Source organism: Amaranthus tricolor, chromosome 15 (assembly GCF_026212465.1).
Source record: "Amaranthus tricolor cultivar Red isolate AtriRed21 chromosome 15, ASM2621246v1, whole genome shotgun sequence".
Lineage (NCBI taxonomy): Eukaryota > Viridiplantae > Streptophyta > Magnoliopsida > Caryophyllales > Amaranthaceae > Amaranthus > Amaranthus tricolor.
The window spans coordinates 13,562,250-13,702,722 of record NC_080061.1 but is presented as its reverse complement, the minus strand read 5'-3'; the positions used below and the strand labels follow the sequence as shown (position 1 = coordinate 13,702,722).

Sequence of the window (140,473 nt, the reverse complement as noted above, 5' to 3'; positions counted from 1 at the left end):
AAAAACAAGTTCCTTTCCCTTGGGAAGTATCTTTAGCATTTGTTCCGGGATACTCTGGATTTGATCCTAAACTTTTGGAGGTGGTATATGTACATAAGAAGATTTCGGACAACGAATGTTCCTCGAGCTGAGATAGTGCCGAAGATCTTCCCCATCCATTTTACATTCGTAATGGAGGACCTTTAAATTATTTTATCGATATCCCAACCATGCATCTACTAGATAGTGATCGACGAAGTATGGCGAGGAGATGGGGTTTATTGGATGGTTATGATGTCATTAAACCTGGGTTGTATGATACGGTCAGGTATCCTCCTCCTGGTTGTACAGCAGTTTACGATCCGGCTTTTGACTTGAATATGAGGTTTCCTTTACACCCTTTCATCCGATAAATTTTAAACATAACGGTGACAGAGCTATATCCAAATGCTTGGGGGTGTATGAATGCCTTCATTTTGATTAGTAAGGTTATGGGGTTGAGATCTAGTCTTATAGCCTTTCGCCATATTTTTAGGGCGAGTTTGTAACTCCCAAAATCACGGTGCTGGTTGGATTACTTTTTCACACAAAAGATCTTTTAAAATTGTGGGGTAATTACCAGACAGCCAAAAGGGTTTTCAGACAAAATTTGCATTCTTGTACCATAGTCAAGGATATAATTGCAAGACAATTTATGATATTGACCCAAAGTTGGAGAAATTCAATAACTCGGTTTCCATCTGTACCCATGAAGAGGCAAAAATCGTTGGATATGCTTAGATGACCATCGAACTGGTTCGAAAACCAGTCAATGTGCAAAGAAATTGGATTCCCCGAAAAGGGGAGTTCAAAAACAAATTCCTTATATCTGCTTATGACATTAGCTTGAAGGTTGATAAGAGTAAGTGTCTCGGTGTATCTTGCACTTTTGGTAAATGATTAGTTTCTTACCTTGCCTATTTTGTAGGGATTGCAAGAAATGAATTGCACAACCATTACAAGGAGTTGATGGCTAAGTTCACTGCAATGAGAGCTATGCCTGAGGCTTTAAGAACAACCAATCCACAACCCTCTCTCCCGAAGCCGCCAAAGGTGATTTTTGGTGCCGTTGCCTTTTACGATTGATGTTTGGTTAGATTTATGAGCTTACGCTTTAAATCTTGTAGGAATCCGCCACGGTGACGGAGGGTATTGAAGAGGCCCTGAGCCATGACGAGGCTCGGGTGCTGCTGGAAAAGAGGAAGGAAATTTCTTCCCCTGATGAATTGTCAAGCAGGGCTGAACCCGCTACAAAGAAGAGGAAGAAGGTCAAGGCCAAAACTGCTGAACCCACACTGGAAATCCCGATAGTTTTTGAAGATGAAAATGAAGATGAGGTATCTTCTGAGTGTATTGAAGCTATTTATGATGATGTTCCCATACAGTAAAGCGTGCATGGCATCAAGATCAAGTATGTTTCATCTGCCGGTTCTGCACCCGTTTTGGAGAAACCTTCCTCGTCGGACAGGAAGGGTAAAAGGATCCTCGAAGAAGAGGCCGAGGTTACACTAGGAACATTAGGACTCACAAGCCCGATGTTCCCTTTGTAAACCTGAGCCATCAAGACATCGTTGTGCGCTTCAACAAGGCAACTCGATGCTGATTAATTAAAGCCGATATAGAGTACCTCGACTGTCGACTCTATAGATCCGGCTCTAAGGATGGAGCAAGCTCAAAAGACGCTGGTTGAGGTACATCTTGATCTCTCGGTTTTCTTCATTTATTCAGATAGTAAGCTAATCTTGGTAATTTTAGGGCTGCTGAGGATGATCTTTGGGACAGCCAAGGTGCAGCAGAATGAGGTTCACCAAAAAACAATCCGAACTCTAACTTCCCGGATTGTTGAGCAAAATGATAAAATCACTAAAATGACACGAAAGTCGGAGGGACATTCACAGGTTGTCAAAAAAGCTTCAAGGCAAGTTGGACAAATGCAAGGAGCTCTCGGAACGCCTTGAACTTGCTGAGAGGTAGAGATTGCGATTATAAGAAGTGCTGCAGAATGCTGGAATGATTCTTAAAGACTCGGCATGAATCGCAGTCAACATCGCTCATGATGTTGCGATCTTGTAAGATGAACAGGACCAAGAAGTAGTTAAATCTAACCATCTCACTCAGCTTCTTGACGATGAAAAAGATAAGATGAGGAAGGTGTTGGAGGCAGTAAAAGTTCAAAAGTTGCATACGGGTAGGCGTAGCAGGATCGCCAAAGATTGGCTAGCCTCCGATGATGGCAGTGAATTTATGAGAAATGGTCAACAATGGAATTCTTCTGGAGGCTAAAGCACATATGTTGGCTGCTACGGAGCTTGGCTATGACGTGGAGAAACTTGCCTCCCTAGCTAAGGAGAAAAAAAGGGCCGATGCTTTTTCTGATCTGACGCACGTTTTTTCTTAGGAATCAGCAACGATGAACGACGCGTCTTGGGATGCCGATGAGCAAAAGCGGTGGTTCGAGAAGGTTGACGCTGAAAAAGAAAAGCAAGCCTTGGAATTGGATTTTGATTTAATATCTTTTGAGGCTCCAGATGTGTCTGTAGCTTCTGGGAGGAACACTTTCTCTGCTTTGGAGATGAAGTGTTTCGACTTGACTAATGCACTGACGGTCACAAAACAAACCTTCTCAGACCAAGCCATATGGAATTGGATGCTCGCAAAACTTTGATGATTGATCTTGATGAATTGCTTCGCTTCACACCGTCCCCTCAATGCAAATTTCCAACTCCAGAATCATGCGCCGATGAGGCAGCTCAACCTTAATTTCTAATGAACATTCGCGGGCCTTAGTGCCTTGTATTGAACAACTAAAATTTTTTGATGGTTGGCCTTTGCGCCATGTAATTAACAATTTATTTTAAGCGAGATGTTTTATACACCTTGCTAGTTTTGAAATGTCTACTATATAGGGATGTTAAGCCGTTTTGTTCCGTATATTTGCTTTTTTTCTTGTCATGCCCTTATTGGCTTGATTAGATTCGGTTAAACCAATACTCAAAGTGTGTCCGACTTTCAAATTAAGTGAAAGTCTCGGACCATAAAAATAACTTAGCTAGGCTCTAGAGAATTTTGATTCTCTTTGAGCCTTCAAGGGGGTTTGACTATCAAACTAGGTGAACGTTTCGGACCATAAAAGTAACTTAGCTCTAGAGAATTTTGATTCTCTTTGAGCCTTCCGAGGGGGTCCGACTTTCTAACTAGGTGAAAGTCTCTTTGAGCCTTCTGTTAGCTACATTTTATCTTTATTTTTATCCCTATAAGTGGCTTATTAAGCATGAGGAAACTACATGTTATCGCATTGGTTTATTGGATTTTACGCTTGTTTTGTTGCTTTGGTATTTTATTTCATTTCAGGATCTAATCATCAACACCGAGCACAAACTAGCCCCTTTGGTTGCATACATTGCTCATCTAAACACCGAGGGCTCAAAGAATTGAAACGTCATGAGCCAAGCCACAAGAACAAGCCAAAAAGAAGCCAAAGTAGACCCACTCAACCAGAATGGGCTCGAGCCAAGGTAGCTCGAACAGTCCAGGAACATTGCTCGAGTCAGAAGCTAAGTATTACATTTCTGAATTTCGCTCGACAGGTCGAACGAAGTGCGTTCAAACTTCTCGAGCTTCTGATCATCAGCAATATTCAATTCAAGAGTACAAGACATCCGCTCGACGGGTCGAGCAGAGCTAAATTTCTAATTCTGTCCAATTTTTGAAGTTTCTGATGTTAGACCTGATGGTGGCTCAACTGGTCGAGCGGGATCCGCTCGAGTCAAGCGAAATGGACGGCAGCAGCTTTTGCGATCTTGTTAAGTATCATTCGAGGTTTAATTACATTTGGTTCTTCTAATTGTTGCTGCCAAAACTGCCAGCCACCCCACCCTATCCATTAGGGATGGCAACCCACCCCTCCCTCCTACAACCTAGGGATGGTGGAGCAATCATGAAACCACCACCCCCACTTGTTTTTGAAGCCTATAAATAGAGAAGAGGCAGATGGAGCTATAATCTCAATTTTTACCTTTCATTTTTGAATAATTTCTATGTATTCTTCATAGTTTTTCTTTCATTTCAATTAAGAATTAGTATTAGCATAATTTTCCTTTCAATTCAATTAAGTATTTTCACTTTCAAAATACAATCTTAACTTCATCCTTTATTGTAATATTTTGCAACTTCAAATTCTTCAACCATTGATGTATTATTATTGAAGTTTTTGGAAGGTATTACTTTGAATCATCAAATCATCTTGTTCATCCTTAGATTGAACTTAAAAAAGTAACTTCTAACCTTGCTTAAATTGTTTTCAATTCATATCACTTAGTTATCTTTGATTGTTTGCCTTTAGTTTCATATATTCATTCTTGTAGTTCTTCAACTTAAGTTTAATTTATTCATCTATGATTCTTGGCTTGTTTGCAATCTACAATTTCAATATAAGTATGAGTGAGTAGTTTGTTTTGGCTTAGGCTAGGCATCATCACCATGTATGTAGTTTAAATTGCTTTCTTTACCTTTGGCTTGGTTGTGTTGTTTGTGATTTAAGATAGATTTTGCTATCATGCTGTAGTGTCGTTAAATTGAGGGCGAGAGTCGATTTTTAACGATAATCTACGGTTAAAAGTTAAAACATCTCCATGAGAATAGGTAGATGCTTTGATTAGAAATGTTGAATGTGTGCTTCATGTCTTAAATTGTGCTTAGCTCCATAAGAATAGGTAGTTGAGGATGTTTACGAAGCTTTTTTTCTCGAGAGAGAACATTAGTACTTATGATACGTTCTTCTCTATAACAAAATATCCATGACCTTAGGTTAATGTTTAGTAACACTACTTTGGTGAGAAGGCCTAGCCTATGCCTCTTAGCTTATTGAACATTTTATCCTTTCTTTTAGTTCATTGTATCCTTATTTACTTTTATGTTTTATTTTCATTAAGTACTTTTAATTGCTTGTCTTAATTATTTCTATCTCCAAACATCATATTATACGTTTTCGAACACACTAATCGATCGAGAAACTATTAACTTAACCCCTTCTCCTTGTGGATTCGATTCGTACTTGCCAATGTACTACGCTACGCCGTGCACTTGCGGTATTACTATTGAAAGACGTAAAGTCCTGATCATCTTCCAGGGGGGTCCGACATTCAATCTAGGTGAAAGTCTCGGACCATAAAAATAACTTAGACTATGGAGATTTTTGATTCTCTTTGAGCCTTCGAGGGGGGTCCGACTTTCAAACTAGGTGAAAGTCTCAGACCATAAGAATAACTTAGGCTCTAGAGAATTTTGATTCTCTTTGAGCCTTCAAGGGGGGGTCCGATCAAACTAGACGAAAGTCTAGGACCATAAAAATAACTTAGGCTCTGGAGAATTTTTATTTTCTTTGAGCCTTCGAGTGGTGTCCGACTTTCAAACTAGGTGAAAGTCTCGGACCATAAAAATAACTTAGGCTCTACAAAATTTTGATTCTCTTTCAGCTTTCAAGGGGGGTCCGACTTTCAAAATAGGTGAAAGTCTTAGACCATAAAAATAACTTAGGCTCTAGAGAATTTTGATTCTCTTTGAGCCTTCAAGGGAGGTCAGACTTTCAAACTAGGTGAAAGTTTCGGACCCTAATGTCTTTGAATAAGGCCTTGCAACTAAAAACATGGCTATACTTAAATTGTAACATGTTCTTCAATTGACTATAAACTGTAGAATTTGAAAAAATGCTAAAGGAAAATTACTAAAATAAATACATATTAAAGAACATAGGTTCATCCTACTGACTATTGGCCCCTTGCAAGGGGTTGTTCAGACAGAATTATGTAAGATGATCTCCATTCCAAGGTCATTTTAAGGTTCTCCCCTCAACGTCTTCCAACTCATAAGTTCCTAGTTTGATGATACGGGTAATTTTGAAAGGGCTATCCAAGTTGGCCCTAACTTGCCTTTTTCTGTGATTTTGCCAAATGCTTCTACTTTCCTGATTACATAGTCACAGAGCTGCAATTGCTTGGGTTTGACTAATCTGTTGAACTGACGTGAATTTTCTTTTTAATACCAGATAGAATGATTTTGTTGGTAGACTCAACTTGGCTGTTTGTTTGTGGTCTTGACACAAAATTAAACCTTATTTGAATTTTAAATGTGTCACAGTAGTTAATCGTATTTTTGCTTATAAATTATCGGTCATTGTCAGTTATGATGATTTTAAGAATGCCATATCTTGTGATGATATTGCGCCAATAAATTGACATACCTGCTTATCCGTGATGGTACTCAATGGTTCAACTTCGACATACTTGGAGAAATAATCCACTGCCATAATTATGAATTTTCTTTGGCCCTTAGAAGGGGGAAAGGGTTCAAGTAAATCTAGCACCCACTTACGAAAAGGGAGCAGAGCTTTAACTGTGGAAAGATAATTTGAAGGCTTTCTTGGGATTTCTGCGAAGAATTGGCATTTCTGACAAGATTGGACCAAGGATTCAGCATCTTCCTTCAGGGTTGGCCAATAGTATCCACTTCTTATGGCCTTATTACTTATAGTTCTGGACTTCTAGCACCTTAATGAATGCCACAACCTCCCTCATGGATCTCTCGGAGAATATAATTGCCATCTTCAGGAGTCACACACTTAAGTAAAGGACGAGTGAATGGCTTTTTGTATAGAATTCAAACCATTTGACTTTTTTAAGGAATAGAGGAGCTAGAGCTGGATTATCATGTAATGTGCCTTCTTGGAAGAACTTAAAAAAATTTCCATCCAGGTGTTTTATCTATTTATCATGGCGATTAATTGATTGATACTAGGGGCACATGATGTTTCGAGATTTAGACTCATCAGCAAAGCTGGGTAATTTGGCTAACGAGTCAGCCTAGGTGTTTTTGGACCTGGGATTGTAAGACAAATTGAACGTTTTTAGCTGTTTAACCATGGTTTGCACCCTTTGCAAGTACATCCTTACGCTGTCATCCTTGGCTTCGATCTCACCATTGACCTGGCTAACTATCAACTGCGAGTCTGAGAATGCTGAGAGTATTGGGGCCCCAGAGTTGTAACAAATGTTGATGCCCAAAAATAGTGCCTCATATTCAGCCTCATTATTTGAAGCCATGAACTCAAAGCGTACTGCATGTTCCATCTTTACTCTGGCTGATGAAATGATGATGATGTCTGCTCCGCTGGAGGATCTGGTGGATGAGCCATCCACATAAAGCTTCAACTCTTGGTTGGGATCATTTGGGGTGGTCCCTGTGGTTTCAACAATGAAGTCAGCCAGTGCTTGAGCTTTGATGCCGATGCAAGGTTCGATTTTAATGCCAAAGTCTGCCAACCGATTAGACCAATCATCGACCCTGGAGGATTCATTTTTCCCTTCTAAGATCCTTTTGAGGGGTTGACTAGTTTTGACTCGGATTTAGGGAGATTGAAAATATGGCTTCCGTTTTCTGCTTGCCATGACTACGGCGTAAATAACTTTCTTGATTTCATTAAAATTGGCTTCAGATCCCCGATATGCATGGCAGATGTAGTAAACAGAGAGTTGTTTGCCTTCTCTCTCAGCTACAAGTAAGGCACTTAAGGAGATAAGAATAATGTTTCCCCAGCAACTAGAGACACCAGTTTGGGAAGTTCAGCAAGATACTTCTTGAGCTGTTGAAAAGCTTCTTCAGCCTCAAAACTCCATTCGAAACTTTGCTTTTTGAGTGTCTTTAAAAACGGCGAACATTTATCAACAGATTTAAACATTAACCTTCCCAGCGCGGCTACACAGCCAGTTATTTTTTGTACTTCTTTGACAGACTTGAGAGATTGCATGTCTAGGATAGCTTGTAAGGGTTTGCTTCAATACCCCTTTCATCAACCATAAATCCTAAGCATTTTCCACCAGTTACCCCAAAAACGCATTTTTTCGAGTTGAAGCGCATGACATTGGTCTTGAGGGTGGGGAATGTTTCTCATAGATCTTTCATATGATGTTTTGATTCTTTGTTCTTAGCAATCATATCAACAACATAGGCCTCCGAGTTTCTTCTAATTTAAACGTTGATTACTTTGTTCACCATCCTTTGGTATGTTGCTCCAGCGTTTTTGACTCCAAAAGGAATGACTCTGTAACAATTAACTTTCAAGTTTGTGATGAAGGCTGTGTGTGATTGATCCTCTTTTGCTAGAGGGATTTGGTGATAACCAACGTTTGCGTTGATCAAACTGAGCAGTGCATGTTCGGCTGTAGAGTCGACTAGGCGATTTATTTTTGGCAGTGGGTAATCATCTTTGGGACATGCTTTATTCAAGTCTGTAAAATCAACACACATTCTCCATTTGCCATTGGGCTTCTTCACCAGAACAACATTTGAAAGCCAATCAGAGTATTGGCATTCCCGGATAAAATTGGCTTTTAACAATTTCTAAACTTCTGCTTTTACAGCTTCCACCCTTTTCTTTCCCTGATGTCTCCGCTTTTGTTTGATTGGCTTGTGTCCAGGTCGGATGTTAAGCTTATGGCACATGACTTCTTTTGGGACTCAGGCATTTCCAAGACATTGAAGGCAAAGATGTCTCAGAATTTGGATATAACGTTGAGCATCTCTTGTTTAGTTTCCTTATTTAGATTTGTACCCACTTTGATCAAATCTCCTTTGCTCCAAAGGTTTATCTCCTCGTGTTTTTCCGTGGGCTTGGGCCTTTGTAGTGGGATCTGGATGTTTAGAACGGAAACTTCTTCAAGCTTTCTTTTTTGTTCACATTCTTGAGCAAGATCATTGTTTTTTGCCCCAAAGATCTATCTCCTCGTGTTTTCCCGCAGGCTTCAGCCTTTGTGGCAGGTTTTGGCTGATTGTTTTGAACGCCTCTCAATATTCCTACTTTGACATCATCTCATTCATATTGTAAGCGCAATTAATGGTGGATAATATGACATCTTTGATCTTGCTGATTAGCGGGAGTCTCATGATGGCATTGTAAAAGAATCTGATGTCAACTACAGTGAAGCGGACTACAAGGTTCCGACCTTGATCTTTTTCGCCGATTCTCACTGGTAGGACAAATGTCCCAAGAGGATTGACTCTGCCTCCCCCAAACCCAATGAGAGGCCTGTCAATGGGTTAAAGGTGTTTTTCTTCGTATTTCATCTGACGGAGGCAATCCATGGTTATTAGATCAGTCATGCTTCCAGTATCTACTAAAACTCGGCGAACTTCATTTAGCCGATTTTGATAGTCACTACCACGGGATCAGTATGTGGTTGTTGAAGAGGTATGCTTAGTTTCTCATCAAAGTTCATGGCAGGACAACTGGGATTTTCTTTTGGCGAACCCTTAACCAAAGTATGAATGTTATCTCTTGCTGATCACAAGGTAGGGAATTAATCTTCAGAAAATCCACCCACTATCATGTTAATTACGCCATTGGTGGCGCTAGAATGCTCCTTTGTTTCAGACTTTTTCTCTGGCTTAGGTTTTCTATATTCCCAATGATCTTAGTTATACCTTCTTCTGGATGAACCACGGTAGAGGAATTGGTTCAGTTTCCCTTCGTAAATTGGTAAGGTATCCCCATGTTCCTTGTGAAATTCACACCATAAATCCATGTTTCTACGATTTTTGGGTGTAAGGATTGTTGAGGGAGCAGGTAGTTCGTCTCTGATGGCATAGAAGATGTCTCTTCTGTTGCGGTTAAACCTTGAGTCGTAACCATCGTCTCTAAGTTTCCGTGGAGGGTATTTCCTTTCTCCTTTTGAACGAACGGGACCTCTTCTTGCTGTTTGATTTTGATTTTGAGGTTTCTCCCTTTGAGTTTCATCCATTTTGTCACTCTTCCTTTTCTTGGAATTAGGATCTAGTTAATGGCAAACATCGGAGGTGGTGACAAATCTTCGAGTTTGTTTCATTGCTTCAGCATATTGTTTGACTTGATTTTCCAAGAGTTGGAATTTCAGCTTGTTAGTTTTCATGCCATTTATCAAAGCTGTTACAATAATGGATTCTTCCAAATCAGTTAGCGCCAAGAGTCTATCGTGGAATCGTTGAAGGTAAGCGAAAGGGATTATCCTTCTTGCTAAGTTATGCAACTACTCATCAAAAGTTTGTGAGAGGTTCTTGGCGAGAATGTCAAGGTCTTGCCTTGTCACAACCTGAATTTCATGGTGAGAAGTGGAAGTGTCAATGCTACGAGCCATTGACGCTTCCTTGGTGTTGGTGTTTTGGGGTGCCATTGGAAAGTTCAGGGTTGAGAATTAGATAGTTAGTAAGGTTTGTACTTATCGTCCCCACAAACGGCGCCAAACTATTTCTGCTAGGATACGGTCGAATTTTTTAAGGGGACTTTAAGTGAAAAGTACCTTCAATTTAAGAGAAGTGAAATGATCTGACTGCCGTAAGTGGAGTACCTACAACCACAAAGAAAGGCTAAACCGGGGGCTAATGTCCTAGAAAGTCTCTCCGATGCTTAAATCAGACCGAAAAAGGTAAAATGTAAAAAGTAAGTGTAAGTATGAGTGAGGGTAAAATTGCGTAACCCATTTTCATAGAAGAAGCTATTTATAAAGATTTTGATGCAGGAATCATAACTGCTGGTTGGTTACCTCAGTAATACTTCTTCATGGAGAACATGATCACGGAAGTGACATGGTGGACAACAGTTACTTAAATAATGGGTGTTTATACTGTGAAGTGTCTTCAACATGATGGAAGTGATCTGAGAAGTTGTTGTGTGGTATCAGATTGAGACAAACGTATGACTTTGACCTCTATTGCAATGTTGACTTGACGACCAATATTGACTTATAGATTTGACCTTTGATCCATTGACCAAGAGTATTTTGGGTATCTTATGTATACGGGATGTTTAATCCTCAACAATTTCTTTTATAGTATTGCATGATTCGCATACTTTCTATTAAAGATAATTTTAAATTAATCTTGTACGAGAAGCTTTGTAAGAGAGTAAACTTATTATATAGTCATAAATTAGTAGACATTCATTAAAATACCTAAGCAATAAATAGCCATTAAGGTTTTGCCAAATCGACATGTATTGTGAGGCTGCCATTTGAAATTTTACAACTCTTTTGTTATATTGTGAAATGATTAAGTGTTTTTGTTAAATTCTTAGGCTATTAACTTATATATAGTTATTATTTATGATAAATTTTAATTAGCTTAAAGTATAATAGTGTAATAGGTAGTTAAAGTATAAAAGTGTAGTAATGTGTCACATAAATGTATAATGATATAAACAATATTGTTAATGATACTATAAGAAACATTAATTAAAATTTTATAATAGTTTCATAAGGAGTCTCAATTAAATTTTAAAATATGATTGTTTATACATCTAATAGATTAATAATACAAATTATAGACTAATAGTTTAAGTTAGTTAGTTTTAATTTCATTATACATAAAAAATTCAACTACATCGAGCTTTATTCACTATAATAATTCAGTAATAACTATGCGGCTACAATATAGTTTACACTAGCTTTAATTTATTTCCTCTAATAGACTGAGTCATTTAGTTATTGAATTTAAAGTATAATTAATTCATATGTTATTATATTATCTTAATAGTTAGTTAAATATTGTGATAGATATGTTCATAAATTAACTTTTACAAATACTTAAGTTTACATATTTAGAGCTAACAATCAATAATCAGTGTATTATTAAACTATTTTTAATCAAATTTGATAAACATGATAGAATTTAACATTTAATTTACAATAAAACAAGTCAAGGTATCATACTATAATATACGTATCAAAAGTAACAACTTAAGTATACAAATTCCAATTTAAACCAAATATAATTTTGTCTATCATCTCAATCTGATACATAATCGACCGATAGTAGCCTGTAACTCATTTATACTAAAAAAATAAGACTTAAACCAACCTCTGCTCGAAAAAACCAAATCAATTATTGATTGATGACATCTAAGCCTAATTGACACTCGAACTGAACTTAAATCGACATCAATCCGATGCAAACTCGATAACTCAAATAAACGTTCATAAACCGACTCGTAACTAGGCAAGTCGACTAGATCATTCCCCATTGAGGCATCTAACTGAAATATTATTGATCTAGTGGTTGAAGGCTTCCACCAGTGTTACATAGATCTAATTATCACCATCTACAAGAAGACTATATTCTCTCAACCTTTTGTCTCTCTAAAAATAGTTAGGGATGGCAATAGGTCGGACTCATCTCGGATTATTCACCTTCCGATTTTGCTCTGGATAAAACTCAAATTATGTTTTTCATTCCACCTTCACTGGAGCCGAATTATGCATACTCCAACTTTGCTCTGACTCTGACTCTCGGACCTCCGACAGAGTTCGCATTATTATTGTTATCAAGCTTTATTCTTATCGATATTATACTGATGATTTAAAAATATAAAAAAATAATAAAGTAGTCTTTCAAATACAACTTAACAAAGAAAATATGTACCTTAAATTCTTAATCGCAATTAGAATCGTTAGAATTGTAGAACCGCTAGTAGAATCGGAATATTCTACCTTAATTTCTACTTGGCCTTAGCCCACCCAATCCACTATATTCCTGGACCTTAATTTTTACCTTTTTTTGCTTTTTAATGATTAAATTGAGACTCTTGACCATAATATACCATTTTATGAACAACACGCATGAGAGTTGAGATTTTTAGCTTTATTTGAAAGTTCCTGCTACCCTTGAGCTATTTTAATTATCATGATTACTAGTTGAGGCTTGATTTTATTCGGTGTTACTGACTTATTAATGATTGAGTTAGTGTTCATAATTGATAATTTTTAAATTATTAAATGTTAAAATTTGAGTTTTTCATTTGCTATTATGAAATAATTAGGTCTTTCAGTTTTGGCATTGTTTTAATTTACTAAGGATCATTGATATTGTATCTAATTGGTGTGTTTGTTTTACTAAATTATTTATTATATGATATAATTAGTGTATATCCTTTTATGTTTGTCAATTCATAAAAATAAGAGAAAAAAACTCGCAACTCTCGCTTATAGAATAAAACAAGCTATCGCGATTAAAGCTTAATTGTTCAAAGAAGGAAATCATTCACTCAAACTCGCAACTCTCGCTCATAGAATTGAGCGAATAAAACTTGCAAATTGGCCAAACATGCAATCAATATAAATCCCATCAATTGAATCGCCTAGACAAACCAAATTTAAATCCTAAAATCAAACAAAAATCATGACCTTTTGCATAGTTTCACCAAGCCCTAGAAATAAAACTACTCACTAAGCATATTAAAACTAACAAGAGATTCAACAATGAAATCCATGGAGAAAATCAAATTCAAATTCAATGTAGAAACAAACATTCAAAGATAACAACGATAAACAAGAATAAGAAATTAGAATTGAAACTAATACCTTCAATATAATTAAGATTACAATATCGAAATGTTGATTAACAATCCCTCAAGGCAAGTAATATCAGAAATCCCTTCAATACCAAGCCCTCAAAACAGAGAAAAAAAACTGTCTCAAAAATTCCCCTCAAAAGCTATTTATATCCCCCTTAAAAGAGATCGGAGGATATGAGAAGTTACAAAAAAAAAATAACTGCTTGACCCGGCCGGGTATGTGGAAACCCGCCCGGGTACGCAGCAAAGCATTTTAATCTTCAATGGAAGCCTGGCCGGGTATGTGGAAACCCGCCCGGGTATGAGAGGCTCACCTGGCCGGGTATGTGGAAACCCGGCCGGGTATGAAAGGCTCACCCGGCCGGGTATGTGGAAACCTGGCCGGGTGTGTGTGGCAACTTTTTCCTCCAAATAGCGTCTTCAAATTCTTCTAAGTATCAAGTGCAAACCCGGTCGGGTATGTGGAAACCCACCCGGGTATGAGAGGCTCACCCGGCCGGGTATGAGGAAACCCACTCGGGTATGAGACCTGGTCAGCACAAAAATGACCTTTGAGTAGCTTATGACCTTCCAACTTGCAAATCTCGCTCCAAGAGTCGATTCCTAGTATAATTAAAGCTTTGTACCTACAAAATAGATAAGAAACAAACACTCCAACCAAGCATAAAAACCAATAGAAAATTGAGCAAAATACGCGAGAAATGCTATGAAAATACAATGGGGGCATGGTAGAAAATAATATATAAAATACACACATCAATGGTATATCTAAGTTTTTTCTATTACCAATGATATCCTCGTGTTATTGAGCGTTTTACAATCGTAACCTTTTCTAATTTTTTCCGTCCAAAATCGTTCAAAACCATTAACGTTTTTTCTTTTTCTTTTATTTTACAATTAAAACATTAAAAAAATAAAATAAAAAGAAAAAGTTAATGGTTTTGGACGATTTTGAACGGAAAAAAATTAGAAAAGGTTACGGTTATAAGACACTCAATAACACGAGAGTACCATCGATAATCGGAAAAACTTAGGAGTACCATTGATAAAGTGCAAAAATTTAGGGGTACCATTGATATTTTCCCAAACATAAAAATTATAAGAGAATAAATAGTTAAATTAATAGCAATTATTTGCACTCATTTGTGTTAAATTCATACTCCTTATGTGATGTTTTAGTGAGTTTTAGGTAGTATTGTAGGTGATATTTGACATATTCGCCTCATATGCTCAATAATGTATTTTATGTAATTTTTGAGGTAGAATCGATGTTTTATTAGGTCCCGGAGGTGATAAGAGGGTGAAGGCCTGGAGAAATGGCTCAAGACCCTAAAAGAAGTGAAGAGATCCAACCAAACAAGCTTCAAGGGGAAGAAATGAGTCGTACCTAAACCATTCCAAAAAGCCACGACTCGTCGCTCAGCATTGCAGTCCAGAACAAAAGCGACGAGTCATCGCTCCAGATGCCACGAGTCGTGGCGCACTTACTGATCTCAGCAATATAGTCTAGTGCCAAAGTCGCGACTCGTCGCTTTTGATGCCACGACTCGTCGCATACATTCTGATCTGAGCATTGAAGTCCAGAGACTGAGCGACGACTTGTCCCCAATATTGTCGCGACTCGTCGCCAACTCATTGAAGTCACATAATCCAGGCAGTAGCAAAGCGACGACTCGTCGCTCCTGATGTCACGAGTCTTCGCCATGCGTTCGAGCAGTTATTTTTGCAACCATTATTTATAGCAGCAGTTATTTTATTTAAGCGGAGGTTTTTATCAGTTTTTAGTAGTAGTTTTAATTAATTAATTGGAGAATTATTTTTGTTCTTTAAACTTTTGGTGCAAAACTTCGTTGTTACATTAATTCCTCTTGCAATTTACATTCTCGTTCTTCGTAATTAGTAAGTTTTCTTTGTTAATTGCTTTATTATTTATCTCTTACATTGAAATCATTCATCGTTTTATGTTTATTATTTCTATTAGGTCATCATTTATATGAATTACATATTTACCATCATGTTTAGTGAGTAATCTTCTTCCTTAGGGTTAGTGTATAATCCTTAATTCGAAGCATGGGATGACATTTTATCGATTGATTGAGTGAATTTTGGGTCTATAATTAAATCTACGCTTAATGAATCTCGGTTTAAATATCTTTATTAACCTTTTCAATAAAATGGAAGTTTGGGATTAGGATTAATTTAGGATTGAGATATATTTAAGTTAAATTCCTACTAGTTTAGCCAATAAAATGGAAGTTTGAGGATTAACACTCGTTTGGCCTTAAATCAATATTAATCAATAGAGCAAAAGCTTGAGATTAATTAGATCACATTTGATTATGTTAATAACTCAATCTCATACAATCATGAGAGTGATCGATTCCCATGTTAAAATTAGTTGACGCCCGACACCCTAGAGCTTGTCATATCATATTCATCTTCATATTAATCATTGTTTTAGCTTTAGTTTTTCCATCGTAGTACTAGTTTCTCGACCACATTACTTCTTGATTCGTGTCTTGTAGTCATAAAACAAACAATTTGATTAACTCGCCTCCTTGTGTTCGACCCACGACTACACGTTAACTGTGCGCTTGCGCTCATTAAAATTTGCACCTATCAATTATAGTTAAAATCATTCCTATTGTTTAGACAAACTTTTCAGGTTAAATAATTTAAAAAATTTAAAAATAAGCAACTTTTAAACTTAATTCCCAAAATAAGCACTTTTTTTCTAGAGTGCAGGTTCGGAATTGTTCGTTGTTACTAATAGCGAACAAAGAAGTTTGGTCAAAAAATTCACGGTTTTTGTTCGCGGTTAGTAACAGCGAACAAAGATTTTGACCATTTTAACCAAGCTTCTTTGTTTGTTGTTATTAACAGCAAACAATTACGAGGCTGATTTTTGTTCCAATTATAATTGCTATTTTTTGGGCCATGTCAAATTTAAAAGGCTGATTTTTAGGCTTTTAATTATTAAAAAGCTACAATCATCAACTTTCTATAATTGAATAAAATCATCCTTAAGCCTATGATTATCAACTTTCCCAAACTATTTAGGAAATAAAAAAAGAAGTTAATTTTAGGGTTTTAATTAAAACAACTGTAGCAATTAAAATTTAAAATTTTTATGCTTTTAATTATTAAAAAGCTACGATTATCAACTTTCAATAATTGAATAAAATCACCTTTAATCTCATGATTATCAACTTTCCCAAATTTTTAGGAAATAAAATAGGGAAGTTAATTTTTGAGTTTTAATTAAATTAGTATTAGGTCATTGAATAAAATCACCCTTAATCCCATGATTATCAGCTTTACCAAATCTTTAGGAAATAAAATAGAAAAGTTAATAATTAAAAGCTTAAAAATCAGTCTTGTAAAATTTGAAATGGCCAAAAAAATAGCAATTAAAATTGGAACAAGCAAGTCCGCCTAATTTGCCTCTTAATTGTTTACTGTTGATAACAGCGAACAAAGAAGTTTGGTCAAAAATGGTCAACTTCTTTATTCGCTGTTACTAACAGCGAACAAAAACCTTGACTTTTTTGACCAAATTTCTTTTGTTCGCTGTTGGTAATAGTGAATAACCCCAAATATATACTCTGGACGGAAAATACTTATTTTGAAAATTAAGTTTAGAAGTTACTTGTTGAATTTTTGATATTAATTTGCTATTCTTTTCAAATTTTCAAAAACATGGTGACGATGAGTTTATATTCCAATCGCTATAACGAGGCTTTTTTATATTAAGACTAATCATCATACTCAAGAGAAGAACAAGACATAGAATCTATAACACATCTACTATCAAATGTCCATCACAAATTTTGCATAAAAATAAAGCTAAAGGACACTCCAAATATCTTGCACAAGACTGAGTCCGGAAATTTTGCACAAAAATAACATTGCTCAAACCCATTTTAATATTTTATAATGTTTGTGATCCTTATATATCTTCCACTAATTTCATTTTAACATTTTTATATTCTTTTATAATCTTCACATGTTTCCCACTAACTTTATAAAAAAAAAATTATTAGTTGTGGACTTGTGGTCCATATATTTTTTTTTCACTTACTTTCTTTTTATATTTTTTTAATGTTTATGGTCTCCAACTTTTCGTGTATCAAATTCATTATTTAACAAAATAATATATGCACTATCTAAAAGATTCTAATTTTTCTTAATTCTCGTGAATAATCTTTGTAGAAACTTCATTAAGGAACGGATGGAGTATTTTGTAGATAATTATTCTTCATTTGTTTAGCTCTCATTATTGTTTTGATCTTATAAGTTTAGAGAGTTAAAATTTTAATAAAAACCTTTTGGTTTCGAATACTTTGTAAAGTATTCACATTTCTTATTTATGTATTGGGTGTTTACCTTTTATTAATAAGGGAACATATAGATCGTTCTTAGTTCTTCTGGGGAACAACTTAGTGTGTGAGAAATAAGTAGATTTTCTTAGTAATTTAGAATTCCAATTAATAAAAAAGGTTGAATCCTAAAGGTTGCAAAAATCCATAAACGGGGGAGTAGAATATTTGTAGTCAAACTTTGATAACAACTTATTACGTTTTGTCTACATTAAATTCCGCATTTTACTTTGTTTATTTACAAGTTACTTAAAATCCACCTAAGAATACTCTCTGGAAAACTATTTGAAGCAACATATATACAAAGTCTTGAAATCATATTTCAAAGAAAAATAAAAATCGGTCGCTCTTTATTCACCCCTCTAAAGAGATATAGTACTCCTTTAAACCTTCATTTATTTTTGCAAAATTCTTAAATTATTCTATTCTACGATTCGATTCTAAGAATTGTTTCTATTAAGTTAAATTCATACTTTGAACAACTTTGACTATAATTCACCTAATCACTCTTTTAATATTTGATTATGAAACCAAAAACATTGTGTTTAAAACTTTGAGTATTATTTTATTAAATGATATTAAAACATAAGTTTTGTGAACTTAACTTAATATGAAACACAAATCGAGTTAAGACTTTGTACTTAAATTTGACATTTAATCTATAACTCAAATGACAAGGTTGCAAATTTGATTTAAATAAACTTATTTTCATTTTATTTTTAATTTGAAGTTCAAATTTGTTCAAATTAAAAATATGGCATAAATTTGAATTCAGAGTCGAGTGTCAAGTCAAGCCGAGTTGAGTAGAGTCGGAGTCGAATCAAGTTGAGTAGGAGTCAGAGTCGGGTCACGGATTTTTATGAGGTACAACTCTGGTCCGTCTCTAAATTAGATTCATACTATATAATCGAATTCAATGTAAATATTTTCCTCGAATTTGGATAATTTTAAATTAGTCGAATCAGTTACATTTGATTTAACTTGCTTACCTACCTAGCAACAACATCAACTATGATGCCCCCTCCTTAATGAAGCCTCCAACTATTAAGTTCAATAAGAATTTTAAAACCGAATATTCGGTATCTAATTCGGATTATATCCAATATCCGAATGTTTAATATCTGATTTTTCGAATTAGAACCGGATCATGATTTTCACAATCCAAAAAATCGAATTTCCAGATCCGGATCTATCGGGTATCAGATTTTAAACAGCCCTATAGCCTTAATGATAGAGTATACAACAATGAAACCATTTGTTTAAGTTTTTTGTGAGTTGACTCATTAGCATGATATCAAAAGCCCCCCTTACTAGTTTATATCTAAAATATGTAACAACTCTATCACCCACACCCCACCAAAAGAAAGCAAGTAAGCAACATAAATTGTACAATAGACCAAGGCAATACACAATTCGTTCATTAGAAATTATAATCATTCTCTTTTTTACATAAATGCAATTTGACATCAATCCAGATAAGAAGCTTTATCTGCTGATCAAACACTTGCACAAAGGTGATAAAATTTGCATAAATTAGAAAAGATCATACCTCCTTAAGATATGATACTTCCACCAGACGGAAATCACGCAGCTTGCTCTCCAGAAATCCAAGAAATTAGCCCCAATGCAAAGACATTGGGAACAATCAGGGGGTAGGAGTACCTACATTGGAGTTTTTTGACTTATTCTCATCAGAAGAAGGCCTCCCATCTGACTCGGATGGCCTGATTTCCTCGATCATTCTAACAACTTCATCCATTCTCGGCCTCATATCAGGCACTCTAGCAACACAAGCCAGTGCTACCTGTAACATGTGCACCATTTCCTCTTCTGCATTTGGACTTTTTAGTAACTCGGCATCAAACACTTCAGATGTCCATTCTTCTCTCACCACCGATTGCACCCATCTAGGAAGATCAACCACATCAATGTGTCCATGAGCGGTCTTTAGAGGAGCTTTTCCAGTTAGGATCTCTAGGAGAAGTACTCCAAAGCTATAAACATCGGAACTTTGGCTGGCTTTTCTTGTTTCAATTACTTCTGGAGCATGGTACCCTATGCTTCTTGAAGTGATGCCTTGAAAGTTCATCATAAGAGGCAAGCCGAAATCAGAGATACAACCTTCGAGATCTTGTGATAGGAGAACATTAGAGGACTTGATGTTTCCGTGGATGAATTTTCCACCTCCTTCAGAGTGGATGTGGAGTATTCCTCGTGCAGCTCCAAGTGCAATTGTTACTCTAGCGTTCCAATCTAACAATGTCTTCCCATTATAGCCATTGCCTAAAAGTTTAGCAGAAAGATGCAATGAGAAAATTATGCAGGAATTTCAACCGAGTAAAAACTTTAAGTACTAAGGTGCGCGTAAATCTGTCAAAATAGAGTGTCTAGGATGCATACCATGTAAGACGGCACTTAAGCTTCCGCCAGGCATGAAATCGTAAACTAGAAGTTTTTCATCCTTTGAGAAATAGTAAGCCCGAAGAGGAACAAGATTTGGATGTTGACCGACATTGCTAACCATTTCCATTTGCTGCTCGAATTCCCTCTTTCCAATCCCTACTTCCTTCAGCCGTTTTACCACGACGACAATTCCCTCATCCAAAATCGCTTTATAAGCTGTACCGTAGCTCCCTTTCCCAAGAACCTCCGCAGATGCCCTAAGCAAGTCCTCAAGATCAAAGTTATATGCACAACCGCCAAAGAACACCAACTTGTTCTTTTCAGCTGTTTGTACACCGCTCCCAAAATCTTCCTTTGGCATTTGGTTTTTAGCCTTCTTGATATTAGACTCTTTTCCTTTAACAGCAGAACTATCTTCGACACCGTTTCTCTTAACACAACATAATAAGAACATCATCACAGCAAGAACCACAACGGCAGAGCCAGCAATTACAATAGCAACAATGGCACCTATGCTCAATTTCCTGCTACGGCCGCCTTTGCTTATAATAGGTATCATTGCAGGAGACATCATGGTATCCGCAGAAGGTGATGGGCTACTTGAGGAGCAACTGTCGAGAGGTGGCCCACATAAAGGATTCCCCAAAAATGATGAAGTAGGAAACTTCTGAAGTGAATTTGGGATTTTACCACTTAAATTATTGTAGCTCATGTTAAGAAGCTTAAGCTTACGAGATTCAAGATTAGGCATGGATCCGGACAGCATATTATCTTGGAGATTCAAAACTATAAGCCTTGTCAAATAGTTAATACTTGACGGAATACTTCCGTTCAAGGAGTTGGAGCTTAAATCCAACACCATAAGTGAAGCAGAAAGAGACTCGGGAATACTTCCTGAAAAGTTATTTGATTGGAGGAACAACGAACGAAGAGATGGTAAAGAAGCAATGTCAGAAGGAATTTTCCCATTGAGACTGTTAGACCTTAGACTGAGTACTTGAAGGGCATCTAACTTTCCAATGGTTCCCCCTGGAATTGGTCCAAAAAGACCGATTCCTGGAAGATGGAGAGCAATAACCCGGGTTCCTTCACTATTACAAGTGACACCAGCCCAAGATGTGCAAACAGAAGAACCAACATTCCAGTTGAGATTTCGGCTATGGGGTACATTAGCAACAAAGTCGAGAAGAGCTTGCCTATCTGACTTCAAGTCAGCAAATGTTAGGTGGAGTGTGGAAATTAGGAGAAGAAGGATCAATGTCAATTGTAAGGAGGACTGAAGCTTCATGGTCAACAATTATATATGCTGAAGTTTACTCAAAGATATTGCAGAAATGAAACCAAAAGATAGTGATTAGTTGAACTGTATCAGCTCTCAACAAAGAATACCATGGTGAACTACTGATATTCCATTAGAGATAGAATGACTGACACACTGTATCAATCAAAAGCAAATTCAATCATTAGATCACGAAACTAAAATCATAAGCTACAAAGTATAAATATTCTTTAGCATGCATTTAATTCTTACAACTAAACTACACAAGTACTCGTTTTGCGGATTAACAAAAGTGAATTATAGACGATTTTAGGCTATTTTAGACCAATTTAAGGGAATTGCAAATTCAAAAAATATATTAAAAAAAAGAAGCCGCATGCTCATAGATGTATCAACTAGCGAATTATGCTATATGGTTTTAGTCAATCAACATATTGAAAAATACACAAGATGCCACGGATTATTGCACCAACTTAAAACAAAAGATGTTAAAGAGTACAGAAATATAATCCATAAATTCTTCTTGATAGAAGTACAAGATAATGAAAGCATAGTAGCATTATATTGTATTTTATGACTCCACCATGAAAGGAGCACCATTTATCTTGTTTTGTTCTTTATAGCTTTATGAAGAGCGGAAGTTAGCTTGTGATTCCATCATGTAAAGATTGAATAAGAGAAGTATACTTACACCCAAGGTAGAACCGTAGAAGCAATCAAACATGAGGCATCATTTGCTAAACTTAGGTTATATTTACTTTTCTCTAAATTTTTAGGAATATCATTCCTTGTAAAAGATAAAGAGTTCATTCTTATCCAACTATTGTACAGCATTCCATTATTCAATACTGTCAAGTGGCCATTCAATAAAGGATTTCGAAAAACTTTCATTATTTTTTTTATTATTCAAATTCATACCAGACTCTCCCTAGTTTTAAACTTTAATCCCATACTGACTTAAAACTTGGTTTCAACTTGATTCTAATTTGAGTTGGCATGTTGTTATTGGACCAAAGAAAAAAAGTCATGAAACGTTGTCCCACCACAAGAGTCTTAGGATGAGTCTTCATTTTTCAAGACTCACTTTGAGACTCAATATTTTTTGACTTCACCGTTTTAGTTTTGGACAAAGACCAAGTTACAAAACTCCCTCCATGACTTACATTGTTCTTACTCTAAGTGCAGTTTGGGGTCGGGTGTATGCACTTCTTTGTGATAGCCAAAAGGTTGCTTATGATTGGGCTCTTTGTACCATAACAAAAAAAGGCAAAAGATTATGCATACTTTAGGGGAATTTATCTACATTTAAAAATCATAAAGTGCAATGACACATTTTGCTTTCAGAATAAATACTTGTTTATTTTAATAACTCCTAATTTTATCAATGCTGTAAAGTTTAAAAGCAACTCCATTAACAAAAGCAAAGAGATCATAAAGAATCTAAAAGCCCTCATAAATAAAAAAATAAATAAATAAATAAATAAAAAGCAAAAGCAGAAACCATACTTTGCCATGCAAAAAATATAAAGCATGAAATGCTTTCAATCAAAAAGCCATGTCTCTCTAGACAAACTAAAAACATGATCCTTCGTAATTGATGTTCAATCTATATATAAGACAGCTTATGTTACAGAAATGGTACTGTTGATGTAATTTATCTTAATTTTGAATAATCAAATCCGTATTAATCCATTAATCTAGACTCCTTCGGTCATTTTCCAAAAATAAAAATGATGCAAATTAAGTGAGACGGACCAAAATGACATAGAAACAGTATTTGCCTACTAAGATATGAGTATCTACCATATCAACTAACGACAAGTGCTACTGGACGTAATCGAATTGAATTAAGCATATTGTTAATAAATAGAATTGAACATATGTCAAAGTCATAATCTGTATCAATACTAAATGAAATTGAACGTATTAAATATTACTCCCTCCTATTCATTTTAGGTGTCCCATTTACTTTTGAGACACTATTTATTTATCACTCTTAAATTGCATTTTATTATTAATCAATAAGTTAAAACATAGTCATGTGGGATCTTATTTGATTCGTTTTGATGTAAAGATTATTAATATCAACTTTTTATAATTTTTAATTATACATAACTCGATATATTAAGGATTGAATAAGTGCATTGGATAGAGTGCATAAAATAAATAGCACACTTAAAATGAATAGGAGGGAGTATTTTCAAGTAGTAAAAAATTGGGACATGATCTATTAGACAAAACTTATTTAAAAAGGAGTTGAACTCACTTGTATAAACATGACTATCTCGGTTGAATTAAACTCATTTCATCTCTAGACAACCATTTGGTAAGTGAAAATGAGGGAAAAATAAAAGAAATAATTTCCTTTGTAAGTGAAGCTCATTTCTTCTTTTACCTTGTAGGTGCACTTTTTTATATTTTGGCATTATCTGAAATATGCTTTTTTTAAATATATCATCTGAACCATATATAATGGGGCAAGAAACAGGGGAATAAAACAAAGCAGAAATGGGGTAAAAGAATAAAAGGCAAAAAGCAAAGCTGCCCTAATCCTGAATTTCCACTTTATGGCTTACTGCTTTACTACCCATACACTTATTTTGTTGCATTATATGAGGCACCCAAAAATTTGATATACTTTTTAGTTTTTTTTAGTGTCACGTAATTTACTAAACTAATCGAGTGAATTGCAAATGTAAACGTAATTTAATAAAATAAATTATGGATAGTTTTTGGTTATTTTTTAGTCTAAGTAAATTATAATTAGTTTTGGACACTTTTCAACCTTTTTAGGAAATTCCGAACACAAATTATCCCGTTAATTGTGTAATAATTTTATGTTGAAATTGTATGTATTTCATTGTTGGATGACTACCTTCCTAAGTGTAAATATGACAAAATCATAAAGTCAAGGAGAATATTATAAAAAAAATTTAAAAAAAAAAACAAATTAAGATGAAAAAAAACAGGTGTTTTCACACTTCTAAGACACTGAGTAAAATGTAAATAGTAGTCTTTCATAGTTTATTGAACTACTGGAAATACTCGTATTAAGTATACTGAAGTCTGATATTTAGGATCTGAATCTGATTGTTTGCAGTGGTTTTGCGTAATGAAACTAGCCGTTAGCTCTTTTCTTTGTTGTTTCTATTTTTAGGTTTAATTATCATTGAAAAAGAACAATTAAACTTAAAATGGTTATGTAATTCAACTTGAAAATTTGTGCGACAATTCCTCTAATTATGGTTTCTATTTATTCTCATTCATTATGATTAAACTACTATCTGGAGTAGTGAAATTCCTAATGACACAACATATTTATACTTAATTACTACTTATATCCTTAATACAAACAATCAATCCCATTTAATGCACAAGAAGAATCCAGAGATTTTACTAGATTAGATCATTTCCACAAGGATAAATTAATCATGAAAACGAAATTATTTATAAATATGTTAGAGCATATGTCGTGCATATTTTGAATAATGTAATGCTCCTTAAAATTTAAATATACGAAAACTTTTTAATTTATAAAATCCAAAATAAAAAGAGTAAGCATGTACTACACAATATTCTCATATGATAATAAAAATAAAAGTATGCAATAGGCCATTAACCATAATCAGCAAAGCCAAAGCATCATAATTTAGCAAGCTGATGCATAATTATACAAAATCATTCATAAATCAGCCCATAAACAAGCAGGGAAAACCTAGTACATGAAGAAAAAACAGAGTTGGGACAAACCTTTTATATAGGAGTAAAAATATCCAGAATAAGCAAAAGGCAGTTCATAAACTGATAATATTTAATCTGTTTTTGCGAATTTGGGTGTCATTGAATTTGTGCATTAATGAGTAATGAGTAATGAGTAATGAGTAATGAGTAATTAGGGGTTTTGTGTCTCATTTTAGGACTGGAGTGGTCTGGTCATTAATATCAATATGAATATAGAGAAAAAAGAAGGAATGTTGTAAATTGTTGCTTTAATTGATTACTGGAGGGAGAGAAAAGAACATGGGGAGTTGGGAGATTGGGATTTGCGTAAAATTGGTAAAGTGGGGGAAAAAAGAGGAATAGTACAGTTCAAGAAGCGACTAGTCAAAAAGAGTGTGGCGTTTGTATGAGTACTTGACAGTAGACATTGGAAGGGTTTTTGCAGAGTGAGATTGGAGAATAATGAGGTCATCATGCTCTATGTCTATGGGATGGAAACGACTCTGGACAATGACCTAGTTTCTACTCTATAGCTAAATCAATTTTCATTTTAATCCGTCTTATCTAATTTGTATTATATTTATTTTTAAACAATTACCTACTATTCTCTTTTAATCTCATCTATACATTTTAACTTTCTTTTAATTTCATCTACACAGTGTTTTCTCTATCTTTATTTATTATCACTTTTTTAAAATTTTTATCTTTCTCTTTGATTCAATTCTATCAGTACTGATGAGTATTTAATGCCTAAACAAGCTTTATCATATGTTGTGAAGGGATGTGTCATTATAGAAGTAGCAAATAGAAGTAGAAAATAAATGGAGTTACTTATTTATTAAACAAAATTAATACTGAAAGTTCTTTAGAAATACATTGTTAATGATGATTCTATAGGCTATACTCCCTCCGTTCTTTTAAGTTCTTCCACCTTATTATAACGGGTAGTTTCATAAGTTCTTCCACTTTAGAATACTTTCTATTTTTAGAATGTTTTTATCCCACTTTTACCCCTTAAAACCCCCCATTTTCTTTTAATGTACCCAGAATCATCCGGATTCATTTATTAGCTTCTTGGGCGTTGGACTTTTCATTATTACACCTACTGCCTTCCTATTCTTCCTCCTCTTCTTGAACGGTTATTTCTCTCTCTTCATGAACACCATTTTCATGGTTTTTCCCTCTGTTTGTTCTTCATTTTTAGTGCATTTTAACTGCATTAAAATGTAGATCGGTTTATTCTCATCATTTTGAGGTTCATTTTGTTTGTTTTGGCAATGTTTCGAAATTTAAAGCCCCCTGTTCTGGAATCCGTCATTATCTTCTTGTTGAACCTTTAAGTCTTTGCAATGGAAAACAACGAATCTAAGAGTGACTCCATAATTCCTTCATATCTTTATGATGGTCTATGCGATTATGATGAGTTGTGTTCTTGTTCCCTCTGTGGTCGTTCCCATTCCTACTCCAATGAAAATTTGAAGTGGTCAAAAAAAGATCTTGAGGCATATCAAAAGGTACATCTGTGTATTATGAATCTCCACCAACTTCTCCTATTGTTGAAAAGGAACCATCTCAATTATATCCATTAACTCCAACTAATGTGAAAGAAGATGAAATCAATTTGGTTGTTCCTGACACTCCTGAAGATGTTATTGCGTCTAGGTCAAAATTGAACCCCAAAAAACGTGCTTAATGATTGTAAGGTTGTTCTGATTTTTCTTTTTTTTAAAAAAAATTAAATTTGAAAAATTAGAGCTGGTTTTATGTGTTGTTGTTTGATGTTGGATTATGATGATCTTGTATTTATGTTTGATGTTTGTTTTTTCGTTTGTTTTTTATGTGTTGTTGTTGATATTGTGTTCTTCTGGTTTATTTGGGGGGTTTTTCGTTCTACTGTTGGTATTATGTTGCTGGTTTTAGGGTTGATGTTTGTTGCTGATTTTATGTGTACAAGCCCCTGTGATGTCAAATTGTTGAACCTCTAAATTCTGAAAAATTTGCTTTGATTACTTGGTTGAGTAGCATTTGGTAAACCAAAACCCATCACTTGATTTTTTAGCATGTTCACTTACTTCATTTGTTGATAATCAATTATAATCTGAGAGGTTTCATAACCTCTATGAAGAATTAGGGGGCTTTTTTTCTGAAATTATGTAAAATAATGAAGTGACTTGCTAATCAAAAACATGCACATTAATCGTTAACATGGGTTGTGATCAACAAATTGTTGCTCCTAAGTTTTTAAAGCTACAATTTTAATGATGATTTGAACAAAATAAACTGAGGGGCTTTGATGTTTGTCATCCTTGAGTTTATTCAACTGCCTGATCATAAGCTTCTTGAATTATCTCTATTGTTTGTGCAGCATCCTCATTTTCTATTAATGCTTGTATTTGTTGCTGATCCCTGTTTGGGTTAAGAAAAGCTACAGCTTCTCTAACCAATTGTGTTGGGATTCTCACTTGAATCCTTAACCTGCCATTGTCTTCTTCAGCCTTCTTTCCAAAGTGTGGTTGTATGTAGTCATTAGACCCCTTAACTTTTAAAATCTCATTTAAATGGTGTTGTAATGAGATCCACACATTAGTTAAGGTCTTTGGATGTAACTCTCCGAATGCATCCTCAACTGCTGTGATTAATTCTGTAATGTTTTTGGGCATCTTTTTATGCATAAGTGATTGTATACTCCTAAAGAAACCCAAGTCTAGAATATTACAATCCGGACTATTTGGAGGTTGTTGAGTAAGAATGAAAGTTAAACCCCCATGCCTATTGTGTTGTTGCCATATTGGATCATCATTTGTGATATGAAACCTTGCATTATCTTGTTGAATAAAAATAATGGAAGGTCTTTCACTTGGCCATTTTCTTAGTATAGCCAGAATCAATTGTTGTATAAGCATACTCCTATAAACTTCTTGATTAACTGATTCGATTGGTTTAATTTCTATTGAACCCCTTGGTCGATTCTTTGAATCTCTTTGTGCTGCCACCATATTGATAAAAGGGAAACTCCAATTTTCCCATCAAACGTACATTGACCAAAACGATTCCATCTAGGCCTAGCAACGGCCCCTAAGAACATGGCCTTAGGTATGAACTTTGATGACTTCGCTGCCCTATATGAGACCTTTTCTTTGTATGCTAAATAAACCCTTTGCGTTTTCTTGGTTAAATAAAACCACTTCTCGTCAATGTGAATATAATCGTACATTACTTTGTAAATCGGGTGTCTTTGAATGGTGTCTTCTTGGATAAAGCTCAAAATCCACTTCACCCTCCTTATTTTGTTGGCATCGGTTAAAGCCGGGTGTAGTGGATTTGAATGAGCCTTTATCTCGCCTCTTTTTATCAACTTCCACACCGTTGACGGTGCAAAATCTAAACATGTTGCAACATCTCTAATGCAAGTGCGTTTGCCAATGGGTCTAGACTCAAGTAAGTTTGGTGGTACGACCACTCTTTTTCTTCCACAATTTTTGTACTTGGATTCCACAATGTATGGTTTGTTTGCTTCCTTGGTTTGTATTACTCGTTTCCATAAATCTCGGATGGTTCTATGTGTGTAGCCGTATTTTTGAGCTATGCGTTTGAATGTACCATGAGCAAGTGAGTCACTAACTTTTAGTGACAACATCTCTTGGAAAATAAGTTGCCTTAACTCATTCGTGAGTCTTGGCTTATGCTGATTTTGTTGCTGTGGTCCTATTTCTTCCATATTCTGTGGCTCTTTTTCTGATTCAGAACTATACTTTAGAACGTATGAATTCGATCCAAAGTAACAAGCCCCATGTTGCTCATCTTCACTTCCTGAAGCCATTGAAGGCTAATGATGCGATGATCTTTTTCACAAACTGTTTAGCTACAGATTTTTGTAAGCTGTTAAGAAAAGCTTACTGATTTTTGGAAGATAATGTTGCTGATTTTCGAATATATATGAAGAATTTTTAAGCTGTTAAGAAAAGCTACTGATTTTTGGAAGATAATGCTACTGATTTTTCCAGATTGTTTGGCTACTGATTTTTCACAAACAGCAGCCTTTATAGGCTAAACTGGAATTTATAAGGTCATTTTTTCAGATTATTTGATGTAATTTCTGATTAAAGTACATGTAATTGCTGATTCATGTTAGTTTAATTTGGCCAATATATGTAATTTGATGATCCATGATTGTAAATTTCTGATTTTTTTGGTTTTTGTATGGAGGGATTAAGTTCCCTCCTGTTTTTTGATTGTAGAGCTCCAAACTTTCCCAATTTGAAAAGTTGGTTAAATTACCTCTATTGTAAGGTTATATTTCATTTTTAATTAATTTAATAAAATTAGTTTTTTTTTTTTTTTTACTTTTATTTATAATTGTTTTCTCTCATACTTTCAATACAATCATTACTTCACACTACTATTTAATTAAAATAATACCTACTACAACCAAAGATTTTCTTTTTCTTAATATATGTGAAAAACCCAAAGTGAAAGAACTTAAAAGAACGGAGAGAGTATATGTTTATTTCTACTTTTTTGTATTTTGTTTTTTAATTATATTTCTACTTTATTTACTTGGTGCTTACTTGTAAATACTAGTAAATGAAAAAAATAATTAATTTTCAATCAAAGTATAAGCAAGCTTTAAATATTCTTATAACTTGAATATCGGTTTTCAAAATTCTCATATCCAGATAAGAACTAAAGCACAATTTTGCTATTTGAAAACAAATTTTTAGATCAGATCAAATTTTATAATCGGTTTTGCACACCCATTATTTTTTAGTGCTTCCCAATAATAAGCCACTAGGTGTTCATTCGGGTGATTAGGTCGGTTTCGGACGGGTGTCATTCGATTCGATTGTATTTCGGATCGGTTATATTTCGAATGCGTGTTGCAACGGGTCACAGTTAGTCGGGTCGGTTAGTCACGGTTCGGTTGAAGATCGGTCATTCGAGCTATCGGGTTAGCATCAGTTCGGTGTCTGTTGAAGTTCGTGTCGAGTTTCAACCGGTCTCGGGTTGTCATCGGTTAATAATTGGTTCGGTTTTATCGGGTACAGATCGGGTTCGGGTATTTTTCAAGTAGTATTCGTCTACGAATTACGAATTACTAATTACTATTGATCGAGTCAGTATTAGATTAAGTTGTTAGTCATTTTTTAATTGATGATAAGGTTCCTTTAACTAAAGCAAAATAGTGAAAATCCAAATCAATTAGTGATCATTATTACATTGTTACTTTTACTTGTTTAACCAGAAATTTAAATTATAAAGTTCTATCAATTTTCATCAAATTCGATTAAAAGTAGTTAAATAAACATTGACCATTGATTATTAACTCTAAATATTTGAAACCAGGTATTTATAAAATTTATTTTATTAAAATAACTAATAAGATGATTAAATATGAGTCGATCATACTTCTATGTGAAAAATTGGTTCAGGTTTACAGTAGTTCGATCTAAACTTCATTCGGATTAAGTCGGTTTTAGTCAGATCGAGTACGGTTTCGAGCATGATTCGGGTCGGATATGACTCGGGTTGGTTATTAGGTTCTAGTAATCTCGGTTAACAGTTATGTGTCGGTTAGAAAAATTGGTTACAGCTCGGGTTCAGTTTTTTCATTTTCGGTTGTCAACCGGTTCGAGTATACCTTCGGGTTGGATAATGTTGATTCGATAAACCTAAAAAATGAACACATTTTCGGGTCGGTTTACTTTTGATTTCGGATCGGATCACTTTTGAACAACTCTGATCTTTATCATTGGAGAAATTTGCATTTGATTCGACTTTTATTTACTCAAGTAATTACTTACAAAAGGATTCATGTCATACATAAAGCCTAATTACTAATCCAAAACAAAGGCAAATGTACACTTGATGTTGATTGAAGTTGCTGACTTGATTGTCAAATTATGTCTGATTCAAGACATGAATATCAAATATATGTAGATTTATCGGGTTTTAAAATTTTAAAGAGTATAGTAGCTATAAGTTAAAGGAGGTGTTTCGCAATTATTTTGCAATTGATTATTGACGTATTTAGTTGATTTATTTGATTAGCTGATAGCATTGACTTTTATGTTATATATATATATATATATATATATATATATATATATATATATATATATATATATATATATATATATATATATATATATATATATTGATGGAGATGTTTAATTATTTGAATATAATTGTTTATTGTTGGATGTTAATCGGAGAAAAAATGAACCAAAAGCTAATGAAAAAGTCAGTCATACTAATTTAAGATTGAAAGTTATTTATAGTTTACTAAATACTTGTTAGTTGTTTGACAAATAAAAAAAAAGGTCAAAAGAAAATAAGAAGGCATTTTATGTATTGTTTGATATAAAACATCTAAAAATGATAAACAACATTGATCTAATGTGATATTGATAATGATACATCCAATCCTTGTATCCTTTACTACTCACAAATCAGAAATCACAACCACAGATATGCAGTTTTTTGAGAGCAATAATGCAATAGATTATTCCTCCAAGCCTCGATTGTATGAACTGTGCAAATAGAAACAAGAGAATAGAATTAAGTTGGCGTGCATACCTCCTCTAGTCCTTTGTCCTTTGTCCCCTAAACAAAAGCATATAAATGTATTAGACGTAAGGTCGTACTCACTAAAATTCTTGATACTTACGTTAATACCGGAAAGATCAGTGCGTAATATAGGAAGTAATATTTTCCATCTACAACTTCGGCGAAAGTAAAGATTTTTTTAGTTTTTAAAATTATTATTTATAATTTATAAATTAAGAATGTACTAAAAATTCAGTACGTGTATATGTGTTAGTGGTGATACGAGATCTTTCAACAACCATTTAGTAAAGAAACCCGAAATAACAAAGGCGACTCATGTAGCAAATGCTTGCAGGACCACGAGTGGAAGCCGACAAACACAACTAGGTTGGTGGACAATGCAAATGTCCGGCGAAGCTATGCCTTTTTATTATAATCATAATGAAATGATAAATGAATTTTCAAAGTACGTGATTAGTGATGAAGTGCCATTTAACCATGGTCAAAGTCATGCTTATGATTATTTCATTAGAAAAGTTTTACAACCACAATATAAAGCGGTGCCTACGAACACTCTTAACACATATGACTACGCGTGGATATTTATATTGAAATTGTAGGAAGTTTTGCATACATGTATAATTTCTATGCAAGTGTAGATAACGCTGATCACAATATGTCTATGGGTGCTAGTGTCTCAGTACGTACCACTAGGTTTCATCACGTCATAGCTAAGATAATAAGCCAAGATGATAGTTTTATATGGCCTTCTTTAACCTCACTGTCATACTCTTCATTTGTAGAAATAAATAATCATCTAAAGCATCATTGTTAAATTGCGGCAAGTTGTTTTAATATCTAGAATTGGAAAAGAAAAATCAATAAAATTTCAAATATTATCGAGAATTGCAAATGATATCCTTGCAATTTCGGCTACTACTGCGTTGGAATCGCTTTTAATGAAGGTAAAAAAGTGCTTGATGATAATAGTTCTCGTCTTGCTTCACATATTATTCAAATATGTGTTTGAAATAAAGACTGAGATCAAAAAAATGTCTAAATACAAGAGCTCAAGAACGATGAAGATCAAGACAATGGTGATCCATGGATGAAGATGGATACATTTGTATCATAAGAAGGAGACGTAGCAAAGACATCGAATGATGTTGAAGATGATGAATAGGGGTAGGAAGGACAACGACTAACAATTACAATTAAAAGGTATGAACAAGAACTAAGTGGACTTTGATTATTTAGGGATACATAGGCAATTTAATGTTCTTCGGAGATACTAAGTTCGAGTCCATTTTCTATCCCTCTTTTTTTTTAATTAATCGGGTTTATTATTTCATTATTATGTATTTATTAACTATAATTTTTTTTTAGTAAATATTTAATGACAATTGACATTTAATGAATTTTGGTAATACTCAATACTCATTACTCAACAAAGGCATGTCACCTGTTATTTTAATATTTTCTATTATTTTTCATATTTAATTTTAAAGGAAAAACGAAGATGAGTTAAACCAATGGTCCAATCCGTCTAACCCACGAGTTGAACCGCATGGAACAGCCTCCTAAACCGCCAAAGAACTGTTTGGAATCGCATAGAACCAAACCAAACCCAACCTGGACCGTGGCCATCACTAGTTACCAACACAACGAATATGAGACAAATCTTACATCTAGCAATAACCTCAAATTTATTGCAGTTACATTAGACTTTGATCTGACTTGATGGGTAAGAAAAGAGTGAAATTCATCAAGTGTTGTATGCAAGCCAATGCTCATTATTCGTGGATTTGTGGGTCCGAGCCCACAGGTGTACCATGGGTATGTCCACATAAGTGGGTCTATGGAGTGACTATGTGACGAATTATCGCGGCCAAACAAGGATTATACTTTCACTATTAACACCTTTCCATATCTATTATTGTGCAGCTCACTAACGTCTCTGATTTTTATTTTGGCTAAATTTTTTTTAACTATTTTAACCTTGTAAATTGTAAATATTACTCACTCATTCTTACTTACCTTATACTCAATTACATTAAATTATTTAATCTTTAAAAATAACCATAGTTATTCCCTCCTTTTTTAAGACCTAACTTCCTAATTATAAGGATGCATAAGATGGTGAAATGGTGCTTGTCGAGGATTTTGAGGTTGCTGATTAAGCAGTTGCAGACCCTGCTAAACCCCTGACGACGTTGGTTAAATATTGTTGTATGATTGTTTAAAAAGCAATTTATTTTGATATATTTAAACATTTTTAATTAGATATGGTTTTAGAATTTTTAACAATTTCTGTTTCTGCTGCCACATTCTTCTCTACCCTGGCTGATGAAAGCTAAAGGGGGAATGGGAAGATTTAGACCTAGACTTGTAGTAGTTTTAAAAAATTCTATGGATTACATTGTATAATTTTGCATGATTGATTTTACTTGGAATATGCATAAACTAACAACGATTTTTGCAAGGATGATTATTGTCTTTCATCGAGAAGGAGATTGTTAGCACCCTCAACGATGAAAGATATAGTTTTAATTTGTAAAAACCCTTAATGACGTACTGACTAAGTTAATTGAACATTATTAAATTATGTTAAATATTAGTTTATTGATTTCATATATTTATCTAACTGGGTTGTTGATAAGTGCGATTATTTGCACTTATTCATATTATTTTTATGCTTCTTATGTGATGTTTAGTGGGTTTGAGGTAGTGTATTGATAGTGTTATTTGATATTTTTGTCTTATATGTTTAATATTATATTTTATATAATTTTGAGGTAAAAATCAGAGTTTTATTAGGTTCTCAGGGTGATAAGAGGGTGAAGGCTTGGAGAAATGGCCTAACACTAGTGAAAAAAACGTATTTGCTGCTTATCATTTGATGCGGTTTTTGCATACACGCAGCAATAAATAGGAAAAAGAATAAGAAAAAAAAAGAACAATTAATTGCTGCGGTTTGCGGCTTCGACCGCAGCAAATACTCTGTAGCACACTCAATTGCTGCGGTTGATTGTGTGCCCGCAGCAAATAGTCCATGAAGAATTACTAACTGTTGCGGTTCTGGGAGTGACCAGAGCAATTAAGTTTATTAAAATGGCGCCTTTTAAATTTTAACGTTTATATTTTCATTAACCCTTAAGCTTTTGTTCTCCTTCATTCCTTCATTCCATTCCAGACTTCGTTCAAACGCACAAACCTTCGTTCCATTCTTCTTCAATTCGTTCATTAACTTCAAACGCACAAACGAACAACATATTGTTTTCCTTCATTCTCCTTCGTTCCACTCCAGACTTCAAACGCACAAACCCTTCGTTCCATTAACTTCAAACGCATAGTACAACGATTTTCTTCAATTCGTACTGCTCTTGTTCATCATCATTTCTTCAAAACCGTTCTTGTTCATTATCAAATTAAATTTCAAACTTCGAATTTTCATAAACATCAAATTATAGGGTATTATTATATTTCTCTTTTTAATGTGGTTTGCAAGTTCAATATAATACATTTGAAAATTAGTGCTAATTTTTTTTTCTTTGTAGATTATTACATAACCCACGAAATCAAGGTAATTTCTATTTGTTTTGTAAATTTGCAAGTTTACATTTTTATTGTTTCACTTGTAATTTAGTAATTTAGTTAAAAATGTGGTTTGTTAATTAATTACTTGCATATTTAGTAATTATTTGTGAATGTGGTTTGTGTGGTTTGTTAATTATTTGCATATTTTACTAGAAATGTGGTTTGTTGTTATACTTGTCTTTAATTATTAGAATTAGAATACTTATATTTCTAATGTTAAATGATTTAATTTATTATTTATATTTTGAATGTTATATTTCTAAGGTTATACAATGTTAATTATTCAAAGTATATTTTTTTAGGGTTAAATATGTTTGTTAGAAATAAGTATATATGTTTAAAAGTTGAGTATTAATTTTGTTTTGAATCAATTAATTACACTAATTAGGATGACAAAAAATCGTTCTTGAATATATGGAAGCATTGAATCGTCGGAATTTATTGATGGCGTATTAGAATTTTGTAGTATTGCGGTTGAACATCAAGTTAGGACGGGGGGAGTTGGTTTTTATTGAGTGAAGAGATCAAGCCAACCAAGCCCCAAGGGAAAGAAATGAGTCGTAGTTAAGGTGCATCAAAAAGCCATGACCCGTCGCAGAGCAAATGGAGTCCAGAGGCAAAGCGACTAGTCGTCCCATGGAAGCCACGACTCGTCGCATACTTACTGATCCGTTCATATCAATCTAGTAGCAAAGCGACGAGTCTTCTCCAACTTGCCACGACTCGTCGCCAACTCATTGAAATCTCATATCCCAAGCAGAACAAAAGCAACGACTCGTCGCTCCTGATGTCACGAGTCGTCGCCTTTCCGTCAGGTGTTTTTTCGTGTGTTTTGACAGTTATTTTTTGGAGCCACTATTAATAGTGGTAGTTATTTTTATCATTAAGTCTGTTTAATTTTAATTCTTAGATTTTCCTTTTTGTTCTTCTTCATTGAGAGCTTTCATTGTTGAACTTCATTGTTACATTTACTTTCATTGCAATTTACTTTTATGTTCTTCTCAATTAGTAAGTGATCTTGCTTTATTGCTTTATTATTTATCTCTGTGCATTAAAATTACTCATTAATTGCATGTTCATCATCATGTCTAGTGAGTAATTTTTTTTCTCTAGGGTTAGGGTATAAGCTCTAATTCAAAGCATGGAATGATATTTTTATATATTAATTGTGTGAAATTTGGGTATATGATTAAACGTATGCTTAATGAACCTTAGTTTAAATATCTTTATTAACCTTTTTGTATTAATCATTATCTTAGCTTTAATTATTAGTTTTAATTGCATTGTAGTATTAGTTTCTCAACCCAAATACTCGTTAATCCGTGTCTCGTAGTCATAAATCGAACAAACTAGTTAACTCGCTTTCCTGAATTCGACCCGTATAGCTACATGTACACTATGCGCCTGCAGTTATTAAAATTTACACATTAGTCATATGCAGGCTATTAAAGATATTAAGTCTTGAAATAAATAGTCCTAAAGCTAAATTATAATTAAGAGATTAGTTTTGATTTTTAAACTATGTTTGATTTATTCAATCTTAATCTATATTATTCAAACTAACCTAATTTATGTAGAAGATATATTGTATTTGAACTTGAAATACAAATAATAAAATTGTGAAATGAGTCTACAAAGATTTGAAATTTGAGTTTAAAGACACTTCTATCAACAAAATTTCTAAAGGCTCAGATGTTTTGATTATAAAGATACTTTTTTACAATTATTAACAAGTTTTCCAATTCTAGCAAAATGTTGTTGACATATGTCTTTAATTTGTTAATGAACACCAATTATTAGAAAAAAGGTGTTGTTTTCTAATTCTTCTTCCTTATGTAGTGTATTTGTGAACACCATGGATAAAATGGTTGATCGATTCACATTGTACGTGCTTGTTGGGCTAAGTCACTCATGACTCCAGGGTTTATTGAAGCTAATAGATGTTGTATTATTAAATTTCTAATTTTGTCATCTAATCTCTTAGTGTTTGGTGCTACCATCTTAAATCATTGTGTTTGGATGAATTAATGTGATTTTTGGCTATTGAATCAATTAATGAGTTTGTTAGACTTTTAAAGAAAATTTAATGCTTCATTTTGTGGGGTAAATGGCCCATTTTTTTTAGAATCTAATTTTTTTTTAGGTTTGAATGAAATTTTAGATATTTCAATTATTGGTAGTCAAAATTAATTCATTTCATCTTTATTTTCTCAATTTTTTTAAAATCAATGAAAGACATGAAATACGCAGTGTCATTGCAAGCTAAGAAAATGATGTTCGTTTTCGGTGACTATTGACTCTTCTGAAGAATTTGTTATAGAAGAAGTTGTAGTTCTAGAAAGTTCTAAACTTTCTTCATCTTTCTTCCAAATTAACAGTTATATCTTGCTCATTTTCAACCTTATCTTCATCTATAATTGTTTCAGTTGAAAACTCATTATCCAAAATTTCATCTTTTACATGGGTTTCTTCTAGAAATTCACAGTTTATATGCTCTGTTTTTCCTTTGTTTCTAACTTTATTTCCTCCACTTTGATGGGTTGCTATAAAAGGAGGGGTTTTGGTGGTGGTGGTTCTGTTCGGTGGGGGACGATGATGATTGGGAAGGGGTAGAGAGAAGTTGGAAAAGAAAGGTTTAATCGAGGGTAATTGGATAATTAGCTTGAATTAATAAATTTAATTGAAAATCATAGGTCATTTAACTCGGCCAATGGTCATTTAGCAGGTCATCCGGTTAAGTGGCTGTATCAAAGTCATGTTTGGTAATTTGAAAGCTGTTGTTTTAAAACAAATAATAAAAAAAAACTTTGAGGTTGTTTATTCTAAAATGACTAAACTTCAAGGTTATAGTTGATAATTGATCCTTCTAAAAAGGAAAAAAGCTATGAAAGATTGAGCACCAATTGCCTAATATATAATATTACAAATAGTAATGCAAGAAATAAAATACAAGTTCATCTTTATAGTATCTCCGTTGTGTATAGCAATGGAATCCTTACTTGAATTAACCACAAATGGAAAACGTCGTAGAGAAAATTAGTCTGCAACGGTAAACGTTACTTAGAAATCTTGATATAGATTGAAGGCGATTACAAGTTTTCCTATTGTGACATTTCCCCCCACAAAGTTACTTGGGTTATGAGAATGGAAATTAACAATGAGATACAATTATTCTCTCGAACCAATTAGTATAAATTGATTGAACTAAATTATTATTTCTTTATGAAGAAACTAAAATCAGAAAACAACAAAAGAAGTTATAACTTTCTTTTATGTTTCAAGTGAATGAGAGAAAGGAAGAGAGAAAATCAGAAAACAATGTTGATGAACAAGTTAATTTGATCTCCATGCACTCACTCTTATTTATAGTATAATTTGGCATGATTGGCCAATCATCAACTACATGATTATCAATTAATAATGACGTAAACTAATTCATAACAACACCATACTCCATGATACAAAGTTTTAGTCCACGAACAGACGCTCTGTTCGGAGTTGCTCGAACGAGCACATGCTAAATCACTTTCTAGAAACTTTTCAGCGCGAAAATCTCAAAGTGCTCGAACAAACACAATAGGTGCTCAAATGAGCACATGCCCTGACCAGCAAACAGTAGCTTTTGAATCAAATTGCCAAAGCAAAAATGCTCGAACGACCACTATCATGCTCAAAGGAGCAGGACCTTGCTCGAACGAGCAGTACTCTAAATACTCAACAATTATGAGCTATGAGACATTAGTTTTAGAGTAGTTGCACATTTATTTTCAGGTGAGAGGAGTCAAACAAGAAACTTAAAATCTGTGTTTAATCAAATATGCAGGTGGGAAGGTACAGTTTCAATCCTAACCCATTTTGTCTCAGTTTTATACATCTGAGATTTATGACAGCTAAAAATGGCTACATGCCCAAAAAAGGCTTTGAAATCCTTGCTCAAGCCAATTCCGAAAAATATATTGATCAACTAAGCCAAATTTTGCAGTTTCTTTCTTTGTTCTCCTTTGTTTGTGTGGCCAGCTTCTTAAAAAACACAACGAACCATTTTTTCTAATGAAAAGAAAAAAATGTGAACATCGACTGTATGATCAACTTTTTAGCTGGAATCGCTCTCTTTCAAGTCTGGCTACCTCTTCACCGTGCTTCTTTTCTGCCTCTTTCAGTTCTCTTTCTTCATCTTCTTCTGCTTCTATGTCATCTCTTTCTTCCAACTCTTTAGTTGCAGCCATTGCTCTAACTACTGGATCTCTTAGCTCCCCAATTAGGCCTCCGCCAATCCTGTACTCATCTTCATCTCCGATCAAGAAGAGACGCTGATCAGGTCCCGATGCCATTGGAATGTCCACAGCAAGTAACCTCATGTCATACTGCAAATAAAATATACGTCTCAGATTTAAACCATGCACTGATCAGTTTTAGACTCCACCAACAATTACAACAAAAGTACTCATAGCTTATATCGATAGACTTATGCTTCCACAGCTGAATCGGTCCATCATGGTCCAAAGGGCAAAAAGAAATTAGAAGCATCCGTCAAAGATGTAGATAAGCACATAGCAAAACGTTCTGCCAGATACATGGAAATCAGATACATACAATTCGATCATTTTCTTGGTTAATGTTTACATTTGTTTTGCTCTCCAAAAGTTGCATGTTTCTTGGATACTAGCTTCAGTTTTATGGCTCCTACGATGTGGCTATGTGCAGGATGGTAGAGGTGGCACGTCAGTTCAGTTCAGTGCTATTAAGTTAGGGAAACCGGCGCACTTAATAATGATGTATATCTCTTGACACCACTCATCCTCAAGTTGTTCAACCCATATCACTTATATCTATCAACATTAAACTAATTATTCATCAGAAGCACAAAATTTAAACATTAGAGAAATGAATAGAAATATATAAATTACAGAATGTTCTAGTAATATGGACGTAACAGGTATAGAAGCATTGATTTCAACTCTAGAAGCTAATCAAACTCGAGACAGAGTCTGGTTTTTGAGGGTGGTACAGAAGTTGACCAATGAATCAAACTAATGGCCAATTAGTTGTTGGTATTTAATCGTACGAATGGTATTAAAAACATAATATGATAATACTCAATAATTAGCTTAGAAAAACTACTTGACTAAGGTGTATAATCATGCTGGTCACCTTGTCCAAGTCTAACCATTCTTTTTCTTAAAAAAATTCTTACCATCCATTACCAATTGAAATTTTTGTATAGATTGTAATGGAAAAATACGAAGAAAAACACGTGTTTGATGGTGATAGCTCCACTACCATGGGAATGACATAATACAGTAATAAGACAACAGGAAACTTGACAGCATATTGTCATAAACGAAGAAAACCATTATCAAGACTTCACAACATTCCAACTTTAGTCATGAAGGCAGGTTAACAGCTTGAAAAACTAGACAATTCAATTTTCAGGTCATATAAGGAAGAAAACACAAAAGCCAACCAGCTCATACTGTTAAATGGGATATAGGGCTAGGTAAAGTAGGGTTTGCACACATTACAATATTACAGGAGTATGTTTCGGCTAAATGAAAGCCTTGGGCTGTAATTTCAAAATGCAAATATATATGGAACTCGCACTTTTAGCGTTCATTATGCACCATTATCCCAGCTCCTTTGTATGTGTGAGTATTTTATGTAATTGAACATACAAACATATAGAATTAATAATCATTAATCTTTACACATTAAGGAAATAGCAGTCACAAAAACAAACCTTGCCATCTTTCTTCTTGACCTGAACGTTCACTAACCCTTTTTTTTCAGGGCCTCGTATCGGAAAAATAAGAAAACAACGCTTACTCCTCAGCCTGGGTTTGAACTTCGACATTGTAAGTCCACCACCGGACATCACATATGCTCGCAAGTCCGTTCCAGTGAGAGGGGCACCCATAACTTCAAGAATGCCGGCAGATGTATTAAGCTTCTTCATGGCCATCCTATAAACTTTGTCTGGGTTGATTGTATATCTTGAACGAAGATAAATACCCTAAGGATAATTGAAAAGGTAATATTAATTAGGATAAAAAAATAGATTATGATTCATAGTTCAGACATGACATGTGATGTATAACTAGACCTATAAATGACAGAGCAGGTAGGGTAAATGTAAATGACAGAGCAGCAAACAAGACCAGGTTAGAGACGACTGCTTATTTTCAAAACCAAGTTTATGTCACAAGAGGGTTTCACAAAATAGTCATTGAGCCAATTTAGAGTCATCAATAAAAATTTCAGAAAACTGCCATAATGAGAAACATGAGCTTTTTCAACAAATGCAATTTTTAAGGAATTGTTAAGAATGGAATATATCGAATGATGCTTGTATTCACAGTTCCTATGAGTGGGATACACTGGGTATAATGATGATGATGCTTGAATTCACAAAATCTTTTTACACTATGAATCAAGAGCTCTAATTTCCTATGAGCGGGATACACTGGGTATTGATGATGATGATGAATCAAGAGCTCTAACTTCGGTATACTACCCTTAATGTATTACAATATCAACACGAGTTTCTGCTCCACATTCTTCAAATTCTATGCAATGTTAACATTACACAGCTAATTCCGTCCCTTACAAACACCATCCTTAGCCCTTACTACACCACAGCAACCAAGCCTATCATTACATTAGGGGACTGGGCAACTAGATCAAATAGCTCACAAGATTACCCTTGAGCTGTTTCACCAAACCTACTCCCTCCCTTTTAACACCAAGAAGCTCGGGAAGAAATAAAAGACCTGTCGCCTGAGACCAATAATGCCAATATTTGGAAAGCCCTTTTGAACTTCCCTCGCCATCCTAGACAAAATCTCTCCAGCTAGGTTGTTGTATGGGAGAAAGCCCTAACCAGGTCCCTCTTGTTCCAGAGAACAATTCAGAAATTCATCCCAATATCTGATCTCCTTTCTGTGCCAAATCTGTAGTCTCCCTTCATGCCCTATATGATTGCTCAATGGCCCAAGTGGTTAGGTCTTTGCTACCTGTGAATATCAAAGAATGACATTGCTCACCATAGTGCAAAACAAGGCCGCATCACGTATCTTAATGGTCTTTGAGCTTACCGCCACAAAAATATCTTAATATGTTGGTCTTTAAGAACAATCATAAGAATATGAGGGTAGTAGAATCACATATGTTGAGAAGAATGTGCGGGAACAATTTGTAACCAATAGAATTTCAAAATAAAGATATTTAGTGAAAGATTGAAGTTCCAAGTTCAACAATAAGATTGAGGAGAGCATGCTACACTGAATTGGGCATGTGCACCATCCACCAAGGATGCATTAGTAAAGAAAGTGGAGAATTGGAAATAAATGGGTTCGACAAGTGGGGGAGGCTAAAATAACTCGGATGGAGCAATGGAGTGTATTAAACATGTGCCACTAAGAGAGGAAGAGGATCTTATGAACGGTAACAGGACATAGGTTCTTGGTTTATGCAACAGACCCTATGTGGTGTGATTAGGGGCTTAACATTGTTATAAGAATAAAAACTTACACACTTTCTAGTTTCTATGTACAAAAAAAAAGCCATAGAACCAATTCATAAAAAGGTAAATACGGCTCCACATGTTTCTTCTATCGAATGGCAACTCCCATCACGTAAAAGAAACTCCAACTAATTTTTCCATTACTTGGGGTAAAGCGTAAAAGATACAAAGTTCTCTTGTAAGGTTCACTGCATCACAAACCAATAAATCCGACATCAATAGTTTCAAAAGAAAAAGTAACTAGAACTCATTTCAAATTGTTGGCGGCTAGCCGCCATTATTGTGTAGAACAATTGAAGAAGATATTCATTTAGTTCATGGGAATTTTGTTGGATATTTAGAACATTCTAGAATCAGTTTGGGATAAACTAATGTAATGCATGGGGATAGGAGCGCATTCCATAAATCAAGATAGATGCATGCTTAGTTATTGAATCATGTGCCTTTTGTATTGCACAACACATAGAAATATATTTTTCTTCAAACTACATACTAGAATCTCGGAAACAAGTTGTGTTTAGCATATGTGGTCTGAAAGATGAGCACAAACTTAGCTTATGGGGTTCTGAATATTTCAATTTTAAGCTTGGAATGCTACAGAAGTCGGAAAATGGGTAGCAGCGAACAAGAAGATGATGAGTAGGTCAAGTGGGTAAATGAATGTTTTTGACACAACAAGATTAGTGGAGGAATTATGCTCCCTACAACAGTAGATAAGCTATTGGAGAAAGATAGTGAGATATAGATGGAGGTTCTTGTACATTTTACCAAACTTATTACCTTATTGATTGGGTTCGTGGTTCCCTAGGAGGTTGAAGCTATTCAAAACAGTTATTCCATCTTCAATGCCAAGTGCCAACCATAGGTTCATAGCTTGGTTAGCCATGCAAAGCAGAGTATGAACAAAACATGGTTGTACAAGTTTGGAATATGTCCTGAGCTTTTTAGTCCTGATACCTCTTGTTTAAACTGTGGGACTCTGAGATAAGGTGTGGATGCTTTGAAATAGTGGCTTGGAGTTCCTAGTTAGTTATACAATTTCCAAAACCTTAACACAAAGATCTCAAAAGGCTGAGCTACAGTGTTTTAGAAGAACTTGTGTACTACTATTGCAGCTGTTATTTACTGACTTTGGAAATCCAAAAATGACCTATTGAGATTGAAAAGTTTTGCCAACAGGTAAAAAGCAAGAATACCAAACAAAATGTAACCAGATTTTTCAGTATTCTTTGTAGGAAGATTATAACATTGTATAACTCCAATGTCATTAAGTAATTACCACCTATGTAGAGTATGAGGGGGATCAGATATACACAAACTTACCATGTGATAATTAAATGGATGTGTTTTTAATGACCCTTGACCTTAATAGTCCATTATAATTTGAAATCAAAAAAACTATAAAGCTTTGGCCCATCGAAACAAGGGACATAACATAATAGTTCATGAATTTAATTCTTACTTTTTCCATGGAGAAATCCTTTTTACAATATACTTATCAAAAAAGCCCGAAGATCTATAGGAAAAGTTTTTCTTGGTCAATCAAGCATTCAACATACAAACATAACTTATTTTTTAAAACAGAAAAATTATGAATTAGAATTTCTTGACAACATTTCAAAAAAAATGAAAGCTCTAATTATAGGTTACTATAGAAAATTTTGAAGTTGATACTCCCCATATAACAGGCCAAAATTATAGAAAGAAAATTATACCCGAAAGGAAAACCAAATTAGCAAATAAAGCAGAATATTGCAGAAGTATTATGTAATCTTGAAAATGATACGACGCTCTCCATATCATAGAAACATAAAAACCAACAAGAGATTACATTTTGAAATTACCACAAGAGGAAAAATAAATGGTAATACAAATATACGTTCTCTCTTAGACACTATTGAAGATAATTTACTGTTCGAAAAAGATCCAAACATTAAGGACATCCCGCCAGCCTCAATATGTAAAAGAGTAGCAACAAAAAAAAAGGAGGGAACCATTCCCTAATGAAGGATAAGAAAAGAGATGCCTGTTGCGCTATTAATTTATTCAATGATGAAAATACATCTGACAACATATCAGGTTATGTTCCCAAAAACAATAATACTTTGAAGTAGGAAAGTAAATAACAGAAGCTAAAGATGATCAAGATCAGCATATCTAAAATGCAAATCTGAATGTGCCTAACCTCAAACAGATAGATTAGAAATCAACAGAATAATTTCAGCAGCTTGTTATCACAAGTGAACTAGATCTATTTACACTTTGATGGTAGATACTAGAAAGTTAGATTTCAATAATGAATCTATTTTTAACCATGTGAGAATGATATGAGAAGCAATGGACATCAAATCTAGTAAAAGTGTACAAAGGTTTATAAAAGAGAAGATAACTTTGAATCCACAATGCGGCATTGCAGTTAATAATGCTACATTGCACTAAAGTGTTGCATAAAATTTCTTGAATTGTGATCAATTCACCAGAGAATAAAAAAACTTCAACTAACACCGCTTTAAATGAAACCAGCAGATACACTGTTTGACAGTTTTCTGTTGTAATAAGAAAAAATTCAATGGCTCTTTAAAATATTTGCATACCCTACCTATCAGACTCTTTCCATAATTAAACTCTATGCTACTATATTACTTTCATGATCACCTTGGTATACCATAGCAATAGCGTACATTCAACAAAACTCATTCGTCATGCTGTCTTAAAACATACCCTCAAATCTTCCATAGTCTATCACAGAAAACATCAAATTCAACAAAAAAAAAAAAAAGAAGTATTATAAACCACAGCAAGAATCTCAAAGGCTTTTATCCAATCAAAGGGCAATTCACTTAATTCAATATAATACAAAATAAACTTCAAACAAATCATACAGCTTGTCTAACTGCGAATAATATAGAATACATAATTCTCATGGAAGACTATCAAGGAGTTAAGTTAACCAGCATAATGCTAAACTATATCATCTCCAAAATCCCCAAATGCCAAATCCTTACACTTGTATAATTAATCAATGGAAATAAAAACTACCTCAAGCAACTAGGGTAACCAAAACAAAGCCAATTTATTCAATAGGAACTGTTTGTGAATACGGATTTAGCCTATACTTGCAAACCAATTCAATTCGATTGAGAAGTGAACACTGAAAACAGGACACCAAAAGTACTGCTCATGACCAAATTAAACACAGAGCACACCATAGTAATACAAAATAATAAACGATTTTGATTTTTACCAAGTTAACAACCCTTTACTATTTGTAGACGATACTTGCTACCAAGGTTTAATCGGAAACAACACCTTTGTTGTTACCAACAAGGTTAAGATTGCCTACATCCAGCCCCCTAAACTCGATGAACCCACTTAATGGTAATGATATAGCTAAAATGTTGTACAAGCCATGTAACAAAGGACAATATAGGCAGAAATAACTCTGTCAAAACCCAAACAACTAAAATAAAGTTGGAATTAAATGCAGAAAATGCGAAAAGCTTACAGCAAAAGCAACCATGGCACTGGAAAGGGCAAGAAAACCATACTTTGCCATGCCTTCTGACAATCCAACAAAAGTATTTGCAATGCCAAACATTATCCTCCATAGCATGATACAAACTAACACACCTCCTGCCCCAACCAAAAACAAGAAATTCCTCTTCCAAAATCCCTCGATTTGCAACCCAATTGCTTCCTTGTACCTCGAAAATGTCGAACTAATGACAGATAGAGGCTTATCAACCACTTTCTTAGCCACATTACTATTCAATTTACCAGCATTAAGCTTGCTTCCAAAGCTAGGCAATCCAGTAGAAAACTGTTTGGTTTTTAATGGGTTGAAAACCAACTTCTCAAAACCTAATCTTTTTGTAGAAATTCCGTTGAATTTAACATCACCCATTGAGTAATTCCTACAATAAACCCCAAAAAATGATTTGAAACAGCTAAACTTTGGGCATAAAACACCATTTGAGGAAATGGGTCTTGTAAATGAAGATGGAAAAGCAGGATTTAAGTGGAACTTGGTGGCTTTAACAGCTGAATTTGAAATTCCATTTGAGATACAGGTAGAAAACTTAAGAGCACTATGAATTGAGGGTTTTGGAGTTGAAGAAATGGGGCTAACATTAAAGTGTAATCTGAGAAGATTTTTGATGATCCTTTGATGGGGTTTCGCCATTTTCTTCTTGGAAACTCAAAACATATGTAAAAATGGTACCTGCTATAGCTGATGTTTAGTGTCAAAGCATGAAATCTGAATGAATGCAAACAGCAAAGGCCTTCAGCAGATCAAAGTCAATCGAAGTTTTTTCGTTTAGAAAAACGCATAAAACAACACAATAAAAATTCCCATTTCTTATTTGTCGCCACCAATTTCATTTTATCGCCACCCCTTGAATGAAATTACGGCTTTACCCCTGAAATTTAAAAAATTACGAAAATGCCACTAAGCTTATAACTTATATAAAAACACTTCAAATCCACTCAATAACACTTTCATCACTTCCATAAAATCAAATTCTTCACATAAAATTAAGCGGAGCTAAAACTTTGGAATCGAAATCGTCAACAAAAATTCGAGGTAAGTTTTTTTTAAATCAATCGAAGCAAAAAAAAAAAAAAAATTTTGGATTCGGCCCAGTCGCACAAAACGTGCGACTGTACAGTCGCACGTTTTGTGCGACTGGGCCAAAACCAAAATTTTTTTTTTTTTTTTTTTTTAAAAAAATTTTTGAAAGAGTTTGTTGTTAGTTAATGTTATTTAGTAAATGTTGTAATAATATGTATTATGATAATGTTGTTGTAAGAAGTAGTTATTGATTTACGTATTCGAAAAAGAAAAAAAAAAAATTAAAACCGGTCGCACGAACCGGTCGCACAAAATGTGCGACTGTACAGTCGCACATTTTGTGCCACCGGTTCGTGCGACCGGTTTTAATTTTTTTTTTTTTTTTTTATTGTAATGAATTTGTTCAGTGTAATTAATTTATTAAATTTGAGTTGTTTAAATATTTATGAATATAGTAATTGTTTAATTATTTGTAAATGTGAAATATTTTACGTGTTGCTTGTTTTTAATTTATTTGATTTTAAGTAATTTAAAATGTTGTCTTAATTTAAATTATGAAAATTCTAGTAAATGGCTGGAAATCAAGGTAAAGGAAAAGGGTTTTTTAGAGGTTTATTAAGCGGCAATAGATCTAGGCCTACTTTACTGAGAGGTGATCCCCATGAGAGGGGGGTTACGGGATCTGCAAGGCGAGCAAGGCAAGAACAAGCGGCCATACATAGTCAGGCCCAACGTTCAAGTACCCTAGAGCAAGTGCGTAGTCGCTTTGAGCGCCAAAGTAGCCTACATAGTCATACGGTCGGCTCAGGTGACGATGATACTGATTACGACGAGTCTCTTAGTCGGGAAGAGTCTCTTGGTCAGGATGAGTCTGCATGTCATCCTGTTGATTGGACGATCGTAAGAGGCCATGCTGTTAAGTTCAAGAGTAGAGGGCAGGGCTCGAGTGGCACTTCTAATCAGGCAGGAGTAAGCCAGGCTGAGGATGCGGCTCCACGGGGGAGGAGGCGATCGCAGTCCGCGGACACGGACTGGTTAATCACATCAGCCCAGCCCGGGGGCCCTGTTGATACTACTTTAATACCCAGCTACGGTGGGCACGTAGCAAAGGCTATATTTGAGGGATCGGAGCGCACCCCTCCGATTTTGGAATGTCGTGCTCGGAAGAAAACGTTGGATTCAATCATTAGACTTCAGGACATGTCTGATGAATTGTACAGAGTGTTACCTGGTACTCCCCTTGGTCGGCTGCCGTATATAATGCACCAGCACATCGACAGTGCTCTCATTACGGCATTTGTGGAAAGGTGGCAGCCTGACACCAACACCTTCCACATGCCGTGGGGGGAGATGACCATAATGTTGCACGACGTGCAACGTATCTTGGGAATTGGCATTGACGGTTCACTTCCCGTGCAACCGTCTGATAATGAATGGCAGCTTGGCCTGGCCGGCCTTTTTGGTATGCCATTGTCGGAGCTGCGTGCGAAGGGGCACTTCACAAGCGGCAGCATTAATGTTGGTGCACTGTTGCAGCTATGCCACCGTTCTCAGTCTATGGATACTCAACGTACCGCCTACTACATGGCTATAGTAGGTTCCACGTTGCTCGTGGATAAGACTAGAGTCGGGATGCGTCCTCACCCTGTTGTTACTGTTACCGCTGATGAGGCTGATATTGCTTGGGGTGCAGTGACGCTTGCTCACATGTATCGCCAACTGGGTATGGCGACAAGGACTGGGTGCAAGACTATTGCTGGTTGCCTGACACTGTTGCAGACATGGATTTACGAGTACTTCCCAGCTTTCCGCCCCCATCCGCGTCAAGCTGACATGCCGAACAAGACAAGGGCAGAGATGTGGTCCCCGCCGAAGCCAATCCGCGAGCTGAGCAGACTGATAGACTGTAGGAGCATACTGGATGCCATGACAGAGGCACAGGTTTTGTACATGACTTCAAACTTAATTGTTTAACTTGTCAAGGGCAGAGATGTTATGTTGATTATGTATTATATTCATTGTGAGCAGGTGGAGTGGACTCCGTACTTGACTTATGATAGGTCTTTATTGAACGAGCACCCACGTACCTCGTATATCGGTGGTATCACCTGTTTCGATATCGTGGAGGTCTATTTGCCTGAGAGGACAGTGAGGCAGCTCGGTTTTGCACAGGAGATTCCCCCGGCTCCGCTGAGACCTACCCAAGCTCTGCGACCAGCACAGGGCTCCTACTCAGTTACATTCGCTTCTTCCTGTATGTTTACGGAGATGTGGAGTAGGTTCCCTTACTGTGCCCGCGTAGTGGAGCAGGCACAGCGTCGCGCATCGGTTCCATCAGAGGCTGCCCCGGATTACGTGGACTGGTTTAGAGTGTCTTCCCACTGTTTTCTCATCCCAGGTGAAGGACCTGCTGCTGCGTTTGGTGCTGCTGATAACAGAGTCGAATATGTTAGTATTCCTAATTATGTATTTTATTTTTATGTTTCATAACATGTATTGACTTTGCAATTGTCTGGTTTTACAGTTTGCTGCTGAATTTCCAACTCGACTTGCACCATTGCTCAGGATGCCAGCTATTGCTCAAATGACGCCTCGGGAAAGAGATGCTGCTGATATGTATTTAGAGGATCTTAGAGAGTTGTTTTCCGAATGGCAAGAGTGTAGAGGGCGCAGCCCCTTATAGACATTTACCTGTTTTGTAATGCATGAACAATTGTTGTATTTAATCTTTATGTATGAACAACTTTTTAATCGTTTGAACAATTGAATTATATATAAACACTATGGAGAATCTAAATTCACCGCGTCTCCGGCGGTGTTATTATGCTGTTGTCGTTGTATGTTGCACATTCTACTCCAAAGTGATATCCTATTGCGATATTGTCTTTCTAAATCTGCACATGAATTGTTAGCTGCTCTCCAATTTTGTTGGACTGGCGGCAGTGGAGATGAATCATCGTTCATTAAAAGCTGAACATAATGATTCCCGTTTACCCAAAGAATATGTATAAGTTTATTTACGCCATGCATTCCCCCTGTTCTTCTTAAAAGAAGCACTAAACAATTGTACATTGCATGACCATCCGCAGAGCCATAATACGCAATTGCTATGTTTAAAAATGTTGCTGCAGAATACAGTGTTGTCGCTTCCAACCAGTGATCGTACGGAGCAGGTCCTTTATTGTGGGCACCAACTCTGAATATAGCTTCCTCCACCGAATCTGCTGATAAATATAAGCGTGCATATTGTTCTCTATGCGTTTCCATTTCCAAACTCATTGCACGTCGTAACAGAGGCCATGCTTCCTCACCCCCTAACTCTGTGGCGGCAATAGCTCTAAATCCACAATTACCGTCACCTATAACATCAATCCAATCAAACAGATATGGCGGAAGAATAAATGGAATGTGATCTGGCCACGGAAAAAGTGAAAAATCACGACCTGCTGCACCATCTGAATAAATAACAATATATCATTACGCCAATATTGATATAAAACATATAAGATTAAATGAAAAGAAATAAGAGTACCTGATAAGTTGAAACTGAAGTTAATTCCAACTGACGATTGATGCGACCGGCTGCTTGATCTACCACTGGATCTCCCGCGTGATGATGATCTTGATCCGCGACCCCTTGAGGACGATCTACTGTACTCAAACGCACTTTTGTTTCTCCTCAAGGTTCTGCTTGTCATTGGTCTTCCTTTCCTCGGTGGACTTGCTTCGGGCTCAGGTATGTCGTCACCATCGGGGTGCAGCTCATGTTCAAGTACCTGAGAGACGCGTCGTAGTACTGAGGGGTCGGATTTTAAAACTTCATCCACCAACGATTGAAAGTACTCTTTATCATCGGCGTTTGCGTGCCGTACTTCTTCGTTCGCGTCTTCTTCTGCATCTAAATACTTTAACGTTTTCCAAAACGGATGTATATCGTCCAAGTACAAAGCACCATTAGACCTGATAGACAAGTAACAGTAACACGCGCATGGTAATCCGTGGGTTTTTTGAATGACACAACCGCATTTTTCTAAAAGACAACTGCCCAGGGTTAGCATCCGGTTGTGCTCCATCATCAATAGTTCCAAGGCAAATATAGAAACATGACGATACAACGGTCGTAGAAAATTTAGTCGCGACGTTCTTGAAATGGAATTCTTAGATTCCTCAAGAGCTTGTCTTATTTTTGATTGTTGATTCGTAATTTGTGCGTGCGCCCTTTTAAACAGCGTATCGAATGAGCTATTACCGCTACCCAAGTAGTACTTGAAGGAAAAGTGTTGACTTTCAACTCTACTGGTAGTCTGGTTACCCAAGTGCAAACAATCATTCGTCCACGCACGCACAAATTTCTCTTTGTGAGGAATCCATGTTCCTGCCAAATATTGCACGACTCTCCGGTTCCTAGTCGACCAAGTGGACACAATCCCTTCCCATCTGTTTTCAAAATCGGCGATCGTCATACTGTTAACCAAGGGGTTCCATTTTTGTTTGCCTGAATAACTGGCCCTGTTGATTTTTCTTGCCGCCACACAATTTATCGACCATGTTCTCCACGTCATTGCCAATATGCCATACGCATAATAGATGTCGTACATCTGCATTAAACATAAATTTAAAATTAATTCAGAAATATATAATACATAGATCGACGATAATTAATAATTAAAACATGTTTACCTGGAAAGACAGCATGAATAGCTGCAGACAAACCCTCATCCCGATCCGTTACGATTACATCCGGCGTCTGCACTGTCCCGTAAATATCCCTCAACCTCTCCAACACCCAAGAATAAGACACAGCCGCCTCATCTCGCATCAAACATAATGCAACCAAGAAATTATGATTCGTTGGCGTCATTCCAATGATTTCGCAAAGGGGCCACTTTTGCTTATTCGTTTTGTACGTTGTGTCTATCAACACAACATGGGGCCACGAACGTAGCATCTGGATAGAAGTTGGATTCGCAATCAATAATCTAGTCAACTGATCCTCACTATCCAAGTCCCTCCAAACTACATAATTATGCTCCGTGGCCATATACAGACAGTGTTGAAGAGGAGTCCTACCATCCATCTCTTCTCTCCTCATTGACTGTCTCTCATTGTAAATTTGATTCATACTAGCATAAAAACGAGGAAAATTTCTTCTAATTGAAGACATTATAAATGCTGGTTGCATGCCAGTTGCACTTAGATCTCGTATGTGCTGCCTGATATCCACAGTCATCCTATTTACTCTTATTTGACCATCTATGTACATGAAGAACGGATGGTTATGTATTCCTTTTTCACCAGGAAACACTCTAACCGTCCAAGGTCTTTCCTTTGGGTTACGACTAGTTCCTAAAATCATAAATTTACACCCACAACCCCTACTTTTGGAACCTGGTCGGGGAGCATTGTCTAAGTTATGCAAATCAACACTTCTTTTATCGTAACGGTGACATCTTAAGTACAGACTCACTCTAGAACGCCCTTCTTTTTTTTTATATGAAGCACGTGTAAATTGAAATCCAATTGTTAGTGCTATCTCATTAGCCCAAGTATGTAAATCATCTACAGAATCAAATTCTCTATCGGTAACAAATCTATCAGAATAATCTATATTATCTCCTAAATTTTCAAAGTCCTGCAAATAATAATTATAATAACATTATCATAATATATCAAAATAATAATAACTTAAAAAATAATTATTTCTACAAAATAATTATAATAAAATACCATTATTATAGCACAACAATAGATTAAAATAAAATAATTTAATTAAACAAAATAAATTTTATAATTCGAAGTTAAAAAAAAAATAAATAGAAGTCGCACAAAACGTTTTGTGCGACTTCTATTTATTTATTTTTTTTTTATTCAAATACAAAAAAAAAAAAAATAAAAATTTATGAAGCAGTCGCACGAACCAGTCGCACAAAACGTGCGACTCCCAGTCGCACGTTTTGTGCGACTGGTTTGTGCGACTACGTTCCTATTTTTTTTTTTTTTTTTTTTTTTGCAAAAATCGAACCGATTAATTACTTACCGGATCGTTATCATGCACGTCTTGGTATGCCATTGATGTTCGATCTAGAGTTCTAGCTTGTTTAACTTTACGTATTGTTTTTAGAGAGTTTTTAGAGAGAAGGTATCGTGTTTGAATTCGAATATACTACCATAAAGCCTCTGAAAATTCAATATATATATAATTCCGATAATAATGTTATTAAGCGATAACAATGTTATTAAGTGCCATTTACATTTCTTAAACATTTTTTAACTTAAGTGGCATTTTTGTAATTTTTTTTAATCTAGGGGTAATATGGTAATTTTGTTAGAAGGGGGGTGGCGATAAAATGAAAAAGGTGGCGACAAATAATAATTCCCTAAAAATTAGATGCAAATATATATTTGTACCCTTAAAAAATTCTAACAAGAAATGTTTACCGAATTAAAAAAAAATAGTACTTTTTAATTGAAAAATATAAATATATTATTTTATTGAATGATAAATATAATTGAGGAAAAGGATACCATAAACTTAAAAAAAATATTAAAAGAAAGTTAATGAAAAAAAATATAATAAACACATTATTAACATATTTTAATAATGTTAGTGGGAAAATCTGTAGGGACTAACCATAAACAATATAGAAATGTTTAAAATGAAATTAGTCTAAGATATGTGAAAACCATAAGCAACATAAAAATACTAAAATGAGTATGAAAAATGTTAATTTAATCCAAAATTTATAATATAAATATAAAGATTTTTTATGAGAACAAAAAATTAAACAACCTAAAATTACAAATGAAAACAACTTAATGGATCGAGTACCAGTTATTATCAAGTGGGGGTAAAAAAATATAACAACCTGAAATTAAAAAAAATGAAAATTGTGTCTTGTTTGATATCGTTTCATTATGAGATGAGCCTGTAAAGTTAACTTATTTTCCTAATTGATCAATTCAAAAATTATAAATAATTACTTTAGCATACTGATTGTACATGGGTTAGTCCAATAGAGATGATCTCTGTCTCTCGGAAACCATCTCATTTAATAATTTGTGAAAAATAAATAAATTTGTGGCTAAGATTAGTGAGAGTTATGAAGTCTATTATTAAATCAGAAAAGAACGCAAAGTGGATAGAACAATCCAAAATAGAAATTAGAATCTCCTTCTGTCAATAGTTGTGAATTTATAAACTTTATTAAGAAGTCTGGGTGTACCTTTGGACTTATATTTTAAGAGAAATATATTTTTCTTGCAATGTCAAAATATTTTGTTTTAGATTACCATTTTCCAATTTCAAGCTTTGACATTGTTTCAAGATTTAGTTTTTAATTTGCTTTATCAATTCCTCACTTCTTTTGGCATATATGTATGAGCCTATGAGATCATTTTTAATCAATTATTTTTTGAGGTCAATAATTTTTCATTCCTAATCATGATATGTATAACATGTATTAAAACTTCTTTTGGACATGAATTTAAAGATTCAAGAGTTACCCAATTTAAATTTTCTTCGTTGTTAACCGAATACCTAAATATTCGGGTAGCAAAAAATTTGGGTATCCGATTAGTCGAGTATCTGTTTGATTGGCCCATGTCCCAACCTGAACTATCCGGGTACCCAATTGTCGGGTACACATATAATTCGAGCTGAGACACCGAATACCCGATTTTTGTGCATTAATATTTTCAAGATTCATATTTGTGGCATATTTATATTACAACTTTTCAATAATTAAACATAAAATTGAAATTTGGCAAAATAGTTTGTAAAGTAAGTAAATACTACATAAATAAGACATATATAAAGTTGAAAGCATTAAAAATGTCATCAATAATACAACCTATTCACGATCCGCTAAAAATAAACTAACCTGTTATTTTTAAATAATCGTCGGGCCGGTCGAATAATTATAAGAATTAATTGCGAAAAAATTTTTTTGCACTTTTTTTAAAAATATTTTTATATGATATTATTAAATACATAAGTGGATCGATTCAACTGTATAAAGTATAATTAAAAAAATTATTTTATTAACTTTTAAAAAATGGGTCAAGTGGGTCGGATACCCGACCCGCTCCGCCCCAACCTGTTGAACTCCTCGGCACGTGGACACCCAAAATATAGAATTTCTGTTTTAAATAAAACATCAAAAACGTTTCGATTATTTCATCATTCTTTGTATGCTACAATCGTAACACTTTTTTCTCAGACACAAACCAAAAACAATGAAAATCCTTCATATTCCTTGTTTGGAAGACAATTACTCCTATTTGTAAGCTCCAATTTCGCCTAATTTTACTCTATATTTAAGGCTTCGCTGATTTCATCCTCTCTACATCTTTTTCGTCTTCGAAAATTAGTTATTAAGATTTCTATTTTGTTTTTTAAAAATTAAAATAGGATAATTGATGAACAGACGAAGGAAGCAGCTGTTGTTGACCCTGTTGAGCCTGAGAAAGTTCTAGATGTTGCTAAACTAAATGGTGCTGATGTCAAACTTGTTTTCACTACTCATCATCACTGGTAATATTTATTTATTGCATTTTATTGCTTTAGGGTTGTTACAGTTTCATTTTTATGATTGTGTTGACAAATTATTTCGAATTGATGTATGGTCGGAATGATTTTTCTGTGGTGAACTGTATAATCCAAAAGAAGACTTGGCTGTTTTAGGGTTGATTTGAGTATTAAATACTGAAATTTGAGTCCTTGAAGCGTTGTTGCACCCTGCACCGATTTAGGTTTGGTGTTGGTGTGTGAGTGAAAGGTTGTATTGGTAGCAACCTGTTGCATACATGCATGTTAATGTTTGCCTCGGTTACACCTCTGTGGTGGGACACTTTCTTGGATGCTTGCTTACTGGGAGCTTTGTGCACCAGGCTTCCCTGAGTTGGAATTAGAGTACGTTTAAGATATAAGATATAAATTTGATCAAATTTGGGGAACTGTTAGGCTTATAGTAAGGTTTTGGGGTGTTTGCAGATTCCTGAAATGGGGGAGCCTTCGTCTGGCATGATGTGATAACCAATTACTATATCAGGGTTATAAAACCAATTGCTACTAAGATTTCATATATGTATCATTTTACTTCTATATTTTAGTTGTGTCTTGAAGGATGTAGGAGTAGTGATATGGATATTTTCCTTTTGTTGTGATTTGAACTTTAGTTTTTCAATCATTTCTTCTATGACTTCATTTTTGTTTGGATGCTTCTAAAGAGAAGAGTTTTAGTGATATTTGGTGGAATAGAGTTGATTTATTTTTGAAATAAATAAAGCTACTTTATGAGATGATGAGCTACTTTATTTTTGAACTTTAGTTTTAGTGTCATAGAGCTTATCAAAAGTATACTTAGAGTCATTCTTACTCTACACATTTCATGCACATGCCTTGGTATAATAGTGCAAAAACAAGGTCGCATCACCTTATTTTGATAAGGATTTGAACTTACCGCAACCAAAAAATAGGCCAAAAACAAAACTATCAGCATACCCCAAGCATGTGTGATATCATTTATTTGTGACTCCTATTTATAGAAGTCTGAGGAAGGGTAAATACTTTTCACTTTAAAATTAAAATTAAAATATCATCTATATCAAAGTGGCTCATGGAATTATGTGCACCTCTTATTGAAAATAACCTGTTTGTTATCACTAATAGGGGAAATGTTACGAAATATGGGAAGGTATATAATGTCCTTGGGGTAATAGAATGGTTAATAACTATAGTAAAGTAAATCATTCTAAATCTGGGTCATTTTGCTAGATTGAAGGTATTAGGTTTTAATGCCGAGTGTGCAAGAAACCAGCCCAAAACAGATATTCGCTTCACTTACGCTAGAAGGCCCAAGAAGAAGTTACCAGAAGAAGGCTGAAGCTACCAATTGATTGCTGAGCTGGGAGGTGATTTCAGTTTTGGGGGTAGAGGGTAATAAAGTAAATTTAGAAGAAAAGTTGTTATGAGTTTGTTATTCTGGCTGCCTTGTTAAGAGTATACTTAAGAAAGTTTGTTATGAACCTGACTATAAAATAGAGATGGGATAGAAGGGAGAGGCAAGCAGAAAATTAAACAACTAGTATCACTGGGAAAGCACCTTCCACTCGAAAGAAGGATTCTTTGTATTGCCAAACTGTTACGTGATATTAGTAATACATCTTCCTTGAGTCAATTCCCTATTTTCTTTTCCTGTAACCCTTTAATTCCTAGCAAATTGGTATCAGAGCAAAAACGTTCCAAAATGGAGAATTAGATGGCCAGATTAAATCACGGGCAACGGCTGGATTTGTTGGAACAAGAGGTGGCTGGATTATCGGCGCGTGTAGCCCAGGAGATAACTACGGCATTAGCAGCGTTCAAAACTGACCTCAATCACCTGCTGGCTGCTGGCCAGGAGAAAATCCGGTCAGACCTTTACTCTTCGCTGATAAACGGTTCTCCATCTACGGGGATAACCCATTTTCATCTCAATCTCAGTTGGGAAATGGAGAAGGAGGCTACCCAGGAGGCCATACGAATTGGAAGTTACGAAAACTTGACTTACCTCTGTTTGACGGTACAAATCCGGACTGCTGGATTCTCAGAGCTGAGCGGTTTTTCCATTTTTACCGGTTGGGGGAAAAGGATCAACTGGAGGCCGCCATTGTTGCACCGGAAGGAGATGCGTGACTGTGGTATCAATGGGAACGTCGACGCCATGCAGTGCCTTCGTGGGAGGCGCTGAAGAAGCTAATCCTCCGGCGTTTCAGATCCACCACCACCGGCATGTTGCACGAGCAGTGGCTCGCTCATGAGCAGACTGGAACAGTGGCGGAATACCAGCGACGCTTCATTGAACTTTTGGCCCCGATAGATGGTGTTCCAGAAGAAATAGCAAAAGGGCAATATATCCAGGGATTAAAGGAGGAGATCCGGATTGAGGTTCGGATCTTAGATCCGATTACATTGGACTAGGCTATGGAGCTGTCAATGAGAATTGAGGAGAAATGGAAATTAGGCCCAAGGCCCAAACAGACTTTAAATTTGCCCACGTGGCGTACCCCTTACCCTAACCCACGTGCATACCCAAATCCTGCTACCCAAAATCAAAACCACCTCCCTTCAAAAACAACACAGATCCCCAACTCCATCACCCACCACCCTTATACGAACCGAAATACCCTTAACACTTACAAAAATTCCGGGGAGAGGAGACGGCTTTCCGAGAAACAACTTCAGCAGAAGAGGCAGCAAGGGCTATGCTTCCGTTGTGATGAGAAGTGGTCGATTAACCACCGCTGTCAGCGCCATGGTTTGAGCGTCTTACTCACGGAAGAGGAGGAGGAGGCGACGGAGGATGGTGAGTTTGCTATGGCGGAGGTAAGTACGGACGAACCCTACACAACCCAACCAAACCCAAACTCGACCCCAGAAGTCTCCCTGAGCTCTGTAATGGGACTAACTAGCCCCAAAACAATGCGCCTGGACGGTATAATGAATAAGCACGACTTGGTAGTGATGATTGACCCAGGAGCAACCCATAATTTCATCTCCAAGGTTGCGGCCTAGCAGCTGGGTCTTAATCCAACATAAACCAGGAGTTTTGGGGTGACATTAGGAACCGGTGATACAGTACAAGGGGAAGGGGTATGTAAAGGTGTCGTGTTAGACCTCCAAGGTGTCACGATCGTCGAAGATTTTCTGATTCTTCCCTTGGGAAGCTCGAATGTAATCCTGGGCATTCAATGGCTGGAGAAATTGGGCACCATTTCAACCAACTGGAAAACACAGACATTGAAGTTTCAGTTGGATGGTACAACGATCACTTTAAAGGGTGATCCTTACCTGGGTCGAACGGGAATATCTCTTAAAGCCATGGTCAAAACTCTGCAGAAGGAGGGGCAAGGATACCTCCTGGAATTGAGTCAGTTGGAGGGAGAGAGGGAATCTGAGCCAACCATCCCTAAAGAATTCCTGTCATTGATACAAGAATTTAAGCACGTGTTTCACCTACCTGAGGGGTTACACAATGACGTATTTAACACGCCATAGTACTGCGTAGTGGAGCTAATCCAGTCAGCGTCAGACCTTATAAATACCCGCAAACTCAGAAGAATGAGATTGAGAAGCTAGTTGTGGATATGCTCAGAGCAGGGGTGATTCAACCTTCAACCAGTGCTTATTCTAGTCCGGTTTTATTGGTGAAAAAGAAAGATGGGTTATGGCGTTTTTGTGTAGATTACAGGGCATTAAACAAAGAAACAACCCCCGATAAATTTCCCATACCCGTCATTGATGAGTTACTTGATGAACTGGGTGGTTCAGCCATTTTCACCAAGCTAGACTTGAAATCTGGCTACCATGAGATTCGAGTGAAGCCCGAAGATGTTCATAAGAGAGCCTTCCGTACCCATGAGGGTCATTACGAGTTCTTGGTCATGCCCTTTGGGCTAACCAACGCTCCGGCTACATTTCAATCCCTTATGAATGACGTATTCAAGCCGTTCCTGCGTAAATTTGTACTCGTGTTCTTCAACGATATACTGGTATATAGTCCTTGTATTAAGGCACACAAGGAACATTTAGCCCACGTTCTGCAGGTTCTCTCAGACCACCGACTCTTTGCCAACTTCAAAAAATGTGAAGTGGGGAAGGAGAGGGTGGCCTATCTTGGTCATGTGATTTCTGCAGCCGGAGTGGAAGTTGACTCTTCCAAAATACAGGCTATGATGGATTGGCCTACCCCCACGAACTTGAAGCAACTCCGGGGATTCCTTGGCTTAACAGGATACTGTCGCAAATTTATCAAGGGGTATGCTCAAATTGCTCTTCCCTTGACTGGTTAACTGCGCAAAGAGAATTTCGGGTGGACTGATGTCGCCACCTCAGCCTTTAATACCTTAAAAACGGCCATGGTAAACGCTCCTATCTTAGCAGCACCTAATTTTTCTCTTCCCTTTGTAATTGAAACAGATGCCTCCGGGCATGGGTTAGGGGCTGTCTTACTACAAGCTGGGCACCCCATTGCATACTACAGCAAGATTCTGGGCATTCGAAATAGGGGTAAACCCATATACGAAAAAGAACTCATGGCCATAGTCTTTGCGGTGGAGAAATGGAGGCACTATTTGCTGGGTCGTCACTTCATTGTACGCACTGATCAGTGGAGCCTTAAGTTCCTCTTGGAACAGAGAAAGGTGGGACAAGCGTACCAAAGATGGGTTAGTAAGCTGCTGGGGTACACTTTTGCCATTCACTACAAGCCGGGCCCTACGAACGAAGTGGCCGATGCTCTCTCACGCCAGCACATCCCAAAGGTTACATGTAGCGCTCTAGTAGCTTCGTGTGGGTTACGATGGGATTATGTACAGGCTTTCATAGTGAAGGACGCCACGTTACAACGATTGGTAACTCAATTTCAAAAGGGAGAAGGAATACCAAAGTGGTTACCTCTGGAAAATGGGGTTTTAAAATATAAGGGGAGGATAGTGATACCAAAACATTGTGAGCTCACCTCTAAATTGCTCAAAGAATATCATGATTCCCTGGTGGGGGGGCACGCTGGTGATTTCAAGACTTACCAGCGCTTGGCCGAGGAATGGTTTTGGTTCGGGATGAGAAAGGACGTGGCCAAATATGTACAACACTGTCATGTCTGTCAACAAAACAAGCTCCACCTTATCTCCTTTGGGACTCCTCCAACCATTACCAATTCCTGAGAGGGTTTGGGAGGACATCTCTATGGACTTTATTGAGAAATTACCCAAGTCGTTAGGGTGGGATACTATACTCGTGGTAGTAGATAGACTGACCAAGTATGGACATTTCATTCCACTTAAGCATCCTTTTACTGCTCAAAGCGTGGCGCAAAAATTCATATCCGAGGTCGTGAGATTATGCGGAGTACCCAGTTCCATTGTCTCAGATCGGGACAAGGTTTTTCTGAGCACCTTTTGGTCGGAGCTGTTCAAACTACAAGGCACTCAACTCCTGCGCAGTACGGCTTACCACCCCCAAACAGACGGCCAAACTGAGGTTGTCAACAAGGGAGTAGAATCTTATTTGAGATGCTTTGTGAATGGTAAACCACACACATGGGCTCGCTGGTTACCTTGGGCCGAATATTGGTATAATACTTCGTTCCATACCGCCACTAATTACACTCCCTTCAAAGCCTTATGCGGCAGAGATCCCCCTCATTTGATTCGATTCTTTGCTGGCCACACAGCTGTGTCGTCAATAGAAACACAACTGCAAGAACGCGATGCCATTTTGGATGATTTGAAGTTTCATCTGGTACAAGCCCAAGTTTATATGTAGCAACATGAGAATAAGAAGCGACGTGAGGGCCATTTCCAGGTGGGAGATATGGTTTACTTAAAGCTACAACCGTATCGACAACAGTCCTTAGTGAAACGTGTTAATGAGAAGCTTTCCCCTCGATTCTATGGTCCGTATCCTGTGTTAGAGAGGATTGGACAGGTTGCCTACAAGTTGCAACTTCCCCTAGGGTCCAGAATTCACCCCGTTTTTCATATCTCTCAGCTCAAGAAGGCCTTAGGAGTAGGGCATCAACCTACCAATCTTCCTGCCCAACTGTCTGCTGATTTAGTGTTAGAGGTGGCACCTTGGGCTGTGCTTGGGGTGCGCAATTCTCATGCCAATATGGAAGTCCTGATTCACTGGAAGGGCTTGCAAGATTTTGAAGCTACTTGGGAATCTTTTGAGGAAGTCAATCTCAGATACCCTAACTTCCACCTTGAGGACAAGGTGAATCTTTGGGTGGGGGGTATTACAAGAAACCAGCCCAAAACAGATATTCGCTTCACTTACGCTAGAAGGCCCAAGAAGAAGTTACCAGAAGAAGGCTGAAGCTACCAATTGATTGTTGAGCTGGGAGGTGATTTCAGTTTTGGGGGTAGAGGGTAATAAAGTAAATCTAGAAGAAAAGTTGTTATGAGTTTGTTATTCTGGCTGCCTTGTTAAGAGTATACTTAAGAAAGTTTGTTATGAACCCGACTATAAAATAGAGATGGGATAGAAGGGAGAGGAGAGCAGAAAATTAAACAACTAGTATCACCGGGAGAGCACCTTCCTCTCGAAAGAAGGATTCTTTGCATTGCTGAACTGTTACGTGATATTAGTAATACATCTTCCTTGATTCAATTCCCTATTTTCTTTTCCTGTAACCCTTTAATTCCTAGCAGAGTGCCTCACAATATTATTCATGATGAGAAAATATCATTAAAATTAACAAGGGAAGTTTCAAAGAATACAACCCAATAAGCACGACAATCATCTAAAATGTAGTACTTTGCACTGAGGCAGCAAAGAATACAACCCCATTTGTTTTTTGTATCGCTCTCAGAAAATAGGCCTTCTCAGAAAATAGGCCTTCTATCAACAATTTGAAAGAGATAAATTTTGTTAATTTAAAAATGCTTAATGAAAAAACAATTGTCAAACTACATTTTAAAATTAGTTTTAACTTTTTAAAATTACTTCCTCGGATCTTTTATGTCCTTTTCATTTGGAATATGGGAAGGAACCAAGGAACTCATTATTGTTGAAGATATTTTTTACTTGTAATTATTGCAATGAATGAAATCATTAAGTGTATTGAAATATGAAATCAGAAATTATGATGTTAAAGAGGTATTTGAAGGTTTTTTTTATTAAATCAGTAAACTACATCAGAAAATTACAATTACAATGCCTAATTACAAATCATTGTTGGTATTTTCAACCAATTAAAATCAAATACAAGGGTTAAAGGCTGTTTTGGAAGATACAAAAATTATAGTCTTTAGATTATATTTACATAGCAAATTTCAGCCATTAGATTACATAAACACAATTAGCAAAATTTTACCCCTTACATTACATAAGTATAAATACCCAACAATAGAATATGAGAACAACAATAACCCAACTTCAAGGCCAGTATTAATGTAGAGCTACTGTACTCAACATCTTCAAAAACAACAGTAGTAATACCCATATTCATACCCAAAAATAGTAGTAGTACTCAATAGCAGGATTACTCGACAACAGCTAACCAAAAAAAAGCTTCAGATGTTGGCATTATTTCATGGAGCATTTATCAGACTATGAGTCTGAAATTGGAACTAATTTACATGGAGATGATGAGTTAGAAGCTTCAGTGGAAGAAGTAAACCAAAATTTGGTTGAAGGGGACTCAAATGGTCATTGTTGAGCATGAATTTGACCTAAATTTACCTCCACCATCATAAGCAAAGAATAACCAACCAAATGCGACAACAAATATTGCTTCATTTACTTAACATCTCTGTTAATGGTGTACTACCTCATGGTTCAATTGACAAAATAGTCGAAAAGTTCGGTTATAGCCGAAGAAGCATCAGTTTTTTGTGGAATAAGGCAGAAAACAGAAGCAAGCATGTCAAAAATATGATTTAGATCACAACTATCATAAATGTGGTAGAAAAAGGGTATGCAGACATTGCTAGCATTCAAATGGGGGATAGATTTGTATAAGTGACTTCGCGAGTAAATTAGACTTAGCACCATCCATGGTATGGAGAATGAAAATGATGGGAGATTTGATGCCTCATTCTAATTCTATGTACCCCAAAAATATAAAATGAAAACAAATTGGTAAAAATTCATTGGATTCTTAGTTTACTTGATATAATCACCACAACACCAAAATATAAATGTTTAATCGACTATGTGCACATTGATGAAAAATGGTTTTATTTATCAAGAAAATCACAAAGAGTTTATTTAGCAAAGAATGAACCAAAACCTAATAGATCTGACAAATCATGTGAGTTCATTCCAAAAGTAATGTTCAGGGGATGCATTGCAAGACCAAGATGGTGTGATCGGGGACAGTGTATCTTTGTTGGTAAGACTGAGATGTTCCCATTTACGGGAATAGTTCCCGCACAAAGGTCATCAAAAAATAGGAAAAAAAGTGAACGGAAGACAAAGCCAATATAATCTGTTCACAGACAAGCCACAAGAAACATGCTCATATATCAAATCATACCAGCAAGCAAAGCAAAGTGCCAAATGAGAGACCAAAGGTAATTTTCGTTCAACAAGATAATTGTAGAGCACATATTTCTCAAGATGATGAAGAATGTCAATAACATTACCATCAAGATGGATTCACATTTATTTTGACCCAACAACCACCTAAGCCCCGATTGCAACATACGCCTTGGTTTTTTTTGAATGACAATAACATTACCATCAAGATGGATTCACATTTTTTGACCCAACAACCACCTAATAGCCCCGATTGCAACATAATAGAACTTTTTTTTTAGGAGCATTCAATTTCTTATGCACAAGAAGATGCCAAAATCAATAGACAACTTAGTTCGAGCAGTTGAAGATGCATACAACGAGTTACATCCTAAGACATTAAGTAATGGTTGTTGGTTAGTTTGTTAGGCTTGTTTGGCCAACTCAAAGTGTTGACCATTTTGTTAGCTTTTAAGATAGCTAAATAGGAAAACTGTTTATAAAGATGTGTGGTGAATTTTAATATTGGTTGTTCAAGAGAATAAGTAGGTGAACAAGCCAATAGAAAAAGGTACTCATAATAGCTTTTTCATTTTGGTTTAAAACATAGAACAACAATATATGAATGAAACATGTTTTTTTTGGTTGTTTACTCCAACTAGCTAAAAAGTCAAAAGTCATTAAAAAAGGCGTACAAAAAGCTATTTGACCCTTAATATATTAAGCGATTAAATTGATTATTGGATATAATAAAGGTCATCCATCTTCTAGGTGCTTGTTGAAGGTTATTTTTAACAATAACTTATGATTCTCTTGATTAACCTTTTAGCGCCTTTTCTTGTTGGTCCTGGCTTCCAGTCTTTTGTCAAGGGATCGATTGCTTTTGACTCTTCAAAATCTATCAACAAAATATGATATTATAAAACACAAAAAGATTGTGTGGAAATAGTGCTAAATAAGGTTCATTTGTTTGTTTATGAAAACTATCTTATAAAACTTGCAAGAGCTGGCTCTCAATCTAGATTTCATTACACCCCAAACATGAGGAGCTTTTATGCAATTTATGTTTAATAATGATTTAAAACTCTTCTACAAAATTGATGTTCCTTTTATCTAGTTTCTTATGCAGAAATTTCTTTAGTTTTCTAGAAATTCCCATCTTAAAGCTAATTTTGACAGAAGCAATATTTTTAGTGGCATTTCCAATGTAAATAAAGTACATATTCTCATTGGGTTTCTGGTTGAGTCAATCTACACTTTAAGATATCTTGGGTATTTTTGAACTTCTAAGAAGCTAATATATAGTGAGTGTGACCCTTTAATGACGAAATGAGTTGAAGAATCAAATTCTAATTAGCTAGATGCCTAGATATTCATAGTATGTAGAAGACCTTTTGGGGGAACATGTTCATTTAGCCTATTACATATGGATAGGAGGATATTATAATTGAGGGAAAACTCTTCTAGCTTGGTCTAATATATGTCGTCCCCAAATTAGTTTAGAAATTCCCAAAGACTTATCTTCTAAAATCAAGGAGTAGTGGTGGCTTTTGGGCTCTTAACCCATAACAAGTATAAATTCTAGATTAGGTGGGCTTATAGACATAGTTATATAAAAATCATGATATTTCATTTGTAACATGACTAATCGTTTTTCCTTGATGTTAAAGAAAATTCTTTAAAAGGAGAAAGCTTAGTTATGGGTGAGCTCATTTTTTTAATCAGAAAGTGTGACACTAGGATGTTACGCTTCGTTCCTAAAATTCAATGGAGACCCTTGATCTATAATAAAGCTACCAACCTAAAAGCGTATTGTTCTTGTGATTGCTAGTGAACACCTTCTTAGTTTAGAATTATCTCTATGAGCAAGCTTAACACTAGGATGTAAGGATTTATGAAGTACAGTGGAGCTCCATGGTCTATAATGATGATTCCTGGGTCTATGATGCAACTCTAGTTCGTGGCAATTCGAAACAGGTTGGCTAATGGTTATTGCACATAGGCTTCAATTGCAGAATATTCCTTGCCACCCTTATGGAAGTCTAAAAACTTAGAATCTAGTGCTTATTTGTTATTTTGAATTCTCATAATTCTCATAGTCCCTATGCCTATTGCTCATTTAATACTGAATATTTGATGGAAAGAGTCTGAAGGCTAAAAGATGCGTTACATCATTTTCTGATGCCATTTGGACAATATGGATGCAAAAGACTTGGAAGGTGTTCAAAGGATCATGTTAAATTTTTACCTTCTTTTTGATAGCTCACAAAATTTCTAATTAATTTTTGCTTACTAGAAGTAATTGCTTGGTTCCTTCGGTGAGATTTGGTAAGATTTCCCTTGGGAGTTGGGATTGTAAATCGATAAATGATCATATATTGTAATTTAGGATGAGTTTATTAGGAAGATCTTTCCTTATTGACCTAGATTTAAGCCAATAATTTGAATGATCAGAAGCCTAGCGTTCCCTGTAGTTGGCTTGAGAAGTGGATCCCCTTTTTTATGCTTTCTTTTGTCGTACCTCTCAAGAGTATACTACTTATAGAATTACTCTTAATGAATATCCCACTTATATTTCTTTTGCTTGTTGCTACCATTCTTGTTATTGAATGGGTATTGTGATAGTCGTTGCTATCTTGTTATCATTTCTTTGGTATATTATATGATGATATGTTATGCTTTCCCAAATCTTTTTACAAATATGGCTTTATGGTTTTTGAATTCTTCAAATATTCTTCCTTTAGGTTTATTATCAAAAATGATGTCAATCTTCATCACTTGCCTCCATGTCATTAAGGATTATTATTAAGTACTCAAATGATTTTTTTGCGTTGTTTGGGAAGAATTATTCAAAATCCATATGGTAATTGTAATGTTAGTTCTTGCTCTCTTGTTCCACTTGGTTAAAGATTTAATTGCTTTGCTTTTGGACATTTTACAATTTTTGACACTTCGATATGGTAATTGTAATGTTCTATGCTTGTATGTCAAACTCTTCCTTTTATAGGGATCATGCTGGTGGAAATGAGAAAATTAAAACACTAGTTCCTGGAATCAAGGTTTTTGGTGGTTCAATTGACAATGTGAAAGGGTGTACAGATAAAATGGATAATGGTGATAAGATCTCACTTGGAGCTGAAACTAATGTATTGTGTCTTCATACACCATGGTAAGTAGGTGTGCTCACAATTTGTACGTTACACAGCATTTGTGTTTTAAAAGTGGAACTAGTGTTATATAATGTGATGTTGCAGTATTTTGATCTTAGATTAGGAAAAGTACATTTCGAAAGAGTGTGTGCTTAGAAAAATTTTAGAATTTTGCTTTACATCTATCTTAATTTGACTTTTAGTGTGTGACCTTCTCATGTCTAGATGCGCTTATGAATGAATGTATGCGTTTGTGTTTGTGTGTACATGGGTACTTAGGGGTGGTCCCACATGATCTTACACGTCCGCATGAGGGCACAACTTGAAATTTTTTTCTCTTGTGTGCTCTTGCTTGGAATCGAATATGTGAGTATTGTGACCTTAAGGATGGATGGTGCATGCTCAACTAATTGAGTTAGGACATGCTTTGTGATTAAGTTGCTATTTAATACTTATTACTTATTGGGAGTACTAAAGATTGCATACATGATAAATGAACTGGTGATTGGATTATACATGCCGATATACTTTTTAATTGTAAAATTTCTTCTTATGTCTAAGATTTTTAGAACAAATAATGGGATTAAATCAAAAGGAATGATGTTCAATTGTTCCTTATATGTCGAAGAGTTTTTAATCTATAGGAGTAGATAAATAAACATTTTAAAATACACTAAACACATGTATGTATTGTTGAAACGCCTACTTTTACAAGTCTTGCTAAAAACATTATATATCATCTTTGGATGTTAGATTCATTTAACGTGTACAACAAATCGATCATCTTTTAACTAATTAATTACGTATTAGTTTAAATATATCCTTAGTGATTATGCCGATTAATATCACTAAAAAAAATTTAGCTCAATCATAATAATAATTAAAGCGTAGCTTGTTTTAGCCCTATTGGTTCATTTCATCCTTTTGTTCTTGTTAGGTTGGTAAAGTTGAGTATGTTTTATCTACATGATTTTTCAGATCATGATCTTATAAAAGTTGAACTCTAGCTTAAGATTTACATTGCTAATATGCATGATGATTATCTTTTTGATAAAATAAACGAATTAGATCTTTCTCAAATCTTAATGAAAACAAAATAAATATGCTTTGTATGCATTAGTTTATTTTGCTTTTGAAGCTTGTTTGGTTCCACCTATTGTAACAACTACAATGGATGGATTTTTTTGCAATAAATACTGTGAAAACAAAATTGCGTAATAAAATGGGAGATCAACGAATGGATGAATGTTTGGTAAATTTATCGAGAATGGTTTATTTTGTAATATTTTTAGGGATCTTATTACTCGTCCGTTCCAAGATATGAAAATTTGTCGAAATAGATTATAGGATAATATTTTTGAGGGTTGAATTGAAATGTTATAATTTTTGATATATCTTTATAATAAATTTTTATATCTTTTTTATTGGATTGTTTTTGTATTTCTGTGTGGAGCCATGCTTGCATGTTTCTTCATTTTATCACTATATTTAGCATGCACCTTGTACAAAAAAGTTAAAAAATACAGACCCATTCATCCATGCATGTATGTGCTGTGTACTTTTGTATGTTGGCATGTATGTATGCACACACACACACACACGAAATCCACTCTTTCTATGATTCAGATTACTGTACATATGAGTTATCTATTTAAAATAGTTTCAAACACTGCTTATAATCAAAATGGGTGGCTTGAATTGCCTCATAACTATTGATTGTCAATGGATATGGTTGTTTGTGATCTGTAATTTTCTTTTTCTAAGACTTTTCTAGACGAGTTTTATAGTTAGCCTACCCTTTCTAGTTTCTCTAAGAATGTTGATGCCTTGTCTTCTGTCTCCAGGTTCTCATGATATTAAGGTATGAAGGAATTTCTATATGCATGTCGAAAGGAGTGCAATTGCAATGTTGTTTATGGATTTATTTTATGGAGTTTGGGCTATGCAAATATTTAAAGTTTGAGAAATAGCGCTTCAAATTGAACACTTCTGATAACACAAAATTGAAATTTATTTCACTTCTTCCCCTTGGTCGAATGGCCTCTGATGTAAATCTTATTATTTCTTTGGGGAGGGGTTCAAGGTCATTGAGAAAGTATGGATTGCCTGGTCTGAAGTACATGTTTGAATCTGGCAATTTACTCCGTTCGTTCCTTAAAGAAGTTCCCACAAGGAATGTTCACGAGAATTAAGGAAAATAGAAGTTTTTAGATGGTGGATATATTATTTTATTGAATAATGAATTTAATGGAGAAAAGTGGGGAGCATAAACATAAAAAAAAATTTAAAAGAAACTTAGTGGAAAAAATATAGGGATCACAACTAAGGGCGTTCATAACCGGGTAATCGGTATTTTGGGTACCGGAAAAGTCGAGTACACGGTTATCGGGTACCTATTTTAACGGCCGGTGTCCCGACCTGATTTATCCGGGTATCCGGATAAATCAGGTACTAGGTACCCAGTTTTATTTATGACATTTTTTATGAATTTGGTGCTGCAGTTTGTGGCATAATTTATCTGTTGTTTTTTGGATGGCAAAAATAAGCAATATAAGGATTTTTTAAAAAAAATACTTAGTACATTGAATAATTATTACATCAAATATTTAGCTATCAAGGTATCAATAACAAGTCTATCATCCATCATTCACTTGAAGTATCTCCATAAAATCCTTGTTATTGTCTCCAATTGTCTCCAAATTCGAGATCTAAAACAAGAAGAATGAAAAATAAGATGAAGAACAAATAAATTAGAAGAAAGGACAAATTAGTCTCAAAAATCCGAAATTAGTCTCGACAATAATAACAATCAGAACAAAAAACAAATCCATGAACAAAAACAAAAAATCAGAATGTAGTCTCGAAAAAAAACAAATACCGTAAAAATTTAGGTATTGTCATTGGTGCATTTGTTGTTACTAGAGTACTAATAGCATTGAAAAATTAAAGAAGGAGAGAAAAACATGTGAGGAACAAGATTTAAGAAATAAAGAAGGAGAAGAGAATGAGAAATGGAATTGGACAGGGAACAACGCATCCAACATTACAGCAATAGTATTAGCACTTTAGAAGTAAGGTTTGCCTTCGAAGAACATTTTTCTTTTTTAAAGTGAAGCGGTGATTATAGTTATCAGAATCCCGATTCTGATTTACGATTCCACGATCCAAAAATAGGCGAACGATTAGGATTGTAAGTAGGATCTTAATGTGGTAGAATCGTGCTATCCTACTTAGCTCAAGAATTTAAGTGGTAGGATCTTAACACGATTCTACGATCCTACGATCCAATCCTACAAGGGTAGTTTTATTGTAAAATATTTTCATATAATCCAAATTTAACTTATGTATAAAAATTTATATTTAAAATAATTATATCAATACTTTTACAAAATTCAAGTTTTTCTAAATTTGCAGTTTAAAGTGACTATTAAAAGTATTTTTTTCTTAAAATTGAATAGACGAAGTCAAATAAGTTTTTACTTACAACTTAAAACATAAAAAAAGATCAAATTTAATTGATGATCAGTAATCCAAAGCACATTAATGCATATTTGTAGGATCACACGATCCTACGATCGATTCTACCGATTTCGATCCTACCCTTTCAACGATCCTAGGTAGAATCCCGATCCTGATAACTTTTCCCTACAATTAACGGGTCAACGGGTACGGCCCATGAACCGATTCAGTTAAAGCAGATGGGGTACCCGACCCATAAGTTATAACTTTTTTAATTTTATGACCCGCCATTTAAGCTACGGGTCGGCATGTCGGGTTTTTTTGAACAGGCCTAACCTTTTTCAAGGAAAAATTACCAGAATGTACCTAATAATTTTTTTTTCCAAAAAGTACCTAAAAACTACGTTACAAAACTTTTTCTTTTCTAAAGAGTACCAACTAACGACTATTGTTAGTTGACCGTCATCTTTTGCTTTGACTCGCGCATGACCTGCATGTGCATCATTAAAAGCCTCATTTTCCACCAATTTTTCCTCCTTTTTTGCTTCTCTTCCTCACTTGCCTCTATCCCTTCCTTTTATACCAAATCCTTCTTACATCATCAAACCCACAACCATGCTTAAACCAATGAGCTATTTCAAAGTAGCATATTGCATCCTTTAATGTTTGCAAACTCAAACCCTTCCAATCATACACAGCGGTGTTACTTTTTGTCACAAAATCCCCTAAATAGACCTTTATGTTTATAGATTTCATGAGGCTATAAATTTGATAATATTCAGTTCTGTAATCTGTTATTGAAACACAACCTACCAGAAATTAAGTGAAAACAAAATAAGATTAAGTATAAAGTGAGCAATACATCAAATAACAATGCAATAATCAAGCTACAATCATGATTAGCTAATCAATCAGCTTAATCAAACCCTAGTTCTGCCTTTTGCTTATAAAGGACCAATTAAATTACAAATGAAATTCAATACAAAATTCAGAGATCATGCAACAAATTTCAGGAAGATTCGAACAAAAAAATAACCAAAAGAAAAAGTAACCTTTGTTTTGTAGTTATCCTGTATGATGCCCCCTTTTCAACATTCTTTTTTTACCCATTATTCCCGAAGAAATCCAAATGAATTATGAGAATTAAATCAAGAAGTTCAATTAAGTAGAAGAATGAATTGAGCTTGCTAAAGGCTTCAGATTGAACAGAGAGAAAGAAAGTTATTGAAGGAGTGAGAATCAATAGCCTTTAATCCATGCATTTGAATTAAATGATGATGATAATTACTTACCCAATATTCAATTGATGTGATGTCCAACTAAATGCCCTTTGCTGTAGTGAATTTAAGCTTTAATTTTTTGGTTTAAAATTATGAGCAATGTAAGAAGAGGAGAGAAGGGGGAAGGAGTGATAGTAGCTTGAATATTTGGTGGGAAATAAGCCAATTAATAAGCTCACGTGCAAGTCAATTGCGAGTGAAAGCAAAAAGATGAGGGTCGACTAAAGGAAATCGTTGGTTGGTACTCTTTGGAAAAGAAAAAATTTTGATAGGTATTTTTGAAAACTTTTATTATTAGATTTTTTTTCGAAAAAAATTTATTAGCTACATTCTGGTAATTTTTCCTTTTTTTAATAAAGTTAGTGGGAAACATGTAGAGACCATGAACAATATAAAAATGTTAAAATGAGTTATTGGAAGGTATGTGGGGACCATAAAAATTATTAAAATATTGAAATGAGAATGAACAAAGGTTCATTATGTCCAAAATTTGTGTTATAAATTAAAAGATTTTTTATGGGAACAATAAATGAAACAATCCAAGATGGCAAATGTAAACAACTATAAGGAATGGAGGGAGTATCATAAATGTCTTGTTTTGCCTCATGCCTTGACACAGTAAAATAGTTTTGTCACCTTTCCAAACAACCGAAATAAGTCTATACTGGTTTTTTTTCTTCATTTGATTTACTTTTGCATCTTTGTTTGGGACAAAAGCAATACCATTGTGATTAGGTCTCCACTACTTCTATGTTCCTGTGTTACATAATGATTAGTGCTTTTTCCAAGGTCTTTGGGTGAATTTGGCTGGAATTTTCATTTCTTTTAAAATTTTTATATATGTTTCTTATCATTTATTTTGCTCAGCCATACCAAAGGTCATATAAGTTACTATGTAACTGGAAAAGAAGACGAGAGCCCTGCTGTTTTCACTGGAGATACTATGGTAAGACTATTGGCTGTAAGGCATGAGGTCTCACACTTTTGTATTGAAATTCTTTGCCACACATTTTGCCTTTGCTGAATTGTAGTAGCTATTATCTTTGATCGATAGATGAAATCACTTGTGTATTGGAACTTGGAAGTCCTTCTGGCCTTCTCGACAGAAGGTAAATAATGGTCATATTGGTAATATGGCAGGAGGTTTCACTCTTTTGTATTGATATTCATTGTCATGTTGCTTTTGTTAAATTGTAGTAGTTATTTTTCTTGAGCGATAGCCGATAGTATTGAGAGTCCTTCACTCCTTCTGGCCTTCTCGAGAATAAGTAAATAGTTTTGACATTGGTAATATGGCAGGAGGTTTCACCCTTTTGTATTGGATTCTTTGCCATTTTTTGCATTTGTTTAATTGTAGTAGCTATTAGCCTTGACCAATGTTGAAATCACTTGTGTGCTGGAAGTCCTCCCGACCTTCTTGACAGAACAAGTAAACAGTTGTCACATTGGTAGTATGGCAGGAGGTTTCACTCTTTTGTATTGATATTCGTTGCTGTTTTTCACTTTTCTTAAATTGTATTAGGTTATTAGCTATCCTTGATCGCTAGTTGAAATCTCTTGTGTATTGAAGTCTTTTTGACCTTCTCGACAGAAAAAGTAAATAGTCGTCACATTTGCAGAGTATGGAATGGCCGATGGTATTAATTTAATGGGTCCATTCAAGCCAGTAGGCCTGAGCTCATTATTCTCCACGTGTAGTTTCCTTTATAAATTTGATGGTCTTAATATGACTTTGATTGTATTCACAGTTCATTGCTGGCTGCGGAAAATTTTTTGAAGGTACAGCGGAGCAGATGTATCAGTCACTTTGTGTGACTTTGAGTTCTTTGCCAAAGCCAACTAGAGTTTATTGTGGTCATGAGGTGAATGATTTTCAAAGATTATTTGTATTGTTTGAACTTTGAACTATTTGACTGTGTATTCTAGCTTGCTTTTTACCAACCGTTCCCATAGCTTTTTGTTTCCAATTTATTCCTTTTTGGTTGTGGATTTAAATTGATAGCTAAAAATACCAAAAAAATAATCATAGGAAATCAGCTACTATCTATAGTCTGAAATCCATTTCTTGTAAGTTGCCAGTTGCCACAGGTTACGCGGCTTGATTTATTGCGTACATTGTTGCTGCTTGATCCGTGTGACTGTTGTCCCTTCAGAGTCCAGTTAGACGTTAAAATCCTTGCATATCCAAATTGAACTGTAAGAGCCCAAGAGTTTTCAAGTTGCTATATAAACAGTTTGTTCCCTTTGGCCAAGACGAAGTCTTTTTGGAAACTTTATTGACCCGTTTGATTATCTGTAAATAAATAGTGGGAATTAAGTTAGATAGGAGTTACTTGATAGTGATTATGATTGTCCTACTGTATTTAATTTTTTCTCCTCATAATATTCATTCCCATCCATTAACCTTTGAAAATGTAGTATTTGGTGATATTGGAAAATTGTGAAGAAAATGTGAGTTTTATTGCCATGGGAATGAAATGACACATTTTATGAAATTAACACTAAAATTCATTTTCCTTACCATCATTTTATACCAATAATGAAACGCCCCTTAAAGGTCATACTTGCAAGAAGGTTGAGAAAAAAAAATTCTCATCTGTTCTTTCCTTTGTCATGCTCAATATGTAGGACTTTCAGACTTCTGGTTACATTACTCTTCTCAGAAACTGAGGATTTTAAGTTGGAAGACTTTTCTTGAATAGCATATGCTATCACAAACTCCAAGTCGCCAACCTTAACTATCGCCATAGAGTAAAAACAAGACCACATCGCATTGCATTGGCCACGTTGTAAAGGTTTTAAAAACAAACGAACCAATATTTTCCACATTTAAATGTGTAATAAAACCGCTTTTTGGGCTGTATCAAGGGATGTCTTAAGATTCGACGGATATTCAGGCGTTATGATATAGCGGCATCACCCTCTAAACTGCAGCTCCATTACCGCAATCGCGACCGTTACCGCATTTTTACTTTCTGACCTGCGCTGTAACAATTGCAATTTTGTAGTTTCGCCCATTTGTTTGTAGAGCCTTGGATGCCACATGCCCAAGCGATCAAATGGGACTTCTTAACTTCCTTATAACTTTTGTTTCTTCAGGGGTGTCTATCAGTGGTGTACTTTATATGGATTGCAATTGGTTCTCTTAAGCAAATTAGCTGTCTCTGGACAAGGCTTAGGTACGGAAAGACAGTTGAATGTGTAGAGTTACTCTTTGATAAACATATCTATGGCTTTCTGTGGAAGCTGTAGGATTTCAGATGCTAGGACTTCTCTGCATCTTTTAAAACCACAACTTTATCTATCCACCAAAACTGTGAATATGAGTGCAAGTCAACATTCAGAAGTTCAGCATTACTTGAATCATCACTTTGTCCTGGAGGGGAATAAGAGGAAAATATTTCTTAGTTAGGAGCATAATAAAGTAAAGTGAAGTACAATTCTTTTGTATTATGTTCTTCACATGAAAAATGAGACTTTATTTTTTACATGACAACATGACATAAAGCCTTCCCTCATATCAGCATCGCCTATGACGATCTCTCATCATCAAAATTGGATATATGACAAAACTGGAAATATTGAACTAACTACAGGAAATTTAACTATTACTGAATTCTTTATGCTGTACTCTGCTATAACCATGGGCCTTATAGTTTGCTTTTGGTCTCTAAAATGCAGTACACTGTGAAGAACCTCCAGTTTGCTCTAACAGTTGAACCCGAAAATGCAAAGATAGCGGAAAAATTGTTATGGGCTCAGAATCAGCGAAAATCGGGCTCACCCACTATCCCATCAACTATAGCAGAAGAGCTAGAAACTAATCCATTCATGAGGGTTGACCTTCCTGAGATTCAGGTATTTGTGTTGTATGCGTCTGCAATTCGCTGTCTTGCTGTGATGTGTAAGCTGCACCGAGTTTTGTGTATGCTATATTATTGTGTACCAACTACCAAGGTGACTAAAACATTGGTGTCCCAATAACTTCTGTATTCATCTAATGTTAAGTCTTGAGTTATAGTTCCAACAAAGTTAATACAGTCTTCTATTGTCTTAGTTGGTCTAAAGTCTAAACTTATATAATAATTTTTTGTTGTGAAATGTACTTGGTAGGCCTTATGTGATGATATCTGAACTCATTTTCCTTATATCAAACATATCTTTAGTTAAAGTGAAAGAAAAAGGATCTTAGGTGTTACTGAAATCTTCTAATTGTTTTTAAAGAGTTTAACCTTTTTTCCCTGCTTAATTCATTTTGTTACTTGGGCATAGTATTCATGAGATGTTTTGGAGTGGTGATAGATGCTTTTAAAAAAAACAACGGAGATGGCTTAATGAGCAATAAGTGTATAACCCCCTCCACTGAAGAGGCAGTACTAATCTTCATTAAGCTGTCTAGTTAGCAGGAGCACATTCGTAAATTCAGCTCGTCTGTTAAATTTTAGCACTTAGACTCATTCAAGGACCTTTAGGAGACCTAAGACTGTTTGGTACACGTTCTTTTACAAAGCCTTGTGCAAGAAACCAGCCCAAAACAGATATCCGCTTCACTTATGCTAGAAGGCCCAAGAAGAAGTTACTAGAAGATGGTTGAAGCTACCAATTGATTGCTAAACCGGGAGATGATTTTAGTTTTGGGGGATGAGGGTAATATAGTAAATCTTGAAGAAAAGTTGTTATGAGTTTGTTAGCCTAGCTGCCTTGTTAAGAGTATACTTAAGAAAGTTTGTTATGAATCTGACTATATAATAGAGGATGGGGTAGAAGGGAGAAGCAGGAAATATATTATACACTTAGTATCACTGGGAGAGCACCTTCCTCTCGAAAGAAGGCCTTTGTGTTGCTATTCCACTGTGCAATATTAGTAATACATTTTCCTTGAGTTATTTTTCTAGTTCTTCCTAATCTGTAACTCCCTAATTCCTAGCAAATTGATATCAGAGCGGAATCTATCCAGAAAAACGAAGAAACAGATGGCCAGATTAAATCACGGGCAACGGTTGGACTTGCTGGAACAGGAGGTGGCTGGCTTACCGGCGCGTGTAGCCCAGGAGATAACTACGGCATTGGCAACACTCAAAGCTGACCTAAATAATCAGCTGGCTGCTGGCCAAGAAAAAATCCGATCAGACCTGCGTTCCACGTTGAACGGTTCGCTGTCGACATGGGATAACCCATTTTCTTCTCATTCTCAGGTGGAAAGTGGAGAAGGAGGTCACCCAGGAGGTCAATCAAACTGGAAAATGAGAAAGCTTGACCTACCTCTGTTTGACGGTATGAATCCGGACGGTTGGATTCTCAGAGCTGAGCGGTTCTTCCATTGTTACCGGTTGGGGGAAGAAGATCAACTAGAAGCCGCCATTGTTGCGCTGGAAGGAGATGCGTTACTTTGGTATCAATGGGAGCGTCGGCGCCATACGGTACCTTCTTGGGAAGCACTGAAAAGGCTAATTCTCCGGCGTTTCAGAGCTATCACCACCGGCACGTTGCACGAGCAGTGGCTCGCTCATGAGCAGACTGGAACAGTGGCGGAATACCAGCGCCGTTTCATTGAACTATTGGCCCTGATAGATGGTGTACCAGAAGAGATAGCAAAAGGGCAATATATAAAGGGATTAAAGGAGGAGATCCGGATTGAGGTTCGGATTGAGGTTCCGATTACATTGGATCAGGCTATGGAGCTATCTTTAAGAATTGAGGAGAAATGGAAATTGGGCCCAAGGCCTAAGCCGAATTTAAATCCACCCACGTGGCGACTCCCTAACCCAAACCCACGAGCATACCCATATCCCACTACCCAAAATCAAAACCACCCTCTTTCAAAAACAACACAGATACCCAACTCCATCACCCCCCATCCTTTCACGAATCGAAACACCCTTAATCCTTACAAAAATTCCGGTGAGGTGAGGCGACTTTCCGAGAAAGAGCTTCAGCAGAAGAGGGAGCAAGGGTTATGCTTCCGTTGTGATGAGAAATGGTCGGTTAACCATCGTTGTCAGCGCCGTGGGTTAAGCGTCCTACTCACGGAAGAGGAGGAGGAGGCGACGGAGGATGGCGAGTTTGCTGTGACGGAGGTAAGTACGGACGAACCCTATACAACCCATCCAAACCCAAAACCAAACTCGACCCCAGAAGTCTCCCTGAGCTCCATAATGGGACTAACTAGCCCCAAAACGATGCGCCTGGCCGGTATAATGAATGAGCACGACGTAGTAGTGATGATTGACCCAGGGGCAACCCATAATTTCATATCCAAGCTCGCAGCCCAACAGCTTGGTCTTAATCCAACAGAAACCAAGAATTTTGGGGTGACATTGGGTACCGGTGATACAGTACAAGGGGAAGGGGTATGTAAAGGCGTCGTGTTAGACCTTCAAGGGGTCACTATCGTCGAAGATTTTCTGATTCTTCCTTTGGGAAGTTCGGATGTAATCCTGGGTATTCAATGGCTTGAGAAATTGGGCACCATTTCAACCAACTGGAAAACACAGACATTGAAGTTTCAGTTGGGAGGAACAACCATCACTTTAAAGGGTGATCCGTATCTGGGTCGAACGGGAATATCTCAGAGCCATGATCAAAACTCTGCAAAAGGAGGGACAAGGGTATCTCCTGGAACTGAGCCAATTGGGGGAAGGGAGTCAGAGCCAATCATCCCTAAAGAGTTCCTGTCATTAATACAAGAATTTACCCACGTGTTTCACCTACCCGAGGGGTTACCCCCACAACGACGCATTGAAGACGCCATAATACTGCGTAGCGGAGCTAATCCAATCAGCGTCAGACCCTATAGATACCCGCAAACTCAGAAGAATGAGATTGAGAAACTAGTTGCAGATATGTTCAGAGCAGGGGTGATTCAACCTTCAACCAGTGCGTATTCTAGTCCGGTCTTATTGGTGAAAAAGAAAGATGGGTCATGGCATTTTTGTGTAGATTATAGGGCCTTAAACAAAGAAACAATCCCCGATAAATTTCCCATACCCGTCATTGATGAGTTACTGGATGAATTGGGGGGTTCGGCCATTTTCACCAAACTGGACTTGAAATCTGGCTACCACCAGATTCGAGTGAAACCCGAAGATGTTCATAAGACAGCTTTCCGTACCCATGAGGGTCATTACGAGTTCTTGGTCATGCCCTTTGGGCTAACCAACGCTCCGGCTACATTTCAATCCCTTATGAATGACGTATTTAAGCCATTCCTGCGTAAAATCGTACTCGTGTTCTTCGATGATATATTGGTATATAGTCCTTTTGTATTGAGACACACAAGGGACATTTAGCCCAAGTCCTGCAGGTTCTCTCAGACCACCAACTCTTTGCCAACTTCAAGAAATGTGAAGTGGGGAAGGAAAGGGTGGCCTATCTTGGTCATGTGATTTCTGCAGCCGGAGTGGAAGTTGATTCTTCCAAGATACAGGCCGTGTTGGATTGGCCTTTACCCACGAACTTGAAGCAACTCTGGGGATTCCTTGGCTTAACAGGATACTATCGCAAGTTTATCAAAGGGTATGCTCAGATTGCTCCACCATTGACTGATCAACTACGCAAAGAAAATTTCGGGTGGACTGACGCCGCCACCTCAGCCTTTAGCACCTTAAAAACGGCCATGGTAAACGCCCCTATCTTAGCAGCACCTAATTTTTCTCTTCCCTTTGTGATTGAAACAGATGCTTCCGGGCATGGGTTAGGGGTTGTCTTACTACAATCCGGGCATCCCATCGCATACTACAGCAAGATTCTGGGCATCTGAAATCGGGGTAAACCTATATACGAAAAAGAACTCATGGCTATAGTCTTTGCGGTGGAGAAATGGAGGCACTAATTGCTGGGTCATCACTTCATTATACGCACTGATCAGTGGAGCCTTAAATTCCTCTTGGAACAAAGAGAGGTGGGGCAAGCATACCAAAGATGGGTTAGTAAGCTGATGGGTTACACTTTTGCAATTCATTACAAACCGTGCCCTACGAACAAAGTGGCCGATGCTCTATCACGCCAACACAGCCCCGAGGTTACATGTAGCGCTCTGGTAGCTTCATGTGGGTTACAATGGGATATGTGCAGGCTTTCATAGCGAAGGACGCCACGTTGCAACGACTGATAACTCAATTTCAAAAGGGAGAAGGAACACCAAAATGGTTTTCTTTGGAAAATGGGGTTTTAAAGTACAAAGGGAGGATAGTGATACCAAAACAATGTGAGCTCACCTCTAAATTACTCAAAGAATACCATGATTCCTTGGTAGGAGGGCACGCTGGTGACTTCAAGACCTACCAGCACTTGGCCGAGGAATGGTTCTGGTTCGAGATGAGGAAGGACGTGGCCAACTATGTGCAGCACTGCCATGTCTGTCAGCAAAACAAGCTATCCACCTTGTCTCCTTTAGGACTCCTCCAACCATTACCAATTCCTAAGAGGGTTTGGGAGGACATCTCTATGGATTTCATTGAGAAATTACCCAAGTCCTTAGGGTGGGATACTATACTCGTGGTAGTAGATAGACTGACCAAGTATGGACATTTCATTCCACTTAAGCATCCTTTTACTGCTCAAAACATGGCCCAAAAATTCATATTCGAGGTCGTGAGGTTACATGGAGTACTCGGCTCCATTGTCTCAGATCGAGACAAGGTTTTCCTGAGCATCTTTTGGTCGGAGCTATTCAAATTACAAGGCACTCAACTTCTGCGTAGTACGGCTTACCACCCTCAGACAGATGGCCAAACTGAGGTCGTCAACAAAGGCGTAGAATCATATTTGAGATGCTTTGTGAATGGTTAACCACACACATGGGCTCGCTGGTTACCTTGGGCTGAATATTGGTATAATACTTCCTTCCATACCGCCACTAATTACACCCCCTTCAAAGCCGTATATGGCAGGGATCCCCCTCATTTGATTCGATTCTCCGCTGGCCACACAACTGTGTCATCAATAGAAACGCAATTGCAAGAACGTGATGCCATTTTGGATGATTTGAAGTTTCATCTGGTACAAGCCCAAGTGTATATGCAGCAATATGAGAATAAGAAGCGACGGGAGGGTTTTCTTCAGGTAGGCGATATGGTTTACTTGAAGCTACAACCGTATCGACAATAGTCCTTAGTGAAGCGTGTTAATGAGAAACTTTCACCTCGATTCTATGGACCGTATCCTGTGCTAGAAAGGATTGGACAGGTTGCCTACAAGTTGCAACTTCCCCCAGGGTCCAAAATTCATCCCGATTTTCATATCTCTCAGCTCAAGAAGTCCTTAGGAGCAGGGCATCAACCGACCAATCCCCCTGCCCAACTATCTGCTAACTTGGTGTTAGAGGTGGAACCTTGGGCTGTGCTTGGGGTGCGCAATTCTCAAGCCAATATGGAAGTCCTGATTCACTGGAAGGGCTTGCAAGATTTTGAAGTGGGAGTCCTTTGAGGAAGTCCACCTCAGATATCCTAACTTCCACCTTGAGGACAAGGTGAATCTTTGGGTGGGGGGTATTGCAAGAAACCAGCCCAAAACAGATATCCGCTTCACTTATGCTAGAAGGCCCAACAAGAAGTTACTAGAAGATGGTTGAAGCTACCAATTGATTGCTAAACCGGGAGATGATTTCAGTTTTGGGGATAAGGGTAATATAGTAAATCTAGAAGAAAAGTTGTTATGAGTTTGTTAGCCTAGCTGCCTTGTTAAGAGTATACTTAAGAAATTTTGTTATGAATCTGACTATATAATAGAGGATGGGGTAGAAGGGAGAAGCAGGCAATATATTATACACCTAGTATCACTGGGAGAGCACCTTCCTCTCGAAAGAAGGCCTTTGTATTGCTATTCCACTGTGCAATAATACATTTTCCTTGAGTTAATTTTCTGTAACTCCCTAATTCCTAGCACCTTGTCAGATTTAGTTTTCATTGTCAATTTCTCAGAATATAAAGACAACACCGACTAATTGTTATATTTGCTCTAAAAGGTGTTTATATTCTAGACAAAAAATTTTCTAAAGTCTGACATCAATCAATGAAGGCAAGTTCGACCATATGGAATATGAATAATTGTGGAGTATGTTTGTTTATTTCCTTTAGAAATACAAGGAACATACTGATCCCACTGTTGATACTGAACCTTTGGTCTGGGACGGAAATTGTGAGCTCCAAGCTATCGTTTGATGTATTTTATTTTGTGCCTCGTACTTAATCATGCATGTTTTCATTGAACTTTACAGGAAAAGGTGGGTTCGAACTCTGCTGTAGAAGCTCTTCGAGAAATACGGAAACTTAAAGATAACTGGAGAGGCTGATGGAAGAGTTACCCTCATACTACAGGCTTTTTATTCTGGTTTGTAATTCAGTGTATGTTACTCAATAAGAATCTGTGATGAATTGTCCAGGGCATCCAACTTTGCACAAGTTTCTGGAAAAAGTATAATAGATTTCCTACTTTTTAGAACAGCTGAACTAAGAAATTTAATAAGATGGTGTTAGGAATCGTCAAATAATCCGATACAAGCATTTATTTTAAGCAATGGAAAAGTAACTCCCATGTAAGTGAGCCATAGTGCAAAAATACGATTTTCTTACGAGATTGCGGTAACGGTCACGATGATGTAGTTTTGTTGTGATTGCGGTAACGATCACATCACTGGAGTATTACTATTGATATTTGATAAGCTATGTACCCATGAAAGCAACTAACATTGTTGGGCACATCGAGTGGGGTCAGATAATCCTTTTGATGGTTTGATGGGGAACAGCAGGTTCAATTTACAGCTAGAAGAATGTGTAGCCGCGATAAATCCCAGATGAAACCCCCTGGACCATATTATGAGCCACTTTTGTTTACTTGTCTATTTTAAACTTTAAAATGATGATCATTTGGACCTCACTTCTTTCCAGTGCGTATATTGTGTGCCCTTTTTTTTGCACTTTTGCGCGGGGAACCTAATTTGCTTTGGTTTGGTGCATAGAACCATCCTTTTCTCTTAGCATTATAGGACTAGTTGTGCTTCCATTTGAATTAGAATTGTTGGATTTCATTTAGAAATTCTACATAATAACTAGTGCGAGTGCTTTTTTTTCCTAGATATTTTAGGTATATATCATATATCTTATACATGCATGCCTTTTCAGATCATAAAGTCATGTTAATTTGCTGGTTATATCAAAGTAAATCACCTAACCATCATCATACCTAATACATCCTCGCTTGTAACAAAAAGAAAATCACCTTTGGTTACTATTAAAAAGATCAATAAAAAAATAATTGTTTTGAATAATTCCACTATTGCCCATATGATGTGACCAATTCCCACTATTGATTATTTCTAAATAGTCTAATCTTTATATATTTTTTGCTTACAGCACCCCTCGTTACTATTGCTAAAGAGTAAGGGTAGGCCAAGGAAGAAACATAAGGAAAACGGAGTGAGTGTAACGACTATTAGGTATTTACATTAGTCGGTTAAAATGTGACAAGAGGTACTGTCAGCAAAAAATATACAAAGGTTGGATTTTATTTAGAAATAATTAATAGTAGAAACTATTGATAACAGATGAACAAGAAATGAGATTATTCAAGACAATTTTTTTTTTAAAAAAATAGACACAAGAACAAATGGGTAGAAGAAAGTCTGTCTATTTCAGTTGGGATTAATTTTAATGGCCAACTAAAAGTGCCATTGTAAGGTTCCATAGAAAAAAAATGGGCCCTCAAATGCATAAAAATCCCTTTTGTTACCAGAACTTCTTTTAAATTGTAGTTGTTTCTAATTATGATTTAATATTGTTTTTACGATCAAAAATAACATATAAGTTGTTTTGTTTATATATAAAATTTTTTATCTACTATTCTACGTAGATTCTTAGAAAACTAATAATTACTTTGAGCGTTAAATTACATTACGTTTCTTAGTCCAAAGCGGTTCTTTTGAGAATATATTTCAAACATTTTGCTGGTCATTAGCCCAATTTATTTTCCAAGAGCATTTTCATGAGACTCATAAGGCTATGAAACAACACAAAAACTTAGACGAGACGGTTTCATAATGACATTTTAATTTGGACCGGCCCAATTTGCGCTTGTAATAACATTTTAATTTTCTGAGCATTTATCAATCTGACCTTAAAGATATCAATTATATCAATTTTGAACTTTTACCTTAGTCTGTAGTAGCTTAATATAGAATTAGGAAGCAATTATGGTCACCTAAGGTCAGATCCAAGGAGAAGGGGTCAGGGAGGGCAACGTAAGCAAGATCTAGAACTAAGAGTGGGGACTTGGAACATAGATACCCTAGAAGTCAAGTCATTGGAGTTGACAAATGAGCTTTCTAAATACAGGATTCATATAGCATGTGTTCAAAAGACTAGGTGGAAGACACAAAAAGCAAAAGGTATAAAGGGATAGAAGTTGTGGTACGCAGGTCTGGCGACAGACGTAACGGGGTTGGCATCCTAGTTTCTAATGATATCCTGAAGCAATTGGTAAAAGTAAGGAGATGTAGTGACAGGATTATGCTAGTTAGGATAGTAGTGGGGGAAGAGATCATATCCTTTGTTAGTGTATAGGGGCCCCAAGTTAGGCTCGATGAGCAGGTGAAGTGCGAGTTCTGGGATAACCTAGGAGACCTCATGAGAGCTATCCCGGAAGATGAGAAAGTTTTCTTAGGAGAAGACTTTAACGGACATATAGGCAGAGATGCAGGCAACTTTAACTCGGTACATGGAGGGTTTGGTTTGGGGGCAAGGAACGAGAGTGGAGAGAATCTACTGGAGTTTGCGCTAGGAAAAGATTTGGTCATAGAAAACTCGATCTTTAGAAAGAAAGACGAGCATTTGACCACTTACAAGAGCGGCGGGCATGCAACCCAAGTTGACTATTTCTTAGTGCGCAAGTGAGATCGGGCCTTATGCTTGGATTGTAAGGTGGTGTTGGGTACGGAGATGCCCACCCAACACAGGCTTTTTGATGTAGGATCACCTACATCTAGTTCTCCTGAGCTAGCTAAGATTAATATAATGATACATCAAATGGAAGACGCTCAAATTCAAGGTCAAAAACTGAAGTCCTTTAATTTCTTAGTCATAAACTAAGTCTTCTTTTTTGGGTCGTATTATTATTTAAGTCTTTTATTTTATTTCGAATATTTGAGTCTTTTTGTTTTCTTTTACAATAAAAAGTCTTAGAGATGATTAAGCCAGGTTTAGGATCAAGCTTAATCATGTCTCATGTTTAGTTAGTTGAGTTGTAATTTTCTTATAAGTCTAGTATTTATTTTTGACTCAAATGGATTCGAAATTTACAAAGCATGCGAAGCAAGAATCGAAGCAAAACATTCAGCCATAAAATCAACAAAATGGCTCAAAATCATCAAGGATATATGAAGATTATTGATGGACATTTGCAAATCAATTCAAATCAAGCCAATCACTTTATTTCCAAATATCCTCTAGATAAAAAAATATATAGTTGTTGGAGACTTGCTTTTATCCACTAAATTTAAAAATATAGCTGTTGGGAGCTTGCAAGTTGTAATCTTTGGCAGCTGAACTCTTTAGTATAAATAGGCTACTTGCTCTCTTGTAATTCATTCACTTCCTTTAAATCTTTGATACAAACAACCTTTGAGCATTTCTTGTTCTTCCTTTGCAATTTAATTTTTACTTGGAGTAGTTGAAAGTAGGTTGAAGTTCCTTTGCTTTTCATTCTTTTGGCTAAAGATTGAATGTGTTCTTAGGAGCCCATAGCTTTAATTTCATGGTGAATTCTGTATCGAAATTAAACCTTTGGTTCAGCCATTTTTAAGTTGTTCAATCAACATATCTTTCTTAATTTTCCTTGTTTCAAACCACAAAAATCACAAAACAATTCCATTACAATAGAAACTAATCAACCTTATTTATTGAATTCGAAACTTCAAAATATAAACGTGTGTTTATAGTTTGGTTCTTGTTTAATACATAGCCAACCTATATCACTTTTAGTACTGGTTTTCAGGATGAGGAAGAAAATCGCAGAAAAGAAGGTCAAGTCTAAGGGAAAGATCATGTGGGGGAGACTCAAAGGGATATGGTCACAACCCTATCAAGCAAGATAAGTTTATTGGGCTTTCCAAGTCAATCAAAGGATGCGAATGAATTGTGGGTGAACATGGAAAAAACCATTAGAAAAGTGGCAAAAGAGACATTGGGGGTGTCGTCGGGCAAACCAAAAGTGTTCAAAGAATCATGGTGGTGGAATGATGAGGTGGAAAAAAAGATAAAAACAAGAGATTTAAGGAACTTATGGTATGCACGGAAGAGGAGGATATGATTGGAAAGAGAGTGAGCTATAAAGAAGCAAAGCGGGCGGCAAAGAAAGTAGTAACGGAGGCAAAAAAACCGTGTTATGAGGACTTATATCGTAAGCTTGATACCAAAGAGGGGGAGAAGCAGATTTTTAAGTTGGCGAGGACTAGGGCCAAACAGCAGCAAGACTTAGAGGCAGTGAAATACATCAAGGATGAGGGGGGACGAGTTCTCCTGAGACAAGAGGAGATCAAAACCAGATGGCTCTAGTACTTCTCCCAGCTACTCAATAAGTCTAGGGGGCCAAAAGAGGCGGATAATCAAATTTTTGACGTCCAAAGACCACTGGAATATGGGTCAACGAGTGATAATACCACAGGAGAGGTAAGAGAAGCTCTCAAAAAGATGTGGAGAACAAAGGCAGTCGGGCCAGATAACATTCCGATTGAGGTGTGGAGGGGTTTAGGAGAAGAGGGCATTCATTTGCTGACTAACCTCTTTAATATTCATTTGCCTGAAGAGTGGAGGAATAGCACACTAGTACCTCTGTTTAAGAACAAAGGTGATGCGCAAGTATGCGGCAACTATAGAGGTATCAAACTTCTAAGCCACACAATGAAATTGTAGGAAAGAGTGATAGAGGGGAGAATTAGACAGAAAATGGTGATTAGAGAGAACCAATTCGGTTTTATGCCAGGGGTCAACCATTGAGGCAATTCATATTTTGAGAAAACTGATGGAGAAATATAGGGAGCGAAAGAAACATCTGCATATGGTGTTCATTGACTTGGAGAAAGCGTATGATAGCATACCACGACGTGTCATCTGGGATAGCCTCAAGGCTAGAGGTATTTCTTCAGTGTACATTGAGGCTATATGGGATATGTATGATAGAGTTTTGACTAGCATTCAAACACCGGTGGGAATAACAGAGCCTTTTCTGGTTAAAGTGAGACTACATCAGGGATCGGCTCCAAGCTCTTTCATTTTTACTGTCATAATGGAAGAGATTTCAAAATTTATTTGGAAGACGGTACCGTGGTGCATGATATTCGCGCACGACGTAGTGCTTGTATCAGAAACTAGAGAGGAGGTTAGTAACAAATTGGATGAGTGGAGGGAAGCTTTAGAAGGTAAAGGATTGCGCATTAGCCGTACAAAGACCGAGTATTTGCGCTGTGACTTTAGTGGGATACAACCGGTAGGTGAACCAAAGGTGTCCATAGATGAAACAGTTGTTAAGAGTACAACCAAGTACAAGTATTTGGGATCGACCATTCAAAGGGATGGGGAAATTGACGGAGATGTAAATCATCGTATACATGCGGGTTGGCTTAAGTGGCGAGCAGCCACCGTAGTGCTATGTGATAGGAAATTCCCAAGCAAGTTAAAAGGAAAATTCTACCGGGCAGCAATCAGATCTGCTCTGCTATATGGGACCGAATGTTGGCATGTAAAGAAGATTTTTGAACATAAGATGAAAGTTACAGAAATGCGTATGCTGAGGTGAATGTGTGGGCGCACATTGATGGATCGAATTAAGAACCAAGAGTTTAGGAACAAACTAGGGGTAGCCCCTATATCTGAAAAAATATGCGAAATAGATTGAGGTGGTTTGGTCATGTGTAGAGAAAGACCTTCGACGCCCCTATGAGGAGGGTAGAAAGCGTTATAGTAGAGGTTAAGAGGAGTCGAGGGAGACCTAAGAGAACTTGGGATGAGCAAATGAGAGTTGGCTTGAATGAATTAAACCTCTCTGCGGACTTGACTAGGGATAGGAGCAGTTGGAGACGTCATATCCATGTCTTTAATTACTGATGTCCTCTTAGTTTACCTTTTAGTGTCCTTAACCTCTTGCTTTTATCGTTTTCTTTCTATTAGTTCTTTGTTTTCTTTTTGTAGTGGTCCTTCTTTTATTTTTATAGGCCTTTAAGTTATCTTTCGCGTGTTATTATGTCTCTTTATCTTCCTCGAGCAGGGGGACTCCTTTGGCCGCGCTCTCCTTTATGGTATGAGTTGTCGCCGTCTTACCCTCCCCAAACCCCGGCCTTAGTTTTCTATGAATGGGATGTACTGGGTAGGATGATTATGATGATACCTTTAATGTCAAAATTGATATCTTTAAGATCAAAATTGAAAATGCTCAGAAAATGAAAACAATGTCCAGGTTATTACACGCGCGAATTGGGTCGGTCCAAATTGACAATCTCATTATGAGGCCGTCTCGTCCAAGACCAGCTGATGAAACAAATCTACAATCTCATATTTTCAATAACTAATTTTATTTTTTGTGAAAAAGATTGAACAACTCATCTACCAATTCAAAATACTTTAACAATAAGATTATTAATTTTAACAAATATATTTAAATTAACTATATTAAAAATATATATAAACTATATGCACATTAAACTGGCGTCTTGAGTGACCACTTGCCCCACATATTTCTCTAAGAGAGTAAGCTGGTTTTAGTCACAATAAAGTGTAATAATGTATTAACGGTCACAATCATGATAACAAACATATTTGAGATATCCATTTAACAAAAGATCTAAAATATAATTATTTTATACTGTTGTGATTAGTATGACTTGAGTGCACATTTGATGAGGTGCATTAATGTGTGACCTTTGGGATGGAATCCTATGAATGTGTTAAGTTGGTGTATTAAGTTGATTATTGTGATTTATGATGGTGATTAAGTATGGATTAATAAGGTAATGAAGTGTGAGAGTTATGGGACTTAATGAAAAAGTGGAAAGGTTGAATCAAGATGCTCTACTATGCAAGTCGAGCAATACTGTCAGAAGCCTTCTGAAGGGCCGCTCGACCAGCTCGCTCGACCGAGCGAGCTTCAGGTTGGGTCGAGCGAGCAGACAGAATGCAACCAGAAACTTCCTGAAGTCCGCTCGACCAGATTGCTCGACCGAGCGAGCCTCTGCTTTGGTCGAGCGAAGTCTCTGATATTCTAGAATGTTGTTTTATGACTCTTCATGTACTTAGGGATGTTTCATTATCATTTAATCATAGCTTTAATGTACTTAATGTAACCTAGTGTGATCTCTCCTATAAATAGAGAGCTCTCAATCACATTGAAAAAACATCCATAAAAATACACCTCAAGCCAAACACTAGCCTATATCTCTTCTCTATTGTAATTCTCCATATTTGAGAGTTCTTTAAACTCCTTTTGATTATATAAGAGATACTACACACCGGAGGACGTAGCCTTAGTTGGGTGAACCTCGTTAAATCTTTGTGTCGTTTTATTGCTTTATTTTCTCCTACAAACATCGATTTTATTGATAGCGTAATTTGTTTGTCACAAAACCTCATACACTCGATCTTGGTAATATTGGAGTTTGAAACACATTGTTCGAACTCTAATACATCGTCGTTTTCATATACCTTTACACTATCTTAATTTTTTCGAAAATCTTCTCGACACTATTATAATACTCCAAATAGCTATGTAGCCTTGTTTTTTCTCTATCATTATTGTATCATCCTTTATAATATTAAAAAAAAAAATTGAGACAAAGCACTAACTACAACTCTACAAGTCATTTTTAAGTTATGGTGTGAATACTAACTAACTTAGTTTCCTTTAGTTGTAAATTGTTGAACTACAAAAAAAAAAAAAAAAAAAAAAAAAAGTGTATGTAAAGCTGTCATTGACATGAAAGTAATCGGCCATGAAAATAAGTTTGAATTGAGATGTCTGCCACCAAGCTGTTGGGGACACAATACAATGTGAGCACCAAAAATTGGTCAACTTTCTCTTTTGGTCATTTCACATGTTTAATGCTTAATTTTTTAGTGCTTCAAATAATCCATGGAGTATAAATATAAACTTGCAAATGATGACTATTTGAATATATTCACTACTAAGTGGTCACCCATAAGATAACCCACTTCATTTCTATAGTATTTCAAACGTTCGGACATCACATTGTCCTCTTAACTAATGGTAATATATATCTTACTCTTAACAATTAACAAATTATTATTATTATTATTATTATTATTATTATTATTATTATTATTATTATTTGGAAATTGATCAAAATTATCAAAATTGAATTGAATTTTTTTAATGTGAATTTGTATCTAATTCAAACCGAACACTGAATTTACGTCCTTAATTAAAGGAAGTGAGTGGGATTTATAGGAGAAAAAGAAAGTTGGAGAAAAATAACGTAAACAAATTTTTTACTAATTTAAATAGAATACTTGATTCATTTTGTTTTTTTAACTTCATTTTAATAAATTTTATTTTAAAACTAAATTAAATTGATTTTAAGCAAAATCTTAAATACTACCCAACAAATATCTAACTCTACTAAGCATCTTCCTAAATAATTGATTTATTCGGCTAGTTAAGATAACCAAAAAAATTGGTAGTATTTTTTGCGAGTCAACAACCCAACTAAAAAAATCAACGACCAATACAAAAATAAACCACTAACAATCATTTTTTAAACACCGAAGTATATATGGAGAGTGCCTAGCTATTGTAGGAGTACCTCTATTTGTGAATATGAGAACCACTAAAAGAAGTTTCGAAAGGTATATGATTCAATTTGGCGGGTTTTCTTCACTGAGGAGAAAGGAAAGGTAAAAACTCAAGGGCAAAAACTAACATGGTACAATCAGATTGTAGCAAAAGTATGTGAGTTTAAGTGAAAAACAAATCAGCATCCTTATGTACTAAATGAATGAAAAACGCTACGAGTCTCCGTTTGTCTTGAACTTGTAAAAGCATTTAATGGTCAAAACTGATAAGTTCGCTACCACTATCACTACCCTCCATGCTCCAAGTTCAAGCTATACTTGGTATTACCCGTTCACTATCCTTAATTACGAGTGTTGCCTAGAGCAAATACCACTTTTTTGGAATACGTAATTCTCTCCTTTCTTCGGCCTACCATGCAACAAAAATAAAAAAAAATTATTGAACGACTTAATTTTTATTTTTGTTTTTGGCTTGTTAACTCAATTTTTAATCTAATACGTTAATAAATCAACAACCACTATCATCATATATCCAATATATCGTTCTCATTAAAGTTATAATAAGGGTTTGAAAAGGGATGAGAGACGACATATTATACCCTTATTGAAGGAGATTTAAAAGTTGCCACTAATAAGACCGTCGACTTGAAAAATACTTGTAACTGTAAACAAGTAATAAAACAAGTAGCAAGATTAGACAAGAAAAAAGAATTATATAGGTTAGTAAAATAAACTAAAGAAACATGGATAACAATCATAAAGACACAAATAATAATCAAGGCAAAGCTAACTATCGATAGTCAGGTGATACGAGTTTGGCGTTATTTCTAGTTAAGTCGTCAAAAGGTGTAACTCGCTAAATAAAAAAAATTACTCCAGTTAGTTTTTTTGGTAGACTTTTAACTTATTGACCCATTTTTATGTAATAAACAACTAACAATCCATAATTAAATTTAATAAACATCTACATAAATTACTAATTTTTTCTGGTAACTTAAAATTTAAAAGTCAATAAAAACAAAATATATTATTTAATTAAATAAGCCAAATAAAAATCAACAGACAGCAATCAATGGTGAATCGACAAACACCACTTATATCATTGTGGCACAATTAACAAAACACCCTACTACAAGTCTCCTTTGTCCAGTTTCTTCCGAGTTCTCCTTATTTATTTGACCAATGTTTTTACCAATCAGTCTCTCTCAGAATTATCTTTCTGAACACTCCTGTCTTCTGCAAATATTTTTCTCTAGTCTTTCATCCTTTTGCAGAAAGAGTACAGTAGAGAGATGAAAAAGAAAATGAAAATGAAAAAGAAAACCACTATGCACTAAGTAAGAGGGAGAGGTGGGTGCTTTATTTGTTGTTATTTGTGGGTATTTCATCTCTCTAAAAAATATATAGGAAAATGGAGCAAGATGATTAATTAAGAAGAAATGTGTTAGATTTGGTGAGATTTTATGGTCGCATTCTGTCTCTGACTCTCATGAAGACAATGACCCTTCGCCTTTCGTCCATCCTTCCTTTCTTTTAAGAAACACTTCTCATTCTCCGCTTCTTCTCTGCCCTTTTACTTTCTCTACTTTCTTTCTTTCTCCTTTTCTTTCTTTTTTTTTTTTTTTAATCCAGAATTTCAATCATATTTATGTAATTTGCCTTCTTAAAAAAAACCCATATTTTTCCTTTTTTTTCGCATGGAATTTTGTTTAGTGTCTTTTTTCTTGCTTGTAAGTTGTGACCCATAAAATTTGAGATGCGGTTGGTGTATCAAATATTGAATGAGTAGATTTAGTGCTGATTCTTTAGTCCCTTTAATATTTAAAGGTGTATTTTTACATTTTTACGCATCATTTTTTACTCCCTCTCTTGGAGTATTGGTGTTAGTTTCTTGAGTTTGGAAGGATTATAAATTTTATAATGTACTACCATTTGTCAAGGTTAAAATTTAAAGGCAACGGTGGTGAGAATCAAACCTCTATGAGGTTAAATCCTTTCAAATGATGAAAGGAAAGCGTTAAACTTTTAGCCACTTCATTAATCAAAGTAGGAGTAAGACTTTGATGTCTCTCTTTCTCTTTGTGTTTATGTGTTTGTGTGTAATGAAGTGAGAAGTGGGGTTCATTATGTCTCTTCTAGTCACCTGCAGGCTGTTTATGTCTTATCATTTACAATCTCTAAATGCATGGCTGTAAATTTGTGTTTTTTCTATTTTCTTTTTGTGATTTCTGCTCCCCATGATATTTTTGGTAACTTGATATATCCCTCTCCTATCCTTTTGCATGTTCTTTTCAAACTGGGTTTATTTTACTAGGACTATATTATAAAACTAAGCTTAATTTTCTCTTTTTGTACAAGAATTAATATATGACTTGTTAATGAAATATTCTGATTAGGGTTAGGGTTTTTTTTAGTGAACTATCTATCCAGGAGTTCTCACTTCTCATGATCTTGGGTTGTCTTGTTTGTTGAATGTCACATGTGTTCTTTGTTAGTTCTTGTATTTATCACATGATTTCCAAGTTCATTTTTTGTTAATTCATCTTGTTATTAAAGGTGCCAAAATTTCAATCTTTTGGGATTAAGTATTTGAAATTGTTGTTGTTCTTTATTATTAGGAAGATTGATACCGTGAACCATTAAATCTTATGCTAGGGTAGTCATTTAATAGCGTTAGTATAATGACATAGTTGAATTAGTCATGGTTTAGAATAAACCTTTACACATTATATCTTCATTTTTGTTTGAAATAACATTTTTAGTCTTTGATCGATTAAAACATTAATTTTTCTATTCAATTACATTGTGTACTTTTGTTGATTTGCAGTTGACATTTTCTACACTCTACTTAATTTTAATTGAATGGACGTTTACATCTTTTTATTCTATTCAAACATAGTACTCTATGTGTAGTTGCAATTGACTATTTCTCGTCTTAATTTGATTTTCAATAATGGATGATTATTTCTTCCTTCATAGTTTATCTTCCGAATATCTTCTGTTGTGTTAGTCTTTCCCTCAATCTAATCGGTGAGTAAAACGAAGCTAATATCGATCTAAGTAAAATAATTATGTATGATCTGATTGCATGTACAAGGTTTCCTCAATTGATTTATAAGAGAGCTTCCTTCAGCCCACTCATGGACGGGAAAAGGGGGTTTTGAATTATCTGCCGACTCATTCGTTCAAACACTGGGTAGATATCTGATCTGAGAATTATGCAAGGAGGTGCTACTGTGATTGCATGAATGATGCGGGAGATAATTTCATCCCTCTCTTTCTATGCTTGGACTGAAGGGAGCTCCCTTTCTCTATTCACTTTATTCTTGCATTTTACATATATTTCAACTTCATTACATTTCTTTGCGATGCGATTGTTGTTCCACATCATTGATTTGGCTTTAAGAACCCTATTTCTCCCGTGTTGACTCGCATTTTCATTACTAATCTAATGCCATTTAATGATCCCGCCTAGGCATGATTCTCGTTATAGAAAATGCTAGGTTATTATATTAATAATGAGAAATCAAAGAACTATGAATCTGAGAAGGGACTTGCATTGTCTGTAACAGATTATTATGTTATTATCTTTTGGAAGTTTTCAGCTTTTGTGATCTGCCAATGCATGCATTGTGGATAACTTGGTCTACTCTCAGATTATGGAATTGAATAAATTTTGCGTCATAGTACTCAGATCAAGGTATACTTATCTTTCAATTAAGGTTGGCTTTGGTATTTATTCCGCTCATTCACGTCCTTTTATAGCTTAATTACGTGTGCATATGATTAGATAAGGGACTTGGATCTTTGAAATGAAGTGAAGTGATCTTAGGTTGATGAATGGTGATTAGGCTTTTGATCAGGTTGAATGATATGTTTCGAGAATATTCTCATGATCAAATATATGAAAACTTGCAAATTGTTGATATTCTTGGAACATAGATTTGATTAGAGAAGTGATAATGCATTCAGTTTTTTAGTTGGATATTCTAGTTTTTCAATTCTAACAACCATTAAGTTTGGCTTCCTATGGAATCGATTAAACTCTTTCCCTTTGGGCAAAATGTGATGGTGCTTCTCTTGTTGTTCTTTACTGTGCAATGATAATCACTTTAGTCTTTACTTGTGTTCGGTTATACAATCACGACACATACTGGCAAATCTTTAGCTAGCTCAAGTCATTTTATGTAATCCGGATTTTCTGATCTTGATGAACTGTTTTCAAAGATATTTATTGCTTGTTGTCTTCTACCTTTGTCCAAAAGATATGCTTATGTTTGATTAAAATAGAACTCATAAATGTTTAATGTTAATGGGACGGAGTATATGTTTCATCTAAGTCCAGAGTTCCAGTTCAGCTTGTATTGATCAGTTCAATATGACAAATCCAATTTTGTCAAATGTATGTATAATTTTAATGGGCATGCAATTGTGTTCTTTCTTTTTCCAGGTTTCTTGCAATTTGACAACCGACTCCTGTTAAAATACGAAACGAGTTTACAAGCTGACTAACGAAACCTGAAGAGCTCAACTCAGGTAATACTCCTGTTAAAGGAATCCTGTATAGTATTTCTTCTTTTGCTTAATACTCTTTCCTTAAAATTTGGTACTTTATATCCAAAAATCTCTCATTTCTATTTGTACAATGCATACAATAGTCATTAAATGATTCTGTAGACCTTACCCTCTATCCGAAACCCTGAGAAATTGTCGGGCTCAAATGTGAATATGTTTTTCTCGAATTTACCTGGCCTCAAACCGTTTTGACTGTTACCACTAATGGACATTACAATAGTGTTAGAATGAAAAGGTCCGAAAATTGTGATATGATCCATGTGAATGATATAACAATATCGTGTATGTAATAACCACATGCCTCAAGTGTCTTTCCTAGCGGTGCATATCGGAGCTAAAGTCTTAAAGCATTATGTCGGTAAGATTACCGGAATGCATGAACTCATCACCTTCAGTACTTTCCGGTTCTTGAACATGCAGGTAACACAGGAGGAGTATTCAAGTATTGGCCTCGTGAAGCCGACATTTGCTCTTTGATCAACAGATGAAATCTGATTCATTTTCTGATAAAAAGAACAGACTTAATTAATACAGTTTAAGTATGATATTGTGATAATCTTAACAGTAATTATTGGTTAGTTTAATAATAATGTTGAGGAGTTGAGATTCTTGTGGGTACTTTTAAGCATCAAATGGTGAGTTCATTGGGTTCTCCAAGGATGAAAGTACAACTCTAACAATTTTTATTTTTCTCTTATATCGCGCCCATGTCTTTGTGTTTTGCTTTATTATTATTTTTTCTTTGTTCAAACTATGCGGCATTTTTTGTCAATATTTTAATTACTTTGTTAATTTCTACTCTCTCCATCTCATTCAAAATGCAAGATATTTCTTATAAAACACACATTGGGAAGTTAAATGTCCCATTCTCAATGGGGAAGTGAGAGTATTCATATTTGCCAAAAAAAGGATGATTGTTACTCGTTGGTTTATGTTCTCTTTTGGAAACAAGGCTTAGTTTGAAAAACTAGAATTAAATACAAGCAATTACTAGTATTTTATTCATCTTGCTTTCTTCATAGAATAAATAAATTAGATATATAATTCTATGTGAAAATTGTATTATCATGTTCATTTGTTTAATTCAATCTTAAATTTTGATTTATATAGCTAACTTTATATTGTTGGGATTAAGGTTTTGTTGTCGATTTTGTGTGCTTTAGTGCTGGTATTTCCAGTAAGGTACTAACTATGATATATTCAGGTCGGGTAGTTTTTGATTTGAAATGGTGTAAATTTTGTTTCACGGATTCTTGTGTGAAAAAGTCTTATTGGGAGATGTTTTGTATTTATGGGCTAGTAGCCCAAATAATACAATTATTAACATAAGAACCCTTTTAATTTGAGGCCGTCACACTGAGAAACGGTCTTTCACAAGAGTAGTTCATTTTGTTTTGGTGATGAGCGATGTTTTGTGTGAATCTGCCAAATGATAAATGGTTACGAGTTTAAATTATTACAAATTAGTAATGCGAAATATAAATTACAAATCAAAATCAAAGTTGAAGAGAAATATAATTCAATGCTCATTTATCAAATAAGATAAAAAGATAAAATAGAAGTTGGATAGCAGCCAAAGCCGAGTCCTCCACAGGAAAGCCGAGTTGGCTTCCTGTTGACTTGGTTGTCCAATTTACCTTTTATCTTTCCCTTTGATCCTTTTTGGGTTTTGTACTTTAATATATTTTTTTTTAACTATTATTTATAGTACTTAGTGATATTTCTTAGGATTTAATATATACTAAATGTCAAACATAAATTTCTATTTACTCCTTTTAAGAGGAACCTTTAGCCTCATGTACAAGAAAGAGTTAGATAGTGTACAACATATTTTAAGGTTTATGTTGGCCGACAATTTAGATTAGTCAGCTCTAATATTTAACAATTCAAAAGAATATAGTTTGATTTGAAATGAATGGAGTAATAGTAAATATTTTGTTGCCATAGACGACATATGAGAACAGGTTAAAAGTGGTATATAGAGAAAATAATTTGGGTACAGAATGAAACTGATAAAGTGGGTACATAATGTGTAGGTTATGGAGTACTCTACTGTACAATTCTTATAGTGGTCCCAATAAATACACTATCTACAACAAAAAATGGTGTTGATGTTGAATAAGAGAATATCATATTCCTTCTTTTGAGGTGAACAAGCCTACATTTCTGGTGCACTCTTTTAATTATTTTCTAACTGAAAAGTGTATTTTAATGTTTTATTTATTTTGCAATATTTGAGTAAATAACTTACTTAGACCTGTTTGGTAAGTGGTAATAAACGGTGATAATTAAAATAAAATTAATATAATTTTAGTTGAAAAATCTCTTGGCTATCTTGATGGTCGTTCTTGTCCAACTTCAATGATCTCATTTTCTTTATAAAAAATTCGTTCCAATGCATTACCATCGAGAGAGCTGGTATTAAATGGTAATGAAAATTTGTAAAAAAAAATATATATATTTGTGATCAAAGTTTACATTATAAGTCATTTTCATTACCGCATTAAATATCATTAACCAAACGTAGCGTTAAGTTAAAAAGCTTTCATCTTGAAATCTATTATGTGGCTGATCAGTGGGATAGAGGAGTATAGTGTAGTCCCATTCTTTTATAGTCCTGGGATAGGCCAAATAGAGTACTATATATTTCTGTCGTGTCATGATATGTACTCGATGAATTCTAGTGGGCGAATTTCCTTTTCTTCTTCCTAGTTAGTTACGGTTCTTCTAGGTTATGAGTAAACTTGTGTAATGGAGCGATAACAATTGAGGCGGGCTCATATGAAAATAGTCCCATAAGTTTTAAATGGGTTGGACCCATCAAACCCAACGTAGCTTGACCCGGGCCATATATTATATTTGACTAAACTGCAAATATTGTGAGTTGAGCAATAAATTTTACATTTTATTAAAAGGTAGGGAGAATATGAGGAGAAAAGTAATATAATAGATTAATAATCTTTTTAAATCCTTCTTGTAATATCTAGGTAATGAAGAATCTTGCACATATATATAGTACAAGATGCCTACAATATTACAACTAAACTACTATTCATGAAGATAGCATTCCACATACCAAGACATTCACATGAATTATCATATCACTTGTAATACTCTCCCTTGAATATATTACATATATGTAGAAATTTTATTATGATATTCATAGCCCTAAACTGCCTTATTAAAAACCTTTATCCAAAAAAAACCCAATGGGATAAAAAAACTGATTAAAGGAAAAAAGAGTACAGTGAGCATATCTCCCCCTGAAGCTAACATATGTCTCGAATCGGCACATTCCAATCTTTCGTATTAAATACTCAAATTGCCTTGACGAAAGTGACTTTGTGAATAAATCAACGGGGTTTTCACATGATTGAATTTCTTGGACTTTTATCTTTTATCTTTCTGCAGATCATGTGCGAAGAATAATTTTGGTGAAAAGTGTTTTGTTCTGTCTCCCCTGATGTATCCTTCTCTAACTTGGTTGATACATGCATCATTATCATCATAAATTGTAGTTGGTGCCCTAGTTGTATCGTTTAAACCACAATCTTCTTGGAGTTTGCCGATCATGGATCTCAACCATTCACACTCTCGACTGGCTTTATGTAAAGCTATAAGTTGTGCATGATTTGAGGATGTAGCCGTTAGAGTTTGTTTTGTTGATTTCCAAGATATTGCGGTTCCTACATATGTAAATACATATCCAATTTTGGGACTTGGCCATATGTGGATCAGATAGATATCCTACATCAGCATATCCAGTAAGTATGACATCATTTCCTGACTGGAAAAATAATCCAAGGTCTATAGTTCCCTTTAGGTATCGAAATAGATGTTTTATCTCATTCTAATGTCTTTTTGTTGGTGCATTACTATACCTAGCTAACAAATTTACAGAAAATGCTATATCAGGTCTTGTATTATTTGTTAAGTACATTAAAGCACCAATGGCATTTAAGTATGGCACTTCAAAGGCCTAAAATTTCTTTGTTTTCTTCTTGTGGACGAAATGAGTCATCCTTTATGTTTAGTGATCGTATCACCTTTGGGGAACTTAGTGGATGAGCCTTGTCCATGTAAAATCGTTTTAAAACTTTTTTAGTATAGTTGCTCTAATGGACAAACATTCCACTTTTTAAATGTTCAATTTGTAGTCCAAGGAAAAATTTAGTTTTTCCTAAATCCTTCATCTCAAATTCCCTCATCAAATATTGAGCTGTTATTTCAATTTCTTTTGGAGATCCAATCAGATTTAAGTCATCTACATACACAGCAATTATTACGAAACCGGATTGAGATTGTTTCCATTTTTTCTTAGAGAAAATATAATTTATTGAGGTTTCATTATTTTCAATTTTTTTTCATTATTGGAGATATCTTGATTTTCTCCTTTATTCTCACTTTCATTTTGAGTATCATTTGGTGCACCTTCTTGTTTTCTCAATTTTCTTGGTTTTAAATCTTTTGAACCAAGTGGCCTTCCACGCTTTCTTTGCACAACAATTTCATCACTTTTTGCCTTTTCATTGGGAATTTCTATTCGAGCAGGAGTATTTGCTGCTGGTATATGTAATTTTGTAAATTTCTTAGTATCTGTGAATGCATCAGGTAATTGGTTAGCAACACTTTGTAGATGAACAATTCGTTGTACTTCTTGTTCACATGATTTTGTTTTTGGGTCTAAATATTCTAAATGTGTTGTTTTCCAAATAAGTTCCATATTTCTTTTCTGTAAGTCCACATTCTCTCCCCCTAAGGATGAGAATATTGTCTCATTAAAGTGGCAATCAGCAAATCTAGCTTGAAATTGATCACTAGTTAATGGTTTAAGATATCAAATGATTGATGGAGATTCAAAACCGACATATATTCCCATTCTTCTTTGTGGACCTATTTTTGTACGTTGAAGGGGAGCAATGGGCACATATACAGCGCATCCAAATATTTTTAAATGTGAAATATTAGGTTCATGACCCGCTACTAATTGCATTGGCGAATATTTATGATAAGTTGTAGGTCTTAGCCTAATCAATGATGCTGCATGTAATATTGCATAACCCCAGACCGATGATGATAATTTTGATTTCATTAGAAGTGATCTTGCAATTAATTGCAATCTCTTAATTAAGGATTCAGCAAGACCGTTTAGGGTGTTCCACTTTAATTCCAATTGACATGAAATAATCATTAAAAGTTTGAGATGTAATTCGCCGGCATTGTCCAATCTAATACTTTTTATTGTATAATCAGGAAAATAATTTTTCAATTGGATGATTTATGCAAGTAGTTTTTCATATGCATTGTTTCTACTTAATAGAAGGCTTAGATGTGATCATCTTGGGGAAGCCTCTATTAAGACCATGAAGTACCTAAAAGGTCCACATGGTGGATTTATTGGTCCACATATATCTCCTTGAATTCTTTCAAGAAATATAGGAGATTCAGTAACAATCTTATTTACTGATTGTCTAGTAATAAATTTTCCAAGAGATCAAGAGGTGCATAAGAGTCTATTTGACTGGCGAATCTTAATATTTCTTAGTGGATGCCCGACTGAATTTTCTATTATTTTATACATCATCTCAGTGCCAGGATGACCTAAGTGGTCATGCCATAGAGTGAATAGCTCTTTATTGTCTAGTCTTATCACATTTATTTCAATCGGACGTATATGAGTGAGATACAACCCCGATGAATATGTTGGCATCCTTTCAAGAATAATTTTTGCGCCATTACTTTTTGTTGTAAGGTATAAGAATTCTTTCTCATTTATGGTTTCAGTTTCCATATGGTAACCATTCTGGCATAATTGCCTTGAAACTGATAAGATTTCTTCGAGATTTACTCGAATATAGTGCATCATTTATTACTAATTTTGTCCCCATACGGAGTATGATGCATGCTTTTCCAATGCCTTCAATTAATTTTGTTATTCCTGATATGGTATTGACATTTGCATGAAACAATTTTAAGTTTGAAAAATATTCTCGATTTTTCAATATTGTATGTGTTGCTCCACTGTCCAGGAGGCAATGAAATGTTGATCCATTTACTGACATTTCTTTTTCAAAGACAAGAGAAGAAAAAAAAATTATATTATTAATATAAAACCAGAATACTCAATATAAAAATATAAGTAGAGAATTACAACTTATCAAATTAAAAAAAAAAAAAGGAAAACAAGTTAGAGAAAACTAGAAAATGCATCCAGTCATCTCAAAACATGTAATTATCTTCTTCTTGGGGATTAAGTTTGTGGAGGTTCACATCCTCATAAAAGAAATCGGAGACATCTAAGGTGAGTCCAAATGTACTTGCTTCATTTACAAAATTTTCTTTTGCCCTTTTTCCTTTGTTTTTCTAGGAAGCTTAATATAAATCTACTAAATGTTTGGCGGTACGACAAGTTCGCCCCCAATGTCTAGTCATGTCACATCTATTACATGTGCTTTTCTGTTTTTGGATTTGTTTAAAATTATCATTTCCGGGTGCAAATATATTTCTTTCATAAATGTGGCTACGTCCGTGACCACGACCAAGTCCGTGAACACGACCACGGCCATAGAAATTTCCTTGTTCAAAAGTATTCATGCCTCTTTTTTCGTGATATTTTCCACGACCTCTGCCTCTTATGAAATAGTTCCCACGACCTCGAAGGCACACATTCTTCTCAATCATATTTGTCTCATTAAAGGGCATAGACCTTACAGGTCTCTTGTTGTGATTTTTTTTAATAATAATTCATTATTTTGTTCCGCAACAAGAAGTGTTTTTAGCAATTCATGATATTTCTTGAAATGTCTTTCACGATATTGTTGTTGTAACAAAATGATATTTACGTGAAAGGTTGATGACGTTTTTTCTATTATTTCTTCATTTGTTATTAGTTGTCCACAATAGACTAATTTTGATTTTATCAGATGAAGGGCTGAATTATAATCACTAATTGATTTGAAATTTTGAAATCTTAACTCTCGCCATTCATCGATGGCCTTTGGGAGAAGTACACTTTTATTATGGCCAAATCTTTCATTTAGCTCTTCGCAAAGTAATTTTGGGTCCTCATAATTGGTGTATTCGTGTTTGAGACTGCCGGTTAAATGATGTCTCATGCAGCTTTTGCATTATCTTCCTCAATTTTTATGGGATCTCTTTCAACACCCTTTCCTTTGTCAACAGGATTAAGTTTAATTATTGTGTATGATCTATTTCAATACCCTTTCCTTTGTCAGCAGGATTAAGTTTAATTATTGTGTATAATAAATTTTTTCCTTTTAGATATAATTTGAAATCTAAAGCCCATTGTATAAAATTATTTCCTGTTAATTTCAAGGCATTGAATTCTCTCTTTTTGAGATCAGCTATTATTTTCTACAATTGAGAAACTGACAAGGTTATTTACTGATTTGTGTATCATTAAAGATATTAAAGCAATATTAGTATTATCTCCCCCTGATTTAATATCTCAGATATAACAAGCACAATATAATCATAAATAAAAATAAAGTAGATAGTATTAATAGATGATAAAACAAAATACAAATTGCTAAAAAAAATTACAAGATTTATAATTTATTTTTGGATAATCACGTAGAGAATTAGCGCTACGAGTAATATAATTAAGCCCATAATCATAATTTCTAAAATTAGTAATCTCTTAATTATTGAATTAGCAAATATGTTGACTTTTCCTTAAGAGGATGTTTATTTGGAGTTTGACTACACTAGGTGTAACACCCCTGAATTTCCAACCCCTTAAACGAAACCTGAATCGTGAAGGAAGAGAGGAAATTCGGGTGTTACATAAAAAGAAAAGGGAAAATACTTAACATAAACGCTAATGATTAATTAAAAAGGTGAGTGAGTGGAAATTTCGGCAACATCTCAGTTAAAACTGAGGATGTGTCAAGAGTATATATATATATAAATGATTAACATGATTAAACTAATCTAAGGTCTATAACGCCCTTCAAAAGAATACGTCACGACGGAATGAATCATCGTCGGCGTAAAAAATCATCAGCTCTAACGAGGATCGTGGTTCCAGTGTTAACGCATCGATCTGACGGCTACTAAAGGAGTATTCTCCCTACTGTACATCCAAAACTACGCAGCGGATCTATGGGTCATACGAGGAGTCAGATGGCTCCATACAAATGAAATTTTTACAACCCCAAAAGAAAACTTTACAAGTATTATAGAAGCTACAAACATTTAGACAATTTATACACAACTGTTACGATCGTACTACGCTCTTTCCCCAAATGCCAAGCAAACGAAGCCCCTATACCTGTCATGTCAAACTATGATCCTCCTGCTGCTCAACATAATGACCATAGTCATATGTGTCATAGCAGGAACATCATAGAGAGTCACGAGCAAACAACAACACATGCACGTCAGTAATTAATGAACTTATAATAATTGCAGTCATTGAACAAAACTATAGACAACGATATAGTATGGCAATAACGAGTCTATTCATCTGTCTAAACACCTCTATTTACTCATAATTTCTCTTTCAACCTACTAATCTCTCGAGTGTATTCAAAGGTAGTGGATCCTTTCTCTATTCATGGCATAGTGACACGGCCAAGGGCGTTATCGGCCATCCGGCGCCCATGGCAAAGTATGAGCTCATGCCCCCTCCAGCTGACCCTCTCGGGTCCTACATTCGAGAAAAACTAACACACTGGGGTACTAAACCAGTGAAGAGGCCACCATATTGGGGTTTGCAAGGCCCGCATGGTATCGCCTCGGTCAAGGGGCGGTATCGGCCATCCGTCGCCCAGTGACCCAAGCATGCTCATACCCCCCTTACGGTGGTCCCGTCGAACCTCACCTAGGGGACTATTAAATCAACCGGACATAATCCAGCTGAGTCACGCCAACTAATCATACATCAAGGCTCAGTAAGTAGGAATTCACTCCAATACCACACACAACTATGGTGCGTTCTCTACTATTTAGAAATCTGTTCTCATAGTCTCCTAATGTTTTCATTATACTTGCCTATATCACTATTATGACTACACGCTAGCATAGTTCACTTTCTGGCATTCTATAATTCTAATGCAATGCATATAATCATGCAATATGGATAATAATTTGAAACAATAAATATGATTATTAATTACTGCGTGTACGTACCTGCAAGCGTCACTGCACGACCACAAGTTACAAAAATCACCCAACTAAGGGTCTACTTTCCTCTTATAAACTGAGAACAATGGGGTAATTAGAAAAGGAGTGAAGACTAGACGGTTGTAAGGGACACCACGCGGCTGGCCGTGGCTGCTGGTGGCGGCTGCCTTCACGGCAGAAGGGGAGGAAAACGCAGCCTTGCTGCTGCTTGCGAGGGGAGGAGAACGTGGAGGCTTACTGCTACTTGCAAGGGGAACGAGGGCGGCTGCTGTTGGTTGGGGAAGGAGAAGGCGCGACTGGTGCTGGTTGGGGAAGAGAGGAAGCAGCGCAGAAGAGAAGGGAGAAGGAAGCGCACGGGAAAGAGAGAGGAAGAAGGAAAAGGAGGAGAAGGAGAGTGACGGCTCTTGCTTGAGCATTTAGGGTTTTCACGGGTTTTATACTCGTTATTGCTATTATCATTATTATTATTATTATTATTATTATTATTATTATTATTATTATTATTATTATTATGTTTATTTATTTATTTATTTTTTATCTCGATTCATTTTCTTGCGAGACCCAACTAAGAGACTTATCTTCGTGGGCTCACACATTTTAATAAAATAATCATTTTGATTAGAACCTCTTTATTTAAGAAATCGTAACTATGTTTTTAATATATATATATATATATATATATATATATATATATATATATATATATATATATATATATATACATATATATATATATATATACATATATATATATATATATATATATATATATATATATATATATATATATATATACATATATATATATATATATATATATATATATACATATATATATATATATATATATATATATATATATATATATATATATATATATATATATATATATATATATATATATATATATATATATATATATATATACATATATAGATATATATATATATATACATATATATATATATACATATATATATATATATATATATATATATATATATATATATATACATATATATATATATATATATATATATATATATATATATATATATATATATATATATATATATATATATATATATATATATATATATATATATATATATATATATATATATATATATATATATATATATATATATATATATATATATATATATATATATATATATATATATATATATATATATATATATATATATATATATATATATAAGTTGACATTTAAATCCGTATATGAAGGAAATTTATTAAAACTAATTCGGAAATAATTAAATAATAATTGTAAAATCTTTAAAAACTATTAAAATATTAAATAATTACGTGATTAAAATCTCGGGGTGTTACACTAAGGTTGACTTATAGCAATTTGAAATAAATAACATGGAGTCTTGTTTGAAATTATGTGTACTTGGATGAATGACTCTGATAGTTAGGGAATGTCATACTAAAAACAAACGCGTAACCCCACGGCCGTGTTTTTCGGCACGTAGAAATGCATGGTTAAACACGGGTCCAAGAGAGTCTCATCCTGTAGAAGCTTGAGCATAAAAATTGGTGCAGTGACTGCTCCCATCACAGTTAGAGTGTGGAATATGTTCCTCGTCTAGCCAGACCCTTACATATATCAGATAGTCATTATTATGTGTGTTATGCAAATGTGATTTTGGTTCTAAGTAGATCCATTGGATGTGTAACAACCCGACTTATCGTTGACTGAGTAAACAGGGTCATCACGGGGTTTATATTCCAAGAAACTGAATTCACACTACTAAAACTTGAGTAAAGGAACACCAGCTCTTTAACGTAACTAACTCAGCTATATCTCAAAACAAACATCTAACTAAAACACAAGATATTCATACAAATCTCTACAAATCGAATATAGCCAACACAACCAAATCTAGTATACATTTATCCAAAATTTCTAATACAAGTATACAAATTCCTATGTGCTCAGCTCACAATACATCCTTGGAACGCTATTCAACACCGCTAACCCATCATTCCCGACCGGTTCCGATCTGTAATCAAACTAAAAGATGAAAAACAACAGAAGGTCAGATTAAACTGAATGAGAAGTAACAATCCAAAACGACAAAACACCATAAAACAAATCATAGATTTTAAAGCAACATCAGTTCCCTAGATCTATGTCCGCACAGGGAGTCTGGTTGAGAGGAACATCCATAGCTCTAAGGCTACTCTCGGGTGAAGCTAGTCAATATCTCAATGACAATTCGGTTCAAAACAGGGAGTAAGGAACAATGTTCCTCAACTCCGTCAATGACCAGCTCGCAAGCCCAATCCATTGACCATATCATAATATCAACATAAGCAATCACAACAACATTTGTCTCAATCAATTTTCAATTTCAAAAGAACTGGATAAAAATGATTTTTACACGAAAAGTAGTCTGGCCAGACCCTTTAAGGGACTGCTACTACTCACCAACAAGACGCTCCAAAGAGACGTGATCGATTCGCAGCTATCAACTAGAAAGGTTCCTCGATGACGTCGCCTCCTGAAGCATAACAAATATAGCATCAGAACAAAGCATACGGTACTAGAACTAGGTTCTTATAGATCATTGCATCTCATCCTAAGAATGCATCTCAATTCCATCTTTTATTCTAATATTTCTAATTTCAAAGATTGCGCAAGTTATAATTTTAACCCCCAAAAGTCATAAGAAAATATATAACCTATTTAAACTAGCTTATATTCCTGTAAAGATCGTACGTCTCCACAATTCCCTTTTATATTTCAATTCAAACACTTTCATGTTCATCTAAACTCAAAACCAAGAAACCAAACAAGATTAACAAGTTGTTCAAAAGAAAGGTTCAGCTAGTTATCAATTCAACTAATAATTTCCACACAAACCCTAAATATTCTCAAGAACAACCAATCGTATATAATCAAGGGTTATATCCAACACTTACATTTACCCCAACTATTCGATTAATAACAACAACAAGATTTATCCACCATCAGTAATTTCACAAGAATCTCCTAATATTCAAGAACATCAATTTTCATAATCTCTCTACATCTAACATTCTATCGGTATTCTAATCTTTGTAAATTACGTACTAATCAATAATTTCAACAAGTAGTTTCAATATCCTACAATCTATTATTTTTACATCATAAATCCCAAATTACATTTGATTTTAGAAATCTTCCCAAAAGCTCCTCAATCACAATCTCTTATAATCACATATCAATCATCACATAACTCACTAATAACACATTATCCATGAATTTTCAATTTAATGACTCGTCTACCAACTCATACACATTCCAAGATTCATCAACATTTAGGCTTCATACATGGTTAAGAATTAAGGAAGTGAAAGTATGCCAATGGAACTAATTTCTATATGAATAAGAGTATGATTATTAAAGAAAAACAAAGAAAGAATTCAAGAAGGACTACCTTCTGTTTGCAGCAGCAAGAAACGAAAAAAAATTCCAGATTCAACACTTTGTTTTCGACTTGGATTTGATGTTTAATCAACAAGACCAAAACTCACTCAAACTTCCCTAAATCGGCAGAATTCAAGTCAAGGGACGAAGTTTTCAGCTCCTTCTACACTTATGGTGGTTCGAAATTAGACAAAAGATAAAGAAATTGCTGAAATAATGTGTTGAAAATCAAAGAAGAAATCGAGTAAATTATACCTGATTAGCTTTAGTTCATTACTTTTCAAAAAAAAACAATTCGAGTGAAGGATTGCGTTTGTTGAAGAAGTAGGAGCGAAATCAGATGGAGAAGATGAGTAGAGCTGCGTTTTCTTTGAAGATCGAAGGTAAGGAATAACGGGATGAGGTATGGGTTTTCGAAGGTTTTGGGAAGGCAAAGAAGGGTTTGATTTTTCCTTTTGTGTTGAAGATGATGATGAATAGTGAGACGCGTGATATTTTTTTTTTCTTTTTATTCATTTTTTTTCAGAAAAGGAAAAGGAAAGAAGAAGTTAAATTAAGAATATTTTATGTCATGTGTATTTAAGATCATTCTCGCACTGATAATTCTCTTAAACTTACTCGTCTTAAAATATTAATTTTCCCGAATGTTATAGGATGAACCTTATAGTTACCAGGTATAGGTGATGTAGTAAATACGTTATTTACTTTCGTGTGATGAATGTGAAAAATTGTTGAATATATTCGAGAACTAAAAATGAGAATCGAGAACCGAGGAACTTAAAATGAAGGCTTGAAATGTACCTTTGCATATCTCGTGAATATATTATGATTGTCATAGTATTATATTGTTGAGGAGTTTGTACTCGGCGTTAGACATTGATTCCTATTCAAACGACTGTTATTTGTATCATGAAAGACACTATTTTGCAGGAAGGTTTAACTTCAGGTTTTGATCTAGGCTGTAACATTTACTATATATCGAGAACTTAGCTGCTTTTTGTACCTTTCATGATGACTTGATGATGATGTATCTTTTTTTATATTGAACAAACAATATTTTTTTATCAGATTAATATTTTACTATTTTATTTTAAAAATTTTTAGTTTTTGTGATTTGAAGTTTTTTAACAGTTCGACATTCGAGACTTCCATAACATTATTATATTAGACATTATTATTATTATTATTATTATTATTATTATTATTATTATTATTATTATTATTATTATTATTATTATTATTATTATTATTATTATTATTAAATGTTAATCTTATATCGAAAATGCCACTACTGTTACACATAAAGTCATGAAGCCCTTTACGCAAAAAAACCGGTTCAAAGGTTCTGGCATTTGATAGACCAGTATTTGGTTTGACATCAAGAGTTAGTCTATTAGTATCATCTATAACTAAAGATGACACAAGCCTCTTAACCCCTATTCTATGGCAATTTCTATGTTGGCAACATTGTATTTCATTGACTTCCTTAAATCAGAGAAGACAGTACTTGTAGGGTTTGTAATAGTTTATATCACAATTTCTTTTTAAAACTTCACGTTCATATTCTTTGTTTCTCTTCTCTCACTAAGTCATGATTAGTACCCCTTTATGATTTTCGTTTCTTATGCTTTTAAGATTCCTTGATATTAATATCGGTTTTAACATTATTTTTGGGTTAGACTACCTATGAATCTTATTTTTATTCATGTGAAGTTCCATTTGTTATTTTATAATCATGTGTCAACAAGAAACAACCTCTTTGTAGTTAAGTTATGGCCATACATATTACATATGAAACAAACCATTCGAATCCCCCCTCCCTCTCAATCCTGTTCTTCTTTGTCTTCAATCTTCGAAGGAAAACACAAACCTGACCCTTCTTCTCCGTCTTCGTATTTTGAAGCACAATTTCAGTCGGTTTTCATCATATTCCAAGGTTACCAACAAAAACAACATCAGCTATACTTTCCTCTTAGTTAATTTGATTTTCAAAGCACATCGTAGCATTCATCTCCATGACCTTCTTATTTTCGAACCCTAAATGCAGGCGACAGCCATGGTTAAGCTTTCCACACCTTGATTTTTGAACTACACAACATCTTCGACCTGCTTAATTTGCTTGAGATTTTCGAACCAAAACAGTTAGTTTGCCCTCAAATTCTTGGTACATCCGAACACGTCAATAGCTAAATTCTTTAATTTTTCTTTTTCCTCTTTTCTTTAAAACATAGCTGAATTTCTAATTTATGTTTCTATTATTCACATCCTACTTTATTGATTTGTTTTGAGTCGTTTGGTTCTTGAAAAAGGCAGCAACATCATCAAATATCATCACCTTCGTAAGTGCTTCATTCATGATTCATTATATTCCATTAGTAAAGTTTTTAAGTGTTTGGGTTGGACAGTATAAAATATTAACTATTAGCCATTCTACCATTAAGACACATGAGGTTATGAGAAGTAATTTGTAATATTATAAGTTAGTAATCATTAACCAATTAGTAAACTAAGTAAACTAAGAATTTTGTGGATTATACAGTATATTAGGTCGTAACATAATGAATTCATGATTCAGTACGTTTAATTCAGGAGGCATGATATGCAAATGTCAAACCCTGCAATCAAGTATTGATCGAGAGAGTGGCATCTGATAGTGTACATCGAGGTGAGTAGTAGCGGTCTTTAAAGGGGTCTGACCAGACTTTTTTTTGAAATGGTTTTATCAAGTTGTTTTGAAAATTATTATTATTGAAACTGATTTGTGATTGATTGATCATGTTGATATTGTTAGGGCTGAATACGGTCCGGTCTGGTCCGGTTTGACAGAAAAATCAGACTAGACCAAAAATTACGGTTTGAAAATTTTTCAGACCAGACCAGACCAGTTAAGAGACCAGATCGTTCTAGAACAGTTTGGTTTGGTCTGGTCTACGGTTTTTTTTTAAATTTTTTTTTAAATTTTTATTGAGTGAGATTCTTCATTCTTCGAATTTAAACAATTTAACATTCAATATATCAGAATTCCAATCAAACCCTAAAACTGATAAATTCCAATCAAACAATTTAACATTACAAGATTCATTCAACATTCAACTGAAAATTAAGCAATCCATTCGTCCACAACCAATTTAAACAAAAGTTGAAGGAAGATTGGAGAATTTAAACAAAAACTGATAAATTTAAACATTCAAGTATTTAGCTGAAAGTTGAGATTCTTCATTCTTCGAATTTAAACAATTTAACATTCAACATATCAGAATTCCAGTCAAACCCTAAAACTGATAAATTCCAATCAAATTCCAATCAAACAATTTAAAATTACGAGATTCATTCAACATTCAACTGAAAATTAAGCAATTACACATGTTTTTTTTAAGAGTGAAGATTCTACACTTACATTACGAGACTCTACACTTGATTCCGTGGTGACTACTAAGATTGGAGAATGAAGATTGGAGGAGGAGCGTCGAAGCCTCGAAGAAGCACAGAAGCACTGTCGACTGTCGATGGGTTGAAGGCTTGAAGCTCGAAGATTTGAAGCCTCGAAGGAGGGCCGGAGGCGAGGAATTAGAGAGGAGGCGAGGAAACAGAGAGAAGGCGAGGAAGAGAGGAGAATGTCACGACTCACGATTTTGGAAAAGGAGATGGAGGCAGCCAGCAGCAATAGTTCACTCACGAGTAGTTGCCCACTTGCCCTAATCCCCTAAAATATGATTTTAATACGGTTTTTCGGTCCGGTTTGGTTTGAAAATTTTAAAACCGGGACTGGACCGTAAACCGTTTTAAAAAAAAAAATAGACTGTAGACCAGACCAAATATTTAAATTACGGTTTGGTCCGGTTTGGTTTACGGTTTAGACCAAACCATGTTCAGCCCTAGATATTGTTATATGGTCAATGGATCGGGCTCACGAGCTGGTCATTTAAATATTGACTAGCCTCACCCGAAAGTGTTATAGCCTTAGAACTATAAATGTTCCTCTCAACTAGACTCCTAGTGCGCACAAAGATCTAGGAAACTAATATTGCTTTTAAATCTTTTATTTTGATTTCATGTTTGTTTTGTTTTGGATTGCTTCTGCTCATTCAGTTTTATCTGACTCCATGTTGTTTCCATCTTTTAATTTGTTTCCAGATTGGTACCGGTCGAGAATGATGGGTTAGCGAAAGTGATTAGAGTTTACAAGGATGATATAGTGAACTGAATGTGTCAGAAGCTGTAGCGTTGTATTAGGTTTTTGGTAAATGTATATTAGACTAGGTTGTATTGGTTATGTTGTTTATCTTAGGAATAGGCGTAGGCACATGCAAATCATTATCAAAGTCTTCATCATCCCACAATCTAACTTGATTAAAATAATTTTTCCATTGCACTTTTTCCGACTCATCAAATATATCAATAAAAGGAAAACTATTTTCAACAAATTGCACATCTCAACTTATTAAAAACTAATTAGTCTCTAAATCATAAAACCTCCATCCTTTTTTTCCATATGGATAACTAAAAAAATACACTGTCGAGATTTTGAGTCGAATTTGTCTTTAGCAAGCGAATTATTCACAACATAACTTAAACAACAAAAAACACGCACTTCATCAAAAGGAGTTTTACCAAACAAACATTCATGAGGAGATTTGCTTTGTAAAATGGGATTCGAAGTCAAATTGATAAGATGAACCGTAGCTAAAACACATTCCCCCTAGAAATACTTAGGTAATTTTGCTTCAAAACATAAAGGTCGTGCAACATTTAAGATGTGCTTGTGTTTTCTTTCAATATGAGCATTTTGTTGTTCAGTATCATCACATGATGTTTGATGCAATATTCCTTTCTTATCAAAAATGGACCTTAAACTCAAGAACTCTTGGCCACTATCACTCCTCAAAATTTAATCTTTTTATTAAATTGAGTTTTAATCAAAGAATAAAAATTACAAACCAAATTTTGCACTTCATGTTTTCCAATCATCATATATACCCATGTTGCACGAGAATAATCAACCACAATAGTAAGAAAATATCTAGCATGCCAACTATACGATACTCTATTTGGACCCCCAATATCACAATGTATCAAATCAAACAAACCAGATGCTTTATTCATACTTAAGAGTTTCGGAGTTGTTTACCCATAAAACAAATATGACAATCAAACACACCACATTTTTTGTTCTTACTACCACTAGCTGCTCCAAGTAAAGAAACTACTTTCATAGAAGGATGACCTAAACATCCATACCATAACAAACTTGCATCTGGAACCACAACAGAATTAACGTGAAAACTACGAGCACGAACTGACCATAAGAGATAGACTCCATTATACTGCACCCCCGCTCCAATCAGGTTCTTCAAAGTATGATCCTGAATAGTACAAAGCTCGTTCGTGAAAACAACAATATGTTTTTGCTTTTCTAATAATTGAAACACAACAATAAATTGATGTATTTCGAGAACAAATAAAACATTGTCTAAAATCATCACCAAAATTTATGTTCCCTTCTTTAGTGACCGTAATATTTTTTTCATTAGGCAAAACAACGGGAGATAAAGTATCACGCAAGTTATAGAACAAATTTAAGTTGCTCGACATGTGATTTGATGTGCCGGTATCAATTATCCACTCATTTGAATTATGCATACTGTGAGAATTATAGTAAGTTGAAGTAGGTGTTTTTACACCTTTAATAACACTCATGAATTGTACCCACTTGTCATTACTTAAAGTTGGAACATGTTGATGAGCAGCATCAGTAATGACACTATCCGGTTCAAATAATTTTGTGTGCAACCATGAGTATGACTATTTTCGACGTATAGTTAAACATATTCGTAAACTATTCTTCAATATGCCATCTTCCCCTCCTGAAAAGCCGGTGTGTATGTATATCAGCATGAATGTATACATGTATTTGACTAAAGTCATTTTGGCCATTTCCTAGAAAGACATTGTATTGCGCAGCTCTAGAAAAACTACACTAAGGGTTGGACAATGGGAACAATAAGATCCATCAAGTATGATTTGGAAACCGAATTAGGAACTTATTGGCCGCCGACAAAGGTATTACTTCATGTATCCTAGTTGTTGGGTGATTTTTGTTTACTTTTTTTGCAAGAATTTGGATTGTATCTCCTCCATTTCACGTAGTTCGCCCCATACTTCTTCCGATGTTTGAGTGCATCATTTGGATTGAGGCATAATAAAGAATGATGAGAAAGTATAAGTGTATTGACATAGGAAGAATTAGTCCGTTACACCAAAAAGAAGTTCTTGAAGAAAAGCAGCATTTCATTTATTTTGAAATTATTTCTGAAAAAGTAAGTATTTGGGTTGTGGGAGGGACATTGGAATCACCTCTTCACCCGAAATCCATTTGCTGTGTCTCTTTGAAATTGATCACCATCTCTTATCTATAACTAACAAGGGGAAGAAATTCCGAGGTAAGATAACAAAGGTAAGCTTTGAATTTACTAAATAAGAAAGTGGCAAGCTATTTTGGAAGACTAAATAGGAATATGACCTATTATATGTTAGGTGCAGCACATGGATGGAATTTTTTATGGGATTGTTACAAAAGTTAATAGATTATGTTATCAAAATAGGATGAACTTGAAATTTATCATTAAATGGTGCATACAATATATAATGTAAACTATGCATAATTTCAAATAGCTACATCATATTAAGTACCCAAATCTGTAAAATTTAACCTGCGCAGCTTATCCTGTTTTCAAACAATAAAACTATGTCCCTCTGCTCAACTTAACCATATGTAAAACATAGTTTTGGGTTACAAAATGATGCTTTCGACATTATAATCAAAGTTTTGCAGCACAAGAATATAATTTTCTTATTAGAAAGGAGGATCAGTTGATAGAGTAAGGCTAGCATCTTGCATTCTTGCAGCTGGAAGTTCAAATCCTGACATAAAGTCATCACCAAAGATCACAGCACCAGCGGCAAGAGCTCCAACACCCAAACCCATTCCAAATCCTGGCCCAATAGCCTGTCCTCCTCCTGATGACGAAATGTTAAGATATGATGAGGATTGACCATTAGTTTCTGGTAGAAAAGTGGGTACATAACCAACATGAGAAGGTGGTGGAGGTGGTGTGTGTGATGGAGGTGGAGGATAACCGGAGTTGCGGATTGGTGGATAACTTGGCTTTGTTTGGTAATTGAGGCCACTGGCTGGTTCATGATTTGGTCTGCTAACAGCATAGTTTGAGTAGTTTGGTGGGTACGAATGAGTATATGGACGGTCTCGAATAGGTACAGGCGGACGATTATTCCCTGGCTGGTAAAATGGCGGTTCAGCATGTCCAGCTGGGTGAGTGTGCACTGATCCTCTATCAGTTGCCATGGTATTGCTAGTGCGGCTCCCCCTTAAGTTAAATCCGTCCTCATTGCCTGCAAAACAAGAGAAATTTTGACAAATCTCATTCCAAGTTGAATCAAGACTAAAATAAGTAGGAAACGAAACTGTTGGCAATTGATGCTTCAAAAATAATGAGTATATACTATCATATACTTCTACTTGAGAAGAATTCCACTTTCAACAAATTAATGCTAAAACTTATGAACAAAATTACAGTATATAGACAAGTTCTTGGGTTTTATAAAAATTGTCGTTTGTCTTGAAGAATTATTGTTATCTTTAATTAGTCTAGAATTGATAAGTGTAGTATTTGACACTTATTGCACCTTCTTTGTGGTTTATCGAGATCTTAATTAGCATTTTGAGGTTGAATGTGGTCGTGATTCGTTAATTTGAGTTTAATTGTCGTTATATATCTTTTTGTGCTTTAATGATTGATATTCGAGTTGATTCAAACAAGTTTCAAGCCATCACAGTCCGTAACCATGTTTACTGACGTTCATTGAAGCATCATTACATGTATCGACACCATCACAGGCTTTTAGGATGCTTTTCATTAGTTTTTTAGTTTAGTCTGTGGGGGGTTATGCTATGAATTAGGAAGTCAGGAAGGATATTTTTGGTTTTAGTTTAGTGGCTGGTTATGATTTATATGTATCATTAATATTAGTTTAGTTTAGGAGAGAACTTTTTCATTTTCTTATTTTCATGCTCTCTTTGTAATTAACTTCTTAATTAAGCTTTGATCTTCCCTTAATTTTTAATTAGAATCTTTATGTTTTATTCGTCATTAAGTTTATGGTTTTATTCTTTATCGTCTTCCACTGTTAAGGTATTATTGCTTCCTAATCTCTTTAATTATGTTTATTGCCATTACTTTTGTTTATTTGTTTAATTTACTCGTCTCTATGCATTACATTAGTGAGTAGTCCTTTTACTAAGGTATAGGGATGAACCCTACGAATTAAGCATGATTAGATTGGAGTGGGCAAAAGTATTATCGTTGTTTATTAGATTGATTAGATTAATTGGTTAATTGACCCATTAAGTTAAATTCTTTGTTGATCATTTATTAAGATGTGGGAGTTGGGATTGAGATTCAACTTTGTCTTAATAAATTAAGTTAAAATCTTGTTATAATTATTAGTCAAGATATGAGTTGCAATTGTAATTTACATGGTCTTAATAGTTAATCAATCGTTTATCAATCTAAATTATCTTTTAATTGAACGTCCATCATGAATTCATGTATAATGTAGTGGGAATTCCCGAAGCCGTGGTCTTTTAGTATATTGAATTTTAATCATTTCCATATCATTGCAAACGTAGTTCAGTTCAAACTCTTGATTATTGGTTGTTCGATAGCGATTGATTAACTAAATTACTCTAGAAACAAAGCCTCCTCATGGTTCAACTCCTAATCGTACTACAACACTTGTGCGCTTGCGGTATTAAAATAAAATAAATATCCTATCAAGAACACAACTATAACGGACGTGAGGGTACTAGTAAAATGGTTGAGCCAACATTCGGCTCAATTACATTGTCGAGTGAGTTTAGCAAATGCTTTTAGCAAGCTTTTGTATTGACTTTTGAATTTTAATATATTTGATGGTTAAACAGCTTAAAATATCTTTGATAAGTGATTTTTTAAGTTAGTCGAAAAGCTAACTTAAAAGCTAATTTTCAAGCAAAAACAAGCTACTACGAGTAGTTTTTATTGGTATTTTGCTTTTGTCTTTTTCTTCCACAATAAAAATTATGAAGTAGCCAATAGCCAATATCTAATTTTCACTAAAACATCTCTTTAACAATTAATTTAACAATGAACAAAACATTTAATGTTATTAACTGGTCAAACAAACCAACTAAAATCAACCACAATTGCCAAATACTCCGTCATCTCAAGTTTTCAGCTAATAAAAGTAGGAGAGAAGAGAAGTAAATAACACTTATTTGACTTCAAATTCCAGCAACAAATTTAAAGACAGTTGAAGAAAGAGCCAAGCCTTAGCTATCCGAGCCGAGGTAGGCTTACGGTAAGTTGAAGCTGAACAACTTATAAGTTTAACTACTATCAAATATTCTTTAGAAATTAGAAAGGCAATAAAGGAATAAAAGAATTTACATACCTACATAAAACAATGAGCTTACACCATCCTTTTCTTCTGCGATCCTCATAGAGACATCCACAAAACCTTGAGGTTTATTGGAGTTCTTCTTCCTCAACTGAAAGCTTCCTACATCTTCAACACTCGGTTCAGAGTTCTTGCAGTGCTTAGCCAACAACTCCTTCAAGTTAAGAGTTGCATTGCCCTGAAGCTTTTCTCTAAGAAACAGGGGCTCCCTGCTATATACTTCAACATTCAACGCAATGTTTTGTAACTCTGATTCTAAGACATCGATCACAGTCGTGAACTTGGTCTTCCACACAGGATTTGCATTCCCGGAAGCATCAATATTGGTGCAGTACTTGTTTTTGGGGTCAATCCAACCAACAGCGTACCACTGAAACTTCCAAAGGGAAGATCGAGGCAACCCTCGAGCTGAAATTAGACATACCTCAACCCAAATCTTACCCATGAAGATGAGCTTGAGTGCTTCATCATGTTTACTTTTCTGCAAAAGAAATAGAGAATTTTTGCAGGGAGAACATGTTCTCTAGGAATTCTTTATTGAAACTGGTAAAGTATAGAGTAGAAGGACATAAACAAAAGGCTCCCTTAAATCATATTAAGTCTACCTTACCTTTTTGACAAGGATATATACATAACTAATTGAGCATCAATATCAAAGGAATACCATTCTTTTTCCTGTTTCCAACCTAAATAATTTTCAATAGTGCAGTACAGTACATATAGGTAGAATATGCTACAACAAGTATGAATTAAGAAATTTAATGTACACAACATCTTAAATGTTTGTGGGTGTTTAAAATAGCTTTTACGTTTCGTGTATAGCGAATATATATTTTTTTTCATAACTTATAAATAAACTTACTTTGCTTTTTAACAATAATATATATATATATATATGAGTTATCTTGTAACCTATATGTGATTCGAATCCACACCTTGCTCTATCAATTGAGTTAATAGACTATTATATTTTTATTTTTATTTTTGTAGTAACAATACATGTACCTCAAAATCTATAGCATGTACATTATTAAAATAATAAATACTCACGGTTTGTATTGTTGTCTTGGACGTGATGTTTGACGTTTTAGGTGCTCACTGAAAGCCATTAACCTATATCAACCACAGCAATGGAGGCATGGAGCAATAAATTATACATAATTTCTTCAGGGCAAAACAAACCAACACAAGCAAAACAAATACCACAAAAAGGAAAGAAAAGCACATCCTTACATTCTATTTCTTTGAGATCATTTTCATAGTTTATAATCCCAACATATTTTCCTTTGAATTTGATTTTAACATTTTTACTAATCTTATGCTCCCCATAAGTTTACACCAACTTTATTGTAACATATTCTAATGCTTTTGGTCTCTATATTTTGACCAATAATTTTTTTTATTACAATTTTAACTGGAATTTTGAAAGAATGAAAATATTAGGTGAAAATTAAACTTAAAACTTTACTCGGAACTAATAATACTTATTCCAATTTAGACAAGATCTCATTATTTTTATTATTAATTTTATTTAAATTTAAACTGCTTATAATCCTCACTTTTTTTCATTAATTTAAAATAAAATAAAATAATATCTCCACCATCTAAATTTTTTTTTAATTGAAGTTAATATACTATATAGGAACATGATTTGGGAACAGGAGTGTTTTTTTCCGTCCTTTAAAAACTTCAATATTGTAGATGTTAAATTCCTATATAAGAGAGGATACCATAAAAATGTACTCCTTGCGATTATATTTGATTTTGTTTGCTCATTTACAAGTATAATTCGAACCTTTAATCCTATAAATATAATTTATAAAAAATTATGAAAAATATGCATTAAAATTTAATACATCAAGACGACTTAACAAAATATCTTAAAGGTATATTTTAATTTTTTTGTATCTATAAAAATTAATTTATAATTTCTTTATGTAGAGGGTACACATACTACAAAGAATGGTGGTTATGTAGAGGGTATATGCACTGAACAATTTATGGTATGTAAAAGTCCTAAATTGAAAATATTTAAATTGCTATAATATAATATCTTTAACCTTTGTTTAAAATTTACGTGCGTATTGTTATAGAATGTTGCAAAAATTATAGTTGAAGAATATTTATGCGATTCAGAACAACCTCGAGAAGTAATTGAGACAGAATTCTTTAACAAATTGATGTATCAAGAAGACAAATCCAATCAATGTGTTGTTGGTTATGGTCATGGGGTTACTAAAACTCACATATTTGGACTTGAAGCTCAATTACGAAAGAACAAGATGGGTAGTTGTGGTGCCACTTCAAGTGATGTGATGGGCCTTAAATCCTATATAGTGTCCATTGAGAAAAAACATGAAGAAGTTATTTCCGAACTTCAAAAGAGGAATGAGGAGTTTGAAAAACAAAATGGTCAAATTTTCGCTCAACTTAATCGTTTTTCTTCATTCTTAGACAAATTTGATCAAAATCGAGAGACAAGTAAGAGTAATTTTGTCATTTTTTACTTTCCATTGAATTTTCCTTTCATTACTTTCTACTGCTTAGTTCTTCCATTATGTTTTGCATGTGAGCAGCTGGATGAAATGGACACGGAAATTACTGACAAGGTGCTTTGATTTTCAACTCAAGGTATGAAAACTCGATCAAAACACAATTGTTCTGCCTTTTGTTTGTGTTCGTTTTTTTTATGGTCTTTAGGTTAGTTTTTGGTATAATCTTGACTGTGTTTGGGATCTCTCGATATTTTATTCTTTAAGTTTTATTGATTTGTTATAACATGAGATATGTGCATCAAATGTGATGAATTGATGTGGATGAGATCCTAATGAATGAGGGATTATGTATTAAAGAAATATGGTTAGCGTATTTGTTGGACCACATAAAGAGAGATGGAGTAGGGAGTTATCTATTTTGATACTAGTGGTACGCATAGCTACGTAATGCAACTCTTAGTGTGGCCATTCCTTGAGGGTGATAATAGTAGCTTGTTAGCTTGTTAGCCGCTTGAGTTTGAGGAAATAATGCTTCAATACTTAGTCAAAAGTATTCATTCTTACGCAAATAGTGCAGTAACTTCATTTTACTTGAAATAGTATTGATATTTTATTTGATAATTATTTGGCGGATTATAAAGTGACATGGTTATACAAACGAGAGAGATCATCAGAAAGGACATTATTTTTTTTTGGTGGTTGAAACCTAACATCTGTAACACAACTTTTGCTTTTCTGGCTAACAATTAGCATTTGTATTCCCTCTCGTTCCCTTATAATTTTTGGATATAAAATATTATGGAATTGATTTTGAACATTTCATTGTAATTAGTTTCACAAGGTTTATGAAAGATATATGTAGAGAAAGTGTAGTATTTTGAGCATATGGAACTCTTGGTTGCAGTACATAGAAATGCATATCTACCGATCTTGAATTTTTATGGCATTGAGCGAGTGCAATATTTGAAATACATCAATGTAATCACTTTCAATGGAATATAGACGTATTAAAGCATCTAAAAACCCTTGTACTATATTGGTAAAATAAATCGGTTAAAAACTCTTAGAGACGCATTTATGCGTCTAAAAACTTGTTGTTCTTCAACGCACAAAAGCGTCTAAAATCCTTTTAGATGAATAAAGGTATCTAAATCTTCCACACTATTTCAACACATAAAAGCGTCTAAAAACGTTTTAGACGTTTTCATGCATCTAAACACAAAAGCTTAAATGTTGTATTCATAAGGCGCAAAACACAATTTAGACACCTTTAGGTGTCGATAAAGCAACACTATTTAGAGAAAAAAAACGATTCTAAAAACATTTGTGTCGGTAAGTTTTTAGACGCTTGCAGAAACATCTAAAAAATTATTTTAGAGCAAAAAAACCGTCGAAAAACTAAGTATATAAGCGATTAAAACCTCTGTATTTTTTTTTGTTGTGTTTATCAATATATAAATGAAATGCTTCATCAATTATGAAATATTTGCTTTATTACGGTTATTGATACTATAAATATTTATCGTTGAAATTTATATTATATGTGGCGGCTAATGTCTAAGGAAAAATATAATCAAGTAGGATCATATTTGACTTTTTTAATCTCATTTCATAATATTAATTTTTTATAATTTTTAAATGTGGATAATTCAATATATAAATAATTAAAATAACACATTATTCCTATATTACATAAAACATTAAATTTATATAGCAATTTGGTGCAAGTAAATAAGAATGGAGCTAAGTATTCCATAACACCTGGTAAATAACTAAATAAGAATCTAAGGTTGTATAATATTAAACGCAAGAGTAGTAGTAATTATTTTGAAAGAGATTACATAATTTTTCCGAACACGTACATAGAAACCTAAAAGTGGTTTGAAGCACTAGTAGTGATATAGAATGGTATGCCTCAAAACAAAACCAAGCTATACGCACACGTAGTTTGCTGTTTTTCGTTTTAATGAATTTGTTTTTGTGATTTTTGTGGTTTTATAACAAGGGGAAAATGAAATGTATGTGTTGATTTCTCAAACTGAAAATGGCTTACCAAAGGTTGCTTCGATACAGTTACACCACGAAACAAATCTAAGGGCTCCTAAGAACACATTCAAACTTTAGCCAAAAGAATGAAAAGCATAGGAACTTCAAATTACTTAAACTAATCCAAGTTAAAGTAAATTGCAAATAAGAACAAGGAAAATTGCTCAAAGGGTTGTGTTTGTATTCAGCAAGTTGAATGCCTTGATTACATGACTACAAGCCTATTTATACTAAAAGGAAATCAGCCCAACAAAAATAAAAATAAATAAATAAAATAAAAAAAATTAGCAAAATAAATCAGAATGCTGCTTTGTTTCTTAACGGCTAGGAATCCACTTGCAAGTCATATCTTTCAATCTTCTATGGAAATAATTAGGCTATTTTGTAGAGCACAGCTAATATATTTCATAGTCTTCATGGGATTATTTCTAGGCTGATTTGTTTTTTTGTAGAAAAAATCTTCATGTAATGATGACCTAAAATCAGATTTTTTTTGTGGCTGACTTCTTCCCAACGGTTGAATTCAGATTTTTTGATTTGGAAACAATTGCTTTAGCTTGATTTCTTGTTTGATTTGCAAATATCTTCATATGTCCTTAGTGTGTTTCTTGGATATCTTTGGCTGATATGTGGCTGAATGCTTGCTTGAGTCATGCGTTTCAATTGCGTAACACTCGAACCATTTGAGCGATTTTATATATAAAGACTCGACAAACAAACAAAAAAATTACAACTCAACTAAGTAAACATGAGACATGATTAAGCTTGATCCTAAACCTGGGTTAATCATCTCTCAGACTTTTTATTGTAAAAGAAAACAAAAGACTCAATTATTCGAAATAAAATAAAAGACCCAAAACAGAAGACTTAGTTTATGACTATGAAATTAAAGGACTTCAGTCTGGACCTTGAATTTGAGTGTCTTCCATTTGATGTATTATTATATTGATCTTGGTTAGCTCAGGAGAACTAGATGTAGGTGATCCTAAATCATCCTCCCCTTCTTTGGAAAAGCTTGACCTCAAGCTTGGTAACATGTCCTCCTCATGAAATGGAATCAAATCTGCAACATTGAAAGTGGAAGACACACCATAGCTACAAGGTAGCTCTAGTTTGTAAGCATTATCATTTACTTTTTCCAAAATTTCGAACGGTCCATCAATTCTAGCACTTAAATTTGATTTCCTTTGTGTGGGAAACCTATCCTTTCTCAAGTAAATCCATACAAAGTCGCCTTCTTTAAAAATCACTTCTTTTCTCTTTTGATCCACTCTTTTCTTAACCTTCTCATTCATTTTCTCAATCCTTTCCACAACTTGCTTATGCACCTTTTGAATCTCATTGGCTCTAGACTCGGCATCATGACTAAACTTCAAAGGTGTAGGAAAAGGCTTAAGATCTATAGGGGTTAAAGGATTAAGGCCAAAAACTACAAAGAAAGGAGAAAACCCGGTTGTCTTGCTAGGAACTCGATTATAAGCAAATTCAGCATGTGGTAGCAATTGTTCTCATTGTTTAGGATTCTTAGTAATGAGGGCACGCAACAAGGTTCCTAAGGTCCTATTGGTTACTTCGGTTTGACCATCAGTTTGGGGGTGGCTAGAACTACTAAAGTTAAGCTTTGTTCCCATTTTTCTCCACAAAGTAAGCAAAAAATGACTAAGAAACTTTGAATCTCTATCACTTACCATACTTCTTGCTATGTAGTCTTACTATTTCTTTAAAATAAAGATTAGCAATGTTAACGGCATCATGTGTAGTAAGACAAGGAATAAAATGGGCCATTTTAGAAAACCTATCGACAACAACCATAATGGAATCCTTATTGTTAGAGGTTATAGGAAGTCCAATGATGAAATCTAGACTCACATCCTCCCATGGGTTTTGTGGCGTAGGAAGAGGTTGGTAAAGACCTTGAGATGTTTTGTGGGCTTTGGCTTTTAGACATTGCACACATCTCTTGATAACATGAATGACATCCTTAGCAAGCTTGGGCCAATAGAAGGTCTCACTTAGAAGGTCTCACTTACTAAAGCTATGGTCTTCTCTTCTCCAAAATGTCCTCCAAGTCCTCCTTCATGATATTCCTTAATTAAGGTCTCCCTAACACTATGTCTAGGCACACACAATTGGTTTCCTCGAAAAACATATCCTTGGAAGATATAAAAAAGTCCTTGAGGCTTATTATGGCATTTTTCGAAAACTCCTCCAATATCAACATCATCAATATTGCATTCCTTTAACAATTCCATTCCCACAACCTTAGTATTCAAAGTACTCAAAAGCAAGTATCTTCTAGATAAAGCATCAGCTCCGGTGTTTAGTTTACCCGCTTTGTGTTTAATGGTGAAATGAAAGGTTTGTAGGAACTCAACCCACTTAGCATGTCTAGATTGAAGTTTGTGTTGGCTTTGAATGAACTTTAAGGCCTCATGGTCAGAATGTAGCACAAATTCTTTGGCAATTAAGTAGTGTCTCCAATGCTCTAAACATCTAATGATAGCATAAAACTCCTTATCATAAGTTGAGTATTTCCTCTTAGCATCATTGAGCTTCTCACTAAAGTAAGCAAGAGGTTTGTTGTTTTGAGTAAGGACACCTCCAATTCCTACCCCAGATGCATCACACTCTACTTCAAAAATATCATCAAAGTTAGGCAAAGCTAGAACAGGTGCGGTGGTAAGTTTGTTTTTGATGGTGTCAAAGGCTGCTTGTGCTTTGGAATTCCACTCAAAAGTCTTAAGTTTTGTGATTTGGGTGATAAGGGCCATGATTGAACTAAAGTTTGGGACAAACCTCCTATAAAAAGAAGCTAAACCGTGAAATGATCTAACTTGGTGAATGGTGGTAGGAATAGGCCAGTCTCTAATAGCTTCAACTTTCTTTTCATCCGCTTTTATCACCTCAATTGACATAATAAACCCAAGAAACTTAACTGACTCCGAAAAGAATTGACATTTCTCCAAGTTGCCATATAGCTTCTCCTTAGCTAGCACACTAAACACTTGACGTAAATGATCAACATGTTCATCTTCACTTTGACTATACACCAAAATATCATCAAAATAAACCACTACAAAGTGACCTAAGAAAGGCTTCAAGGTTTGGTTCATAAGTCTCACAAAGGTAGAAGGTGCATTAGATAAAGCAAAGGGCATAACTAACCATTCATAAAGTCCTTCCTTAGTCTTAATTGTGGTTTTCCACTCATCCCCCTCATGGATTCTAACTTGGTGATATCCACTCCTAAAGTCAATCTTAGAGAAAACTTTAGAACCATATAGATCATCTAACAAATCATTAAGTCTAGGTATGGGAAATCTATACTTGATAGTGATTCTATTGATGGCTCTACTATCCACACACATCCTCATTTCTCCATTCTTTTTAGGCATAAGTAAAGTAGGAACGGCACAAGGACTTATGGATTCTCTAATCAAACCTTTAGCTAACAAATCATCAACTTGTTTCCTAATTTCTTCGGTTTCCTTAGGATTAGTCCTATAGGCTGGTTTGTTAGGCAATGAGGAACCGGGAATGAAATCAATTTTATGTTGTATATCCCTTTTAGGTGGAAGTCTATTTGGTATTTCATTAGGAAAAACATATGCAAATTCATCAAGTAAAGGTTCAATCAAAGGGTGATCATGCAAAACAGATTCGGTTTCTTCATTTAGCAATAACAATTCTTTTCGTTCCAAAAATTCATGTTGTTCACTTTTAAGTATAGGAATTATATAATGAAAATTAGTTAAAGTTGCTTTCAATTTAGAATTAGCGTTAGGTGCATATGGTGCTAAAGTTATCTTTTTGTTATTTAAAACAAAAGTATGTGTGTTTTTAAAAACCATCATGCATAACTTTCCTATCATACTGCCACGGCCTACCTAATAAAACATGACATGCATCCATAGGTATAACATCACATAAAAGACTCTCCTTATAACTATTACCAATGGAAAATGAAAGCAAAACTTGAGAGTTTACAGGAATACCTTTGTTTTGATTCAACCATTGAATCATGTATGGCTCGGGGTGTGGAGTGGCGGTGAGATTAAGCATGTCCACCATAGTCTTTGAAGCGACATTAGTGCAACTTCCTCCATCAATGATAAGCGAACAAATTTTACATTTAACCGTACATTTTTTGTGGAATATTGCTTCCCTTTGTGGGTTTGGATCTTTGGCTTTGACCCCACTAAGAGCTCTTCGCATAACCAATAATTCTCCTTCATCCGGATATATCATTTCCTCATCAAGTTCAACATTGTCACAGAAATCCTCCTCGTTTTCCTCTTGATGATCATCAAATTCAACCAAGTTCACCATTTTTCGGTTTGGGCATTCGGAAGAAATATGTCCTAGGCCTTGACACTTAAAACATCTCCTAGGTGTGAATGAATTGGTGTTTGGTTTGGGTATATTGGGTATGCTTAGGGGCTGCTTTAAATGATTATTTTGTAAAGCTTTTGAATCTTGCGAATGGACTTTAGAATAGGAATGGGGAGTGTTCTTTTGGTAGGAATTGAAATTGGTAGTTCTTGCTGAAGTGAAACGTGAGGTTTCCTTCATTTTAGTTCTTTGCTGTTTATCCACTTTATGTGCAAGATTAATTAAATCATCAAGGCAAGCATAAGGTTGTAATTCAACAATGTTTCTGATTTTTGAATCTAAACCATTTAAAAATCTTACCAAAGTTTGTTGATCATCCTCCTTAAGGTCGCACCTCATTATCATTGTCTCGAACTCTCGACCATACTCTTCTACACTCCTGCCATCTTGTTGTAGATGTTGAAGTTTGGTGAAATTCTCTTGCATGTAGTATGAAGGCAGAAACTTTTCCTTCATTTGCTTCTTCATCTTTTCCCATGATATAATCTTGTCTTTCCCTTCTCTTTCTCGTTTTGCACATTTGCTAGCCCACCAAGTAGAAGCATATTTGTGCAAATTTAATGCTACTATCTTTACCTTCTTTTCTTCATCTGTATTCTTGTAATCAAATACTCTTTCAACGGTTCTTACCCATTCAAGGAACTCATCTCCATCTAATCTTCTTTCAAATTCTGGAATGTCGACTCTAAGATCATCTCCACGGCTTGTTTGCCTATTAACTTTAGGACTTTCAGACTCATAATCCCCACCTTCCCTTAGGGTGTGTTTTAGCTCTAGAAACTCTTTAAGTTGGGTTTGTAGATATTTAATGGTGGCATTTTGCTCTTCAACAATTCTGCTCAAATCACTTGTTTCTCCTTCACCACTTTGAGACATGGTGTTATACTTTGTGAATGAACGAAATTAAGGCTAGGAGCGTAGCCTTGGCTCTGATACCAAGATGATATAGAATGGTATGCCTCAAAACAAAACCAAGCTATACGCACACATAGATTGCTGTTTTTCATTTTAATGAATTTGTTTTTGTGATTTTTGTGGTTTTATAATAAGGGAAAAATGAAATGTATGTGTTGATTTCTCAAACTAAAAATGGCTTGCCAAAGGTTGCTTCGATACAGTTACACCACAAAACAAATCTAAGGGCTTCTAAGAACACATTCAAACTTTAGCCAAAAGAATGAAAAGCATAGGAACTTCAAATTACTTAAACTAATCCAAGTTAAAGTAAATTGCAAATAAGAATAAGGAAAATTGCTCAAAGGGTTGTGTTTGTATTCAGCAAGTTGAATGCCTTAATTACATGACTACAAGCATATTAATATTAAAAGGAAATCAGCCCAACTAAAATAAAAATAAATAAATAAAATAAAAAAAATTAGCAAAATAAAATCAGAATGCTGCTTTGTTTCTTAACGGCTAGGAATCCACTTGCAAGTCACATCTTTTAATCTTTTATGGAAATAATTAGGCTATTTTGTAGAGCACAGCTAATATCTTTCATAGTCTTCATGGGATTATTTCTAGGCTTATTTGTTTTTTTGAAGAAAAAATCTTCATGTAATGATGACCTAAAATCAGATTTTTTTTGTGGCTGACTTCTTCCCAACGGTTGAATTCAGATTTTTTTGATTTGGAAACAATTGCTTTAGCTTGATTTCTTGTTTGATTTGCAAATATCTTCATATGTCCTTAGTGTGTTTCTTGAATATCTTTGGCTAATATGTGGTTGAATGCTTGCTTGAGTCATGCGTTTCAATTGCGTAACACTCGAACCATTTGAGCGATTTTAAATATAAAGACTCGACAAACAAAAACAAAAAAAATTACAACTCAACTAACTAAACATGAGACATGATTAAGCTTGATTCTAAACCTGGCTTAATCATCTCTAAGACTTTTTATCGTAAAAGAAAACAAAAGACTCAATTATTCGAAATAAAATAAAAGACTTAAATAATAAAACGACCCAAAAAAGAAGACTTAGTTTATGACTATGAAATTAAGACTTCAGTTTTGGACCTTGAATTTGAGTGTCTTCCATTTAATGTATCATTATATTGATCTTAGTTAGCTCAGAAGAACTAGATGCAGGTGATCTACATCAAGCAGACAGTAGAAAAAGGGAAGAACACTTTCTGACACAGAAAGCACTACTAATTACCATTATAAGCATTACATTACATGTATTCTCAAATACTAAGTACTTCCTCAATTATTTTTTACTATTTGCATTATTTTCGCTTTTACATTATTTAATAGAAAAATTTAATGATAATATTTCTAATATATATATTAAAAAATTATAAAAATTAAAAATTATTATTAAATTTTAAATTTTAAATCGACTTGATATAAACAAAATTTAATGTGACTATATTTGAATTTATAAATTATGAAAAGTTAATTTGCTTGAAGTATACAACAGCTGAAGAATCTAAGGATGCTTTGTTTGTTGGATTAACAAAATTGGTAAAAGTGAAAAGAAAGAGAATTCAAAAACTGAAGTTGAAGGTTCCTTGATTCTTCGAGGAGACTAATAGGTGGTTTCGAATCAATTTTCTCTGCATTTTTTACACTCATTGTTCGTCCTTTCTTCTTATAAATTGAATCAATATCATGAAAGAACATTACAATCAAGTGAAACGGATTGAACCCCGCTACCCACAAATAATTTCACAAAGTTTCAATCAGTTGTCAGTACAGCATTTGGTAAGTTTACTTTTTCTTTTCTTACTCTAATTCTTTTTTTTTTTTGCATTATATTGAGTACTTAAAAAGTTTCAATCATTTAACCTTTTGGTATCATTGTCATTGTAATCGATTTATATGTAGTTTTTGTTTGAAAGTAATTCCTCCTATGATATTATAAATTAGAGAGAGATTGACTAATATATATATATATATATATATATATATATATATATATTTTTTTTTTGATATGCCGCCCTCTTAATATCAATTGGTTTTAGGATAGACTTAATCGGGTCAGGTCTGTATTCAATCAATTGTATTTTTTTTGTTGTGTACAAGTTCAAATTTATTAGTTTTATGGGGAAGATTCTTGTCATGTTGTTTAGTCATGGAAAATATTGGAAATATTTTATGGTCACCAATCATGAATATGAAAGAGAGTTATGCCATTTTTAAACTCTATGTTAATGAGATGAAGGGCTTGTTTTTCTCACTCTTTGGGTTTGTATAACATGAATGTTTGTGTGAGGAATATAAACAAACTTTTAGTTTTGAAGCTAACTCATTTAGTTATAAGTGACTAGCTTTGTTTTATGTTGAGATAGTTCCGTGCTTGATTGATTTATTTGGAAATGGAAATGAACTCTTTAAGTAGATTTAAAGGAAATAACAAGGCGTTATTAGTTGTTTTGGTATAATTATGTAAGCAAAACATTTTATTTTCTTTTTCTTTCTTATTATTTGATATATATAGAAAAAGTACTTAATTATACTTTATTTTATTGCACTATTATTTTCATCAATGTCTCTACAACCATATATCTTTTCATAAAAAAAATCATCAAAGTGATAAATAAATGGAGATGAACACAAACAAAATTATGACAAGCATGGCTATAACCGTGTAAATCATTGTTATAAAATTATAATAACTATACACAAACAATTACTTGGAAAGCACATAGTAATTCAATTAAATGCAAAATTTCTTTATTATTTGAAAAAGACAAAAAATATGAGGTATTTAAATACAAAAAATTCAATGGGATGATTCAAGTGTTAAATTATTAGAAATCAAATCAAATATAAAAATGTAACATAAAAATAAACAAGAGATTGATACTTTGACAAAAATATTGAAAAAGATTTGTATAAAAAAAATTGAATTGGATTTTTGTTTTAATTGAACTCCATGGTTGAATAAGAAATATGTCTTTTTTAAAATTTCAAATCCAATTCAAAAATCAATGCATATTGTTTTATATTGGCACGTTTACATCTTGTTGTAGACAATAAAGTATGATATAATGAATCTAGCTTTGAGAGTGGAAACAAATTGGAGGAATCGGTTACCAAAAGGAAATGGAAATAGTTACCTGATTATCTAAACAAACACAAATAATGAATTTGCTTATCTGTTTCCCGTACGGCATATGAAAAAATGCATATCATACACTCTCAAAGTGGTGGTGGGGACAAAGGAGAGAAGGTGGAGCATAATGGAAGGGAGAGGGATAAATTTTACCATGTTTAAGAAAAACAAAAATGAGTGGTTAGATTTGAAACTTACAGAATTGAAAATAAGATGCATCGATTTGGAAAGAAGAGAGTAGTTGTTTGTTGAAGATGCATCAGTTTGTTCAAAAATGAGTGCTTAAATAAACAACAATTTGATAGACGACATAGTAAATGTGTCACATTACTCCTCTTTCCAGTTGAGATTGCTACATTTGAAAGCTCTCACATTGATATTTAGAGGAGTGTATCAAACTATGTAGTATGTGTCATAACTCATCCCACCTCTAGAAAACTAAAAAGGTAACAAAACATGCTTGACTTGTAAGATGTATGTTAATTTTCATGCATACGTACTCATTTGTTTTAGTAGATTGTCTTGTCTCACAATTTCATCTCGTTTTTCTAGAGTGAAAGCTTATTCAAATGGGAGATCCAAACAATTGGGTTTCGAAATCGATACTAGACAAGCTTAAAGTTTTGCCAGCACTTTCTTCAAATTGTTGCATCTACAAAGTTCCAGAAAGTCTTCGCAAGGTGAGTGAAGATGCTTATCGGCCCTTGGTGGTCTCTATTGGCCCTTTCTATTATGGAGATCCAAGACTAGTAGCTATGCAACAACAGAAATTGAGGTACTTGCAATCTTTTCTTCAACGATCTGCTTATAAAAACTTAGATTATTATGTGCAAGTTGTAAGAGGATGGGAAGAGGTAGCTCGTCAATGTTATGTTGAGCCGATTAGCCTACCTAGTGAACCTTTCATTGAAATGGTGCTCATTGATGCAACATTCATAATTGAGCTTCTTTTAAGGGGCCATTTCCGTGAATTCATTGAGGCAAATGACCATATTTTTAATACACCTAGAATGATCTTAGAAGTCACTCGAGATATAAGGATCGAAGAAAACCAATTACCATTCTTTATTCTTAAGGGTCTTTATGACCTAGCCTTTGACCCCTCCTCTCAAAATAGGCAACTTCCCTTCCTTGATATTACATATAGGTTTTTCATGGGAAGAGACCAAGCTATTCCTCCCACACTAGCAATGATTGATGTTAAACATTTGGTTGATTTCCTTAGAGTATGTTACTTGCCTTCTACGCTTCGAATTCCATCACCCAATACCAAAAAAAAATTTGAGTTTACTTCAAGTGTTAGTGAGCTCAGTGAAGCGGGAGTCAAATTCGTGGTGGGAAGAAGTGAGAATTTGCTCGACATACGATTCAACAAAGGGGTTTTGGAGATTCCTAAGTTTGTGGTGACAGATGATACGGAATCCTTGTTTCGAAACATCATGGTATTTGAGCAATGCCATTATTTCTTTGATTCATACATCATTGACTACTTTGCATTCCTTGATAGCTTGATTAACACCCCAAAGGATGTAGCCATACTCATCAAAAGTGGGGTGATAGAGAATTGGCTAGGGAATAATGAAGAAGTGGTGAATCTGTTCAGCAAGATCTTCAAGCAAACAAGGTTGAAGAGTTCAAACTTTTACTACTCGTGCACCTGTCAACAACTCAATGCTTATGCTAGTATTCGTTGGAATCAATGGAAAGCCATACTTAAGCATAACTACTTCAACCATCCTTGGGCTGCTATTGGGGTAGTGTATGCGATTGTGATGTTAATTCTCACTGTCATACAAGTTGTTACTGGCTTCAAATAAGTAAATAGCGAGTCGTACAAAGAGTTTGGACTAAGTTCTTAGGATGTGCTCTTATTGTAAAATACATGACTTGTTGGAAGCCCTGATATTCGATAAATATAGATATCTTCAATTTGAGTAGATCGTAGTAAGAGTATTATTTATCTTAAAGCTAATTTCTATAATGTTTTGGGGTTTTTCGGGCAATATGTCTTCACAATCATTCTTTGATCATCAAATCGCAGGCAGTGAGTCCGTAGCAGTGTTAAAGAAATAGGATTCTCCAAGGTAACTGTTCTTCAAGGAATTTTCATTAGTTCCATTATCTTATATGATTATTTTGTTTGATAATAATTTGTGTTTTATGCTCTTTTCATCTTATAGCTTTGAAATGAGACATTATTGTTTTTATTCAGTCAGTTCCAGCTAGAAATATAATCCAAGTTTAAAATGTGTTTAGTAAATTTATTTTATATTCAAGATTTTAGTTAATGAGCTGATCATATAAAATTTGCTTTCTCTGTTAATACCTATTAAAAATGAGGTAAAATGCCGTCTTTTAAAAATGAGGTAAATGTTGCAATTCTAATGGGACAGAGGGACTACCTTCAAGTTATCGCTAAATAAAACGAAGAGCACTTTATATTACAGTCTGATTGCACCCTGGATAGCCTACGGGATTTTGTTGCTCTGAAGCCTGAACAGTTTTGTGTTATGTCATTCTTCATTTTACATTTTTCTAGCATGGAGTGTGAAACTGAGTTGGCCAGCAATTTGAAGAGATTTTAACCTGCCATTTTTTGTTGCATGCCCATCCTATTTCAAGACTCTAAAACGAATGATCGGTAACTATTGTACTAGTAGTAATAGAGTGGAATTAGATTATGTGAAGCTTTGTCATAGTGCAACAATGTGGTCAGTTGCAATAATCGTGATGTGCTTATCCTATCACTGAATATCGGCCAAAAGCATGAGATCTCCCTTGAAATGGCCCAAAGCGTGGTTTTTTGACACCTTTACAATGCGAGAGATATTAGCTTTCGGTATTCTAATAACCTTTGCAATGTGTCAATGTGATGCAATCTTGTTTTTGCTCAGTGGGCTTTGTTTATTCTGTTAGTTAATATTATTAAGCTGGTAATTATGTTGTTTCTTGCTGACAGATCTTTTCAGTAGTTAAACATTCAGCTGATGCATGAGTTGATCATGAATTTCTGAATATTCAACTGTTCCTTTTCTGCTACGGATTTGGGTTGACACTCGAGCCTTGCAAAAAACAAAAACTTATTCCAATGGGCCGAGTACGTTGGATATGTATGAAACTATGATAAAAGCTAGGTCATTTGTGGAAACTCATCTTGTATTTGCTCATCACTAGAAGCTACTATTTATCAATCTGAGTTTGGAACATTGGAAAACTGAATGAATATATAATCTCTAAGAAGTGCAACATTTACCTTTGGGAGATGACTCTACAAAGGCGTATAATTTGATTGTTTGTGAACGTGAATTATAATTAAATGAATTTGTTAAGTCTTATGTACTTATGTACGTAAAATAGAATATGATGTTTTTTATAAAAGGTCAATTAAAAACAATTTCTTTATTTTTGCATATGGAAATATAGGCTGCTTTTAACTCTGCTTATGTTGAATTTTGAGTGAGAGCTACTTAATGAAATATTATTATTATTATTATTATTATTATTATTATTATTATTATTAAGATAAAAAATATTTTAAGAATATTATTATTATTACAAAAGATTAAGATCGAAAAAAGTTGGTGGAGCTCCAAAAAATATTAGAAGTATGCCTTAATTTCAAATTTTGGAATCATCAATCATACTATCATCGTGTCTATAATGTTAAAAATAGAAAGACGTTTCGTTAACTCATCCTCAACCCCCTTCATTATCTCATAACACACGATCTATATCCTTGTTGACATCCTCTTCATTTGTCTCATACTAATTATTATTCTCCACTATATAAGAAAAACCTTCTTCGTGCATGTTCAATGGAACAAATTTTCCTTGGTAGACTCCCTCTTCACCATGTCAAACTCAATTATAATATTGTGCCTAAATCACACAGACGTATGTACTCCCTAAGGATGTCAAAACTATTTACCTTTAATACATTGTCACGCTTTACATATGGGCAATAAAAACCAACTTCCTCTATCCTAGCTTGATGTTTGACAATAATATTACAAAATTTCAATAGCCCATCCACAATTTTTAACGATTTAATGCTACCATACATACAAAAACAATCTTTTGTCATCGTAAGTGAAATTAAGAAAAAAAGTTGGATATTAAATTTCTTTATGTCAAATAAAGAAATAAATTCACCAGCTAAGTAATATCAGACACCTAAAAATTAATTTATGTTTCTCACCAACGTAATTAACATTTATATTCTTTGTTCAAATATTGTATATTCTGATAACACAACATATGTAACATCTCAGAATAACTCGGGTCATACGAAAAGAGAAGATGACCTTTTAAAAAACGAAATAAATATTGTCCGAGTCAAACCAGGATGTTAGAAGGCAGTTAAAACGGATTTGAAGTTAAGGAAAACTTGCGGATCGAGTTCTATTAGTGTTATTATGAACTACTAGATATAAGAAATTCTTAGCAGCGGATAAGAACGAAAAGTTAAATCTACTTATTACAACTTGAGAACGAAAATCGCCTCATAAAACCAAATGTTCTTTAAACTTAATTAGAAGTTCTTATCAAGACTTCTATATCCTAATGATTTATTTCTCCAAGGGTCAATCCTCACTCCCCAGACCTGCAACTTAACTTACTGCTAGTCATTGCCCAGATACGAAACAACATCATCGCAGGGTCGTTAAGACCAAAAGTACACGTCAGCAAACGTCGCATACCAAATAAATAATAACAACAAGAGAAAGTTTTAATTTAATAGCTGTCAATTCACAGAAAAGTACGTTGCGATCACGCTAATAAAGAATAATTATTTTCATATAAAGATTAGTCAGCCATACTGCTGTACTATCCAGCCATACTGCCGGTACAACTCCAATCTCCATAAGTGAGACATTACATTAGGGGGAGCTAAACCCTAAGCAAGTCTCTAACATAGACACTCGCCTTACTTCGGTGCTTATGGTTAAGTATGCATACCCCCGCGGTGGCTCATAATGCCCCCATATACCGCGAGTATTTCATTTCCACCAATTGACGTCATACTACGTCCACTTTTAAGGTTAGTGAGGTCATACTACCTCTGCTTACCAAACAGTGTATCAAAATTATTTATTCGGAAAGATAACATTATTCATACTATATATATCCATGCTTTACTTTTGTATACCATTATTATATGATACATCGGACTAAATGCGAACTTCGCTGCGTGTACATACCTTAAGCAAGATAACCAACTCACAAGCGTCTTAATCAATTCCCGGTCACGAATCAACTTTCTACAAGGTTCAATCGTTTTCGGGAAATAAGCACACATACACATTTTCCTCAAATCATCCATAATACACATATACAATTACACCCATACCTAGAATACCACACACAACATGAACATCCATCACATACTATAACATGGTAAATACACAAAACAGGACAGCATACATAATCTGTCCAGAAACATAACTTAAAACTGTCAAACTGAAAATCCGACTTCACCGTTGCGTCCGGAAGGTGTCAAAACCCCCGGGTAGCAATTTCCATAATTTATAACATAGTATAAGTATTTTTAACTTAATTTCAAAGCCAAAAATGTTCCAAAAACACATTTTTTTTCACCATTTTCAAAACCTACGGGATTTTTTCATTTTCATTTTTTTTTATCACAAAAATATAAGTTTCAATGCTTTATCCCCTATTACATCTAAACAACAAAATTTACATAATTTTCATGATCATCTACAAAAAATAAATTTTAATTAATTATTATTTTTTTTCCTCAAAACAAATAATTCTTTTTACACAAATGTACACACACATACACATCATATATATACATGTATATTTCCCTACCAACATTATAAATTCCTTCTATTAATCAATAAAAAAAATAAATTTCTAACACCACATACATTTTTTTTATGAGCATCCATGTTATATATATATATACTTTCCAATCATCCATCAAACAAATCCTTCACACACATATAAACATATCTAAAACCCTAAAAATCATACATTAATTTAGATAGAAAAATACATCATACGTTCACACATGAATTTTAAATCATAAACAAATCATAAATTATAAAATAACAAACATAAAAATCATAGAAATTTAAATTAAAACTTAAAAATAAAACTAGGTTAAAAATTACTCACAATTGCACAAGAACAAAACACCAAATTGATGAACCAATTGATGATTTAGGCGTGAAGATTAGAGAGCATTTGGGAGTGTTTTTTTTTTCTTGCAAATGTTTTTGAAATGAAAGGATGTAAGGTAAGAAATCAATTAAGGAATTAAGAAATTTAATTATGATAATTGCCTTAACCATCCAATTACCAAAATGGAAGTTACAAATCTTCCCCAAATCCTCCATATGGCTGGCCACCCCTTTTCAAATTCCTTCTTTTATTATTTTTTTTTTTGAAATTAAAGATAGGTTAGAAAAAAGGTTTGGGCTTAAAATGGTTTTAATTGCCTTAAAAGTTGAAATCTCATGATCTAACCCACTAACAAAAATAAAAAAAAATATACTCTTCTAAAAAGAATAATAATAATAATATTACTAGTAAATCATTTAATATATCGGAAAAATATCGAGGTGTTACAAACTACCCCCCCTTAAAAAGGTTTTGACCCCAAAACCTCAACGTACAAACACAAAACACAGAACAACCACACACACAAAAACGACAAAACAAGCACACAACAAAAGAAATAGATCAAAATAACTTCTCTCGCTTGCTACCCCCCTTAAAAGTTACGTCCCCGTAACTTACTAACCTGAGGGAAAAGGTACGGATACTTCTCTCGCATGGAAGCTTCTGTTTCCCAAGTTGCCTCTTGTGACCGATGATTTGACCATAGAACATTAACCATTGCAACATCTTTTCGCCGAGTACTGCGAACCTTTCTATCTAAAATCTTAACACGTTGCTCTTCATAGGTGAGGCTTTCATCTAGCTCTAACGGCTTCGGGTCTAAGACATGCGAAGAAGCCGCAACATAACGTTTTAACTGGGAGATATGAAAAACGTCATGAACCTTACCCACCGCATTAGGCAACGCTAACCGGTAAGCTAATTTCCCAATCCGCTCCACAATATCATAGGGACCAATGAAAAGCGGGCTTAACTTCCCACGAGCACCAAAACGAACCACACCTTTCATCGGAGACACACGGAGTAGAACTTTGTCGCCTACTTCGTACTCATCAGGCCGACGTCGGAGATCAGCGTACGATTTTTGTCTATCCTGGGCTGCCTTCATTTTATCGCGAATTAACTTTACTTTCTCAGTCATTTGCACAAGCATATCAGGTCCTAAGGTGACAGATTCAGTAAAATCATCCCAACATATAGGACTACGGCACTTACGACCATAAAGTGCTTCAAACTGGGCCATTTGAATCGTTGCCTGATAACTGTTATTATAAGAGAATTCTACTAAATCCAAATGTTCATCCCATGAACCTTGCCATTCCATGGCTATTGCTCTCAACATGTCTTCTAGTATCTGATTGACACGTTCAGTCTGACCATCCGTCATAGGGTGAAAAGACGTACTATGAAGAAGAGTGGTTCCCAAAGCCTGCTGTAATGATTTCCAAAAATGTGACAAGTATCGAGTATCACGATCGGAGACAATAGTACGAGGCATTCCGTGATATCGAACAACGTATCTAATGTAGGCACGAGCAAGCTGTTCCATATCCCACTTACAGTTCATCGGAATAAACCTTGCAGACTTAGTAAGCCTATCCACAATAACCCAAAGAGTATCATTACCAGCCTTAGTTCGTGGCAAACCTAACACGAAATCCATAGAAATGTCATCCCATTTCCATACCGGGACTTCTAAATGTTGCAGTAACCCAGCTGGTCTTCGATGTTCACTCTTAACCTTTTGACACGTTAAACAGTTGGAAACAAAATCTGCAATATTCTTTTTCATACCTAACCACCAAAACATGCATTTTAAATCTTGATACATCTTATCTCCACCAGGATGAACCGAGTATCTAGAATAATGGCTTCGTTCAATAATTTTTCCTTCAAAGAGTCACACCCATCCGGTACACACCACCGTCCTTTAAACCGCAGACTACCGTCCTCATGAATTGTAAAACCTTCAGCTCTCCTTTCACTGATCTGCTCCCGAAGTTTAATGAACTTTGGGTCTTCCAGTTGCTTAGCCATAATCTCTTTGAAAAAGGTAGGTTGAATAGACAATGCACTCAACTTGGCTTCCAATTCCGCTTCTTGGATTATCTCCAAGTTCATTCTCCCAAACTCCTTACACAACTCCTCAGAGGTTATTAACGTTGAGACTGAATGCCTCGATTTTCTACTCAAAGCATCAGCGACTACATTCGCACGGCCTTCGTGATAGGAAATCTCCAAATCATAATCACTGATAAGTTCTAACCAACGTCGTTGGCGCAAATTCAACTCGAATTGAGTGAACAAAAATTGCAAGCTTTTATGATCCGTGAAGACCTTGCATTTGACACCATAAAGATAATGTCGCCAGATTTTCAATGCGAAAACCACAGCCGCTAATTCCAAGTCATGTGTTGGATAATTCACCTCATGAGTCCTTAGTTGACGCGAAGCATACGCCACCACTTTCCTATCTTGCATTAAAACGCAGCCTAATCCATGTTTGGAAGCGTCACTGTAGACAGAGTATTCCAAGGATGGATCAGGTAAGGTCAACACAGGGGCTGTAGTTAACTTTTCCTTCAACAACTGAAATGCCTTCTCACACTCCTCAGTCCATTCGAACTTCTTTTCCTTCTTCATCAAGGCTGTTAGTGAACGAGCGATACGAGAAAAGTCCTTCACAAAACGACGATAGTACCCTGCTAATCCTAAGAAACTCCGGATATCTGTAACATTCCGAGGTGTAGACCAATCCCGAACAGCTGCTACTTTTGTTGGATCAACGGAAATTCCTTCCTTAGAAACAATGTGACCCAGAAAAGCCACTTTCTCTAACCAAAATTCACACTTCGAAAACTTAGCATACAACTGATTCTCTCGCAGAATCTGCAAGACTATCCTTAAATGCTCTCGATGTTCTTCTTGGCTCTTGGAATATACCAAAATATCATCAGTGAACACCACCACACACTTATCGAGGTACGCGTTAAAAACCCGATTCATCAACCCCATAAATGCTGCCGGTGCGTTGGTCAACCCAAAAGGCATCACGGTAAATTCGAAGTGTTCGTATCTAGTTCTAAAAGCTGATTTACTAATATCCTCTTCCTTGATACGTAACTGATGATACCCTAACCGCAGATCAATCTTGGAAAAGACTCCTGCCCCTTGTAACTGATCAAAAAGATCATCGATCCGCGGTAATGGGTATTTATTCTTAACAGTGACCTTATTGAGTTCTCTGTAATCAATGCAGAGACGCATCGTTCCGTCCTTTTTCCTTACAAACAACACCAGAGCTCCCCAAGGCGACACACTGGGTCTTATATAACCCTTCTCCAACAACTCCTCCAATTGGGCTTTCAATTCTTCTATCTCCTTTGGGGCCATCCGGTAAGGGGCTTTTGAAATTGGCCCTGTCCCAGGGATTAAGTCAATCGAGAAGTCCACGTCCCTTCTTGGCGGCATACCAGGAAGTTCTTATGGAAAAGCATCTCTAAAATCACAGACCACCGGAATGTTCTCAAGCCGCAGCTCCCGCTCCTCCACCTTACTTATACTAT

At 34.9% G+C, this 140,473-nt stretch overlaps 9 protein-coding genes, 2 long non-coding RNA genes and 2 pseudogenes across 17 annotated transcripts in view; 8 read left to right on the top strand and 5 right to left on the bottom strand.

Annotated features, from left to right (window-relative positions):
• Positions 1 to 2,935, top strand: part of LOC130800690 (uncharacterized) — a 4,115-nt gene extending 1,180 nt beyond the window's left edge. The window contains exons 1-4 of one of the 2 annotated variants that reach the window (XR_009039483.1): positions 1 to 880; positions 947 to 1,071; positions 1,146 to 1,709; positions 1,774 to 2,935. The exon at positions 1 to 880 is cut by the window's left edge and continues 1,180 nt beyond it. Coding sequence is in view for 1 of the 2 variants with exons in the window: in XM_057664285.1 (XP_057520268.1) it covers positions 760 to 880; positions 947 to 1,071; positions 1,146 to 1,406 (507 nt within the window). In the remaining variant the exon portion in view is untranslated. Of the gene's footprint in view, positions 881 to 946; positions 1,072 to 1,145 lie in introns of both variants that reach the window. The other variant, XM_057664285.1, reaches the window with a different exon arrangement.
• Positions 2,936 to 19,140: 16,205 nt separating this feature from the next.
• Positions 19,141 to 25,655, bottom strand: LOC130800688 (probable inactive receptor kinase At5g58300). 3 transcript variants are annotated; one of them, XM_057664282.1, is made up of 3 exons: positions 25,202 to 25,655; positions 20,170 to 21,607; positions 19,141 to 20,052 (listed from the first exon to the last, which is right to left on the bottom strand). In XM_057664282.1, exons 2-3 carry the CDS (start codon positions 21,458 to 21,460, stop codon positions 19,415 to 19,417), a joined length of 1,929 nt encoding a protein of 642 aa, XP_057520265.1. In that variant the 5' UTR covers positions 21,461 to 21,607; positions 25,202 to 25,655; the 3' UTR covers positions 19,141 to 19,414. The 3 variants fall into 3 exon arrangements, with proteins under 3 accessions (XP_057520265.1, XP_057520266.1, XP_057520267.1); XM_057664283.1 differs by lacking the exon at positions 25,202 to 25,655 and adding an exon at positions 23,718 to 25,168; XM_057664284.1 differs by lacking the exon at positions 25,202 to 25,655 and adding an exon at positions 22,143 to 23,664.
• A 1,828-nt stretch (positions 25,656 to 27,483) lies between these two features.
• LOC130801049 (uncharacterized) lies at positions 27,484 to 28,991 on the bottom strand. Its single transcript, XM_057664809.1, has 2 exons — positions 28,208 to 28,991; positions 27,484 to 28,157 (listed from the first exon to the last, which is right to left on the bottom strand). Exons 1-2 carry the CDS (start codon positions 28,989 to 28,991, stop codon positions 27,484 to 27,486), a joined length of 1,458 nt encoding a protein of 485 aa, XP_057520792.1.
• Positions 28,992 to 39,056: 10,065 nt separating this feature from the next.
• Positions 39,057 to 47,141, bottom strand: LOC130800687 (uncharacterized). Its single transcript, XM_057664281.1, has 3 exons — positions 46,339 to 47,141; positions 41,052 to 41,324; positions 39,057 to 39,678 (listed from the first exon to the last, which is right to left on the bottom strand). Exons 1-3 carry the CDS (start codon positions 47,014 to 47,016, stop codon positions 39,400 to 39,402), a joined length of 1,230 nt encoding a protein of 409 aa, XP_057520264.1. The 5' UTR covers positions 47,017 to 47,141; the 3' UTR covers positions 39,057 to 39,399.
• A 165-nt stretch (positions 47,142 to 47,306) lies between these two features.
• On the top strand, positions 47,307 to 48,614 carry LOC130801048 (uncharacterized). Its single transcript, XM_057664808.1, has 3 exons — positions 47,307 to 47,418; positions 47,974 to 48,471; positions 48,597 to 48,614. Exons 2-3 carry the CDS (start codon positions 47,977 to 47,979, stop codon positions 48,612 to 48,614), a joined length of 513 nt encoding a protein of 170 aa, XP_057520791.1. The 5' UTR covers positions 47,307 to 47,418; positions 47,974 to 47,976.
• A 151-nt stretch (positions 48,615 to 48,765) lies between these two features.
• Positions 48,766 to 50,273, top strand: LOC130801047 (protein MAIN-LIKE 1-like). Its single transcript, XM_057664807.1, has 3 exons — positions 48,766 to 49,347; positions 49,435 to 49,854; positions 49,931 to 50,273. Exons 1-3 carry the CDS (start codon positions 48,766 to 48,768, stop codon positions 50,087 to 50,089), a joined length of 1,161 nt encoding a protein of 386 aa, XP_057520790.1. The 3' UTR covers positions 50,090 to 50,273.
• LOC130801046 (uncharacterized) lies at positions 50,205 to 53,476 on the bottom strand. Its single transcript, XM_057664806.1, has 4 exons — positions 53,444 to 53,476; positions 50,939 to 51,710; positions 50,428 to 50,861; positions 50,205 to 50,294 (listed from the first exon to the last, which is right to left on the bottom strand). The coding sequence occupies exons 1-4, from the start codon at positions 53,474 to 53,476 to the stop codon at positions 50,205 to 50,207; spliced, it is 1,329 nt and encodes a 442-aa protein (XP_057520789.1).
• A 2,105-nt stretch (positions 53,477 to 55,581) lies between these two features.
• Positions 55,582 to 82,838, top strand: LOC130800686 (hydroxyacylglutathione hydrolase cytoplasmic). Its single transcript, XM_057664280.1, has 7 exons — positions 55,582 to 55,688; positions 55,817 to 55,939; positions 67,416 to 67,577; positions 73,164 to 73,242; positions 74,045 to 74,158; positions 75,978 to 76,154; positions 82,513 to 82,838. The coding sequence occupies exons 1-7, from the start codon at positions 55,642 to 55,644 to the stop codon at positions 82,585 to 82,587; spliced, it is 777 nt and encodes a 258-aa protein (XP_057520263.1). The 5' UTR covers positions 55,582 to 55,641; the 3' UTR covers positions 82,588 to 82,838.
• On the top strand, positions 76,169 to 80,075 carry LOC130800685 (uncharacterized; annotated as a pseudogene).
• A 9,384-nt stretch (positions 82,839 to 92,222) lies between the features above and the next one.
• Positions 92,223 to 98,043, top strand: LOC130800684 (uncharacterized). Its single transcript, XR_009039482.1, has 3 exons — positions 92,223 to 94,787; positions 95,538 to 95,623; positions 96,083 to 98,043. It is a non-coding gene; the product is annotated as an uncharacterized LOC130800684 (long non-coding RNA).
• An 11,949-nt stretch (positions 98,044 to 109,992) lies between these two features.
• On the top strand, positions 109,993 to 113,039 carry LOC130800683 (uncharacterized). 3 transcript variants are annotated; one of them, XR_009039479.1, is made up of 3 exons: positions 109,993 to 110,587; positions 110,838 to 110,913; positions 112,383 to 113,039. It is a non-coding gene; the product is annotated as an uncharacterized LOC130800683 (long non-coding RNA). The 3 variants fall into 3 exon arrangements; XR_009039480.1 differs by having other exon boundaries at positions 110,824 to 110,913; XR_009039481.1 differs by lacking the exon at positions 112,383 to 113,039 and adding an exon at positions 111,626 to 112,376 and having other exon boundaries at positions 110,003 to 110,587; positions 110,824 to 110,913.
• A 1,802-nt stretch (positions 113,040 to 114,841) lies between these two features.
• Positions 114,842 to 118,454, bottom strand: LOC130800682 (protein SRC2 homolog; annotated as a pseudogene).
• Positions 118,455 to 128,946: 10,492 nt separating this feature from the next.
• On the top strand, positions 128,947 to 134,119 carry LOC130800681 (UPF0481 protein At3g47200-like). 2 transcript variants are annotated; one of them, XM_057664277.1, is made up of 3 exons: positions 128,947 to 129,406; positions 131,313 to 132,844; positions 133,720 to 134,119. In XM_057664277.1, exon 2 carries the CDS (start codon positions 131,330 to 131,332, stop codon positions 132,575 to 132,577), a length of 1,248 nt encoding a protein of 415 aa, XP_057520260.1. In that variant the 5' UTR covers positions 128,947 to 129,406; positions 131,313 to 131,329; the 3' UTR covers positions 132,578 to 132,844; positions 133,720 to 134,119. The 2 variants fall into 2 exon arrangements, with proteins under 2 accessions (XP_057520260.1, XP_057520261.1); XM_057664278.1 differs by lacking the exon at positions 128,947 to 129,406 and adding an exon at positions 129,750 to 131,206.
• The last annotated feature ends 6,354 nt before the right edge of the window (positions 134,120 to 140,473 follow it).

Excerpts from the sequence above, each read along its gene's own strand:
- LOC130800688 (XM_057664282.1), bottom strand. The coding sequence starts at position 21,460 with ATGAAGCTTCAGTCCTCCTTACAATTGACATTGATCCTTCTTCTCCTA. Across the intron at positions 20,053-20,169 it reads CTTAAGTGCCGTCTTACATG|GCAATGGCTATAATGGGAAG; the intron begins GTATGCATCCTA and ends CTAAACTTTTAG.
- LOC130801049 (XM_057664809.1), bottom strand. The coding sequence starts at position 28,991 with ATGGCTTCAGGAAGTGAAGATGAGCAACATGGGGCTTGTTACTTTGGA. Across the intron at positions 28,158-28,207 it reads ATGGAATCGTTTTGGTCAAT|CACAAAGAGATTCAAAGAAT; the intron begins GTACGTTTGATG and ends ATATGGTGGCAG.
- LOC130800687 (XM_057664281.1), bottom strand. The coding sequence starts at position 47,016 with ATGGCGAAACCCCATCAAAGGATCATCAAAAATCTTCTCAGATTACAC. Across the intron at positions 41,325-46,338 it reads GTGCCATGGTTGCTTTTGCT|GGTATTTATCTTCGTTCAAG; the intron begins GTAAGCTTTTCG and ends AATTATCCTTAG. Across the intron at positions 39,679-41,051 it reads TCAAGAAGAAAGATGGCAAG|TATGACATGAGGTTACTTGC; the intron begins GTTTGTTTTTGT and ends TTTTATTTGCAG.
- LOC130801048 (XM_057664808.1), top strand. The coding sequence starts at position 47,977 with ATGGCTGGAAATCAAGGTAAAGGAAAAGGGTTTTTTAGAGGTTTATTA.
- LOC130801047 (XM_057664807.1), top strand. The coding sequence starts at position 48,766 with ATGTTGCACGACGTGCAACGTATCTTGGGAATTGGCATTGACGGTTCA. Across the intron at positions 49,348-49,434 it reads ATGCCATGACAGAGGCACAG|GTGGAGTGGACTCCGTACTT; the intron begins GTTTTGTACATG and ends CATTGTGAGCAG. Across the intron at positions 49,855-49,930 it reads CTGATAACAGAGTCGAATAT|TTTGCTGCTGAATTTCCAAC; the intron begins GTTAGTATTCCT and ends CTGGTTTTACAG.
- LOC130801046 (XM_057664806.1), bottom strand. The coding sequence starts at position 53,476 with ATGGCATACCAAGACGTGCATGATAACGATCCG. Across the intron at positions 51,711-53,443 it reads ACGTGCATGATAACGATCCG|ACTACCAGTAGAGTTGAAAG; the intron begins GTAAGTAATTAA and ends TTGGGTAACCAG. Across the intron at positions 50,862-50,938 it reads CTTCAGTTTCAACTTATCAG|ATGGTGCAGCAGGTCGTGAT; the intron begins GTACTCTTATTT and ends TTATTTATTCAG.
- LOC130800686 (XM_057664280.1), top strand. The coding sequence starts at position 55,642 with ATGAAAATCCTTCATATTCCTTGTTTGGAAGACAATTACTCCTATTT. Across the intron at positions 67,578-73,163 it reads TTGTGTCTTCATACACCATG|CCATACCAAAGGTCATATAA; the intron begins GTAAGTAGGTGT and ends TATTTTGCTCAG. Across the intron at positions 73,243-74,044 it reads TTTTCACTGGAGATACTATG|TTCATTGCTGGCTGCGGAAA; the intron begins GTAAGACTATTG and ends TTGTATTCACAG.
- LOC130800681 (XM_057664277.1), top strand. The coding sequence starts at position 131,330 with ATGGGAGATCCAAACAATTGGGTTTCGAAATCGATACTAGACAAGCTT.